Below are 144,179 nucleotides of genomic sequence, written 5' to 3'. Positions count from 1 at the left end.
CATCATGCCTCTGCTTCACGAGACCTCCCGGTCTCTACAAGCCTTCTGCTCACGGGCTTTAGAGAGGAGAGATAATGATGTGTGCCACAGTCATCCTTAATTTAGTCAAAGTCGATGCTCAAAAATCACAAATGATCTCACTGATTCACTTCTTCCCTCAGCTTTGTATTCTTGGATCCAGACAATCAGGACACAGACATGCTGAGAACAGATCACGTTTTCAACTTCACAACGTGTTTTGTGACACTGTATTGATTCGCTATTGATTTTTAATGAATAGTTTGCACGCAGCAGGTCGTGTGTCTCACGGGTCTCTGACGGAACAAACGCTTCACACTCGTAAACACCACCACTCTTTTGAGCCTTCCCTTTCCTCCATGTTGCATACATCTATATCTATAGGGGTTGTGTTGCTGCTCACGCTACACCTCCTGTGTAGAAACGGTGTTAGAGAAAGGTGAAGCCATTTCCCCCCCTCCATTGTTACACCGTGTTGCACCATCGTGATTGAATATTGCTGCAAGGTCAATTATTCATTAAGGGCTCTTGTTATATTTCCTTTGTGCTGCACTTCAATTTCACAAGGTAATCTCAAATGTATCAGCAGCAAAGATTACTGAAGGTAAAAGAGCTGCAGAGGACAGGATTCACCTCTGGAGCACAGGAGCACACGGTATGTGGGTGAAACAACACAATCCTCCTCTCTGTGCATGTTAACGTTAACTTTCACAGAACGCTGCCGTCTGCACTAAGAGATACAAACACTTCACATCCGTACAAGCGAACTTACACTGGCTGACAGGATGTTCCGTATTGATTTAAGTATTTCAAAGCATTACACGGCCTTACTCCAAATATATCAGGTGCCTGGACATTGTTGTTATAGATCTCAGCTTGTGACCAAAGGTGACTCTGGAAAACTACCTGCTGAAATCAGACGTGCATCATTAACGCTTTTAAATCCCTTTTTTAAACTTTCTTTAAGAAAGTGTTTATGAATACTTAATATGTTGCTGGGTTTTATCTTCCCTCCCTGGCCATTTCATATATTTTAACTTTATTTGATCCTCCTTTGTGTTTTTATGAGCCCTCTGTTTGTATTTTATTCTACTCTTTGTTGTATTATTGCTTCTGGTTTTTATCTGCAATTCTAGAAAACACCTTGTTAATTAAAGTACTATATAAATTATTATTAGGCTATATGTTGCAACTTATGCAGATACTAACTTCAGTACACAATGTTATTCTGTGTAACAGCATGTTAGTTTCTCACTCTCACTTTTAAAACTTTTAATCATCGTGTGTGTGTGTGTGTGATAAAAGGAGTTTAATCTCAACTGTATCAGCAGTGTAGCTCATCAAAAGGGAGGAAACAGCTGAATTATCAACACTGGGCTTTGAAGCAGTAGCGTGGTGTAACCTGAGGTACCCGCTGGACCGAACATTAAAAAAAACCGCATGTTGCTGACGTCTCCACTTCAATCCATAGATCACCATGTCAGGAGAAATTACAGCCTTGTAGGAGGAATTATTTCGATTTCAACAATTTCGTTATTTTCTAGGTCACTTAAGGCTGTGATATGTTAAGCTTTTCTGAATCAGTGAAGCCTGGAGCCTGAGCTGGAGGCTCCTGTAGTTCTGTTTACCTCCTGTAGTTCTGTTTACCTGAGCAGGGATGACTCCCCCTGGGTGATCAGGCCTGCAGGCCTCCCCCACCTGAGGTTCATGAGGGAAAGGGGAGGGGAGGAGAGGAGAGGAGAGGAGAGGAGAGCAGAGGAGGAGAGGAGAGGAGGAGAGGAGAGGAGGGGAGGGGAGGAGAGAAGAGGAGCGGAGGAGAGAGGAGATGAGAGGAGGGGGAGGGGAGGAGACTTGGTAAATAGGGGAGCTGTAAAAAACAGCATTTATTTCTGCCATTTTAAATATGTTTGTCACAGCTTGATTGGTTTCTCTCCAGCTCCCCCTCGTCTCATTGTCTTCACCTTTACTCTTCCTTGAAAAGCATCCTTCTCAAACACCTCGTGTCTTTGTACAGGCTTTCTAAGCCGCATCACTTTTGTATCTCTCTCTCTCCCTAACCCTAACCCTCAGGTGCAGATGTAGCTTGTTTAGTTAATTACTGTCATTTCCACTTGGTTAGTGCTCACAGAGCTCATGCAAACATGCCATAAAACACACACACACACACACACACACACACACACACACACACACACACACACACACACACACACACACACACACACACACACACACACACACACACACACACACGCTACACTTCAATCAAGACAAACACACAGCTAGTACAAATAGTAGATAGTACATAGGTTTAGATTGTGTTGAGATGAAATCTTATTTTATATTTCATCTTGGAGAAGGAGGGAGCAGTGACGGTAGAATAATAACACAATAATGCTTGAAGGAGTGAGAAAAACAAATATCAGCAGGAGAGGCTGAGGTTGATTTGGATGATGGATATTAAAATGTTATTATTATTATTATTTCATATCATCCCAGTTTCTGTCCTACTCTTATTTAAAGGGCACATTTCTATCTCACATTCACAGCTTTCTCAAATGGAAATAGTCAAATTAAAATCATTAATCACATATTTCTACATCGTGTATGTACATTGATGTGTAAATAATGTAAGTAATTGCATTTGAGAGAGAAAATAACATCCAAACTAGTACAAATAATATAAGACATTCTCCTTGTTAACTTAAGATTTGAGCATAAAACGCATAAAGACGTGCATGTCCACGCTGTCTTCCATGCAGTGTGTGCAGTCCTCACAGGGCATCCGCAATTTCACTTGCAAATAGAGTGCGTGGGAGGGTCAGCTTTGTCGAGGGAGGAAAATGGGGAGAAGAGGTGACGCTGCAGCAAACTTGAGAGCAGAAAATGAGACCTAAGAGGCAGGTGAGGAGCAGGGACGAGGGAGGGCACTGCTGGATAATGGAGGGCATGTTGTTTATACACAGATTCAGGGGTCCAACTCTGGACTAACTTTAGCTCCAATATACAAATAAAATGTCAACGAAACAGAAAGTCTGAGAGAGCAGGGTTACACACCCACACACTGTGCATCCTCTCTGGCTATGGTGCAATCCTCTGAGGTGACACATGGTCTCTCTCTCTCACACTCACACACACACACACACACACACACACACACACACACACACACACACACACACACACACACACACACACACACACACACACACACACACACCTTCCTGCTCATCTTCCTGCCCCCTCTCTTGTTATCCATCTCCTCGTCTCTCTGCTCTTTCCATTCCAAGCTCTGCTGCTCCAGCAGGTGTTACTCCACAAACACATTGAGATGTTTTAGTGACCGTCCTACTGCAAAGAACACGTGTCCGTTGTGTATAAGGTGTGTGTTCAATGATTCAAAAGGGATGCTCCATTGTCACTTACCAAATATTGAGCAAGGAGAGATGACAAATGGAGACACTTCACATTAAGCAACAAAGCAATATCTGTTTCCAAGAATACCTTTGTTACTTTCCCCCATGCCAGGATCAATATGAGAGTCTTATGCAATGGAGAGGTTCTCCAAAATCCCAGAAAAACAACAAAACAGATTTGCTGTTGCATGAACCTAAAATGCATTTATGTCAATTTCAGATGGAGAAACAATCCATGTGAATATGCATCAGAACAGCATCTGATTTGGCCACAGCGATGCATTTGCACACATATTGCAACAGCATAATGGAAATGCATCTTTGACAGCTGTCCATTGCTCTGCCCCCAAAACACTGTCAATACTAGTTTCTCCCGACGTCTGCTCGGCGTAGCTGAGAATGATGCAATTGTGTTGAGCGGGGAAGACAGAATGTATAATCTTTCATCTGCTCTGCGAAGTACCTTCATTTGAAATATACAGTCGTTGGACTCCAGGGATGCATTGATGCCGTGTTTGTCCTGCTTTTTCTCTGAGGATCAAGCAGACAAAGATTGATATTCATCTCCTGTTACAGAGGAATGATAAACCTTCCAAAAACATCAGAGGTTTGAATCCGACTGGATCAAATACTCTCCCAGGCTATGACCTAAAGTTTGTTATCTCTCATTACCTGCAGCCACCTGAATATAGAATCAATTAACAGAGCAGGCAAAGCTGTTGGACTGTAACTGCAGCTGGAAACAATTTAGATTGTACAATTAAAGCTTCTTTAATGTGTAAAAGATAGTTAATGATGTGTCTTTACTGTTTGACACTTTGAAGTCATCATGTTGAGCTGTGGAAACATGTGACAGTGAGTAGTTTGTGATATTGTTTCTCCAATTTTACAAGCAATCTTGTTGTTGTTTACTTTGGTTGCTCACCATCTTGGTTTTAATAAGATTTGACAGCTGCATAAGTAATCCAGGGAACAAACCTAATGTTTTTCAATCAAATCTGGATCTTGTAAGATTAGGAAAATGAAAATTCACAGCACTGGAGCTCTAAAAAGCATCCTGATTACTTGTCACTGATTCATTTTAAGCTGCATTCTTTCCTGGTGAAATGCCAGCGAGCATCCAGCAGCTACACACTTCTGATAGATCACCATACAAGAAACAGGGACGGAGTAATGAAGATGTGGCGTCTTCTCTTTAATTACATTCATAACTGAATTTAAAGATCATCCTCGCTTTGTGCCATGTTGCTTTTTAAAAGAATAAACTAAATAATATGGTGCTTCTGTCGCTCGGTCAGGCACCGTGCATCCGTTTCTCCTTGAATAATCTCTCCTGTTTGCTATGCATGAACACGGATGCCCTCAGTGTGAATTACAAAGTGTCAAAGCCATCACACAAACATCAGCAAACTGCAGAAAGAGCGAAACGTGGTAATTACAAAAGACTGGAAGCATAAACGCCGCTCCAAAGCCCCAACAATGATTAGTTGTTTATTGACTTCCTGTCAATTCTTCATTTACTCAGATACCACAAGGGTCCACGAACAGCATCATCTCTTTACAACATGCTGCACTTTCTAAGGATCCATATTCAGTCTGAGGAACAGCATAATAGATCCTGTTCAATTTACAGCAGGCATTACAGCTTCCTCTAACTGGGAGCCCCGCAGGTCCCCCAGGAGGAGCTGAGCAGCACTGCCGGGGTAGAGCCTGGTGCTTGTGTAACCAAAGAGCTAATAAAAAGGACAGAGTGGTGTGGAGTCAGTGTTAACTCCTATATTTAATTAAATCCTATACCGTTGTAATAAAATAACACGTTTAATATTTGTCTATTTACATTTAGAGTTAAAGGTTTGACCTGGATGACTAATACAGGTTTAAAATATTCACTTCTGGATGACTTTATCTTCATACTGCATGTATGTTTGATGCCTCTTGAATCCTCATGTGGTCTTCCCCTCCGCTGACACCCTCGGGTGACGTAACCCCTGCTGGTCCATTATACCAGCAGGAAAGCTGCTGAACTCTGACAGCTGACTCACAACAACACTTATGCTAAATGACATTTTTCACACTTCTCCTTTAGTCCCTTCAAGGTGTCAACCTTCAGCACGGAGGGTAACCCTAACCCTAACCCAGAAACTCGGTGGAAGGGTGAAGCATGAACAGAAGAAGAATTACATTTTTGGAGCAGATCCGAGTCACGGGGCGGATACACACATTACTTTTCACTTATGGAAACAGCTTTGGCGGAGGTCTGTTCCCTCCGACTGCCCCTGGAGTTTGCATACATGTATGAAATATGGTAGAAGTGTTCTGTGCTAGAATCACTGTGAGGTAACTGGTGCGTGCATCCATCCATCCATCCATCCATCCATCCATCTATCGTCTACCACTTATCCGGGGTCGGCTCGCGGGGGCAGCAGCTCCAGTAAGGAACCCCAAACTTCCCTTCTCCGGGCCACATCCTCCAGCTCCGACTGGGGGCACCCGAGGCGTTCCCAGGCCAATGAGGAGATATATCTCTCCGCAGAGTCCTGGGTCTTCCCCGGGGTCTTCTCCCAGCTGGACGTGCCTGGAACACCTCCCTAGGGAGGCGCCCAGGTGGCATTCTTTACTAGATGCCTGAACCACCTCAACGTAAAGGAGCAGCGGCTCTACTCCGAGTCTCTCACGGATGGCTGAGCTTCTCACCCTATCTCTAAGGGAGACGCCACCCGTCTGAGAAAACCCATTTTGGCTGCTTGTACCCGTGATCTCGTTCTTAACTGATGCACAGAAAGTGCAATAGATTAGATCCTGACACGACATTAGATGGCTGCAAACCTCCGATGTTGCTTAAAGAAATGTGACCTTTAATGCAAAGCAACAGGAAAGCATGTCAACGCGAGCATTGGGATTTCATGACATCCAAAACAGTTCAATACCAAAGTAAAAAACAAACCAATAAATCCCAAGAACTTCCATGTGCACTCTCCGTTTGCATTCTGGTTTTTTGTTAGGAAGTAAAATAAGTCATAATTCCCTCGAATACCAAGTGTGTGTTGCTGTGAAAACATCTCCTTCAAACTGTTTTTATTCAAGTTTATCGCCAAAACTATTTTGCAAAGAAGCAGAAGCCAAGGTCACCTTCAACATTTAGTTTTTTCTCAATCCCCTTTAGCCCTTTTTCTGAACTGTACCCAATCAGGTTGTCTTTATATTGATTTTCCACAGCATGCCATGGCAGCACCTTGGCATCACATGTCCCCCGTTAGAGAACGCGTACAGTATTGAAGGCAAACTCTGGCTCTATCCTTGAGAAAATTAAAGATCTGTTTGAAAGATGGAAAGAGCTCAACGTATTCCTCCAGGGGAAAACAGCTTCTATAAAGATGATGGGCACCACAGAACTGTTTTATGTGCTTAGTATTGCCAGCCTGGAGATTTCTATAAGAAAGTGAATGAGGCCATACACAATTGGATATTTAACAGCGCAGCAAACATTGCAAAGAACAAGGAGTGTTTAATCTGCCCAAAATCCCATTAGGCATTCATTCGGAATAAAATCAATACTTTGCTGCACCTCGTCCCGTCTTAAAGATGCTTTATTTGTCAAACGGCGAGGAGTTTTCTATATCTGTAGACGTTTGGATGGAAGCTTTTCAAACTGACTGACCTGAAAAAGAAACATCAGAAGTATGAAGTAAAGAGGCAGCTTTTACAAGTAACATGTAAAAGGTTCAAAAATGTATCTATATAACTACATAAATGTACGTTATATGTGCCGGGCCGCCTTAAAATAAGCTCAGTGAGTGGCAGGTCACGGCCTTTGCAGCTGCTGAAATATTGAAACACTGTAGAATGGACAAGCAGTACCACTCAACCTACGACGGTCAAATGCACTCTTGAAGGATGAATTAAACAAGATAGGCCGTCTCTTCTCAAGCAGCCACGTCTTCGGTGCTGAGACACTTTGACTTGTCTAAAGGAAACAGAACTTTATGTTTACAGACCGTCTCCAGTTATCTGCCTGTTCACGGCTCATCCATTCATCTGCACATTATTTTATATATTAATGTCTTGTAAATCCAAAACCCAAAAGATATTCAGTTTCTGTCATTACTATATTTGCACAGAACGTAAATGTTATGCGGCGAAAAAGGTCAACCAACCACGTGGTGCGGAACGGACATATTCACAAGGGAATAAGGATTATAAAACAACAACTTTGTTTCTCCTTTTGATCGACGAATCAATTCGTCGACTACTCGTTGCTGCTCGGCTGGTATGTTTCCTGCAGCGTGTGCTCGCTCTGCCCGGGTGTTGCAGTGACCTCTACGGCCTCGTTACCTTTCATGCAAAGGCAGAAAGGTGTAGCGGGCACGAGGAAAGAGCCCTTGTTTAACTGAGCCAGTTGTCTTTACTCTGAACTCAACACTCCCTGCGAGAATACAGCGAGCACATCACAGCAAAGACTGGAGACTGCCGATAATCCCCTCTCCCCTCAGGGAACTAATACTACATCCTGCAGGCAGATGCTCAGAGTACAGGTGTGTGGTGGAGTTGATGAAATGCCCTGCAAAGATCTGCAGGTGAGCAGTGCAGCAGCAGGCATGATAGAAGAAGTGAGAGTGAGAAGAGCACGGAGGACTGAAATATATACCCTCGACTACAGGGTGTACGTTATTACAGTACATTATAAATGCATGTAGCAGTGCGCACATGTTGACGGCCTGAACCAGGTCAAAGTATGTCATGCAGAAAATGTATAACTAATTTAGCCACTCATGCACACTCCAGACTCATCACTCCTCTCAAGGATACACCAAGGTTACACAGCACAGCTTGAGGAGTGGCAATCATAGTGCTGCAGGAATGAGTCCGAAAACACAGAAGTGAGTCAGCGTTTCTGCACTTCCAGTTCCTTCTTCTGAAGTCCATGTTTTGTTTTTGGTTAGATCCCTGAAATTAGGTTGGCGGTTAACACAAGCTTCACAGATTCTCATTTTACTCTACAACATTAAATACGTCAGTAAATTCCCCACTCATGAATTTCTAAGCTTGTGTGAGTCTTTAAAAACACAGTTGCTAACAAGCAGCTCAATGAGACGAGAAATTGACGGGGACGTTAAACGTCATCACACTGAACCCTCATGTACCCGAGGTGTCGCGGGTTTATAGCCCAACATTAACTTTTCCTTTTGCCGATTGCATTTATGCTTCAAAAATGGAAAAAAAGTTCTAAATGGAAAAATCTCGTTGGCTTTTTGTCGAGGGAACCAGGGCGATGCTTATTTCGGGGTTGGCCGAAAACATGACATCATCCCTGCAGCTCTGCAGCCACTTGATCTATTTAGCAACAGGAAAAGACACTTTTCTTTGCAACAGATAAATAAATACTCAAAGTGATTGCAGCAGAAAACAGACAACATCAATATATGGATATGATCTTAACAATAAGTGGAACAGCATAAAGAACACGAGCAGAGTTTCAAACTGAGATATTGTGTAACTTTGAGCCGAACACGAGGCTCAGTGGAGAAAAGGAGAATGTTTGCACTGTATGCGACGCTGATTCTTGATTGCTAACATGCATCGATCAATACTGAAGTCACATCGTCAAAACTCTTCACACAGACGTGAAGCAAGCTGTGAGTCATTGTTCACTGCTTTCACACCAAAAGTATTCAATGACCACATTTTCCAAAAATCCATGAACTGTTTTCTCATTCATACTCCATCACATGCAAAACACCAGCCTTTATATTTACAGATATAAATATGTGTTCAGAACTCATTCAAAACAGAATGATGGCAAATTGTGTGCATTTCTGCAGTAATCATATTGAAATATATAGAAAATCTTAACAGAATATTTACAATAAAATCAAATAATATTAATTCCAAACAGAGCTGATTGTATTTCCAGCTGAAAGTTTACCCAGATGGCCAAACAGAGGGCCGAACCCTCCCAGTACTGTACAGTGTGATCAGGGGATGTGACATGTCGTCATCCCTAATGAGTGAAGCCAATATTCTGCTACAATATTAATCCTAGACAAACAAGAGAGCAGAATACTGTATGACACAACATTATAACATCAACACTGCTTTAATCACCAGCATGGAAAGCATTCAGAAACAGCCCCCAAACAGAAACAAAGCTCAGCCAACTCACAGAAAACACAAAGAAAACTAGGGACGTATTTGCAAGACAGCAATACAACAGCCTGCAGCCTCCAAACACAGCCAACATATCCACAGATGATATACAAGTTAGCAGTTCTTACCTTGCTGAAGAGAATCAATGTTTCCCAGCGGAGGAGAAAGTCGCCTCTGGGACTTGATATACAGCAAAACTCCAAAAGTGAAGCACAAACAGAGTCAGACGACAACATTATGTGTTACACAAAGCTAAAGTCGTCTTGAAGTGACATTTGATTAAAAAAAACTTTCCAAAACGAGCTGGGTTACATGTTACATGCAGAGCAGCAGAGGGGGCTGCGCAGTGATTACCGTGCGCACGCTGCACCTGGCACGAGCGGACACATGAGTGGTGCAGGTCAGGTGTGTGGTCTGTGGTCAGGTGTGTGGTCTGTGGTCAGATGCATTTTCTACTTTAGTCTCAAAATACTATATCAACCCTTGTGCCTCACTTTTAAAAAGTTACTGTCCGCGTAAAAAAAACGCTATAAAATGATAAATTAATCATATTTTCCACTTTAAATCTTTTAACTCAGTCCTGATAATAACTTCCAAATATGTAATTATTATCCAAATGTTTACATGTGCCGCTGTTGTATTTATGGGGTGAAAAAAACACAAAAAATGATTTATTTTCTGTATACCAAATGCTCGGAGGGGTTTTTATTTTATTCTGCACAGTCTGGGATCACTCAATGATTAGCAACAACATTGACTTTGATGCATTGTGTGTGTGTGTGTGCAAGAAACCAGGATAATAGCAGGTATTTGTCCCTTAGGGCAAAAAAGAATGGCTCAATCTGGTAGAAAATAGTAAAAAGTACACTTTTGAAGCCAGGGCTGTAGATAGAAAGCCTGATATAAAAGAATGCATGATTTTAGGATGTAATGGCCGTAGATTTAATGGAGACATTTATGTCCTTAAGGGACTGAGTGTCAAACCTTATTTTAGACGTATTATAAGAGCTGAGGTTGAACTTACAAAGTTCAGGGGAAAAAACTCACAACCTTGTCAAAATGTATGTTATATGCAACAGCCAAAATATAGAAAAATAAAAAACCAATTCATCATTGTGGATAATATAATACATCCTGAGCGAAAGTGTTTTTTTATGGACTTTTATTATTATTAATGCGTATAGTAGATTCCTCTATGGCAGAGTAGGAATGCTGATTCTCAACCTACCTGACAAACTAAATTGAGATTAAATGTTTTGAATTGAGGTCATCTCAATTGTGCTTATCCATAATCATCATAAATTGTAAGACAGGGTCGTATTTTGGGGTTAATTAAAGATTAATTTGTCTGTCAACCAATTTCAACAGCCATTTAGTTTTATTTTGCATATTTGGCAACTCCTAGTTTTACTCATTTCAAAGTTTGTTTTCAGCACAATGTCGTTCATTTGAATAGATGGTCTGCTATTTGGTGTTTGACCTGCATCTGCAAAATGTCAGGAGGTGATGAAATGTTCTCACAAATATCTTCTCACATTAAAAAGAAAGCCTTTTGTAATTGGGAATGATCTCATTGTTCACTGATGAGTGTCAGGCCGAGCCTCATGTTCTCACAAACAAGTGAAAAGAGTGTTACTAAATAAATCTTGAGGATGTGAGATTGTCTCTCAGGCTTCAGCTCTCTGTTGTGCTTTATTTCGGGGCTCCAGTCTGTCATGTTTGTCACAGCACGTCTGTGTCTGGGAGCCCATCTGCATGCCTGTCTAATTGTGTGAAAAGGAAGACATCCAGCCTCTGTTCCTGCGCTCTGGGTCTGCTCCTCTTTCATATTCTATTCTGCAGTAATGAGGTTCACTCGGTAACACTGAGAATTTAACCAGAAAATGTCTTTGCTTTCATCTGTATGTGTGTGCATGCGTGTAAAGGAGGCAGTGGAGCTTTTGGAGGAGCCGATTACAGGTGCTCTGGCCTTTGGTTTAATACTCAGTCATACCGACTTGTGTGCATCTACGAAGAGTTCGTTTGCAAAAACAGATAAAGGCCATTCTTAAAATGAATAATGACTGTTGTCATTATTGTCATCTGTGTGTGTGTGTGTGTGTGTGTGTGTGTGTGTGTCTCTCTCAGTATTTAGTGGCGCAATAACATTAACATTCTGGAAACACAAAACCAGACACACACACTTCCAAAGACAGAATGCACACATCAGCAGATACATGCATGGACACAAATACAGCATATGCAGAAATATAATGAGACAGACTTTAGGGTTTAGAGAGAGAGAGAGAGAGAGAGAGAGAGAGAGAGAGAGAGAGAGAGCGAGAGCGAGAGAGAGAGAGAGAGAGAGAGAAAAGGCAGCAGACAGTCAGCATAGTACAAACTCCTGCAGAAAACTACAAAAGAAGGGGGGGGGGGAGATGCACACGGAGGGGAGGTGTGTGGACAACAGAGAGAGAAAGAGAGAGAGGGATGGAGGTTCGGTGTGGAGTTAGGGACGGCTAAAAGAGCCAGCCTACGCAAGCAGGAGATAAAGAATCAGGAGGAAAGAGAGTAAAAGACGGCCAAGAGTGGGAGGGGTGAAGAAGAAGACATATGTTTACACCACGTCCATGTTACATATGGAAATGAGAGGAGGAGGAGGATCGAGGAAATGAAGGGGTAAGATAACACTTATAGAAAGACAACGGAAGGAAAAATGTGAGAAAGGGAAGTGGGAGATGCAGGGGAGGCAAGAAAGACATCATATCAGCTGCAGGAGTGTTAAGGGGGGGAGAGAGAGGGAGGAGGGAGTGCAGAGCTGCTGCGAGCGAGACAGACCGCATACTCATTACACATTATGGCTATTATTAGACAGAGAGGGGAGGTAGACCAGGGGGCCTGCGGGAGAAACAGAGGGAGGGGGAGAGGAGTGAGGGGGGGGGGGGGGTAGTACCACAAACTTAAGGATGAATAAATGCATGAAGACTTTTATTTGATGGAGTGATACATTAAAGAGAAGAATACATTTTTATGATAAGAAAAGGAAGGGGGGGGAGCCTTTTAGGGGAAGACAGGGAAGGCTGTGGGGGGGGGGGGGGGGGGGGGGTACCCTTGTAAGCAAACCAGAGGAGCAAAAGACAGTGACAGATGGGATAAACAGGAGGGAGAGATCAGCGTGTTTTTTTTGGAGCGACCCAAAGCACGTGCAGTTATGCCACTTCAGATTTGTTATGTAGTCCTCACTTCTTCACTCCCTCTCTCCTCAGTTCCTCCCTTCCTTCCACCTCATCCTCCGCTCCACTGACTTCAGCCCCACTCAGCAAGAGACTCCACAGCAGGCTGCTGCCGCCCGTCTGTGTGTGTGGAGCTAAAAGTACGATAACCCCCCCCCCCCCCCCCCCTCACTTCACTCCTCTTTCCAGATTCGACTGCTGCTCTGTGACTCCTGACTAATTCTCCTGCTACCTAACGCTTTGAATAAAAGTTCAAAGTAGAGAAAGCAGGAGAAATGTGTCCCTACAACGGAGCTGAATGTGCCTGAAAATCAGTTTTGACTGTATTTTCAACATTGCATTAAATTCAGGACACATTTGTGTAAATTACTTTTTTTTTCACCAAAGTTGAAATCCCCTCCCATCTGGAAATTGAAGAGAATTCCCAAAACTCTAAATGCATTTAATGCAATTACTTCCTATTTTCAATAGAAGCGCTCTCAGGCTCTGTGCTACACATTCCAGACACATATTGTGATCCCCTCAAATTCTATAAATGAATAATTCCCAAAGGATACTGTGGGGGGAGATTTTCACACACATACCTGTTCACTTACACGTTTCCCCCACTGTTTACTGTACTGTTATGGATACAGGCCTGTAAAACGGGATTTAATTTTTACCAATTATAAGTGAGCTTTATTCAAATATACTTTTACAAAATTCTACTAATCCATTTTGTCTTTTGGGTATTTCTGAGAAATCAAGAGCTGTAGAGCCTTGATGTGGAGCTCGGGTGCTTTTCTTGTTTTTGTCTAAGGTTTGATTTAAACTGAGTAAAAGAGCTTCTGCTTGAAGCTGTGGAACTACTGCACCACCAAGTGGTCAAAGGAGTCCAAACAAATCAAATGATCATTATGCAAAGTTTATTCTGTAAGGAAAGTCTTGCTCAGTCACGTACGAGTACTACAAAGTTATCACTATTTAAATGCCATTTACTCCATTTACTTCCAACAGAGGAGACATGATCCTGCAGAATATTACAATAATTCAGTAGAATTGTGTCTGAAAATCTGCCTTTCTTCTATGTTTCCACATCCAATCCCCTCCACAATGCTTTACCTCCACCTGTCTCCAACAGTAAACATGTTTCTCTGCGTCTCCCCTACTCTTCCTCTCACTCCACAAGAAGCTGGGCAAACAGCCACAGGTGCAGACAGGAGCACAGCGAGACAGAGACAACAAAGTCAGATCTGAGGATGAACATTAAGCATCAGGAAGACTGTCGGCAGTGGTAGCTGATAGCGATGAAAGGAGGGGAAAGAGACGTCTGCAAACAGACACTGATATCAGGGCCAACACAGACACACACGTGTGGAGGCTGCTGAAGCTGCTGCCAGGTTGGATGGCAGGAAGAAGGATCTGCCACTGTAGTAACCAATCATGCAGGGAGACCACCGCGCCAATATGAAGATCCAATTAATCACGTCATATTTTAGCAGTTGCTATCAATTACTTTTTGGGTCATAACATCACTGCTGGACAGGTAGCTTGCTACACATACTGCATCATGTGTTTCCAATTAGTGTCGCAGTTCATACTTGTATCTATTTGCACAATTTGAATGTTATTATTAATGCTGCATAATGAATGCATCTTATATAATGATAATAATATTCTGCAGATAAATCACACACATTATTCCAATTAGGATCTTTCTGTTTTATTACTGAACATAATCAAGGGCTTTATATTTATATAATCTACTCCTGCAGACCAGTGTTAAGACTTATAAGGTCTCTGCTTTGAATCCTAATGCATCTGAATGCAGCTGTATTTGATATTTGACACAAAATTCAATAAATGACTTACAAATTCTTAAAAGCACATCCCTCTTTGAAAACTCCAGGATCTTAAAATGTTCAAATATGTTTCATAGCAAACATTTTAAATACTAAGAACCTTTCAACTCCAGTGAAAATAACCTTAGTGTTTCAAAGTTGCATATTAAACCACGATTGGCTTCCGAACTAGTCGTGATGTCACAAAATCACGCTCGTATGACACGCTTTGATCTTAATGTGACTTCTGATGTCTGCACGCACATTATGACGGTGAAGTAACAAGAAGCAAAACATACTTTTGAACAAAAGTGACTTTAAATCCACCTCATATAGAAAGCAACCATCATACAGTCAAGGCTCTGCTGTCCTCTAGTGTCTAACCTCGAGACTGCACTGGCCAACCGTCCTGTCATGGATGGATAACTGAACGGGTATACAAGGCACAGAGGGGCCCAAAGTCTCAGGGGGCCCCTGGCCTTCACCTGTAAAAGACTCAAAACGACCCCGAAGCATCTGCAAAGAGACACAAAACAAGCACAGGAACAACCATGAGGTCTGTGTCTGGCTCCTGCGTAGGAGAGATGGGGGGGGCCCGTTGTCTCACACTCCACCGATGCGTCCTGTATAGCGGCAGAACATTTGATGTGAAATGTGAAATTTCGGCTCCAAAGTCTGAAACAATTCATGTCGGATGTGTATTGATCCAGTGCTCAACTTGTGACTTCAATAAACATGGCATCAGGTTTATTGTTTGATTCTTTCTATGACAAAGCAGATGAAGTGCAGCCTGTAGGAGGTCCCATGGGGCCGGTGAAATCCAGTGGAACTTCCTACTCCCGACATAAATTAGTTGCCATACGCGTTTGCTGGAAGTACTTTGTTGTCATTACCTATAGAATATAAATCAGATGATGAATGCATTACACAAAGAGCCAGGAAGTACAGTGCTCGGAGTAAACAGATACTTTAAATGCAGCCAAATGGTGCTTTGAACTCCTCCCTCCCCCCCTGAGTTACTGTTCTCAGTAGTAGGAGACATTCTGTGAAGATGACAGACGGGAAGAAGACACAATCCACCTCAAACATGATGAAAGTGCTCCCTAAACAACCATATACAGGACAAAGAGAGGAACTGCAGACATGCCGTTACAACATCATGAACAATATATGTTAAATATTGCAGCCTGTCATGCTCAGCCTGTGAATGGCACAGACATTGTAATAACCTTTATTAATATTCAATGTGCAGTAGACCAACTTCAGATTGATGCTTGGCAATATGTGAGACACCAAAAACTACCAACACAAGGACAAGCTGATGGATCACTAACGGCACAAATATACCGTAACAACCTTGCAGATGATCTATTATGCAGCGGATGAACCGACTGAGCAAGGTTTGCAAGAAATAGAAACAAGCTGCACTACTAGAGTTTCACATATCCTGACTATTAAATCAAAAAATCTTGGATCCTACAATTCCTATGATGCAACGTGTGTCCTTGTTGTTGCTATATATGACAAAGTAAAACCAAGATGTTAAACGCACAATATGTAATTTTCTGCCACCAGAGTTTTCTTAATCAAAACAAGAAAAGACAAAGTTTGGTGTGGTGGTGCAGCAGCAGTGCATCATGGGAGTTCTTCGCCCTCCTCTCCTCTGCTTCAAAGGTTAAACATCAGAGTTTCTCCTGCACGCTGTTCGGCTGCCGTTAATGTTTGCTCAGCTCGTTTCTCTGAGAACTTAAGATCCAGACGTCCAAGGACTAAAATCCTTCATCCTTCAAATATAGAGTTAAAAAGCACCAAGATGTAAAAGTGTCTTAAAACTGGATGAAAAGTCAGTTTATGAAGCTTCTGGCTACAAACACAACGCTGACGCTGCTCAAAGGGGAGACGACGCCATGACAGGTGAGAGAGGAAACGTTATCTTCAGGGACATTACACATTTCTCTGTCTCACTACATATACAACACAGGACTGATGACACCATGACAGGAGAGAGAGGAAACATTACCTTCAGGAACATTACACATTTCTCTGTCTCACTACATATACAACACAAGACTGATGACACCATGACAGGAGAGAGAGGAAACATTACCTTCAGGAACATTACACATGTCTCTGTCTCACTACATATACAACACAGGACTGATGACACCATGACAGGAGAGAGAGGAAACGTTACCTTCAGGAACATTACACATTTCTCTGTCTCACTACATATACAACACAGGACTGATGACACCATGACAGGAGAGAGAGGAAACGTTACCTTCAGGAACATTACACATTTCTCTGTCTCACTACATATACAGCACAGGACTGATGACACCATGACAGGAGAGAGGAAACGTTACCTTCAGGAACATTACACATGTCTCTGTCTCACTACATATACAACACAGGACTGATGACACCATGACAGGAGAGAGAGGAAACGTTACCTTCAGGAACATTACACATTTCTCTGTCTCACTTCATATACAGCACAGGACTGATGACACCATGACAGGAGAGAGAGGAAACGTTACCTTCAGGAACATTACACATTTCTCTGTCTCACTACATATACAGCACAGGACTGATGACACCATGACAGGAGAGAGGAAACGTTACCTTCAGGAACATTACACATTTCTCTGTCTCACTACATATACAGCACAGGACTGATGACACCATGACAGGAGAGAGGAAACGTTACCTTCAGGGACATTACACATTTCTCTGTCTCACTACATATACAACACAGGACTGATGACACCATGACAGGAGAGAGAGGAAACGTTACCTTCAGGAACATTACACATTTCTCTGTCTCACTACATATACAGCACAGGACTGATGACACCATGACAGGAGAGAGAGGAAACGTTACCTTCAGGAACATTACACATGTCTCTGTCTCACTACATATACAACACAGGACTGATGACACCATGACAGGAGAGAGGAAACGTTACCTTCAGGGACATTACACATTTCTCTGTCTCACTACATATACAACACAGGACTGATGACACCATGACAGGAGAGAGGAAACGTTACCTTCAGGGACATTACACATTTCTCTGTCTCACTACATATACAACACAGGACTGATGACACCATGACAGGAGAGAGAGGAAACGTTACCTTCAGGAACATTACACATTTCTCTGTCTCACTACATATACAGCACAGGACTGATGACACCATGACAGGTGAGAGAGGAAACGTTACCTTCAGGAACATTACACATGTCTCTGTCTCACTACATATACAACACAGGACTGATGACACCATGACAGGAGAGAGAGGAAACGTTAACTTCAGGAACATTACACATGTCTCTGTCTCACTACATATACAGCACAGGACTGATGACACCATGACACCAGAATGCACCTTTATGCTGGAATTAACAGAAATATATTTACTAATCTTTACCTTTGCATTGTTTCTAACAGTAAACTTGCACTATTTTAATCTAGAGACGCTCCAGCTGTCATAATGAACCCATCCAACAGAACAGATGATCAGTTCTGTAATTAAACTTTAACGCGTCCTGTTTTCTAAAAATATTAGCATAAAATAACATAAAATGCTTCAGGAAGCAACACATTTGTTGCAAATCAAATAGTTAACCACATTTTGAGAAGAGCTGGAGACACAAAACAAGAATTTATTCATAACCCAATACAATCTTTAAAACTGTGACGACATCATAGAGTTAAAAGAATCCCACAAGACCAAATGCTGGTATACCAAGCAGATTGACTTTATTTGTATCTTCCATGATAATTAATTGTCATCAACATTTCAGGAGCGCATCAGTTAACAGTGTTATTGCCACCAGCTCCATTACCCTCACTGTCATCATCCACTCAAATGAAATAATTACATTATCTTAAACAGGCCAGTGACAACTATACTCTGGTGTGATATCGACAATCTCATTATCAGTTACATATTAATTAGCTTAAATACTGAGGACATTTTGCTCGACGGTGCTTGAACAGAAAGCCCATCCCTGGCTTTACACATCGCTGTGTCAGACAATAATGCATTGTATGTGACATTACTGTTGGAGCTCCAGAGAGGCTGCATGTACATAACGACTACATTGTGGTAACAGTTCATTTGTTTGACAGCTCACAGGTAATCCAGCAGCATAAATATTTAGCGGGAAAGTAAATGAGCATCGTGAAATGTCATGTGACATGATCATCTCTGGAGAGCTGCTGCATTTACAAGCTCAGTCACTCGACTCGAGGCTTTAACATGAATATAGTTGTTTTTGCTTTATTGTCCAATGGAGATACTCGACTATCAATCAGGCGACACATTTTTTTAAGCGAGGAGTTACTTGATTAGTCACTACGTCTCTAACTCGACTATAATCTGACCCTGATCATAAAATTAGCCTCGACCCAGACACTGAATATCAGTAAGCTAATTATACTGACACTAATGTATCACTCAGACTGAATGTTATCCGCCGATTAAAGAGGTTATCGCTCCTAATGTAAAGCATCAGACGAGCCAAACTGCAGGTGCCAGTCTACGCTGGAAAAGTGAAACTAAAAAACACGTAACAAACTTCTGAGACTCGTTAATGCACATAAATTCACATTAAAGTGTCTGAGGTCAGAGGTCAAAAGTATACCCTGAATTCTGTCTATTTTTTTGCTTCATACATATATTGCAATAACTGTGTGAAACGCGTGAATCACACGTTTCTATTCGTTACCCGATAGTTTGTAGTATCCACATTAGACTAACCCGTGCTTCTGAAAATCAAAACTGAAAAAGCAGCTGGAATACATGTGATCTCAAGACAAACCAATTCTAAACATGATTTTTGTACAGTGTTGGACAAACTCGGTATGACTACAGGACTCGTCCCATGACCACAAGAGAAACAGTAACAGTATTGACAACAATACATCGGTCATAATTGCTAGAGCATTGTATAAGATAGTCAAGTAATGATGTTGATAAAAAGGTGGAAAAGGAGAAAACAATGTGAATTTTAGAGCGGCCTTTTCAAAATAGAAAATGTTGATGACAAACCAAACTCCTGTCTGTCATTTTATTTGTACTTTGTGTCATTTAGGGCAACACAGCCAGAACATGAGCTATGCAGTTGAAATGAGGGCTCAGTCACAGAATGCAAATTGCCTTTATCTACCAGTGCTGTCATTTCAATGACTGAAGCTCCCATTGCTCGTGGTTATAAGTTCAGAAAGCTGCTTAGCAACATCGACGTCCAGCCACAAAGCAGGGATATGGGAAATATTGCTTTGCAACACATTCAGTCAGTTAAAGTAAAATAAATTCAGTGAATATAAATGCACAATCACATAGGACTGCACTGCTCTCTGCAGCTTTAAAGGGACAGTTCTGCCCAAAAGAAAGAAGATAGTTCCTGCTGACAGCATGGTCTGTGAATTATCTTGAGTAATTGGGTCATAATTTCAGGAAAGAGACAACGCCGTCAAGTTTTTAAATTGATATTCCATTATATTGGAGCGAAGGAAGACATTGACCCACTCACACCAAAACAATCTAGATTGATAAACAGCACTACAGGTAAAAAGATGTATTTTGGGGTGAACTGTCCCTTTAAACTGTCAGGTTGTACCTCTGCCCAGTGATGTCATAGCATCACTGCCGGTGTCGGTGCAGACCTCCGTGTTTAACCCACAGAGAGCAGGACAGCAGCTGTTCTCTACCCTGTTTGCTTACCCTCAGAGTACAGTACAGTACAGTACCACTTCTCTTTTCTGCCACCTAGTGGACAACAACGCAGCCTGCAGGTGTGGCCAAACACCATGTATGAGACACATTCTGGGTGGGTTTACCCACGAGCTGCACCTGTGCATTTTGCCTGATAAAGTTCACTTGATAGGCATCTCATAGTTTTGCTCCTGAGTAAAGCCACCCTTTTCTCACCTCGTGTAACTGTTTGGTGCAGCACAGATCATCAGCACCTGTACCAGCTGCTTGTCCATGTGCACGTGTGTAAACTCAGGCATTTTCTCTGTGATGCTTTTTTTTTTTTTGCTTTGGCATGATGGATGTTTATGTGTGAAAGACAGCTTGTGTTGACACAGGAATGCAGCATACACTGAAATCCTGAGCAAAAAAGTTGGCAACGTCGGACACAAAGGCAACATAGCAGGACAGTTCCATGCTTTCAGTGTGTGTGTGTGTGTGTGTGTGTTAAGACTCTGCATGTGCGGGGCTATTATGGGTTAATGTCACTCTAGTCTAAAATAAGCTGTTATAATGGCTGCTTTACTGCTGTGGCTAAACATGCAAGCGCGCATGAGTGTGTGTGTTTGTGTAAGACATCATGGGCACAAAGTTCTCTTGGCACACCTGAAGCGGCTGAGGACACACTTTTGACACACTGATAATAAAACAGTATACATATCCAGTCACAACACATATGAGTGAATACACTTGTCTGTTTAAAATAAATAAATAAACTAGACTCCATGCACCGTACGTATCCCAGAGGCTCGCTGATCAAAGCTCTTTAAGAAGAGCAGTCTGTTTTACAAAAATAAAAAAACAAAATAAAAAAAAACAGATAAGAAATTATACATTTCTGAAGCTTACAAAAGGCATTTGGATTTTAGACCTCACTTAAAAAAACTACTCAAGTATGCAGATGATATAAAAGTAGCAAATTACAGACAGACTTGTAGTTTATCGCTCACTACATGTGATCTCTAATTTAAGCGGCTGACTGGCTATATGACCAAGAAATACATCCAAATAAACGAAGTGATTGAACATTTGAGAAAGCAACTAAATCAAATTAACACAGAAGTGTGGTCAGTGCTTTTTAGTGCTTCTTTTTGTTAAGGGACATTAATGGAGACGATTTTATCCACAAGTCAAGAGACTGAGATGATAAATAGCTGTAAAAATATTTGTCTTTTGATCTCACATTGTCTTCTCTTCAGCGGCTGATGTTCAGTCACAGAGAAACTTCCTTCTTGCCGTTTATATTCTCTCACTTTTTCTTCCATTAATTATTCCGTCCGTTCGTCTCCTTGTGCCCACTTTAGCTCGATGTCCCCAAAAGCTACGGAAGATCCGTGAGCCAGAGTCGGTGTGTGTGAGTGTGTGTCAGAGTGTGTGTCCCGTACACCAAACCAGGTCAGCACTCGTGCTCTACTTTATCCTTCCAGAAGGTTTCATTGAAAGAACGTTCCCTGCCGTCTCTGCTGAACCCAGGTTGGATGTTAGCGGTGAAAGGATCCATATTTATGAAGTGTATCCAGCGTTGCTCTATTGTCAGGAAACTCCTCACGCAGATTTCTCTCCAGCTTCATTCTTTAAGTGTGCTTTTCAGTATCGTGTCCGAAGTAAGTCGATAAGAGAACGAGGGAGACCCTTCCAACATCACAAAGCGGCTGAAGTAACCTCAGGGCACTATGCAGGAAGGTTAAGATGTCCAGCTAACTACTCGAAATGCTTCTTGCTATAGTAGCAGGTTTAGTGTGCTTTGTAAAATATATGCACTGATGGTTGTGTTGTCTGTGCTAATCGTCTCCCTGGACTCACAACATTGAGTTCATCTCTGGATTCTTGTCCGTCTACATGTGTCTAAAATACTTTCATTTATGTTTATTGATCACTGCTTTTTGGCACTGCATTTTGCAATGGCAAAGATATTTGCTACATAGCTATTAGTAGCTCCTGCACACTAGCTGTTATTAAGTTACATGCATCTCTATGCCAGCGAACACATTTTACAGTGAGGCGATGTTCCAGAGAGCGCGGTTACTTATTTGCAGGTGATTCTTCAAGAGGAGGAGGAAGCAGCGTGGCAGTCTGGCCATACTGAAGGGCCGTTCACACCAACAATGATAAATATAAATATACGATACAAACACTGACAGCCAATCAAGATCCATTCGAGTACTAAAGGTGTATTTGTTCCACGCAGGAGGTGGTTAGTAGTAATGGTGTTTACTGTCTCTCTCCATGGGGCTCAAAGACCCACAGGGGAGGCTGCTTTTCTTATTATTTATATCCTTCATTTCTTTCTCTGTGCAACAATGTGCATGTTGGGACTTCAACACATCTGGAGCAGGTTCATCAGACGCTCACATGGTGATATTTAAAGTTATTGTTCTTGGTGTGGACGGCCCTTCAGTCTATCCCAGCTGAGAGTTATCGATCATTGTGATCATATTGTTGGTTTGATTTTAACATTCTAAATTCTTATCAGCTATTTGTCGTCTGCACAAAGCAATCAAAAGTCGGATTTCTTATTTTATATTAGGAGAACGCAGCTCATGTTTTACTTCCCATGCAGTCCAATATTTAGGACATAAATGAGATAAAGAGGTGATTTTCATGCCTAAACACATATAGTATTGTGATATATAGTATATTGTTATTGGAGGGTTATTGTCTTTTTTTTCTTTATATTGTGCAAGCCTATCTTTGTGTACAAATGTTTAAAACTAGAGCACAACTACACAGGCATAACTGGTGGAAAATAAATATTTTACTCTCACTTTGTGTGATTATCTCGTCAGTATCTTCAAAGGCCAATTTTGTCGACGTCTTTTGGGTAACATCACTGATCAAAGTAGCCACATTATTTTGTCATTCTGTGTCTTCGACAATATAAAAACATAAAAGTATATAAAGTGGGAAATATCTGGTTCATAAAGTCTGATCCTGGAGGAGAAACCTCCGCCCAGAGGAAACGTGATATGAGGAGCGAGCGGAGATGAAATGTGATCCGAGGAGCAGAGAGCTGCATCACATAAGCAGTACTTTGAAGAGAGGAAAGGGAGGCGCGGAAGATGGCAGAGGGAGAAGTCAATGATGGATGTAGGGAATCTATTTTGGTACAACAGCCTCTCACTTCACTTATGACACAATGTGCTAATTGCCAAAAAAAAAAAAAAAAAAGATGTTGTACCCAATGACAGGAGAAAAGAAGAGGTGATGAAATTGAGGGAGGAGAGCAGATGAGAAAAGAGGAGCTAAGACGAGGAGGAAGCGATCTCTCCTCTTCTTTTGTTTTGTACTGCACATCAGTAATGGACAGAGTGGTGCGGAAGTGAAGTGAGGAGCAAGAAAGGATAAAGAGGAGGAAATCAATGTTTCTCCAACGTTATTATACTGCTACGGTTGCGTGAAGTTTAGTAAATCTTTAAATCGTTATTTGTCATCGAGAGCTTTTTTGAAAAGGTTACTTGGGGAACTATTTGAATGTTATTTAATTTCCTGATTAGAGTCCAGGTCAGGATTGCTGCTCATGAGGTGTTTTGTCTCTGATAAATCCTGTGTTTTCTTTTTTCTCCTCCTCTTGAGTTGATCTTTTCAATGGAAACAAGATTTAGGGTAATCTGGTGTGTCATGGTCAGTTTCTACTTCTTCTCTGTCTGTAGTTTCTGTGCTGCGCTCCTCCCTTGCCATCGTTTCTCTTCCTCTTCTTCCTCATATTGCATTTTGTGAGCTCATCTGTTTCTTCCCTCATCTGAAATGTTTCTGCATTCTTCTTCTTAAAAAGCTATATTTTTAATTAAAAAAAACAAAAACAAAAAAAGCTTCAAGCCTTCGTAACACAATTTTGCAAACTCCTCCACTTCTGTTTCTTTTGAAAAAAATACCCACAACGACTAAGCTGGTTGGAGTTTCTCCACTGATCTCCAATCTGCAGTCTTTAGACGTGTTACTCCTCCAACTCCTGTTCTTGCATAGATAAATCTGGAAATATACATTCCCGTGTTTTCAGTCTTTCATCTCTCTCTCTCTCTCTCTCTCTCTCTCCCCCCCCCTCTCTCTCTCTCTCCCCCTCTCTCTCTCTCTCTCTCTCTCTCTCTCCCTCCCTCTCCCTCTCTCCCCCCTCTCCCTCACAATCTTGGTCTACAATTCCAAAGATTTCCAAAATGCTGCGTTCACACCAAACGCGTTACAAATATTCGGCTTGCGTTACTCAAGCGTGTTTTAGAGCGGGATCATCTGTGTTTATTCGAATGTGTGAATGAATCTGGTTTACTGCAGCGGTATGAACCCAAAATATACAGATTGTGCTGCGACATAATTAGAGAAAGGATAAAAAAAAGATGCCGAAACAACGACATCATGATGCCGATTTGTGGCTCAAGTTTTGTCCGCATGGCGACAAGCAAACTACTTTTAAAATACTGGTTTTCTGAATGGAGTTTGGATCGATCAGAGATATGTTAACATTGTTAACGCTGATAGACTTTGGTGCAAATTTCTCTTGTCGAGTTGAATAATTCCAACTTTGCATATTCACGACGAATGATAACTTCACTTCACGTTTGGTGTGAGCGTATCATCAGACTCCACATTATCTCACTGATGCACTCCCTATCAGATCTCCTCTCCTTCTGAACCGGTGTTTCCTCCCTTCTTACAGTACATTCTCAACCATATGTCTATCCATCACCACCTCTCTCCTCTCTCCTCTCTCCCCTCGGTAATTCGCTCGTACATCTGTTCTTATCTCTTAAATTCTTTGTTCTGACTGAATCCTTTCATCTTTCTGTGGTTGTTATGCCGTCAACCAACTCTTTCCATTCAACCTCATTCTGTTCTCATTTCATTCATTCTGTCATATCTAATTTCCCTCATTCTCTCAGATCCAGTCTTTTCTTTGTGTTCAGCGCGTTCTTTCATCTCACTCGGCCCCTGCACAGACTTTCTTGCTCTTAATGTGTCTGTTTTTTTGATCGTCACATGTCGTCTCCACCATGGCAGCTCTCCTCTCCGTGTATAATGAGGACGGGAAAGAAGAATGCGTCCTGATAGGATGGAGGACGCTCCCTCCCTCCCCCATCGCCCTCCCTCACCTCGCCTCCCCCTGCACTGTCTTGCTCTGCTTCATCATCCCTCTCTCTGCCTCCTCTTCCCTGTTCCCTTCTCATCACCACCGCCTCTTCCTCCTGCTGCTGCTGCTGCTGCTGCTCCTCCTCCTCTTCCTCCTCCTCGTCGTCATCCCCTTCTCCTTCGAGCACTCCTCTGGTCTCCTCGTTGTCCTGTCTTGAACCTAAACCAAGGAATCCTCCACCTCCACCTCCTCCTCCCCCACCTCCATCTTCCCTACTCCCTCCTAGTCCTCCGCCCATGCTTCTTGAATGAAACAGGCTGTTCTGGCGGCCTCCTGCAAGTCTCCCTAGAGAGAATCCGCTCCGACTGAGCACCAACCTTCCTCCGATACCTCCGCCTCCCTGCCCCGCTGCCCTGATACCCGCCACGGTAGCGTTCAGGAGGGCTGTGGTTCCCATGGGGGCCCTCAGCCTAGAGGGAAGACTGGAACTGGAAGTGGTTCTGCGACAGCGGGGGCAGCTCTGCAGGAGGTAAGCCGAGTTGAACACGACAGGCAGAGCTAGAGGAGGCGGGGTGGAACTTGTAGGCCCGGAGATGGGCGTAGAGGCGGTTGGGTTTGTCCCCCCGCTCATGTCCATGTCCATAAGGAGGGCTTCAGAGTAGCTCGGGACCATCTGTTGGTTACAGCGGATGTGCCACTCCAATTCTGTCATGTCCACCGTGTTGACCCGAGAGATGGCTCTGTAACTCGTCCCATTGACTCCGGGGTGGATTCCATTCTCAGTCCCTCCTTCAACCCCATCCCCTCTTCCTCCTCCGCCTGGCCCTCCTCCTCCACCACCTCCTCCTCCGCCACCATCCTCGTCCTCCCCGAACAGCTTCTCCACATGGTAATGGACATACGCTGTGCGATATTCCGACACAACGCGCAGCGGCCACGACACGAGGAAAGCAGAAGCCAGCCAGAACACCCGGTGCCGAGAGAACCAGGGCTGGTGAGTAGGATCTGGGAACGCCAGGATGTGTTCACGGAAATCCACGTTCTTCAGGTGCATTCCTTCCCTGGCCTCCATGTAGTCGTCCAGACCCTCGTTCTCCCCGAAGAAGCGTGCTCGCTTGGAATAGCAAAAAGATAATATGTAAGAATTAGAATCAAAACAAAACCCTCGACAGAGAATTTCTTCTAAAGTCCAGGAGCTGATCTTTACTGAACTACTGCACATTACTTTGTGGGGTCACTCACAACTAGCACATCGGTTTAGGAAGATAATACAAGTCTTCACTAATCTTACCTGGGTGAGGTAGGCAGCTTCAGCACGTGCACTGGAGAAGCTAAAGAACACAAAGGTTAGTTAATAACTTACCCCATAAAAATAATAATATGTTAACACTTTATTGATGTGTACAATACAAAGAGGGGACAACAATCAATAGTGGACAGGTACCCAACACAAAAAGGGATTTTAACAAGGACAAATCTAAATTAAATAATAATAAAAACATACAGTAAACCCCCCCCACCCCGTGTTTTGACCAGCTGTGGTTGGTGGTGGGTGTCTAACCTGAAACACTTGGTGAAGCGGAGGCGAACAGCAGGGTGCAGCTGCAGGTCCAGCAGCTCCTTTGATACGTCTTTGACACCGTAGCGGCCGTAGTCAAACTCTGAACTGGAGGCGTGAGTGTTCACCCGCTCATGGTACACCTGAGGGAGGGAGGAGCAGGGCCCGGATGGAGGGAGAGAGGAAATGGGAGAGGAGGAAGGAGAACAGATCGGATGTTTGAGGAAGGTAGTCTAAAAAAAGAATTTGACAATTCATATACGTTTCATCAACAATAAAGCATGGTTACTAAACACTATATTTCTCTTACTGCACGCAGCCCAGCAATATTGCACAAAGAGAAATTAGGATTTGCACAGCAGTTATTTTGAAAGTTAGAACTTAAGATTTAAAGTGTAGCTCGGAACAATGTAAACAGAAACGAGTGGACGTGAGAGAAAGTGTTAGCGTGCACATTAAGAAGATTTCCTCTCACCTGTGTGGTCGTATATGCGTCTCCGTTGCGGTACCTCGTCACCTGTCTGGTCCTCCTCACGTAGTGATAGCTGATGGCCTTCCACCAGATGCAGGGCGTGGCCTGCTGCAGTCTCTGCACACGCTCGTACACTTCCTGCGTCAAAGGATGAAGGAATAATGAAATTATGTCATTAATGTCACATTTCGATGTACGCGTCTACACCTGAATGTTTTTTTTGTTAAATCTGACAATTCACAAAGATACATTACAACAACATATAAAACAGTTACACTGATGTTAAACGTTGTCCCCCTCCCGAAGCACATTAAGAATACAAAGTTTAGGCCAATCAGAAATACATTTTATAAGTTCAATATCAGAACTTTTGTATGTCTACACCTGACTTAGAGAGTTTGTAAAACAAGTATTCTGTTGACATCTTCCTTCTAAACAAATTGAGCAGTTCTTGCAATGGTGGTAAAAGCAGCCCAATTAAAGTTCCTATTATTTGCATAACGTTTGGTTAAGTCTGTGCAATCTGGTGCAAGTCCGGCCCTGCCAAGTTGTGTTTATGTTGTAAGAGCTCTTAATGATAGGACGTGTGCCCCTGACAGTCTGGACTAACACAACAGAGATTTAGTTTTTGGCAACACATATCTAAGTTGAGCAGTAACCACTGTGCTCCTGCAGCTCCTGATAACAGACAGAAAAGACCAGAATAGACAAAAGAAAGATTATTTTAGGAAAGTAGGAAATTGAGAGTAAAACAAGTTGTTCTCTTCCCGCTTCTCCTGAACAGCTACTGTCTGTGCAGACATTTAATACAACATCATTTGATTTATTTAACTTCTTTATTTAAAAGCATTTTGCTGACACTATCGTACTGAACAAGCTTCAATGAGTAAACAGATTCTGCTGTTTAGCTCAAGGTCACAGATCTATTCCTAGATTGCAGCAGGAGACTCCAGTCTGTTGGGTTAAGTGCTGAACGATTAATTTAAATTGTATCTAAATCACAATATGGCCCTCCTGCTTTTTTTAAGGCGCAATATTTGTTAAAGGCAAAGTATGTGTCAAAATATAATTCTTAATAACTATTGTCGAGCTGCAGAGATGTCCTGGACTATAAAATGGTATCATAGAGAAAGATAAAAATTCCAATACGAGTAAAAGTAATTGCAATTAGATAAGTTTTAAATCCTTCAGCCCTCGTTGGGTTAGAGACCCCCGAGCTCAATGCTTAATTCAAGGCTAAAACTGGTTTTCACACTGACCTGGAATTCAGCATGAGCCAACATGGCCGTCTTGGAGAAGCAGTGCCAACACTCCACCAAGTAAACCACATACAGCATCGCCAGGAAGGCCAGGGGGATGTAGACGTAGCCGCTGGAGCACGGACTCTCCAGGTGCAGGATGTCATTATAGTAGGCGGCCGAGGTGGCATCGTCGTCAGCACCGAGAGATATGGAGGAGGAGCCGAGAACGGGAACGCGACAGAGGGCGCACCAGGCGAGCGTGGCAAAGCAGCCGTACATGAGGAGGGTCAGGAGGAGGCACTTCCAATGGGACTCCCGACACAGGGAGGAGGCCAGAGACTGCTGGACTGGCCGCTGCTGTGGAGACAAAGAGAGAGGAGATGTTAAGATGCCACCCGCACAATAAATATGCAACCAATGAGACATTTAAAAAGGAACTCTGCACTGCTATATATAATCAGCACCTGTTGGACAGCACTGACATTCATGGTCCTAATGACCTTTGGTGATCTCTTGACTTTTGGATCGAATGCCTTGAAATTTGGTACAGACAATCACATGCCTCACATGATAAATCCAAATGACTTTGGTGATCCATCTGATCTTCCCCCCCCCCCCCCCCCCCCCCCGAGTGCCATCACTGGGTCAAAACATCAATTTGTTCAGTACTTTGGTTTATGACCAAATTCCTGCAAAACTAATGACATTCCCACCATCTTACTTAAAACTACGAGGCTAAGAACTTTTTATTTTGCGCCTGCATTAGCAAAGATCAGCATGCTAACCCGCTAAACTAAGATGGCAAACATAGTAAACATCACACCTGCTTAATATCACCATGTCAGACACTCCGAAAGATGCTGAAATACTCACTCAGTCTTTTATTACAAGCCGTTTACACAATTGTAATTCCGTTTTCACTGGATTAACTAAAGGTCCATCAGAAAACTCCAGCTAGTTCAGAATCTTGTGCAGAGTCTTAACTAAAACAAAGAAAACGGATAACATGGCCATCTTTTAGAATAGATTTTAAAGTTATTTTAATTTTAAATGACCTTGCTCCTCTTTACATCAGATTAGCCTCTGGATAAAGTATGGCAAGCAAAAAAACATATTTTATTATTTATTGTTGTTTATTTATTTTCTTTTGTTCTACTTGTGACAGACTTTGGGCTGCATGCTTGTATGAAACATGAAGCTCACAGCATCAGTACGGCCTCACAGAGACTCTGTGTCCAATATGTCCAGTGTTTAGTCTGTCCCCAACATTATGCGAGGGCAACACTCACTTACCAGAGCACTCTTTAAGTACATTGCCTCAGTTTCAATGATACTTGTTGGATTACTTGGGTACAGATTATTTGTATTACTTAAACATGTACTTTCAATCAGAGTTTGGCTTTAAGCTCTTAATGCCAAGATGAAATATATTTGTCCGTCTTTACTTCTGAGCTTATTAAATTCTAAGGCTGTGTTTTAACACTGAACCCAGTCTGAGCTGTGCCACTACGTTTGACTCATTTCTGCATTCTCATGTTGACAGTCACGATTATAATAAATAATACAGTGTGCTCCACAAGGTTAATATTTAAGGTATGAGAGGTGGAAATTATTGCAGCTATGGTGATAATAAAAACTGTCAAGGAAGCGACACAGATTGTGTTTATCTGGAGACCCCCCCCAGTGAGTTTTTAATAATCATAATGTTCCTGTTTGGTAAACCGTGTTGTATTTCAGAGTGGGTAAGCTGAGGTCCTGAACAAAGGAGTGCCTTAAACCACCACCCCTTACCCATCCTAGGATAAGTGCTGCATATTAGACTAATACACACACACACTTCCTCTGAATACATCATATTACAGTGCACTCAAACATACACATACGCATTAGATACATAGACTAATGTGCCCCTCTTCTCTCTCTGTCCACGCACACACCAGCCACCATGCACGTTATCAGCATTGTAATGCAGCCAGTGGAGAGTATGTGAATAATTTAGATCAGAACAATACTTCTAGACTCTTCTAATCTGACTCCACTCCAACACCAGCAGCGTAACACGGCCACTTCAATGCGTGTGTGTGAATGAGTGAGGAGACAGAGCAGCGTTGTGTATTATGCATGTTGTATAACACAGAAACATGAAGAGAGGGGAACACAGCTGACACACCTGTACTGTGTTTATTTGTGTCTCTTGCATGTGTCCTCGCCACGCTGTTATATTCTGCCTCGCACTGAATGCGACAAGGCAAAAGAGCAACAAAGCAGATGACAAAAAAGAAAAGATTGGATGACACCAGTGTCCTCTCCTCCTTTCCGCCGAGTCCACCTGTCCTGTCAGCACATCGCTCCCCCTCCCCTCCCCATCTTTATCCCTCACTCCTTCAATGCAGCCACATTTGACTGGCTGCGACACACACACTTTCTGTTTTACTACTGTACGTCAAGGGCAAGTACTGAAAGGCAGAGTGAAGGGCACCTACACCCCATCATCTCTCTGCAACTCCACCCACAATATCAGTCTGCACACATCCAAAAATCTTTGTGTTTGCCTTTTCTCTCCACATCCTCTCCTTACGTAATCTTCTTCCTCCTTCCCCGAATCTTCCCTCCCACCAAAGCATTTACTCTCCGATTCCCAACCTCAGTCTCTCCTCCACTCCGTCCTCCTCACCCCCACGTCTCCTCTGTTACATCCTCTCTGAAAGTCTGTCTCTAAGTGGATTGATTGGGCTAAAAGTGGAAGGGGGGGGGGGGGGGGAGAGAGAGAGAGAGAGAGAGAGAGCGAGAGAGAGAGAGAGAGGATTTGAAGAGCGTGAGGCAGACTGAGAAACGGTCATGAACTTTTCATGAATGAGAGTTTGAAAGGAAGCAGACAGAAAAGAGAGGGGGGGGGGGGGGACTAAAGAGACGGCATCAGTAACAGCATCTTTCTCCAGAATTCATCCTTGTCGTTACTCTTCTGCCCTTCTCCCTTTCCGTCTGTCTTATTTTGTCTCTCTGGCTGTAATTCTCTCCTGTCCTTTTCCTCTTACCTTGTGCAAATAAATGTTGCCAAAAATAAAAAGGTTCAGCTGACATTTTCATCAAGTCTCTGCAGGTGTTGTGTGCCCAGTGAGAGAAAAATCAGCCCCAAGACGGGAGTCAAATTATTCCTGTATGCACTTATGCCAATCACTATTTGTCAATACGAGCAGTTCTCTCTCCCACCGGAACAGACCAGACCGGCTAAAATGAGCCTGGAGATGCTCATAAACTCGTGGGCCTACAGAGACAAACCACACAAAGTGAAGTCCAGAGTAAACTGTTTTTCTCAAGTGTACAAGGAAATATCAGCTCTCCATCTATTGTCAACTCTAAACGATGCTGGCAGTTTACAGTAAAAGGACTTTGCTGGATAAGAGAAACTGAGGGGCCATTTTGATTAATGCATAGTAGCTCATAGATGTTCCACATCCAATAATAATGCACACATTCAGCATAACCAAATGTTATAAACAGCAGACTGAGTTGTTTTGTTTGTTAGCAGACGCTCTTATACAGAGCGACTTACATTGAACTAAATACAGGGACAGTCTCCCTGGAGCAACTCAGAGTTAAGTACCTTGCTCAGGGGTACAATGGTGACAGCCTGGTATTGAACTCCCGACCTTCTAGTGTTTTGTTTGGAAGGCGTACAAAATAGCGGTCGTTATCGACAGTAACTCTGCTACTTAAAAAGGGCGAGTTGTGCAGGCCTTCCCGTCAGTGTTGCTTGGAACATCCACTTGAGGTGGCAGGTACTATCCACAAATGTTTCCAATTAAACACCGGAAAAAAAACGAGTCAAGTTGAGGAGAGCCGTGCCGTCCCATGCAGTGGGAATTAACTGTGGATTGGTCATGTCATGGCCAATACAGTTCCGCTTAGTGAGATCAGTATTCTGAACTAGCAGGACACTCGCAGAGCGCAGACCTCCTCCCATGTTGTTTCCATAAGGGAAAAACAATGTTTGTATCCGCCCTGTGATTCGGAGGAGCTCCAAAATTTAGATTGGTTCTACCAACGCCCATGGCGCCCATGGTAGACCCGTCCATGGTAGACCCGTCCATGGTAGACCCGTCCATGGTAGACCCGTCCATGGTAGACACTTCCATGGTAGACACTTCCACCAAGTCTCATGAAAATCGGGAAAATAGTTTTTCCGTTATCCTGCTCACAAACAGACAAATTAACAAAACTGAACCAAAAAACAACCTTTTTGGTGAGAAAGTAAACAATGTGTTGACACATTTTAATACGCATCAAAAGGCTGATCTTTGTAGTTTATCATAAGTAACAGTCTTGTGTTCAGGTCACCCCACTGGTTCCTGGCTCTGGACTCCCTCACGTCGACCTCGAGCATCTGGACGAGTTTGTACCAGTCGAGCTTTGATCTGATCACAATGTAAAACAGGTTAACAGAGCTGCTGATCTTGAGACCTACTGGGATGCACTTTAGGCAAATAAGTAGTTTATAGTGAACACTACACCTTCTGGTGCAAAACGCTTGCATTTTTTGGTTGTGTCATGATCCTCTTTCAGTTTCAGCCGCCTCTGTTGAGCCTTGGCTCTAGTGTCAGGCTGTAACAGATCAAAGGCAAAGCTTACTCTGCCTGAAATCATTATGAAAAGAAATCTATATAGCCGAGTCTGGAGGGTGTCGGCTTTCATTTTTGTCATATTTGGGCCGCCCTTCTTGCAAGCTCTTTTGAAAAGGGTTGATACAGGGTGGTACTTACATGACAAAGTCTTCATTAATAACTTAATTTCAGAGCCTGTATTTGCATAGAACACAACATTATCAGACAAGATTTTGCTGGGCTGAAATACTGACAGTCAGGGCAAATATATATATATATATATATATATATATATATATATATATATATATATATATATATATATATATATATATATATATATATATATATATATATATATATATATATATATATATATATATATATATATATATATAAAAAAAAAAGCTGCAACTGACAGAGCATTTGCATTAATTGTATTTGCTTTGGCCAGTAAATGTCTCTGAATTTAATCAGTGCTCTATAATCCGGTCTTCTAGCATTTGCTGTAATATGGTGCTGCAACTGCAATTCTGCCACAGACTTCGTAACTGGCTCTTTGGATATACGTGTGCTCAGGTCAAACTTGAGTTTCTTGTTATTTTACTTGGCTTCGGGTCAACATTTTGCTTCAATAGTAGAACTAGCAGGGCCTATCTTTTGTCTACAGTACCACCTCCCATCGTACTTACACACAAACACTTTATAATCAACACAAACAATAGAAAATGTGTATTCCTCCATCTGTCTCTGCTCGTACTGAATCAGCTGCTTAGGTGTGACTGGAGCAGCTATAATTAGCAACCCTAGCATGTGGGTGGCAAATGAAGTGAGGAAGTGAGGACAGGAAAATGTGCTGTTGATGCCTGCAGTACACTGTTAAAAAGGATGTGTCATTTTTAACACGTTGGAGGGAGTCTTTTAGGAAGTCCGGTTTCTACATTGGGTGTCATTATCATTATACGCTCACTATGCTAAACATATTATTCCTCAATTACAAATTCAAATAAAATCAAGAGCATATTAGGGGCTATGCATAATTAAAACACATTTAAATAGAAAGAATAGTGCGATCTTCTACCTTATGTGGCAGGTGATAAGTGGGTTTAAATTGTATTTAATTCAGAGCACCTGTAAATCGCAGCGACATATTTATTACAACATCTAATTGTTGTTATACTGAAGATCTCGTGAAATATCTGCTGCCCAACTGAACTCAGGTATTTACTTGGAGTGATTTATTTAAAGAGACATTATTTTGCTTTGTGCATACAACTGAGTGTTAATTTTAGATCAAGTGTTTTAGTTTTGAATATCATTTGAACATATTCTCCTTGTGTTTTACCTAACGCGTCTGTAATGTTTGGTGTCTCGTATCACCTTCGCCCGTTTAGAAACTGAATTCTTATTCATCTCATGGACGACAAATTCCCTATTATTAATCCCAATCTACACATTGTTTCCTGCTTCTTGTTGGCAGCCAGACTGCTTTTATGTACCGTTATCATGTGTTATTGCAGCCTGCCTCCCTGCTGTATTTGATGGGCATTCCCCATTAACGGTCAATGTGTTCACTGTGTATATGCATACGTTCTTATCTTTCCAATATTCTTTGGGAAACCATTTTGTGTCCATCGTGTTGAGGGACTGTATGAGACTCCTAGTGGCGGGGGATATTCTGGTCGTTTGTAGCTAGAACACGTCATACTGCATTGTGTTGTATACAGTAGATAGTTGCAAATAGGGCTTCAACTAACGATTGTTTGTATTATCTATTAACCTGCTGATTATTTTCTGGATGAATCAATCAATCATTTGGTCTTTCTCCGAGGTGATGTCTTTAATGTCCAAAATAGTCATCGTTGCAGCTGTAGTTGCAAACGGGATCAGTAAAATCCTATCGTTTCTGCCAGAATGAGTGTTAAATACATTTATTTCCATTTATCACCAGAAGTTTTATATTGATGCTGTTATTGTTTTAAAACTTTCATTAAGTCTCTCTTACACGCACATTAGGAACAGGACAGACCTCTCTGCTAATGGAAATATGTGCACGAAGGTTGGTATGAATCAAACATTATATTTTAATATTAATCAGGTGGCTCTACTTCATTTGTGATAATGCTTGTGCGAGTGTGCATGCATACTCATGTGGGCCAGAGAGTAAATACAGTTAAGTGAGACATGAGTGTGCAAATGTACGAGAAAGGAGAGTCAAAGAGGGAGAGTGAGGGAAGGATGGAGCTGTACACACGACAGGCAAATCTAAAACAGGAAGGAGAGCAAGAGGGCAGGATGAGAGAGAGTAATGGAGGCAGGGAACAGATGACTGAATTGTCTGCACTGCAAGCATGGATAAAAGACAGACGAGAGCAAAAGGCATCATTTAAAATGCCTACGTCTTTAAATTAAAATCGCCAAATGCTTAATTCTGCCAGTTTTATTCTGGTTAGGCCTAAATAAAGTTTCATGCCTTAAGGCCACATCAGCAAGATATTTAAAGCTCATTAGAGCAAAAACTATTAGTTCATTAATCGACTTTTCAATAGACAAGAGTATTAATGGCTGCCAGAGTTAAATGGCTGTGATTTGCTGGTTCCACCTTTTCAGATGTGAGGATGTGCTGCTTTTACAGCTCAGGGAAATTGTGACGGGCAATTCTCACTTTTTTTTTATATTTCATAGACTGAAGATGGATTAAGAGATGAAGAGATTCATCAAATAAATTATATATTTTTTTAATAACTACAGGGGCACTCGAAAAGTGCAGACCTCTGCCTGGTCCAAACGCCCTTTCTCCCAACGTGAAGTGAAAATTAATTTCTGTATCTGCCCGGTGATTTAATGAGTTCTTCTTGGTCCGTGCTCCACCAAGTAGCCTTCAGGTCAGGGTTTTGTTCTGTAATCCTGCTGTTGGACAAACTGAAGTGAAAACATAACCTGCTTTGCGGAGGTCATAAATAGTCTGATTAAAGAACGATGGAAATAATAGTTAGTTGCAGCCCTAAAGCTCACATTTTACAGGTTACGGTGTGACTAAGTTCCTAGCCGACAGAACAGGTCCCTAGGTGTGACAATTTTGCGGGTCGCAATAAAAAGCGCTCATGATAAGTCGATGGTGATGAATTACCTTATTGGGATAATCATGAATATCCTCACATGAGACTTGAAAGGTTGTATAGCTTGCCGTCATGGAGGAGAAGTGAAAAATAGAGCTGGATATAAAAATACAGGAATCATCATGTAAAAAAAGACTCACACAATGTTTATTTTCATGTTATTATTTAACCTTTATCTATGTAAGGGGGCCTTTGATTTATGATTACCTTATTTGAGATGTTGATTGATTTTCACAAAAAAATTGCGATGCAATAAATAAAGTTGTTTCTTAACTGAACGTAAGATGAAGTGATTCCAGGACGATTTAGTGCCATTTTAAGAGTTTTAAGCATTTTTTTGATTATCGGGATAATAATAATAATAATAATAATAATAATAATAATAATAATAATAATAATAAATATATATATATATATATATATATATATATATATTGTCCCATGCCTTACACCAACCCATCGTCATGTGTACTTACATTGCCTTTCAGATCAAACTACCTGTAAACTCCACTAGTATAGATATTTATATTGGTAACTTACTCATATGCTCTGCACTTCCTGTACAGACCGTCATCATGTTGAGTAGCTTAACTGGGAATGGTGGTGAGAACAGATTAATATATATTTTCCTGGCAACTGACTTACGTAATGTTTTATCAAACATAACTAATCTATTTCTCTCGGTTTTTCATTATAAAGATCACATGTTCGAATAAATAATGCTGATTCACAAGTATTGGATTAATAGAAGAGGGAATTGTTTAGGAAGGTTACATGCTAAAGACGTGTGTGTGTGTGTGTGTGTGTGTGTGTGTGTGTGTGTGTGTGTGTGTGTGTGTGTGTGTGTGTGTGTGTGTGTGTGTGTAAATATGAATCTTTGCACAAGATGCCACTTCCCTGTGTAAGGACTTTCACTATATTGGTTCAGGATAGAGTTGCAAAGAATAATCAATTAGTTTTCAACTTTTAAATTAGTCGCCAAATATTCGATTAATTGGTTTGAGTCATTTCTGAAGATAATAAAAGTAAAAATTCTATGATTCCAGTTTCTTAAATGTTATTATTTCTGGTTTCTTTACTCCTCTAAGACAGTGAACTGAATATATTTGAGTGGTGATCAAAAACAAGATATTTGAGGACGTCTTCTTGGGCTTTGGGAGACAATGTTTCGAGGTATAGTAGATGTACTGTGAGATAATGATATCTGCTGAGGAGGTTGGTATCAAGAAGTTTGCCTAACATAAAGAAACACACGGCTTAGTGGGTTTATCCAACTATTATACATAGTAAAATCTAGTAAATCCCTGTAAAACAAATACATAAACTTAGTGTTTGGAGGTGTTATTCTGTGTTCTCACCATTCACATTGTGTCAGTGTAATTTTGTCTGAAAAGGTGGGTGTTTGGGTGATGTCACCCTCTAGTGTATTTCAGTGGTGTCAGCTGGTAAATGAACACTCTACTATACTGAAAAAAGACTAATGCATCTCTCCCAGGAGTAACGCATCACATCACATCAATGCTGTGGCTTTATTTCCAGACAGGGACTAAGAGTTCCCTCCCCTCTCTGTTTACCTAAACCACAGCCTCATCTCAATTCATATTAAAGCCAAGGTCCTGTCCCGTGTCCTTGCTCTAGTAAAGCATGAAGGACTTCTGAGAAAAACGTGACTTGTCAATGAAAGAGTCGTATTAGTCTACAGTATGTCATACATGATACATGACCAACAATAACATACAAATATAAGCAGGTTCTTTAAGGGGTCAAATATGCGCAACTTTACGCTAACTGGACTCTTTCTATCCACGCATAAAAAAACCCGTCGTAAACAGGACAGGAAAAAACATATAAGATGTCCTTACCTGCTCTCGTCCTGACCCGTCCTCCAAAATGGGCTCTTCAGCGGTGGCCGTCTCCTCCTCCGTCTGCATTTTCCCTCTTACCACTCCTTCCTTCCTTAGAACCGGGCACAGGCAGCTCCCACCCCGGTAACGTCCGAAGGCAGGGACCTCCCCGGCGGAGCAGCAAGCTCGGTCACCCCATCCGCCGCAAGTCGGTATCCAATTTCACGATGGCGGGGCCTGCGGCAAATAAGCATCATCTACTCCGGATTTAACGGTACCCCCCTGCTCTCTTCCCGTATCTTCTCCCGCTGGCCCGCTCAATGATGCTCTTTTGCCCGCTGCATCCTTCCTCTAGTCAAATTGTGACAAAGCGTCAAAGCTCGTGCGTCGTTTTCCGTTTTCGCTGCAGCCGCTTGCTTCTGCTTATCGTGATGCTCAGCTACGAGTGTGCGTATATGTGCACGTGTGCGCGCGTGACCGACAGCGCAGGAGAGCCAACCGGGGCCAAGGATTTCACCACCAGCTGCAGCTGCTCTAATGAAGGAAGACGCTCGTGAGCACAAAGCTAATAAGCGTGGTATGAAGGTTTGTGCGAGGGTAAATGCAAGACATCGAAATACAACAGCGACAGGAGGAGGAGGAATTATTCAACTTTGTTTGGCCGTGGTTGCACATTGCATTGGGTCTCCGTTGACGTCATATACCAACATCCCCACCCCCATCTACACCTGAGCACACGCACGAGTCTCCCCTGTGGATATAAACACGCGCATTTACACTCAGCACTATTTTATTTTACGTATTTTACTCCTGCCAAATTAGCCGAATTAAAATGGGCACAACTGTTTTTATAAAGATGTGGTTTGATATCTTTAGCCCATTTCCAACAATGTGATCCTGTAAGTCATTATAATGAGAAACGTTCTCAAAATAAGTTTCTCATTATGTTGCAATACTAAATAATTATTTTAGGATACCAAGTCATTATTTTTCACAAAATGTATCATTATAATAACTAACAGGAGCTTCTTTTTTTCATCAAAAAAAATCAAAAGTTTTTATTTTTATTTTTTATTTTACTGGGAGAAAGGGGCTTCCATGCACATGCAAATATACTCACAAAAGCCTACAATTATTTGAGTAATGTTTTTATTTGGAACAGAGGAAAATATAAACATCCATTCCGATATTTCCTTTTGTAGCATAAATGAGTGTTGTATGATGTATGTGATGGCATGGTGATGTGTGTTCCTCACAGAGGAGTGGTGCGATTAAGATGTTCTGAAACGTACAAACAAAAACTGGTTCAGATATTGTGACAGCTTTCTATCCTCATCAGACACTTCTGTTTATTTTATTAGATACTGACCTGTGTTTGCTGAAGGACTGGTGAGGAGGGTGTCGGGTCGTCTGTAGGGCTGTGCGGCCCGTCGTCCAACAGGTAGGCTGGAAGACAGTTGACGCACCCTGGAGCTTTTCTTGTTGTGTGTACTGCTGTGGTCCTTGACCCAGATGTCATATAACCTCTCAGGAAGGATGGGTGGAAATATGTAAGGACCAACCTCACTCTAATACAGACCACTCAGACTTGATGAATCTCATAACAACTGTCCTTTGTCTTTATTTAACACACACATTAATTCATAATTTCCTTCCTCTAAGGAAGTTTCATTATGTCACCATTTGGTAACTTGTCTGAATCTTTACCCACATGTCAGTGTTAAAACTAAATCTGAAAACAATGCTGGAAAATGAGCCAGACTACCTGCTATAAAATAAAAACTAAGACTATAAATCAAAACGTTTCTTCAAAAGTGAAACACTTCTTGAGAGGATATTAGCAGTGACAGGCAGGTAGAGGATGTCTGTCTCAGTGTGGATGATGATATCCTCGGAGATTAACTTCTTTGGTTCGACATCTTTGACAGCACACATGGCAAACAGCTGGACCTGCAGCTCCACATGCAAACCTGCAGCCACCTAGACAGAAACACAGCACACTGCAATGTAGTTTATCTGCAACTAAAGGGGAGAGGGAAACTTTCCCTAACAGAGGTAAATGATGTATCTTTATAATAGAAATATCAATAATGCTAAACAATCCAAAATGCACTGTAGGTTAAATCAAATATTAAGGCGAGACACACAAAGGTTCAATGTTTAAGATATGCCAGAATTTAAACTTAAAACATTAAAACCCTAACCCTAACCCAACATTATCGACCTCTCTCCTCTCCAGCGGGCAGCTCTCCTGGCCGAGACGCCATCAGGAAGAAGAGACAAATATTCAGGTCGTTTTCTGGTTTCTGCCACTTTGGATTCAGTCCAATAAACAAACTAACATAACGTTACACGGACTACAGCTCCGGTTAACATTAGTGCCCAGTAAACACAGATGGATAAGCCCCTCGTGAAGATTATAAGACAGCTGTGTTTTTTGACTCTCAGAGTTTCAGCCGTTTGGTCGAATTTTAAAAGAAAGTACACAGTAAATATATCAACACTAGAAGAGAGAGAGCTGTAGAATGCAATACACAATATAAATAATGAATTAGAAAACAATGAATATGCCAAACTACTACAAATCAAATATAAACATTAGAGATTCTATGGACCCAGTTTAGAGGTGAAATACTGCCCCCTATTTCTTTGGAGCAGGTGGATCAGAATTACACGTTGAACCTTTAAGGCAAAAACATTGTTTTTTTCATGCAGTGGTACAATTTAGTTTTGGCTATTTCACTTCCATAACATGTTTTCTTTTAGACTAGTGTAAATAAAACATCCAACACACACATTTAGGTGTTTATTTGACTAACTTTCTCTATTTGCATCTGTAGATTTCTCCTAAATTTACCAAAAGTTAGTATTAAATATTGCCTCATTTGAATATTTAAACAAACCTTTTCAGAAAAATTGTAAAATAAAAAAATATTGTCTTAAGTTAAGTAATCAACTGGGGAATGTTCAAGGTGATATCTATTAGTTAAAAATGTCACCACATTTAGAATATTTACATTTAAAACTGTGAAATGGTTTATTTATAGTATAGTTGTGACATCACCACAGCATTTCTCCTTGGATTGAGCGTTTAAATACTTTCACAGTATTTATATAGCACTTAGCCTGCTTTATGAAAATCTCACTTTTTGCAATCTGGGACCTTTAACACAAACGTTTAATCAGCGGGGAACTTACAGGCCCAGGATTGTAGACGACACGGAGGCCTGTAGCAGGAGGAGGCTGCTTCACATGGAACCTTGCAGAGAGAGAGAAACAAACAACAGTAGTTACAGGTCAAAGTTTTCCCTTTGGATTTGAAGGTAGCCCACAAATGGTCTGCAGCATCCACAGCACTCTTTTCTCTCCGACATTAAAGGACATTTAAAACCAGTTGTAATGCTGCAACTAAACTAATACTTCTCATCATTATTTCCTAGTTTTGAAGCCTACATCTGCCTGTGCATCGACCCATCATCTGGTGTCTTACCTGCAGGTGTCAACACCCACATTCTTCATCACCACAGTAATGGCCGAGGAGGTGCCGTCCTGCAGTGTGCCAAAGTCAACGGTGCACGGGAGCAGCTGGAATCCCCTCGCTATGACACTTGGGTCAGTGAGAGAAACAGTCCGACACTTCCTCCTCACGGGCTCTTCCACTGACAGGAACTGGAATAGAGTGACGTGTGAACGGTATGTGTGTGGCAGAGCGAGAGAGAGAAGCATGTGTACAGGTGGGTGTCCGTGTATGGAAAAGAAAACCATACTTATTCAGAGTGGGTCAAATCACTGATAGAGTGGCCACCTCTAGATGTCACTATACTTTTTAATATTCATAGATAGCATGTTAAACCTAGGAACATTTCAACGGTATACAGCACAAGATTCGTCCATCAGTGGTGGAAGAAATACTCAGATCTTTTAAGTAAAAGTAGTTATACAACCGTGTAGAAGAACTGTGACGCCGGGTTCAGACTACACCATATTATTCTCTGTCACTGTGACAGATTAGACGATTATATAGTCAAAAAATCTTGCCGTGATTTGGTCGAGAGACATGACAGATTACGCGACACGTGATCTATAATATATATATATCTATATATATTATATTATTGGATTATAATTATTGATTCATTCATGTATTCATCACTTTACTGTTGCAGCAGGTAAAAGGTGGAGCTCATTTTAATTTACACTTTTAATACATATAGTAAAAACACAGGTTTGTTGACATAAATAACATTTTCATAAGCAATCTTTTTTTTGTGAGGGAAGTTTTTACATGCAATGATATATTGCAGAATAATTATTTTCATGTGAATGTTTGGGTACCTTTTGATTTGGTACGCTGCGAGGTTTAGAAGTGAGGATAGAGGTTGGTAGTCTCACTTTAGTCCTCCTGAGCTTTCCAGTCACATCCACCTGGACTGACTTGCATTGTCCAGGTGAACCCCTCAGACTACTTTCACCTGACACACACACACACACACACACACACACACACACACACACACACAATTAAATTAAAGTGCCCCCCACATAACCCTATTTATAAGTCCTATATAGAACATGGGGGGTAGAGCTGCACATACACACAGGAGGGAAAACTGTTTAGATTAAACTTGGATCACCAGATTTGTTTTTCTCACTTGCCTCTCAGGGTTTATGCATCGCATCATAAACAGTCTTGGGGGACATGACCAACACCCTCTAATGGACTTTGCACCAATGCCACCAAGAGATGAACAGGTTTATGTACTTTCTTGCCTGATGACGCTTTAAATATAATTCAGACTATGCCCTCAAAATGTCCACGCAATATTCATTATTGGTAAGGACGCTGATTAGCGAATTAATTTGAAATAAACCAGGAAAGCAGGAAGGAAGAACAAACCTGCACTCTGAGGCGTGGGGTTGCTGGGTCTTTTCTCAAGCATCCTGTCACTTCCTGCTGCATGACTAAGAAGAAATGTAAACATCATTTAGACAAGCAATTTATCAAAGAAAATCAACTGATGTTTTGTGATTTACAACAACTGAGTTGAGAGCAAAATGAAACACAAGAAAAACAAGTTCATAACATCGTCTTCATTACCTTGCAGATTGAGAGGGTGTTGGGTTTAAGGGTCGTGGGGCTGCAGTCAAACACAAATATGATAGATTATACAGTAAGCATGTTACTGAATCTCCAGATAATGTTTTTTATGTACATCTACAGTTGCTTTACAATAGATTTTTCTTTTCAGTTTCATTTTCCCTGCAGACATTTTGACTTGTCATAGTAGCAAAACACAAGTGAAACTAATTCCGTTAACGAGGACTCAGTTCCATAAATCCTGCATTCATGTGGTGGCAATAATCATTTTGTCATATTACGCAGAAACCTTGTGGACGAAATAAATGTTGGGTTGATGGTAAGAAACCTTTTATTAATTCACATATTGCATATCATGGTATTGGGTTTTACCTGTTAGTTGACGTCTACATAGAGTGAGAAAAGTTATTTATTAACATTAAACCTGAAGTCAGGCACATTAATATTTGAGTGGTTTTAGGGAATGTACTGGTGCAGCAACAAGTCTGGCACAAGATCACTAATATAAAGCTTCAAACTTCAACTGCAAAACAATACAACACATCTTCTTCTTTGCGTCCATGTTGTTTCCACATTCAGCTTTAAAGCTCATGAACACATCAGTACGACTTTCCAACTTGGGAAATGGGACCATCCAAGGAGCTTGTGAATGCAGCATTAGTGTCCCAGTAAGCCATCTCACAATACCAGCTCCCTGGAACTAGCTCACCGGATTGGAACGCAGTCGTTTTAATGTCATCGTTACATCTGGGCTTTTCCAACTATGACAAGCCAAAATGTCTACTGTGAAAAAGATCTATTAAGCCTCAGTTCTCTCTGCACAGACTCCCAACGGGACACCTTTTAAAATGAGTTTCATCTTAGTAGCTGCTAGTGAACACTGACAGTATAATAACTTACTGTTCTCTTGTGGGGCATCTTTCAGGAAGGCCTGAGCTCCGTCTGACGTGGGGATCGGAGGGAGATCCAAGGACAAACTCCTCATGTCTGGTGTTTGGGGCTGCAGCAGATCCTGGAAAACAAGCAGCAGTGCTGTGACTCTTGCTGTGCGTTGTGTCTTATATAAAGGTCCATGTAAAGTCAGAAATGGTGAATCAATATGTGTTTAGATTTAAGAAAATATATAAAAACATATGTATTGAAGTCACACATACAGTACCTGGGATAATGGGATATTTTCTGGGTGGAAAAAAGGGACAGCGCTCTTCTTCCTCAGAGCCGCTCTGTAAGCCTGCTCCTCACACTTCTCCTGTCTGATGCACACAGAGGAAGTTACTGATGAGTTGATGGCTACTAGTGCAAATACAATTTACTTGCAGCCATGGTGGTACCATCATTTCCCACATGTTGCACTTTAACTATCCTCCACCCTTCTTTTAGTTGTACTGCTGTAGATGCTTGTAGTTTTGTTACAAATAATTGCCTTCAAAGGAGAATCACTGCTCCTGGCTTAAAGCCATTTCCACAATTTGTTCCAATGTGACTGACAAATGAGTAGTGTGACTATTAGTGTGTATAAGTGATACGTCTTAGTGCTATAAAGAGTATCTGTAGAACCTTGAACTTGATGAAGCTACTTAATGTCAAGGTAGTCGTAAATTCTTCACATAGAATCATAAAATAGAGCGAGAAAGAAGCCTTTATTAACCTGTGCTGTGCAAGTCTTTCAGTCCATTTTGACTCCTTTCCATTAGTAAAACTAGATAGAAGGGGTTAAGAAGATTTTAATACATACAGAGTTAAATACCTGGAACAGTCACTTTAGAAAGCATCACATCATCTATCCATGCATGTCAGTTTAATGTCTCCTACCTGTCACTAGCTACTGTGACTGTGTCTTCTGAAACATCCAACTGCTCGACTGGGGCTCCGACTCCTTGGCTGTACAGATTGGCCATGTCCGCTGTGGATACACACGCAACATATTAGTGTGTGTACATTTGCTCTGAGCCCTTAACAACAAAAACAAACAACAAAATGACATGTACTACCGGTACTGTGTTTAACTCAAACTCCATCAATAATCATCTTGTGAACATCAACTGTCATCTTCACTTCAATTAAACAGTTAGTTGAGTATCTGATGTGCAGTTTTTATTTCTTGGTTTGCTCGGTTTCTCATTATTAGAGACAATTTTATTCATTCAAAAATTGACTTTAAACATTCCCACAAAACCGATACCGTTTCTTTTTTAAAGGTTTCTTCTTTTGCTTTTTACAGATTCAAATTGAATTTGCTGTGAAGCACTTTGGGTTGAAATTCTTGTATGAAAGGTGCTATGCAAATAAAGCTTATTATTATTAATTAAGATGAATACAATCAAATAGGTATGCTTAATTAGCGAACACTTAAATGCAAATGTAAAATGCAAAAAGCCCCCACCTGACGTCCTCTTGTCAAAGATCTGACCCGCATCCTCTTCTTCTGCAAAAGACTTTAAAATACATTATTTATAATCAGTACAATTTTGACATATTTGAGTATTTCCATATTATGCTATTTTATACTAATTATATATTGTACATTTATTTGACACATAAATATTTCCTACATAAAAACATACCTATATGATGCAGTGCAATATTACTTATCTAACCTGTAGAATACAAAGCATTTCAAACAGGCTCCACACGACAACATCAAAACGCTCTTGCATGAATTAGTAATGAAAACAGAATAATATAATATTCTCTGGCATTTAGCATGATGAGTACTTTGAGCACATTTTGCTTCCCTACTGTTACTTAAGTTAAGGAGTAATTCTTCCATTGTAATTGTGTGTGTGTGTGTGTGTGTGTGTGTGTGTGTGTGTGTGTGTGTGTGTGTGTGTGTGTGTGTGTGTGTGTGTGTGTGTGTGTGTGTGTGTGTACAGACCAGGACCAGATTGAGCAGGTCGCTGGCATGAACACTCTCCTCGTCAGTGCGAGGGTCTTGGACTTTCAGCTCCTCTGATCGCTGCTCCCTCTCCATCAAACTCTCCATGTATTCCTGCAGTCAGAGACACATTTCAACTTCCGTCAGGATCATTCAAAGTGTGACTACTCCGACACAGTATCATATAACTAAATATTGTGAATTTAAATGGAGGACGTCACGTTCAACCCCATGAAGAGCGTTTGGCTGGAAGAGTCTAAGTAGATATTTTATCACAACTGCTCAGGCCCAGTAGGCCAATCACTACCACTTGTTCTGCACCTGTCCAAAAGTAAATACTTTTTGCTGCAAGATTTAGACAAAATTAGGGACTATATTTGGGAGAAAACTACTTTTTGGGCTTTTACATATTACATCCACAAAAAAATAAAAATAAAACAAACTCACTATGGACAGTATAAGAGACAATGGAGTCACTGTATCATTGTACTTATTATATCAAAACTTTGACTGTTGGACACAGTAAGAGATGAGACCACAGACATACTGTAGGTTGGTTTTACCTTCAGTCGTGAGTCCACAGTATTTTTGAGTGGAGTGGTGAATGGTCGGTGCTGGTACAGCTCCCTCATCTCCAGGACTTTAGGGCAGCTCCTGACGGGTTGACGCTGTGCCGCAGAACCACCAGACTTCTCTCTCAGAACCAAACCTTGTCCTATGTCAGAACCAACCGGGGGAGCAGGGCTCTTCGTCTGAAACAGAGTGTGTTGAGCGAGTTGTTTGCCTGTGTCTACATGTACAATATACACTATATGTTCACACCTTTACCTCTGTCAAAGGGAAGTCATACCAGCTGCGCTTTCTGAGGTTGGGAGGGGTGATGTCAGGCTTCTGTTTCCCCAGCAACCACTGGGACCACACACTCTGGTGGCTGGGCTTCAGGATGGTGACGGCAAACTCATCTGAAACACAAACAAACTTCAGATTACTTTCTGGAGATTCAGATGGCTTTCCCAACCTTTATTCCTCTTTTGATAGATGATAGAATGAGAACAATGCGCTCAACTCACAAGGCAGTTAATTAACTACATAATGGAAAATCTTTTGCTTTTAAAAACGCACAGTATGTGATACTGATGCTAGGGATCTCGCAATCAAAAAAATAAGAAAGGACAGAGTTTGGTGGCATCGTGAAGTAGCGCGGGATCATGGGAGTTTGTCAGCTTCTCCCCGTTAGGATTAGGAACAGACCGTTACTTTTGTTGGAAACATTTGGGATAAAGTAAGAACACAAAAACATATATAACATAGGTTTAGTTGTTTATATACATTTAAATGCAGAAATGTTGCACAGTAAACCTTTAACTAAAATATGAATCAATCAAATAATGAAACTGTTGAAAGCCCGTCTTAAATTCTATTTTATGAGCATTATGTTTCTTGATATTGATAATCAACAGGGCACCTTGTGTGTCCGGCAGCGGTTCCTTCAGCAGTGCTATGGTGGGGTCAGCGTATGCCTGGTAGAGCAGTTCCTCTACAGTTTGAGAGCTCAGTAGTTCAGTACCTGAGCCATCCTCATGCACCAGAAACAGCCTGGAACACAGGATGATGTTTACATGTTTCTGTGACGTTTACAGGACAGCAGGACAACGTTAATGTTTAAATATCATATGGCAGAACAAATATTATTTTGTATATACAGCAACATTAAGAGAGATGAAAAACAATTGTCAGTTTCCTGTGTTAAACAATAACAAATAAATAGTGCAGTACATATGGAAATAGGCCCACCTGGGACAATGTTCTCTGGGTTTTACATTCATCCTGGACATTTCTCTCTCCTCCTCCTCTTCCTCCTCATCCTGTTCCAGTGTGCTTGGAGCAGGGCTACAGTTCAACACTGATGACTGTCCATCTTCCATCACCTGCAACACACACACACACACACACACACACACACACACACACACACACACACACACACACACACACAAAGTACAGAGAATATATAATGAGTAATTTGATCTACTTATCACCAGATAATCTCACACTGATGGCTTTTTTACATAACAGGCTGTCTCCACATCTCCCTCCTTCGAGAAGGACGGATATTCTCACTACGACAAACACTTGCATGGTAACATCATCACATCTTTTTATAACCCTGACCTGGAAGTGGTTCCCATCGGGGTCTGTAACATCACAAGCCACTTTGTCTGTATGACTCATGACGTAGCTTCCTGGCTGGTTTGTGGGCGTGCCACCCTTTGGACTGGGGGTTACAAGTGGGTCGGACGAGTACACACATTTCCCGTCACTTTGGATCTGTAGGAGCCCCACGCTGGATGGAAACACCTTGGATGCACAAGCACACACAAAAAAACAAACTAAAGCTAAAAAACAAAACTTGTGAATACACCAGCAAAATAATTTGAAAGATGCTATAATCACATAACAACCCTAGACATAATAACGCAACACACAGATGTGATATCTGCTGTTAACAGCCCACCTCATAGGCTCCTTGGTTGTTCCCAGTGATAACAGTTCCATCTGCTAAGAAGACGTGAGCCGTGTGTCGCTCTGGGTACATCACCACTGTGGAGCAGCCCTCCTTCTCCACCAACACCACCCTCTCCTTGGCAGACGCACTCCCCTTATCGCTGTCACATGCACTCCTCTTACCAGCCACAGTATCCTCTGCAAACACACTTTCCTCACCATTCTTATACACACTCTTTTCATCGCACACATGCTCACACTCACTCACTCCCTCCTTGTCACATGCTGTCCCTGCACTGTCGCTGCTAATCTCGTCTCCATTGTCACAAGCATCCTGGATGTTTTCATTAATGCTGTCTGCACAGCGTGTGACACACACACACTCAGTGCAGCCGCACGCACATTCAGAAGTTGATTTAAGGCTCACACTCTCAGGCTGCTCCCCTAGAAAGTTAACAGACACAGGGACTCAGGTCAGATAAAAAAAATCACCTTCATTTATAGATTATATTATATTATAGTGCATGTGTGTGAGTGTGTATATGCTTGTGTCTGTGGCTACATCAGTACAGATCTGACTGGTTGCTGTGTGTGCACATGAGCCAAGTATTCACCACAATGTGAATGCTGGTCACCTGTGTGCAGCAGTGCGTGCTGCGGTGTGCTTGAGGGTCTGTCTTGGTAGAGGCTGGTGATCCTGGTTCCGTCTGCATGTTCAACACTGAGAGATCCGTCTGGGTTCTGGACAGAAACCACCAGATCCTCCCGACTCACCATCACCTGACACAGCACAGAGGTTAATCCCAGCAATAACAAGCATTTTCAGAATGGGAACAATTCCTCCATTTTTGAACATAATAAATACATAAAATATCATTGTCAAATTAATTGTGAAACCTTAAAAAAACAACTTGAATAACTCCATAGTGGAGAGTAACCTGTGTTACTCCTGACACGGGAGTAATGCTGCAATCTCACCTCATGGGTGACGGGGTCTGTAGCCTTGAAGGCGAGGAGAGGCGTGGCGAGTTTGTGTGTGTGTGTGGTGCCCACAGTGGAGATGCGAGCTCCAGATGGAGTCGTAGTTAACCAACAACCTCTCTGAGCACCAGCCTCCTTCTCTGAGCGTCGCTCTGCACAGACACACACAGAACATACAGACAGTTGGGGCCCATCATGTTCACGAGAACAGTGATTCTCATTATGTGTTCTATTCAGTGGTGCTGCACGCTTACCTTTTTTGTTCTCCTCAGTTTCTTGAAAAGTGTTTTCCTCCTCAACCTCCGAGTCAGGAACCCACACCGGACCAGAATCCTGGCTGAAACTGACTGAGCCATCTGCAAACACAACCTGCAGTGCACATGTGATTTGTGTGCTTGTTTGTCATAAGAGAAGTTCAGGTCACACATGTTTGAGTAAGAAATCATACATGTATGGGTGCCTCTGTATATGAACATGTATGTACATAATGTGTACCTGTGTGGACCCGTCTCTCATGTATCGTATCACAGATCCCTGGTTGGTGACGATGCGGGACAGTTCTTTGGAGAGGGAAGCGTCCTGAAGCTGCGTTACAACTCCTCTACTATGGAGAGGAAAGCTCTGTTTCACCAACAAACCCTGCTCCTCTGACGACACTCCTGGACACACAAACACAAATAGTGTTAAATATTTGAAAATGAGTCATGGGAATATAGCAGTTATGGAATATAATGCTCAAATGTCATAGAAGGCACAAATCACTTAACACAAATTTCTTCTTGGGAGATGTTAAGATGATAATAATGAAAATAATAAACTTCATTTATATAGCATCTTGAAAACAAGAAATGCAGCACAAAGTGCTTAACAAAAAGGGAATACAGACTTAGAATGAACATAAAAACAGGGATAGAATTCCATAATTAATGTAAACACACTTAGTAATAATAGTAAAAATAAGATAAAAATAAAATAAATTAAAATGTAATAGAATGCATAACAAAATATGAAAAAATAAAACCCACTCAATAATAATAATAAAAATAGTTTAAATAATTTAAATCAGTATCAATATTTGCAGAATGCACTCATACATCATTAAAAACTGCAGCAACATCAAATGCATTCTTTTCTGGAGATTTGAATTTTGACAAACTTATTCTCACTTCATAGTAACACATGCAGTTGTATAAAACTACACTTGTGAGGACACACACACACACACACACACACACACACACACACACACACACACACACACACACACACACACACACACACACACACACACACACACACACACACACACACACACACACACCTTGTGTCTCCTCTCGCAGGAATTGCAGCAGCAGGCCATTAGGAACAGACAGGTTGAGACTGTTGAATGGACTTGATGGAAATACCGTCTGGCCTTCACACACCTTAGACTTCACACAATCAATCATACACAGAGATGAACACATGGTATGTTTTATTTCATATTGAGGTTTGAGAGCAATTTAAAAATATGTGTTATAGTTCAAATGTTGTGTATGTAAACATGTACAGTGGGGAAATAAGTATTAACCACATCAACATTTTTTTCATTAAAACATATTTCCAATGCAGCTATTCACTGGAAATGTAGACCAGATGGTAATAACTGAATAAAACTACACAGATAAAGACATTGTAACATTCCAATCCATTAAAAAGGTTAAGACTAAAATGTATTGTTGTTTAAAAACGTACTTCCCACACGGTCTTCTTGTTTGCCTCCATGTGCGTATGTGGAACCTGGGACTCTGGAGGTCTGGTATGGCTGCCTGGGCTCTGTGCCTTGGAGGGATTTGAATCCAGATCTGTTCCCTTAGAGCGGTAGGTGGAGGAGGACATAGGGACAACGGTGGAGGTGTCTGTGGACTCTTCGTCTGTGGACTTCTGAGGACTCACTAGAACATCACCAAACAGAAACACAGTTAACACTGCCTGCACTGTGAAGAAAATGTAACACTGTGTTTAATCAAGACATTGAGATGGACCGTATTCAACCTGTTTTCAATTTATGGTAATGTTGAAATATTTAAGTACAAATAAAAGCTTCACAAAGGATATGAATCGTATATGTGTTCAGTGAAACACCTCTGTATTCTCCTGTTGGACCATAGAAACTGTATGAGAGATGGATTCCATTGTCTAAAGCTGCTGAGAAGGAGCCCTGTTTCACTCTTCTCATCTCCACAGGCTCTGACACTGAAAACACACACACACACACACACACACACACACACACACACACACACACACACACACACACACACACACACACACACACACACACACACACACACACGTTTGTTTAGTTAATTAATTAAAAAGTCACGCATTCAAAACCTTACTTCAGATAAAGTATGTAAGTATTATCAGCAAAATGTACTTCAGTAAAAGTATTGATTGTGCAGTAAAATGTTCCCTGTCAGTGTTTTACTAGTATAAAAGATATGTTTGGATTATTATTACTGGTGTGTTAATGTTACATTTTACTGCTGTAGATGTTTGAGGTTGAACTCATTTGTCCTCCTTTACATCCTGTTGGTAGTTTAATCTACACAACACATCAGATTCTATCAGATCATCACATGTTTGTATCTTTGTCCTGTTAGAACCACGTGTCTCTAAAAAGCCAACTTGTCATGAGTTTCTCAGAAGAACAGTTTTCACCGTTGTGACGATGCATCATCCAGCTGATCCAAGAGGCTTTTTAAACACTTTATTCAGCTGAAGGAAGGAGGAGAATCTTCTCAACACATACAAGAACACTTCGTCCTCCAAATGAACACATCTGGAGACGCATGGTTTTCATTGATAGGAAGGGGATGAACAATTGTAATCTGAAAAGTAACTGAAGCTGTCAAGACGAGTATAGAGGAGTATTAATTACTATATTTGCCTCTGAGATGTAGTGAAGTACAAGTAGAGATTTATGAATGTACTCTGTTACATTCCACCACTGGATAAAAATAATCCTACAATTACAAAACAGGCCCTCTGGACACAGGGCGCTGCTTACTGTCTGTAGTATGATCAGCATCTTTACCTTTTAAACTTTCTTTTCTGCCATTGTCTTGGGGCTGAGGGAGATGTTTTGCTGGATCAACAACAACTTGGTTGATGTGAGAGCAGAAATGATGCCCATCCTTCTTCAAAGCCAGTGTCATTAGGCTGGAACCTGGAGTGAAAACAGTATATGATGCATGAGTGCATGTGGAAAATCGCCGCTGGGCATCAGTGAGCAATAGCTGAGTCGCACTTTGCTTTTCATGAACAAGCTCACTTACAATGACTGACTTTTCCCAAACACCATGAACAGCAAAGAAATGTTGTTGGAGCATTTTCTAAACCTCAACTTTGTGTCAATACCTTCAAGATAGCTGACATTCTCCACAGTGATGTGTCCTCCATCTGAAGGGAAAAGGTATTGGCGACGACCTGAGACATGGATCAACTTTCCGTCCATGCTGTAGCCTGTGAAACCCTACACATCACATGAACACACACACACATACACAAAGTGTTACTGTGATTATTTTTCAGCATCCCTCTTTATAGGTCGTGCACAGCACACTGGTTAAGTGGTGGTATCCAAAACATGGCAGAATACTGTCAGATCAAACTGATGATCTACTTTGTATGTTCTTCCTAATGGTTTGTGTGCATGTCCTCACATTGACGGGCTCCTCTGAGGGATGCAGTTCTTGGTTTCCCCCCACAGGGGGCGCAGTGGTAGTAATGGACTCTGTGTGAGTCCTGGCTGAGCTGCCTGCTGTATCTGCTCTGCTCTTCTTGCCAGTAGGCAAAGTTTTACTTTTCTTATTGACTGTCGACATAGCCTCCTCCTTCTGCTGCTGCTTGCCTTTCGGTGTACTCTCCTTCTTTGATTTCTTGGCCATCTCCTCCACCTTTAGCTGATCCTGCTCCAACTTCCAGGCCTGTAACATCATGCACATATTAATACACAGTGACGCTCTAAGGATAAGCAGTTAGAGATGATGGAGGGATGTATGTATGTATTTAGTGCTTTGCTCTAAAAATGCTTCTTTTACTTGTTTCATGTTCACTGCACTTCATGGTCTAGCACCGGCGTGCACGTCTCACATGCTTACAGTGTATGAACTGGCACGGGCCTTCAGGTCCTCAAGCATGTGTTTGAAAGTGGAGGACTAAAGTTAGTTCAAAGCTCTTATTCTCCGAGCCGCTGGAACAGTCTGCCTGAGGACCGGAGAGCGGCTGGAAGTGTTGAAATCTTTAAACGTAAACTTAAACCTTCATATTCAGCCAGACTTTTGATTAAGAATAGTTTATAATAATAATATAATAACCTTTATGTGTATAGCACTTTTCATACAAGAATTGCAGCCCAAAGTGCTTCACAGCAAAAAACATAACAATTAGTACAAGGACAGAGTAAGAGCATTTACAGTACAATAATCACAGTGTAGATGTAAATGAGTTTGAAGTACCATTATAGAAATAGCCAAATTAAAATAGTATAAAATAGCAGAATTAAAATAATATAGCAGAATTAAAATTGTATAAAAATAGCAGATAAAACAGCAGCCTTTACACATTCTTTGACATTTTCATCATCCCTTTGTCTGTACTTTTCATCTATATTTGTCTTTGCAAATAATCCACATACGGTCTTCCTATCCCTGTTCTCTGCTTCCTTCTCCCATAACATAAACTGTCTCTTATGTTCTTCCATTGTTTTCAACGCTTCAGATTTAATCTTTCTCTTTGACATTACTTTTTCCTCTTGCTCTCTCAACCTTACTTTTAACTTTCTTACTTCCTCAACACTAAATGATCCTCCTTCAGGAAAACCATGCTTAAAAATGTATGAAATCATTTAAATTAGTTTAAAATGGCTAAGATAAAAATATATAAAATATCACCATTAAAAGGCTAAAGTAAAGAGATATAAAATATCACTATTAAAAGGCTAAAGTAAAGAGATATAAAATATCACCATTAAAAGGCTAAAGTAAAGAGATATAAAATATCACCATTAAAAGGCTAAAGTAAAAAGATATAAAATATCACCATTAAAAGGCTAAAGTAAAGAGATATAAAATATCACCATTAAAAGGCTAAAGTAAAGAGATATAAAATATCACCATTAAAAGGCTAAAGTAAAGAGATATAAAATATCACCATTAAAAGGCTAAAGTAAAGAGATATAAAATATCACCATTAAAAGGCTAAAGTAAAGAGATATAAAATATCACCATTAAAGGCTAAAGTAAAGAGATATAAAATATCACCATTAAAGGCTAAAGTAAAGAGATATAAAATATCACTATTAAAAGGCTAAAGTAAAGAGATATAAAATATCACTATTAAAAGGCTAAAGTAAAGAGATATAAAATATCACTATTAAAAGGCTAAAGTAAAGAGATATGAAATATCACTATTAAAAGGCTAAAGTAAAGAGATATGTCTTCAGTTTACTTTTGAAGATACTGAGAGAGCTTGCCTCCCTAATGTCTGCAGGGAAAGTGTTCCATAGCTTTGGTGCATAATTGCTAAAGGCTGCATCCCCAATTTTCTTTTGGGTGTTTCTGGGAACATTTAATAAACCAGTAGTGGATGATCGTAATGTTCTTGGGGGCACATAGTTTATTAGAGAGTTGGCAGTGTAACTTGGTGCGGTTCAGTTTAGGGCTTTGTATACAAGAAGGAGGACCTTAAAGTCAATTCTAAAAGTTACTGGAAGCCAGTGTAGAGTGGCTAACACTGGACTGATGTGGTCTCTCCTCTTGGTTCTAGTCAGCAGCCTCGCTGCAGCGTTCTGGATGAGCTGAAGTCTCTCCGTTGTTTTGTTTGGGAGGCCGGTAAAGAGTGCATTACAGTAATCGAGTCTGCTTGAGATAAAAGCATGGATTAGTTTTTCAGCATCCTTTTGATTTATAAATTGTCTGATTTTAGCTATATTTCTAAGGTGGAAGAATGATGTTTTTGTCACCTTGTTTATGTGGGATTTAAAGCTTAGATCTGAGTCTATGATAACACCAAGACTTGTAACTTCAGCTTTAATCAAAGGAGTAAGTTTCCCCATGTTATTCAGCATCATCTCTCTTTTTGTTACAGGACCTACTAGTAGGATTTCAGTTTTGTTCTCATTTAATTTTAAGAAATTATTGCTCATCCATTTATTTATTGCTGACAGACAGGTGGTGGTGATGGAGTTAATAGCTGTAGTATCATTTGGTTCAGCAGAGATGTACAATTGTGTGTCATCCGCGTAGCTATGGAAGCACACATTGTGTTCTCTAATCATGTCCTCCAGTGGTAGCATGTATAGGGAGAACAGTAATGGACCGAGGCAGCTACCTTGTGGAACTCCAAAGTGGGCATCATGCTTCTCTGACACATGATCTCCAAGCCTTACAAAATACTTTCTCCCTTTGATATATGTTCTGAACCAGTTTAATACACAGTCAGAAAGACCAACCAGTTTTTCCAGACGATTAATTAGGATGTCATGGTCGATCGATCGTGTCAAATGCTGCACTCAGGTCTAGCAGGATAAGAATTGAGACCTTGTTTGTGTCAGAGTTTAGTCTGAGGTCACTAATTATTTTAGTCAGAGCAGTTTCGGTACTGTGGCATGCTCTGAAGCCTGATTGAAATTCCTCCAGAATGTTGTTTTCTTTAAGAAAGGAGTTTATTTATAGACATGTTACATTTTTTGTTTTTATTGTTGTTGCTAAGTTCTTATTTCACAATGTTATACTATTAATGTTAATAGATTTTATATCAATTGTATTACTTCTGCATCATTTCTTGCATGCATTGATATCAAATGGTCAAATTGTTTTAGTCTTTTCTGTTTTTTTCTTCAGTTTCTGCTCGTCATTCATATGTGAAGCACTTTGAACTGCACTAACCTGTAGGGAAGGTGCTATACTCATTACGTTTCATTAATTGATTGATTGTAAAAGAAGATATCAAGTTGAATTTCAGTCCAGCCAGATTGACGGCAGCATTGCTGAAAGGACCGAACAGTGCCGACTGTGAAGGTGAATGTTCACGTTAGCTGGTACTGACTTTAAGGGAGCCTTTTCTGATGACTGGCTCCAAAGTGACCTCCTCCTCTGCAGAATCTGTAGCCTTTTCATCTAGTCCAGGAACAAACAAACATTGTATTTGTATGGTGGGAACATATAGTCCCATTGCCAGAGCTTTATGTTGACAAGCTACAGTACCATTTGGAGCCTCAGCAGGGCCTACACTTCTGAGTTGCATTGCCTCTCTCTTTAATTCTTCCTCTTTTGTCCAATCCGAAATGCGATCTGCCACATGGTCCAGGTACTTCCTATCATGACCAAAAAGCAGAACTAAAGTTTAGCCAGGATCATTTTCATTTATTTTTCATGTGTGAAAAAAAAAGGTTTTGTTGTTAGGTGGTATTTTGTGTAATACAAGTGTTTGTTGTTGTAATACACATTGTTACCATAACAGGCTGGAGTGCATCACTACCCCATGTAATAAAAAGGACTAAAAGTATCCTGGCAACAACAACAAAAAGTCAACAATTATAACTTCTTTTCACCTGTTTTCTCAGATAAATATATCAGGAGCAACGAGCGAAACTAGTTTTCTGAGAAGATTCATATTGTATAACATAGTGTATCATAATGAGGCCGTTTATGGGAAGCTTATTCTTTTGCATTCTCACATAAGAAAAAGCTTATTATTATTATTTATGTCATGTGAGAAGAAAACAAAAAATGTGAACTTGCATTCTGACCTGAACTTGACATCAGTATGAAGAGCTACATCCCAGAACTCCTTGCACTGACGATAAGGGCTCATAGGATTGTGACAAAAAATGTACAGGATGTTGTTATGACTTCCTCTGAAGGTATCCAAGCAGCGGTATTCCTCTGAGGCTAACTGCAGTACCTACACATTTAGAAAGACAATTGAAAGAACCTGAAATATATGAAGGGTTTCAATCCAACAGTTTGTGTTTTTAGCTGTAATAACATTGTCCTGGTGTTTTAACCTTGAAAGATAAGATCAGAGAGGTCACCTGTGGGAAGATGGAGGCACTGTGGTGTTCAGCATAGTGCCAGTCAAACAGAGATCTCAGCCTACAACTCTGAATGTCAGATAAATCCAGCTGGCAACACACTCTCCCACTGATCTGGGGAGGGATCTGGGAGGAAAATAAACAAATGGTCATCATTCTTTTATTATAACATACATAAATGTGAGTAGTTTATCACAACATATTATGGTCATTGTTTGTTTTTTTAAAAAAAGCCATGGGAGGGGGTTAATAATCAAAGAACAATTCAGAATTTCCAAAAATAAAGTGGTACATTTACAATAAAGAAACAGTAACTAGGCAAAAGTGTTTCATTGTTTGTTTGTTTTTAAATGTAAAAGGGCCTTTATATGATAAAATAGCAGCTACATTATTATGAACATATAAATAATACCTCTGTGTTACCAGGATCTTCAGTGAGAATCGTTGGACCTACAGTTGGAATAAATCATCAGGTTTTGCACAGTACAGTGTTTTACATACAGTACAGTTTAGAGGCAGTTGTACTGTGTAATAAACTATATGTGAGCTAAAGTCACAACATCACAGTAATTGAATTACCTTTAGTCTGTAGGTTATTAAGCTGTTGTTTAGCGTACAATAGTGGGTTGTCCCAGGGGATTACTGTGAGCTTCTGTTGCTGTGCTGGTTCCAGTGTTCCCCTTTGGTCCAGCCTGGTCAGTGGCATACTCTCAAACACACTCTGATGAATCAAACTCTCCACCTCCAGCCACGACAGAACATCTGTGGGAAGTCATAACATCATAATATCTTTTTAAATCTGAAAAGGCAAAACCTTTCACATAGACTGACCACTGATTAAAAGTGACCCTTTGTTTCTGACCATCTGTGCAGTAGTGTTGTAGCTGCTGTTTGATTGCCATCCAGCAGGAGTTGCTGTTTCTCTGCTGAGCTACAGAGTTGATCAGCTCCCACACTGGAAACCGCCTCATCATGGACAACTCCACCTCTGCTGGATCAAAACCCTGCACCGCCTAGGAGGGACACACACAAATACTAAGTATACAAACACATTACTAATATAATTTATCTCAGACTAGGGCCAAGATTACATAAACTACAAAGTAGGTTTTCAACCAAAATGGAATATTGCACATGGACATTAATCAAATATACACATTGCAGACAAAAACATAATGTACTTGCATTGACCTCCCTCAAGCGCAGTGCCCTCTCATTATGGTGTCTGATAACCTGAGGGTGCTCACACTTCTTCTGCGTCTCCTCTGCTCCAAACTTCTGCACTAGCCTCTGACACAAAAGAGAATACAGCAGAGACGAATGAGGGAATCATTTCATGCTGTAAAGAGTGTGTCCTCTGGAGTCATAGTGTGCAAAACACATTCACACCATCATCCCAAAATATACCACACAGAGTAACTTGCCCCTGTGTACCCAGAGGGTTTCAGTACAGTAAAGGTTACATTTTGTTTGGTGAATAGTCATTTATTTTTAAGAATCTTTAGTATGTTAGCTAAACTGTGATTATAGCGCCATCTGCTGGACTTATATTGTATTTGTGGCCCAGATATGCTCCCAACACAATGAAGCAGAACATTTTCTCAAAAACAATACCACAGACTCAGACATGAAGGGAATGAAAAACACTGCCCGTTTCATGGCTCTAGTATTGAAGTGTTTCACTGACAAGAACTTCCATGGTGCCCGTTACGGCCACGGCCTTATTTATCTGCGGGGGATTACCTTGTGGATGCATGCACCTTGTGTCCCTATTTAGGTATGCAGATTTGGATGTGTGACCGCCGCCCGCTTGATTGGCTGCGGCGACACCTCTTCCGCCAATCCGAGGCGCACTGGAGCGACCGGTGGATACAAATGCCAGGCCAGCTCGACAGTCGGGGCTGCTTTTTAGTGATGGGAAGTTCGGCTCTTTTCTGAGAGCCGGCTCTTTTGACTCGGCTCCCAAAGAAGAGCCGGCTCTTTCGACTCCCGAACGGCTCTTTATTTAGGATCTTTTGTAGCCTATATTTTACCTTAACTTTGAAAAAAAATCATGGTTTATGTGTTGAAAACCCTTTTGCTTTCAGTGTTTTTATGAGAGACCTTATAATTGCCTAATTCTGTGCATTTATTCTGTGACAAAACCACTGTGCTTTTGTGGAAAAACTCCACAACAGCCTTCACCTTATCCACGGTTGTTTTGATCACCTTCAGAGCATCTCTAACCACCAGGTTTAGTGTATGCGCCAGACATGGGTGATGGGTCCACTTCAAAATTTTATGGCTTTGGTGATGATTGCAGCATTATCACTCACACAGCACACCACTTTGTCCTCTACTTGCCACTCTTTTGCCACTCTTAGTAGCTCCTCTGCCAAGTTTTCTGCAGTGTGTCTGTCGGTGAACTCGAAGCAGTCCAGAAGGCGAGATGTCATCTTGTAATCTTCAATAAAGTGGCAAGTGACAGACAAGAAAGAGCAGGTTGTTCTGGAGGTCCAGCAGTCAGTTGTCAGGCAAACTGATGGAGCTTTTTTCACCCTTTCTTGCCATAATGCACGTTCTGTGTCATATAGTTTGGGATCATTGTTTGGGAAAGTGTTTTTCTACTGGGTAGAGTGTATGTGGGATTTAGGGCTTTGACAAAGTTTTTAATTCCTTTGTCCTCCACAATGGAAAAGGGTTGAAAATCAGAAGCTACCATTTTAGCCAACTCATCATCAATACTGTGCTGTTTGGCTGGGGTCATCAGTTTAGGTAAAAACTGACTTATTTTGCTTTGAGTTGCAGTAGGAGAGGTTATACTTGCACGCATGGGGATGGCAGTAGACGTTACAGCAGCTGTTGTTCTGGTATGAGACACACCAGGATCAGTAGATGGTGAGCTGGCTTGCCCTCTCTCCTCTAACTGCACTGTAGGATGGACAGTTCTGATATGTCTATGCAGGTTTGTGGTGGAACTTGCTCTTATAGTGACCTTCGTTTTGCAGTGAAGGCACTCTGCTTTGTTGTTCCCAATATCTTTAAACTGCAGCCAGATGCTGCTTCGCTTTCTAGTGTCACTCATAGTTAAACTACACGACAGACAGACAGTTTGATCGTCAGCCTGTAGAACAAGCTGTTTAGGGTTATTTGTTAAGCACGCTAGGTGCTCCGGTGCTGTTATGCCTTTTTGTTTGTATTTTGTGTTAATCCAGTTTTCACCCCGAGCTTGTTTTAGAATTGTTTAGGTTGGGGTTTATTTTTGTTAGTTGGCTTTGATGCCTTATGCTCTTATGTTAAGAGCCCTCCTTTTGTTCTTTGTGGTGTCGGTAAAAGCAATTGGTTGTCAAATTGTCCACCATATTTAATAAATATATCTTATTTTGCCATCAACATCTTGTGTATGTTACTCCCTTTTCCCTGGCCGAGCCGGGGTCGTAACAGTTCCTAAAAACATGAAAACAAACGCCACATCTTGACTCTTCCCGACTATTACAAACCTTTTACATTTTACAGTATTGGTTTTCTACTGTGAGCTGTACAGACTGGCCTTTTACTGAACGCTGAAGTAAATCAACCCGACCACCAAACATTTGTTTTCTAAGTATAATTCTGGTTTTAAACTAAGTGATGCCTTTTTGGCACTTTACACTAGAGACGTTTCACTCGCTGTGTACCTTACTCACTGCAGTGGTAAAACCTTCCACTTGATTCTATCACACGCAGGTTTCTGGATTGTCTCTCCGGTCACATCCCTGGTGTCAGTTCACTTTGTAATTCAATTCAAAGCGACACTAGTCTGTCCTTGTAATGTTGGTGCTGATGTATTCATCACTCGATATTCATACAAATTATACCCATTCCTACTTTTCCAAACTTCCAAACTTCACCTTCTTCCTAAACATTTAGGCCAGCAATGCTGCGTCAGCTTTTCAGCGTCCATTTCATAGAAATGGCCTTCTCTAGTTTGCATTGCATCTCTCTAACCGTCTGTTTGTTTCTGTCTCACAAGCATTTTAGCCTCCAAGCTGTGTGCTTAGCTCTCTTATTCGCTCCCTATTTTCCCCTCGTTCATTCATGAAAGCAAGCACTCCCCCAGCCACGTAACATTTTAAGCCCACCCTACTCTCTGTGTGTTCCAGTGACAGAACTCTCAACGTGACAGTGGAGTTGGCACTGATTGGCTAAGCCCGGCCCATTGAAACACAAACCAGCCATTTCACTCCATCCTTCGTAAAAGGTTATGATGCATTGGCCGGGAATCGAACCCGGGCCTCCCGCGTGGCAGGCGAGAATTCTACCACTGAACCACCAATGCTACATATACAGAGATTTATGTCATGTAAATTTTTCAAAGGAAATAGTGAAAGTATATGACTAAATAGTACATTTCTTGAAGGGATGCCCTTTTTGGAGTATGTCCACTATACCTTCTGGTCTTCTTCATTTTGTGCAGTAGTCAGCAAGCTTTTTAACATGTGGCTTCTCTCCTCTTCGGTGTGGACCAGAGGCAGGAAGCTTTGGAGCATGAAGCTGACCAGCTCGAAGTCTAACCCGGGACCATTGTGAAGTTTGGGCTCCTCAGTCGCACGTGACAAATACTGCTCTGTTGAAATCTCCACCTAAACACACAAGAAATGGGGAAAAAGCATTAAACCAGCCAAACAAGACCAATAAGTAAAAATGTAACATCATCTCAGCCTAAATCAAAAGGGGCAGAAACACTGAACAATATTCATATTACACGACATCTGGATATGTCATTTCAGGGTACAAAAAGTGCACATTTCTAGTGTGTGCCTTGAGCCAACGTTTTAAGTTAGACATTATGTCAATCTTATGACAGCTTATTAGGGCCATTATAGGAAGAAACAAAAACACCAGGGGAGGGGGCAATATCCAGAGAAATGATGAAGGTCAATTTCAAACCTTCTAAATCTCAGTCTCACCACACACACACACACACACACACACACACACACACACACACACACACACACACACACACACACACACACACACACACACCTGCTGCAGCATACAGTGCATGATTAGAGGCACAGAGCAGGCTTCAGGGGGAACCAGGTCGAGTAGGCTGCCATAGTAACGCATGTCCACATCTGTAGAGGGAGGAGGCTGCTTGGTCTCTGTCCACAAAGTAGAGAGGACACAAAGGAAAGAAGATTGGTTTGTCATCTTAGTCTTGAGTAATTCAAACACTTACACATGTGCCGAAAAAGCCTGATGAAAGAGACAGGTTCTACCGTGGTCTGGTGGGCGTTCCTCAAGCACAGATTTCTTCTTGGAGCGTGGAGTCATGGGGGTCGGCACAACCTGACACAAGAAACACGCACACAAAGGAATACTTTTTAAGAGATTTAAAACTATACACCCAATATCCAGCAGCTTAATTACTGTTCACTGTGGAGGTAACACTTCAATGCTACGTTCTGCTGGCTGATAGGGCTGCACAATATATCGTTTGTATCGCTATCCACATGGAGGATAAACACATCGGGAAAGACTTCCATATTGCACTGACAATATTTGAGTTAGCTGAAAGAGCAGCAGTAGAAAACTTAATTGTTGGCCCACACCACTCCTGGCGGTGCCGCTGTGTCAGAGTGAAGTGACAGGCACTCTGGATGTGACACTTCTGTTTTGGTCCACTAGGAGTCCCTGCTTGGCTTTCCAACACCGGGTAACTTCTAACTATTCTTTGGTGTTAGCAATGAATACACTTGGCAGCCATTTCATAGCCCAATCACGATTATGAAATTCACTGACTGGCTTCCCAAATATGAATATTTGACGTTTCTCTTAGTCGTCTGTGATAATGAACTGAATAGCTTTGGGTTTTGGACTGTTGGTCGAACAAAACGGGACATTTGAAGATGTCGCTTATGAAGGTTAACAAAGCTGTAGGAATACATTTAGGACGTGTATTTATTGTTGTCCTGTTAAATATAAGTTTCAGCATTTATTTAGGATTTATTCATTTATATCCATATGTATTATTTTTATTTATTTATGTATACCTTTTTCTACGCATCTATTAATTCTTGTATATATATATATATATTTCTAAATGTATTTATTGATACTGTGTAATTTTCTGTCCTACATACTTGCGATCATTGACCACACAAAGTGAAATTAACATGGCTACATGTAAACCTCTATGATGTCGTCATTTTGACAGGAAACTGAATATGATTAGCAGTAGATTAATCAAGAATGAAAATAAACATTAGTTGCAGCCCTAGTGTGTAGTTATACTGACTGACATGCATGTATGTGTGTATATGTGTACCTCTGTAGGCTGTGGATCCAACAGAACAGTGGGTACAATGAAGAGTTGGATGTTGTCCAGGTAGTGCTGATATTGCCTGCGCCAGTCCAAACAGTCATAGATGAGATTGGCCACACCCTCAAAGATTCGGCTTCCCATCTCCAGCTGGACACACAGTGCACCCACAGACACACAGATTAGGATTCAAATTCAAAAGCTGAATGATAAGCAAATATAACAAGGCTGAGACGGTGAGAAAGACAGATAGAGAAGGACCTTAAGAATGATCAAAAAATGTAATATCAAAAGGTTTATTATAATCTTTAATATTCTATACAACTAACTCAACAATAAGATAAAGAGGGCAGAATTTCAAACCTTCTAAATCTTGGTCTGACCAAACATTAAACTCCCAAACCCACAATATGCACACAGACCTGTTCCAACATACAGTGCAAGATCAGAGGTACAGAGCAGCTTCAATGAGAACACATGTATGAAACTAATATCTGTCGGCACAACTCACCTGAGCCTCAGGGTCCTGTGTTTGGAAGGCAGGCCAGAGACCTGGGACAGTGTAGCTGAGCTGAACCACATCATGGAGCTTGGACTCATGTGGCCTGCTGTCCAACACCGGTCTCAGACCGGACCAGAATACATCCAACTTCCTGGCCTGCAGAGCCAACTCTACATGACCATGAACCTCTGCTTCTGGCACACACAAAGGAAGGGGTGATGTAATGTTAATAACAACATACACTAAATATAAAAAATAAGGTTATCGAGTGCTGCAGGGATGACATATTTATGTAGACCAACCCTGTCCCACTGTCCCTGAAGACTCATTCATCCACTTGTTAGCGACTGCCTTTTTTAAGACATGTAAATATATTATGACATATTTTATGATGTAGAACAAAACGTGAACATCTCTTTAACTTGCCACCTTATTTGAGACATCTAACCAAAAACCCATTGACTTTAAGAAAAGGGAACCAGAAGTGCAAACATGCTAACTCACTCTGCAGCACTCTACACTTTACCTGCATCCAAAATCGGAGGTGCGCTCAGACTCTGCTCATGGCCCCCACAGGGGGGGTTTTCCTGCTGGCCCTCCGAACACAATTTAATGACATTGTCTACATGTACACCTATGGCATCAAGCGCTCCGATCAGGTGGGGCTGGAAGAATCCCAGTATCAGCACGTAGTGTTGAGGACCATCCTGTGGTTCGTCATCTAAGCCCAGACACACAGAGAATTCATCCAATACATACACAGACACAATCCATTCTATACATATACTGTAGAAGTAGGTGGGAGCCAAAGTAGTTTTGTTCATTAACAGTATTTCTCACTATTTTAGTTTTTATGAAGCCTCCACAAACACACACAGTTGGTTTTAATTTGAGTTTTTACCTATGAACTTTGGAGGCTCAACATCATCCCTGCGTTTTAACTTGGTCTTCTTCTCCTTGGAAGGTCCCACAGGTGAGGACGGACACTTTCCCTTTTTGTCAGAGACTTTGGCCCCTCCTTTGTCCTTGCTGGCAGAAGGAGGACCGGCCTTTTCCTTCTCCTCCTCGGCCTTAAACAGCTGTGGACAAAATCCCATTAACTCTTCCTCTATAGCCTGTATTACATTGATTCAAAAGTTCACTTCAATGCAAAACAATTCATGGTATTAACAATACTGCAGTGACGGGAAATCCACTTCAGTTCATGACTGTTACTAAATTAAAATAATAAACACAAAGACTCGCATATATGAAAATACCCTCACCTGCTCGGTTTCCCTCCTCTGCTGATCATGGGCTTTGATCTGTAGCAGCTGGAACTTCAGTATATTTGCCATCAGGTCACAAGGAATCTCCTCTCCTGCATCCAGCAGCACCTTAGCAGGCTCTGTAACCTACTCCAGACACAAAGTCAGCACAGAAACACACATGAGCATGAAGAATAAAGCACACAAACACCCAGGGTTTCTTTTAGACAATCAGAAGACACCGATAGACTGACGCACAGCATATTAAAATCTCCTATTCCCAATGCCCACCTCATAGAACATGGGGACGTCATCATGCCGTTTTGCTTTGAGATTCCCCAGTTCATGGATCTGTAATAAGGTCGGACAGGAAAACATTTTCATTTGACAAAATACAAGGTATTAGAGTTGCACGCACACCATTTTGTGGTATCTCATTCAGTAGATGACAAAGAATACTCATGAATTATTTAATAAAATATGAGATCTGAGAGAAAACAGATAATTGTGAAATACTCAATACATGAAGATATTTAGATTTTAAAGATGTGAAAGCTACATGGACACTCAAGAGGTTAGTCAGAGTGCAGTGTATTTCATATGAATTAGTAAACTACATTAGTTTGTATAGTAACATTTTAAGTACTGTAGTGACAGCGATAATAGCTCTACAAATATACAGGAGACACTATTAATAGAACTTGAATCAAACTAAGACTACCTTGGTAAGGGTGCTATCCCAGGTCAACAAGTTGAAAAGTTTGCGTTGTGGTTTCTTTATGGCCAAAGACAAAGCCTGGGTCAGCTCATCCTCCTCCTCGGGACTATTCCCGACCACCAAAGACACACAGGCTTGCCATGACTCCTGAGAAGGGCATTGGAGAACACCAGGATAATATAATAATACATCAACAACCAACTGATTTCACATCACTGCTTCTCCTTGTTTCCATTACAGATAATTGACAGGTGGATTTAAAATGTAGCTAGTCCATCCATCCATCCATCGTCTACAGCTTATCCGGGGTCGGCCTCGCGGGGGCAGCAGCTCCAGTAAGGAACCCCAAACTTCCCTTCTCCGGGCCACATCCGCCAGCTCCGACTGGGGGAACCCGAGGCGTTCCCAGGCCAATGAGGAGATATATCTCTCCGCAGAGTCCTGGGTCTTCCCCAGGGGTCTAGCTAGTATTTGCGGTTTTACTGGAGATATATTTGTTCACTCCCAACTTTATTGAGAAAATGTATAACGTTACATCTTCCAATTGTTCTTATAAAAGTTGCAGTAAATATATTTCATAGTATAAAAAAGATCAATTAAATTGTAAAACAAATAACAAATGTACGGAAAGTGTCCGTGTACTGAAGAGTAATCTGTTTTCCTGTCAAAAGCCTTTATGGTCATCTAAACATTTTGAGTAATTAGGAATGTATAAATAATCTAATAGTTTTTTCCAATATTACATTTTTTAACTTGAGAGAAGATAACCTCAATAACAAACGAGACTTCCGGTTAGGACGTCTTACCTTCAAAGTAAAAGCTCCAACGTTTACTGCGTTTTATGCAATTTATACGTCTAATTATGGTGACAAATGCCACAGAAAGTATGTTTGGCAACACGTTTCACCAAATAACCTAGTGACGGTGTTAACGTTACTGAAAGTGTCTCTCAAGAAGCAAATTGAAGGATAACACCCCCATTTTAAATCCCTTCTTGTACCTGAAATAAAGAGCTATTGACATTAAACATTGTAACGTAAACGTTAGCTAGCTAGCTACTGCCAACCGGTAAAAGTGAGCTAACTACCGCGTGTAGCCAAGTAATACGACCTCTGTAAGTTTCACTTTGTGTAAGGAAAGAGAAATAAGTTCACATATAAGTTAAAGTGAAGAAAGAAGTGAGTGAAGTGAACAAACCTCTTCAAACGGTGCTCTGGTGAGTCCAGCCTCCCAGTTCTTACTGACAACTGCGGCTCCAGAAGCGTTGGGCTTTTTGTCTGAGACCCTTTTAGCTGCTTTTGGTGGCATTTGCACTCAGTGACACTGATCTACATTAAAAAGAACACAGACAATTGAAAATAGTCTTTAAAATATCAGGGCACTACTTTAACTAAGCTCGGTAAAAACTGCCAGTTAGTTAACCGTCGGCCAGCGTCGCCTGGTGCTTGTGTTGCCCCTGGCAACAGCAAGGACACGAGAGTAAAGCTTCCCAAAGGGATAAATGACTTTCTGGAAACTTTCAAAACAAAAGCATTTTGCGTTACAAATGAGCAACACACATTACAAAGATTTACATTTAAAATTTAAACTCATTGAATTAATTTCGAACACTTAAAAAAAAAGGTAAAAGAAACAAAACATGAACAGTTAAAGTATATCAAACTCTCAATGTACATATTCTCATATAACCTACAACTTAAACAAACTACATAAATAAATAGTATATGTCCGAAAAAGGAGATGGAAGTATACATTTATATGTAGGCCTATATATTATGTACAACCCATATATCCACACAGTGTCAATCAGAAATACTTATTTATCTCACCTTCATCCAACCACATCCACAAGTCAAAAAAGTAAAACACATAATTATCTGTAGAGACTATCCCTTATCAACAATGAAATCATTTAATTTAAATGGAAAGCATTTTTTGTGGGTAACATGTCAAGCATTCCTTTCTTCCACTAGATGGCAGTGGGATCTCTGGGCTGCAAAACATTGATCCCCAAATAATGGTAAGAGTTTACACAATATGTCACTATTTCACATCAATTGAACTTATTATTATTGTAAGAGAGTAATTCATAAATTGCAACCATTTGGCAACCAAAACGTAATCAATTCTTAACTAAAACCAAAACTTCAGCCACAACATAGTGATTGACATTATGAAAGACAGCTGGTTTGATATTAGTGCCAGAATCAGTGAAGAAATGAAGCAGAGCATCCTGAGAATGGCAATATGGAAAACATACAATTCAGTGTCCTTTTATATGTACATGGATGATAAAAGTGTTGTTGGCAACACTGTATAAACACTGTAGTGACACCTAAATAACGCTCCGTCCACACGGCTGCGAATAGCATAGCAACATCTCAAAATATCCTTATTTGTTTAGAAATACACTGCTGTTCATCATGTGTCCTGTCGTGTTCAAATTTGGAGTCGGAGTTCGAACGTTGAATTGATCTAATAAACTTCTTGTTTAACAAAGCATTTATTAATATGATAAGACAAGCATGGAAAATACTCAGCTGAGGGCTATTCTGTTTCACTGTTCGACAGAACTTTCAAGCTGTTGCTCTGAATCACTAAATCAAATACATATAAATCAATAAACGGCTTCAACCTGTTATGATCTTGGTTTCTGTTTCCTGTTTTATTTTGAAATGTTCCCTTCCCCTTGTGTCATGTCTGGTATTACTTCCTGCCCCTGTGTTTTCTGCCTTTCTCCCCAGGTGTGTCTCGTTCCCTTCATTAGTTTCCTCTTGTGTATTTGCCTTTCTCTCCCAGCTGTGTCTCGTTCCCTCGTTTAGTGTCTGTGTGTATATATCCCTGTCTGTCCCAGTGTTCCTGGTGAGTTCGTCATCTAAGTGTCACCCCTGTTGTTGGTGTCTCCTCGTGCGCTGCTCCTTGTGTCTTCCTGGTTTGTGTTTTCAGTTTTATTTGTTACTTTGTATTATTTGGGTCCTCACCTTTTCCTCACCTTGACAGTACGAACTCACCAAGAATGGACCCAGCAGTGCTTGATGATGAGGATTATTTTTGTCTGTATGTCGCATTAATATGTCTTTTGCGTCAATGGAAGGAAGCCGCCTGTAGAAAGGACCAACAGGTCCTTCATCGACAGGCCCGTGGGGAGGTGGCTGAAAGGCCTTGGTGGAGGAGTCTTCTGCCTGAGGAGATGAGGGATTTCCTCAACCTCGCAGATCGGTTTGCCTTCCACCGTTCCTCCTATTCCAGCACCAGACCCATTTCTGGGTACCTGCCTAGCCCGGGAAGGACCTCTGTGTGCGCAAAAGGCTTCTAGGTCCCTGAGGAGGAGATTTGGCCGTGCTAGCCACCGTCATTCCAACTCCCAGTTCACCATTCCTGCAGCTGGGGCGCCGCAGCCCCCTGTTTCTGCTGCCGGGCCGCGACAGCCTCAAGTTCCCGCTGCGGGGCCGCCGCAGCCCCCTGTTTCCGCTGCTGGGCCGCGACAGCCTCAAGTTCCCGCTGCCGGGCCGGGACAGTTCCCTGTTTCTGCTGCCGGACCTCCACAGATCACCATTCCAGCTGCCGGACCTCCACAGACCTCCGTTCCCGCTGCCGGACCTCCGCAGACCCCAGTCCCTGCGTTCTCCTGGCCCCTCGAGACCCCAGTCCCTGCGTTCTCCTGGTTCCTCGAGACTCCAGCCCCTGTGCTCCCTCTGTCCCTTGAGACCCCAGCCCCTGTGCTCCCTCTGTCCCTCGAGACCCCAGTCCCTGCGTTCTCCTGGTTCCTCGAGACCCCAGTCCCTGCGTTCTCCTGGTTCCTCGAGACCCCAGTCCCTGCGTTCTCCTGGTTCCTTGAGACCCCAGCCCCTGTGCTCCCTCCGTTCCTCGAAACCCCAACCCGTGTTCCCTCCGTTCCTCGAGACTCCAGCCCCTGTGCTCCCTCCGTTCCTCGAGACCCCAGCCCCTGTGCTCCCTCCGTCCCTCGAGACCCCAGCCCCTGTGCTCCCTCAGTCCCTCGAGACCCCAGCCCCTGTGCTCCCTCAGTCCCTCGAGACCCCAGCCCCTGTGCTCCCTCAGTCCCTCGAGACCCCAGCCCCTGTGCTCCCTCAGTCCCTCGAGACCCCAGCCCCTGTGCTCTCTCAGTGCCTCGAGACCCCAGCCCCTGTGCTCCCTCAGTGCCTCGAGACTCAGCCCCTGTGCTCCCTCAGTGCCTCGAGACCCCAGCCCCTGTGCTCCCTCTGTCCCTCGAGACCCCAGCCCCTGTGCTCCCTCTGTCCCTCGAGACCCCAGCCCCTGTGCTCCCTGCAATCCCTTTGCCTCCCCAGACCCCAGAGGTCCCTTTGCTCCCCTCTCCTATCGATGTCCCTTCGCTCCCCTCTCCTCGGGAGAGTGCGGGTCTCTGCTCTGACTGCAGCTGCTAGGAGACTGACCGCCTGTGAGAGCTTTGGGACGACGGAGGGTTCAACACAGCTAAATACAAAGAAAATTACGAAGCATTGCAGCAACTCTCACGTGAAGAGCCGCCGTCTTGGTTGTGTATACCAACATGGTTGACTTCCGGGTTGGGAAATAAGTGTGACGTCACATGCACACGATCTATAGTGTGTGGCTCCTCCCACCATAGTATATTCCCCTCCGATAAAAGAAATTAGTGGAGCTTGGGTTAGGGCTGGATTTTGGTATTAATCAGGGCCACAGGCGAAACAAATATGCAAAACGTAGCTTTGCATATTTACACTATTCCACTTTTTACTGCCATACTTGGAAAGTGCGTATAATTGTTTCACAGTTGCGTATGTAATGTTCGAGAAAAAACGGTATTTCCGGATATTTGGCAGCTGCATGTCGCCTCCAATCGCCTGAGCAAGCAGCAGTTTGACGACATGATCACAATGCAAAACAACCGGGAGACGTCTGAGAGGAATACGAATATTGAGCAGCAAATTGAAGACCAGATGGAGGTGAAGCAGATGAAAGAGCAGATCCAGCAGAAATCTTTGATACGAAAAAGCCTCTCTCTCATATGCTCAAAGAGAGACTTCACGCATGCTGTTGAGAGAAAAAAAGAAACTCCAAGAGAGTGAGAAAGCTGGCAGGTAAAATACAACTAAATGGAGAAGTTTACAAAGGACCTGGCAGAGAGAACTTGAGCTGGGAGATGAAGCAGACTGAAGATGTTGAACAACAAGTTTTCATTTGATTTGATTTAGAGAACATAAAAAAAAATGTATGAGCAGGACAAGAAAAAGAAGCCGGAGAGGGGTTATTTGAGCTGGCTTGAAAGGAGAATTAACTGTCCCTGGACAGCAGGGGAAGCAGCCGCACAGCCCGCTCCTCCTTCGGCCAGCCATACGCAGCTGCCGTACCCTCGACGATGTCGAGGAAGGCCTCTGGGTCGTCTTCGACATCTTTTTTTGAAGACCGATCGGCAGCGGACGGGCCGGAGGGCTTCCTGGATTGCCCGCCTGGGTGGACGAGCACTGCAGCAGCTCCTGCAGGAGCCCCAGCGGGCTCTGCGACGTTCCCTCCTCTGTCATGTCCCTGTTCAGGCGCCAGTTGTGGACTACTCCTGTCCAGTCAGGTAATCCGTGATTTGAAAACGGAGAATCTCTCCATCACATGGTCACAGAAGCCTCAGTCGTGCTGTTGACCAAAACAGCTGGAATCCAAGAGATTGAGAAAACCTGGCAGAGCAAATACAATGCTTTGGAGGAGTCTGCACAGAACCTGAAAGAGGAAAACTCTGAAGGGAGGATGAAGCACACTGAAAACTGCACGTTGTTGAGGAGCAAGCTCTCAATGTACTCAAACATGATGACGAACGGAGATTTAGAAATCCAACACATTGAGGAAGCCTGGCAGCTCAAACACAACGCAATGGAGCAGTCTGCAAAGGACCTGGCAGAGAAAAACAACTTGAGCTGGGAAATTAAGCAGACTGAACACCAGAAGTTGCTCAACCAATTGGAGGAACAGGTCCAACAGAGGGACGCTGAAATCCAACATCTAAAAATGGATAAAGAAGCTCTCGCTCAGACGCTCACAGAGAACTCTAACATGTTGGTGAGCAACAACACTGAACTCCAAGAGAGTGTTAAAGCCTGGCAGTTGAAATACAATGCAATGGAGAAGTACTTCAGAAATGACGTGGCAGAGAGAAAACAGAGCTGGGAGCGTACTGTCAATCGACTGGAGTTTCAAGCAAGAGATTTGGAGCTGAGTGTAGCCACTAAAGAAGAGAGCTGGCATTTACAAGAAAGGCAAGTCCAGGCAGAAGAGACAGAACTGGAGGATCTCTGTCTCAACATGAAGAAGAAGAGCAGAGGTTTCTTTTCCCGCAAAAAGATGGAGGCAAGAGATGTAGAGTTGGAGAACATGAAACACAAAATGCATGAACAGGACAGGAGAAAGAAAGGAAATTAAGAAATGTCCACCCTTCCTCCCTCCCCCTGTCCATCCTTCCTCCCTCCCCCTCTACCTCCACCCTCTTAATCAGTTTTCCAAAAAGGTTTGCCCACAGGAGCCATATGTATCTGTTATGGACAATATAGGAAGAAACGTCATTTTAAAATGACTTAGTATATTGGAAAGCTAAATCAATTAAATACTTGGGTATAAACATAACCAAACATTTAACAGAACTGTACCACAGCAACTATGAATGTATTGATAAAGAAATAAGGAAAGATTTTGAAAAATGTTTTACTGATAGGATAAGTACAGTGAAAATGAACATTCTCCCACGCTTGTTATATTTATTTCAATCCTTCCCGTGAATATACCACAGGTCCAGTTCCATAGTTGGGATAAACTAATATCAAGATTTATATGGGGGGGGGGGAGGGGGGTAAAAGACCTAAGATAAGATATACCACACTCCAATTGCCTAAAGAAAAAGGGGGACTGGCTCTCCCGAACCTAAAGGAATACTTTCATGCAGCACAACTACGTCCTCTCATTTACTGGTGCAGCTCTGATTATATAGCTCTCTGGAAAGACATTGAAGTGTTTGCATCTGGGTCCCCAATTCAACCACTCATAGGGCAAAGAAAAATACCTCCCCATATTAAAGAAAAGAGAGACTTAGACCCAATCACAACATTTATATTAGATATATGGTATTCCATTATTAAACAATTGAAAGTGGGAAGGGAACTTGGACTATTACACTGGATAGCTTATGACAAAGGATTCAAAGCAGGTAGCTCCGACTGTAGATTCAAACAATGGACAGAAAAAGGTTTAACAGCCGTACGCAGTTATCCATAAGGGAGAACTGAGAAGCTTTCAAGACATGAAAAACTGTTTTGATCTAGAAAAACAAGACTTATTCAGATATATGCAAATGAGGGATTACTATACAAAAAGGGTTAGAAAAAAAGAAGAAGTACATCCTGTTGTACGAGCTTATCATGATACTATTTCCAAAGTTGTGTCAACCCTGTACTATTGTTTGATGGAAGCTAAAAAGGATTCAACTACTTCCAACAAATCCAGGAGATTGAGGAAGACACGAATGAGCTAGAGGAGAAGTTCACAAAGGACCTGGCTGAGAAACAACAGAGCTGGGAGCATACAGTCAAACTGTTGGAGACGCAAGCAAAAAAGATGGAGGTGAACCTATTAAAAAAAGAAGAGAGCTGGCGTACACAAGAAAGGAAAGTGCAGGAGGAGAAGACAGAACTGGAGGATATCTGTCTGATCAGGAAGAGGAAGAGCAGAGGTTTCTTTTCCCGTAAGAAGATCGAGACAAGAAATACAGAGTTAGAGAACATAAAACGCAAAATCTCTGAGCAGGACAAGAAAATGAAAGAGAAGCTTGATAGGGAAAGGAAAGCAAATGTGGAGAAGCCGGAGAAGATGGAGAAGGGTTATTTGAGCTGGCATCAAAGGAACTTGATCTACGGACAGGATGAGGCTGATAGATGGTCATCTGCTAGTTCCCTCTAACTAAACCCCTCCTCTATCTACGTCCTCCATCTACCTCACCCCCTCCCTCTATCCACCCTTCCTTCCTCACCCTGTCCATGCTTCCTCCCTCACCCTCCACCTCCACCCTCTTAATCATTTTTCCGAAAGGGTTTTCCCCTGGTGCTCAGGTTCGCCCACATACACAACCACAACCAAAACCAATCATTTGTTATGCACACTATAACAAAAAACAAACTGTAAAACTTTGAATTCATATTTCTGTACGGGTCTTTTTCTTTTCTTCAGGTACTTAGTTTCGACCGCATTATCTATATATTGGCATTTCTTATGCACAATTTAAAAAACAACTTAATTTCAAACAAAAATTGAAGTTTAATCATATTTCTCTCCAGGTTTTTCTATTTTCTTCTCATATTTTCAGCTATTGATTGGACGCTGCAGCTGATCGGACTGATCGACACATCACTGGAGTTTCATACCTGAGTGAAGACAGATAACAGAAACCCCAAACTGGTGTAGCGTACGTGCGACAGGTGGGGGGGGTGCGTGGCGCAAATGTCTTTTAGTTCACCCCTCTCCTTTCCTCCACTCTGTCTCTGACTGTAGGTGTGTCGTCGCCCTTCGCGAAGTACAGCGGAGCAAGGAATGTGAATGCGCAAAGAAAAAACAAAAATGTTTTAATTGCTTCATCTACAATTTTGTGACCCCCCCCCCCCCCTGCAGTACCGCGGACTGTGTCGCAGACTGTGTAATAAACTATATGTGAGCTAAAGTCACAACATCACAGTAATTGAATTACCTTTAGTCTGTAGGTTATTAAGCTGTTGTTTAGCGTACAATAGTGGGTTGTCCCAGGGGATTACTGTGGGCTTCTGTTGCTGTGCTGGTTCCAGTGTTCCCCTTTGGTCCAGCCTGATAAAAGTGACCCTTTGTTTCTGACCATCTGTGCAGTAGTGTTGTAGCTGCTGTTTGATTGCCATCCAGCAGGAGTTGCTGTTTCTCTGCTGAGCTACAGAGTTGATCAGCTCCCACACTGGAAACCGCCTCATCATGGACAACTCCACCTCTGCTGGATCAAAACCCTGCACCGCCTAGGAGGGACACACACAAATACTAAGTATACAAACACATTACTAATATAATTTATCTCAGACTAGGGCCAAGATTACATAAACTACAAAGTAGGTTTTCAACCAAAATGGAATATTGCACATGAACATTAATCAAATATACACATTGCAGACAAAAACATAATGTACTTGCATTGACCTCCCTCAAGCGCAGTGCCCTCTCATTATGGTGTCTGATAACCTGAGGGTGCTCACACTTCTTCTGCGTCTCCTCTGCTCCAAACTTCTGCACTAGCCTCTGACACAAAAGAGAATACAGCAGAGACGAATGAGGGAATCATTTCATGCTGTAAAGAGTGTGTCCTCTGGAGTCATAGTGTGCAAAACACATTCACACCATCATCCCAAAATATACCACACAGAGTAACTTGTCCCTGTGTACCCAGAGGGTTTCAGTACAGTAAAGGTTACATTTTGTTTGGTGAATAGTCATTTATTTTTAAGAATCTTTAGTATGTTAGCTAAACTGTGATTATAGCGCCATCTGCTGGACTTATATTGTATTTGTGGCCCAGATATGCTCCCACACAATGAACAGAACATTTTCTCAAAAACAATACCACAGACTCAGACATGAAGGGAATGAAAAACACTGCCCGTTTCATGGCTCTAGTATTGAAGTGTTTCACTGACAAGAACTTCCATGGTGCCTAAAAACATGAAAACAAACGCCACATCTTGATTCTTCCCGACTATTACAAACCTTTTACATTTTACAGTATTGGTTTTCTACTGTGAGCTGTACAGACTGGCCTTTTACTGAACGCTGAAGTAAATCAACCCGACCACCAAACATTTGTTTTATAAGTATAATTCTGGTTTTAAACTAAGTGATGCCTTTTTGGCACTTTACACTAGAGACGTTTCACTCGCTGTGTACCTACTCACTGCAGTGGTAAAACCTTCCACTTGATTCTATCACACGCAGGTTTCTGGATTGTCTCTCGTGTCACATCCCTGGTGTCAGTTCACTTTGTAATTCAATTCAAAGCGACACTAGTCTGTCCTTGTAATGTTGGTGCTGATGTATTCATCACTCGATATTCATACAAATTATACCCATTCCTACTTTTCCAAACTTCCAAACTTCCCCTTCTTCCTAAACATTTAGGCCAGCAATGCTGCGTCAGCTTTTCAGCGTCCATTTCATAGAAATGGCCTTCTCTAGTTTGCATTGCATCTCTCTAACCGTCTGTTTGTTTCTGTCTCACAAGCATTTTAGCCTCCAAGCTGTGTGCTTAGCTCTCTTACTCTCTCCCTATTTTCCCCTCGTCCATTCCTACACTCATGAAAGCAAGCACTCCCCTAGCCACGTAACATTTTAAGCCCACCCTACTCTCTGTGTGTTGCAGTGACAGAACTCTCAACGTGACAGTGGAGTTGGCACTGATTGGCTTTTGTGCTGCAAGTGATTGGCTAAGCCCGGCCCATTGAAACACAAACCTGTCATTTCACTCCATCCTTCGTAAAAGGTTATGATGCATTGGCCGGGAATCGAACCCGGGCCTCCCGCGTGGCAGGCGAGAATTCTACCACTGAACCACCAATGCTACATATATAGAGATTTATGTCATGTAAATTTTTCAAAGGAAATAGTGAAAGTATATGACTAAATAGTACATTTCTTGAAGGGATGCCCTTTTTGGAGTATGTCCACTATACCTTCTGGTCTTCTTCATTTTGTGCAGTAGTCAGCAAGCTTTTTAACATGTGGCTTCTCTCCTCTTCGGTGTGGACACATTTCTAGTGTGTGCCTTGATCCAACGTTTTAAGTTAGACATTATGTCAATCTTATGACAGCTTATTAGGGCCATTATAGGAAGAAACAAAAACACCAGGGGAGGGGGCAATATCCAGAGAAATGATGAGGGTCAGTGAATATCTTTGGGTTTTGGACTGTTGGTCGAACAAAACGGGACATTTGAAGATGTCGCTTATGAAGGTTAACAAAGCTGTAGGAATACATTTAGGACGTGTATTTATTGTTGTCCTGTTAAATATAAGTTTCAGCATTTATTTAGGATTTATTCATTTATATCCATATGTATTCTTTTTATTTATTTATGTATACCTTTTTCTACGCATCTATTAATTCTTGTATATATATTTCTAAATGTATTTATTGATACTGTGTCATTTTCTGTCCTACATACTTGCGATCATTGACCACACAAAGTGAAATTAACATGGCTACATGTAAACCTCTGCGATGTCGTCATTTTGACAGGAAACTGAATATGATTAGCAGTAGATTAATCAAGAATGAAAATAAACATTAGTTGCAGCCCTAGTGTGTAGTTATACTGACTGACATGCATGTATGTGTGTATATGTGTACCTCTGTAGGCTGTGGATCCAACAGAACAGTGGGTACAATGAAGAGTTGGATGTTGTCCAGGTAGCGCTGATATTGCCTGCGCCAGTCCAAACAGTCATAGATGAGATTGGCCACACCCTCAAAGATTCGGCTTCCCATCTCCAGCTGGACACACAGTGCACCCACAGACACACAGATTAGGATTCAAATTCAAAAGCTGAATGATAAGCAAATATAACAAGGCTGAGACGGTGAGAAAGACAGATAGAGAAGGACCTTAAGAATGATCAAAAAATGTAATATCAAAAGGTTTATTATAATCTTTAATATTCTATACAACTAACTCAACAATAAGATAAAGAGGGCAGAATTTCAAACCTTCTAAATCTTGGTCTGACCAAACATTAAACTCCCAAACCCACAATATGCACACAGACCTGTTCCAACATACAGTGCAAGATCAGAGGTACAGAGCAGCTTCAATGAGAACACATGTATGTGCTTAGCTCTCTTACTCTCTCCCTATTTTCCCCTCGTCCATTCCTACACTCATGAAAGCAAGCACTCCCCCAGCCACGTAACATTTTAAGCCCAACCTACTCTCTGTGTGTTGCAGTGACAGAACTCTCAACGTGACAGTGGAGTTGGCACTGATTGGCTCTTGTGCTGCAAGTGATTGGCTAAGCCCGGCCCATTGAAACACAAACCAGTCATTTCACCCCATCCTTCGTAAAAGGTTATGATGCATTGGCCGGGAATCGAACCCGGGCCTCCCGCGTGGCAGGCGAGAATTCTACCACTGAACCACCAATGCTACATATACAGAGCTTTATGTCATGTAAATTTTTCAAAGGAAATAGTGAAAGTATATGATTAAATAGTACATTTCTTGAAGGGATGAACTTTTGGAGTATGTCCACTATACCTTCTGGTCTTCTTCATTTTGTGCAGTAGTCGGCAAGCTTTTGAACATGTGGCTTCTCTCCTCTTCGGTCAATGGCCCAGGCCAATGAGGAGATATATCTCTCCGCATTTTGAAACATAAACATTTTGAGTAAATTAGGAATCTATAAATAATCTAATAGTTGTTTTCAATATTAATTTTTTTTAACTTTAACTTGAACTTTTAACAAATAAGACTTCCGGTTAGGACGTCTTACCTTCAAAGTAAAAGCTCCAACGTTTACTGCGTTTTATGCAATTTATACGTCTAATTATGGTAATTATGCTAATTATGGTGACAAATGCCACAAATGGCAACACGTTTTACAAAATAACCTAGTGACGTTGTTAACGTTACTGAAAGTGTCTCTCAAGAAGCAAATTGAAGGATAAAACCCCCATTTTAAATCCCTTCTTGTACCTGAAATAAAGAGCTATTGACATTAAACATTGTAACGTAAACGTTAGCTAGCTAGCTACTGCCAACGTGCGAAAGTGAGCTAACTATCGCGTGTAGCCAAGTAATACGAGCTCTGTAAGTTTCACTTTGTGTAAGGAAAGAGAAATAAGTTCACATATAAGTTAAAGTGAAGAAAGAAGTGAGTGAAGTGAACAAACCTCTTCAAACGGTGCTCTGGTGAGTCCAGCCTCCCAGTTCTTACTGACAACTGCGGCTCCAGAAGCGTTGAGCTTTTTGTCTGAGACCCCTTTAGCTGCTTTTGGTGGCATTTGCACTCAGTGACACTTATTTACATTAAAAAAGGACACAGACAATTTAAAATAGTCTTTAAAATATCAGGGGCACTACTTTAACTAAGCTAGGTAAAAACTGCCAGTTAGTTAACCGTCGGCCAGCGTCGCCTGGTGCTTGTGTTGCCCCTGGCAACAGTAAGGACACGAGAGTAAAGCTTCCCAAAGGGATAAATGACTTTCTGTAAACTTTCAAAACAAAAGCATTTTGCGTTACAAATGAGCAACACACATTACAAAGATTTAGATTTAAAATTTAAACTCATTGAATTCATTTCGAACACTTAAAAAAATCAGTCTTTCAAAAACTCGTGAAAGATGATCAAGTACTCAAGTTGTGTGCAGACACATTCACTTCGAGAGGCGTGAGCCTCGCTGAAATAGAGAACCTCGGCAGCCAAGCGATGACCGTTATATTTGGTGGGGAGAGCACATGTTCTCTGGCAGCATATTCAACAAAAAGGTCTCTGCTGCTAAATATTTCGTTACACCTTAACGTCTTCCCCCAACGGAATCTGCCACCAAGTTTCATTGTCTCCGAGTTTACTACCAGGTCATGGTTTGGATGGGGATGGAGAGTAACCTTGATCCTCTGGACTGGGGCTGGGGACTTGAAGACGATCGATACGTACCCATTATGACTACCATGAATGCTGCACCAGACAATCTTCTGAAAATTATACACTGCAACTGCACCACAGCTTGTGGTATGCCCCGTTGCAGCTGCCGAAAGAATGGGCTTCCATGTAAGTCTGCATGTGGATCGTGCCAAGTGACGTGTTGTGACAATACGTTAAATCAAGTCTCTGAGGAACTAGAGGACAGTGATGAGGACTGAACTGAGGCAGTGTAACGGACATAACATTACAGATGAAGTTTCAAATTCAAAGATCATTGCCTTTGAGATAGGGGATATATTATATATGGGCAATTTATTGATTTTATGTCCCAAATATAATGACACTCTAGTGGTGTCGTATTTTCTAGTGTTTTTGTACATTACAGTTTGAGTTCAACTATTAGTAGCCAGTCGGTTCAGTTTGGAACTTGGGTGTAAAGTTAAAATGCATAAATGAGCCTGACAGTCTGCTTTGACTTCAGTGTTTCAAAAAGCATTCTTTTATTATCAAAATTGTTTAGTTTTTTCTTCTAATCCGAGCTTTTGTTGCTAAACCACAATTTTAAATTGTAAATTTTGCAGATGAATGTAAAACAATGTTCACATCAACATGTTTGAGAGGGACATACTGTGGGTACACTTTAGTTAAAGACACCAGCCACTTTGCTGATGCTTCTGTGTTTCCAGATGCATTGAATGTGTTGAGCTGCCCTAAACTCGGCTGAGCTTGATGAATGGGAGACTGAAAGTTAGGTCTTTGGGGGCCATACTGTAGCTTGTTGTGTAAGGCTGTGTTTAGGGCTGCGGATGTTTTAAGACTGAATGTCTTGTGAAAATGCTGCTGTCATGGTGTGGGATTCTAACATTAAGGGAATGTGAATGCCTTAAATGTTATAGAAATGTAAATGTGTTTCACTTGGAGCTATGGATTTGTGTGTTTAGTGTAAATGTGTTTTATTTTTATACCCCCTCCCCCAGACACACCCTTTCAATGCCGAGCCTTTATAGATTATTAAAAGGATGGTTCACCCAAATGTAAAAGCTTCTTTGATTTTTATCTACTTTGTTAACTTGTGCAAAGAAGTTACTGGAGGTCCAGCTAGTAATTTCATGGTGAATTCCATACAGTGCTTTTTTTAATGCCATTTGAACTTCCTGTTGAAGGAAACTAGGTTTGCAAAACTAACTTTGTGGCTGGTAGCTGAAATCATTTATTGGCCAGACAGGTTTCTTACCAGCCAAGAATAATACATTTGCTTTTTACTCCTGTAATTATCTATTATTACTATTTAGCATGTCATCTTGGTCTCAATCAACATTATAGTGAGTGCAGTAATAATAGTAACTAACTATGTAGACATATTATTTCAACAGTTTCAACACTAAAGTGTAACACATTTGAATTGACAGATTCAATGCCTTAAATGCAAGAACATTTTTTTATTGAGATGTTCAAGAATACAAGAAACAATACAATATAATACAATACAATACAATACTATAGAGGGCAGAGCACCTCACACAGTGACATAGTGAACTTCTAGTGATGTTGTGGCAGTTGGGTGTAGTAACGGAGCTGTGCTCCGGAGAGTCGGGATTAACTGGGCTGGATATCAGACTGAGTGCAGTAGTCAGTGTAATGGTCTCCTGGTCGGGACCTCTTGGTTGGTCCGGGTGACAAGGAGGACACTGTGCTAATCCAATGCGGAGTTGAGTGAAGAGGGAAAAGGCAATAAACTGTGGCTTGAGAATTCTCTGGTCTGTCGGTCCTTGTTCAGGCGCCGATTATGGAAGTCCCCTGTCCACAGTTGGCTGGCTGTGGACAGGAGAGTGGCTCCTGAACACGGGACTGACGGAAGAGAGAATCCCTCGGCGTCTTCAGGCAAACTGAAACAATTCACTTGCTGCACTTCACCTGTCGCTCCGTCACTCGACTCTGCTCTGGATCAGCCCAACGTTGCTCCTCGTAACCAGACCGAGCCTCTACTAAAGATCAAATCAATCAAATCAAATCAAATTTATTTGTATAGCCCAATATCACAAATTCTACATTTGTCTCAGTGAGCTTTACAGACTGTACAGGTTACGACACACTCTGTCCTTAGACCCTCGCATCGCACAAGGAAAAACTTCCTAAAAGAAACCCCAAAATTAAAGGGGGAAAAATGGAAGAAACCTTGGGGAGAGCAACTGAGGAGGGATCCCTCTCCCAGGACGGACAGACGTGCAATAGATGTCGTGTGTACAGAATAAACAACATAGTACCAATACAACATTTGACAGAAATTATGTTGTGTTGAAAAAGACAAAGACAAAACAAGGTTCCCAGCATGCATTGTGGCACTGACTACTTGATTCTGTCCAGGGGTCTTAACCCCAGCTAAACCGCTCTCCAGCAGACGCCGTTGTGACCACAGACATCATATTTGTTCTTTACGTCAAGTGAGGTGAGGGTCTACACACTCTACGCACTAGTCTACACAGCCGCAGCCGCAGCTGCAGAATGTTCTTTTGGCCCATGAGAGGAAGCGCTTGAAGAAGTTTTTCTTTTTGTTGCTCTTCTCCCGCTCTTGCTTCGTGTCGTCTGAAAATCAAAAGGACATTTTAATGCTTCTGCTGTCCATGTTAGAATCAACAACAATGTGAGAGACCTTAACAATTCAGACAGTGGGGGTGAGCATTCTTTTACCATCTGTGGAGGCAGTGACTGCAGGGTGCTCCTCTTCCACGCTACATTCCTCAGGTGAGCTTTCAGGTGGAGTGGCTACTCTCTCTACCTCCATGGGGGGATCCACTGGACTGTCGTTGGAAAGGACAGCCAATGGGCTGGAAACATGCATACAGTTATTATACGGTTCCCTTATCTGCTCTAATGATGGCCCCTCTTCTCTATTCTCTCCTCTATCTGACATTGTTAAAGGTAATCATCTCACCTAGCTTCACGTGGCTGCACGTTCTCCTCAGTCCACGGCGTGCAGCATTCAGGTGGTGCTGGCTGCACCATGATGACACCAGGAGGGAGAGTTGGTGATGTTGGTTCCCAAGTTGTGCTTGTGTTATCCATGCTGTGGAATTAAGATACATGCAGTTAATCAAAGGTTGTTTCATCCCAGCTGAGGAGGAACTCATCCATCTGTTACTTTTCTTTGAAAAGAGATAAATGTAGCCAACTAAATGAAATAACATGCTAATGATGATTAGGGTTAGGGTCGAAACTCTGCTGCAAGTCGGAACCAAATCCAAAATTTGAGGTGGAGGGGGCTCACTTTAAGTTCCCTGGGGGGATCCACTGGACTATTTTTTTAGAAAGGACAGCCAATGGGCTGAAAACATACAAACAGTTATTATACGGTTCCCTTATCTGCTCTAATGATGGCCCCTCTTCTCTATTCTCTCCTCTATCTGACATTGTTAAAGGAAATCATCTCACCAAGCTTCACGTGGCTGCACGGTCTCCTCATCCCAGCAGCTAACGAGTCTCCATGGTGCTGGCTGCACCTTCATGACACCAGGAGGGAGAGTTGATGAAGTTGGTTCATCAAGTGGCTGCATGGTCTCCTCATCCCACCAGCTAACGAGTCTACATGGTGCTGGCTGCACCTTCATGACACCAGGAGGGAGAGTTGGTGAAGTTGGTGAAGTTGGTTCATCATGTGGCTGCACGGTCTCCTCATCCCAGCAGCTAACGAGTCTACATGGTGCTGGCTGCACCTTCATGACACCAGGAGGGAGAGTTGGTGAAGTTCGTGCAGCACGTGGCTGCACCTTCTCCTCATCCCACCACCTAATGGTTTTAGGTTTTGCTCTCTTCACCAACATGACACCATGAGGGAGAGTTGGTGAGGTTGGTGCAGCACGCGGCTGCTCTTTCTCCTCATCCCACCAGCTAACGGTTTTTGGTGTTGCTCTCTTCACCAACATGATACCATGAGGGAGAGTTGGTGAGGTTCGTGCAGCACGTGGCTGCTCCTTCTCCTCATCCCACCAGCTAACGGTTTTTGGTGTTGCTCTCTTCACCAACATGATACCATGAGGGAGAGTTGGTGAAGTTGGTTCATCACGTGGCTGCATGGTCTCCTCATCCCACCAGCTAACGGTTTTTGGTGTTGCTCTCTTCACCAACATGATACCATGAGGGAGAGTTGGTGAGGTTGGTGTAGCACGTGGCTGCACGTTCTCCTCATCCCACCACCTAACAGTTTTTGGTGTCGCTCTCTTCACCAACATGATACCATGAGGGAGAGCTGGTGAAGTTGGTTCATCACGTGGCTGCATGGTCTCCTCATCCCACCAGCTAACGAGTCTACATGGTGCTGGCTGCACCTTCATGACACCAGGAGGGAGAGTTGGTGAAGTTGGTTCACAAGTTGAGCTTGTGTCTCTCATGCTGTGGAATTAAGATACATGCAGTTAATCAAAGGTTGTTTCATCCCAGCTGAGAAGGAACTCATCCATCTGTTACTTTTCTTTGAAAAGAGATAAATGTAGCCAACTAAATGAAATAACATGCTAATGATCATTAGGGTTAGGGTCGAAACTCGGCTCCAAGTATGAGATGGTATACACTTCCAGTCTCCTGAGTGATTAGATACTTACACAGCTAACAGACATATTTAGCATTATGAAAATAAGTTATCTAGGGTGTTCACAAACATTAGTTGATGTTAGCTGTTCATGTAAACACATCTGCATATTGTACATTGTAAATTTGACACATCAAGTTCTCACACACTTTCTACATGAGGGAGAAATAAACAGGGACTTACCTGAATCACAGGAGATTTGTTCAATCAGTTGAAGTGATCAGTTGAGTTTGTTAAGAAGTTTGTGGAGTTGAGAAGTAATGATGTTCTCTGTCCGATCGTCCAAGTTAAAGTGACAAATGGGCACAAGCAGCCTGAACTTGTGATAGGAGTTCTAGAATTGTATGTCATAGCTCATTCTAATGTCCTGTTCTAAAGTTCCGATGCCTTTGTAGTAATACACATAGTTCCAAATTATGCTAATGAGGTATTCATTCAAATTTAAAAAATATGAATTCCAGTTACTTAAGTTACTTTTCTCAACCTTCAGAACAGCTGTCCAACTCATTTGAGTTCAGGGGCCACATGCAGTAAAATCACAGCACAATAACCTGTAAATAATGAAAATAAATGTCCCTTTGCTTTAGTGCATACGAGTACATTCTGAAAATGTTCACATTTAATGAACTATCTTTTTACAAAACGTTATGAACAACCTGACATTTCTTAAGAAAAATAAGTTCAATGTCAACAATATTATGCCTCAGTTTATCATTTACACATTACAACTTTCAGATCACAGTGTAGCTACTAAACATTTAGTCACAGCTGTCTGGAACTGAACAATATAATATTTTACTTTATGATCAAAACAACTTGTCAAGATCTAGAAATTATTTTAAGTTTACATTCATTGCCACATCTGTGTAGTAATCCTGCCAGCTGAACTGACAGCACACATACAAACTAAAGTGGGAACTATTAAGGAGGAAGGTTCATTTATCCCCCGGCCTTGTAAATGTATAAATAAATAAATACATAAAAGTTGTTGCTCTTTTGTACTGAAGCTTCTGACTGACATTATTGCACAATGTTCAATGTCTTTAAATATCCATCCATCCATCGTTTACCGCTTGTCCGGGGTCGGGTCGCGGGGGCAGCAGCTCCAGTAAGGAACTACTCCGAGTCTCTCCCGGATGGCTGAGCTTCTCACCCTATCTCTAAGGGAGACGCCACCCGTCTGAGAAAACCCATTTCGGCCGCTTGTACCCGCGATCTCGTTCTTTAAATATTTCCTCTGTAAATATTAATTTTCTCAGAACTATATTCTTTAGGGTGCAAAAGTGTCTGAAGCAGCATTTTACATTAAGTAGGCTTACTCACTGTTTAATTTGCTCTTGAAACTTGGCATCTTTTAGCCGTCACAAGTGCATCACTATCAGGCGTCAAATCCTGAGTAGCAGCCAGGATGTCATTTAAGTCGTCCCAAACATGCACAAAACTTTTGCAGCAAGTCCTGTCAATTTGGGGTGCCCTGGCAAGAGATACTGATAAAAGGTGTCCAAGCCCGCCGAGGCAAATTTCTGGTTCAAATCTGAATGGCACTGCAAGTTGATTACTTCAAGTTGAAGGATGTTGAGGGGCAGATCAGAAGCCTTGACTGTGAATGGCGAGCGAAAAACTGCAAATTCTGTCAAGTTCACCAAAGACCTGAAACCGTTGCTCCAACTACCGCAGCTATACCATAATCTTGTCTTTGTACCGATTCATGTACATCATGTATATGTATTAACTCCAGTCGCACGCACATCTTTTAGACGAGGAGAATGAGCAGAGTCACCACTTGACATTTGCTTCTCCCACAAAGTCATCTTCAACTTGAACGTGCGTATGCTGTCATAATACTGTGTGACAACTTTTTTGTGACACTTTGTAAAGTCATCCCGCGGGCCGGATTAGACCCTCTGGCGGGCTGGTTTTGGCCCGCGGGTTATATGTTTGACACCCCTGAACTATAGAGTCTTGAATAACTCGATGCTTTTGGCACTATTTAATTTTGTCAGTCCTTATCAATATTAATATTTTATTGATCCCATCTGCTCCTGCAGGGCTGTTGGGAAACAGTCGGGTATAAGCCGTCGTTTGTGCTCAGGCACTGTAGCTCTTTATATAAGCACATCAGCTGCTCGTGGTGCGAACCTGCAGAGTTTGTGTGACATTTCTCTCACTCTTTAAAAGAGGGGTCTCCATAGTGATTTCCCGGGACTCGAGATAAACGAGATTGAGGTGAACTGAAGATTGTGGCACTTGTGTGGGACATCTAGGCTTGTGACCTTTTTCAGCCTCTCATCTTTGTAAACTCATTGTTTGAGGCTAAAGTAAGTAGGCTATTTATATAATGGTGTACTACATGTTGATTTGTTTTACCAGGAACAGTACACTCACATCATTCATGCACAAACAATTGAACAGGGTCACATGGTTACTGTAGTTCAGGGGTCTCCGAGTACTAAAAGTGCTATCAGTGTTTCCCCTACCATTGTCTGTGCCCCCCCAACAGAACCCTGCGCCCCCCTCTGATTTTTTAAATGTATTATTCACAACTCACTTTTCACATTGAACAGGTGCTCTTTTATTAAATAAACTAAACGTTTATGTTATTTATCTAATGTATGTGCACATTTCTGTGTCTACTGCAGGGGTGTCAAACTCAAGGCCACCATTATATCCGGCCCGTGAGAAAATATCATATTTCTATCATAACTGTCCCACCGGTTTTGGTAATTAAATCAATGCATGGTACAACCACGGGAAAATACATATTTAAGGAAGTATCTAAATGTGTGAATGAAATGAAACTGCCCCGGGACAAACCATACCTGTCAACCCTCCCGTTTTCCCCGGGATTATCCCGTATTTTTCCTTCTATCCCGCTGTCCTCACGTTTAAATATTTTCCCGTAATTATCCTGTATTTTAACCTTTCAAAAATAAAAATAGGCCTAATTTAAAAAAGGGTAAAGTGGCTTCCGGCAGAGCAGGTGGCAGTATTATGTTTATGTTTAGCTGAAAAACGTTATCCGCCAGTAAACACACAGAAGAAGAAAACGGGAACAATAACACAGAAGAAGACGACAACATATGATGAGAGTCACAGTGAACGGGAGATAGATGGAGACGCAGCTGTACCTGCCAAACAAGTTCAAACTTTATGCAAGTAACTAAACAAATGAGAGGAGACCTTCTCTTATTTATTAAAAGCAGAGTCGGACAAACTCGTGCTTTTTGTAAAGTGTGTCATTCAGATTTAGTTTTGCACACGGCGGAATAAGCGATGTTCGCCTGCACGAAAAATCGTCCGAGCACAAGCACGAGGCACAAAAACATCCACTGTCAATGACTTCATGTGTGACAAGAACTGTGTCGGAGGAAGACCAAGTGACCAAAGCTGAGGGAAAGATGTCGCTGCTTTGCGCTAAAAATAATGTAGTTGTTTTTTTTCATTGTGCGATGCGAGGGTCTAAGGACAGAGGGTGTCGTATCCTGTAGTCTGTAAAGTACACTGAGACAAATGTATAATTTGTGATATTGGGCTATATAAATACATTTGATTTGATTCAGCTAGCCTTGAGGCAGGCAAAGTCTGCAACCTATGTTTACAACAAGTCCCTTGCAGATGCTAGGGACTCCCACACTGAATAAAATGTATATGCAATTAAAATACATACCGGTACATCTTATAAACATGTCTGTACAAGTAATACATACAGCCCTATCAGCCAGCAGAACGTAGCATTGAAGTGTTACCTCCACAGTGAACAGTAATTAAGCTGCTGGATATTGGGTGTATAGTTTTAAATCTCTTAAAAAGTATTCCTTTGTGTGCGTGTTTCTTGTGTCAGGTTGTGCCGACCCCCATGACTCCACGCTCCAAGAAGAAATCTGTGCTTGAGGAACGCCCACCAGACCACGGTAGAACCTGTCTCTTTCATCAGGCTTTTTCGGCACATGTGTAAGTGTTTGAATTACTCAAGACTAAGATAACAAACCAACCTTCTTTCCTTTGTGTCCTCTCTACTTTGTGGACAGAGACCAAGCAGCCTCCTCCCTCTACAGATGTGGACCTGCGTTACTATGGCAGCCTACTCGACCTGGTTCCCCCTGAAGCCTGCTCTGTGCCTCTAATCATGCACTGTATGCTGCAGCAGGTGTGTGTGTGTGTGTGTGTGTGTGTGTGTGTGTGTGTGTGTGTGTGTGTGTGTGTGTGTGTGCGTGCGTGTGTGTGCGTGAGACCGAGATTTAGAAGGTTTGAAATTGACCTTCATCATTTCTCTGGATATTGCCCCCTCCTCTGGTGTTTTTGTTTCTTCCTATAATGGCCCTAATAAGCTGTCATAAGATTGACATAATGTCTAACTTAAAACGTTGGATCAAGGCACACACTAGAAATGTGCACTTTTTGTACCCTGAAATGACATATCCAGATGTCGTGTAATATGAATATTGTTCAGTGTTTCTGCCCCTTTTGATTTAGGCTGAGATGATGTTACATTTTTACTTATTGGTCTTGTTTGTCTGGTTTAATGCTTTTTCCCCATTTCTTGTGTGTTTAGGTGGAGATTTCAACAGAGCAGTATTTGTCATGTGCGACTGAGGAGCCCAAACTTCACGATGGTCCCGGGTTAGACTTTGAGCTGGTCAGCTTCACGCTCCAAAAGCTTCCTGCCTCTGGTCCACACCGAAGAGGAGAGAAGCCACATGTTAAAAAGCTTGCTGACTACTGCACAAAATGAAGAAGACCAGAAGGTATAGTGGACATACTCCAAAAAGGGCATCCCTTCAAGAAATGTGCTACTTAGTCATATACTTTCACTATTTCCTTTCAAAAATTTACATGACATAAAGCTCTGTATATGTAGCATTGGTGGTTCAGTGGTAGAATTCTCGCCTGCCACGCGGGAGGCCCGGGTTCGATTCCCGGCCAATGCATCATAACCTTTTACGAAGGATGGAGTGAAATGACAGGTTTGTGTTTCAATGGGCCGGGCTTAGCCAATCACTTGCAGCACAAGAGCCAATCAGTGCCAACTCCACTGTCACGTTGAGAGTTCTGTCACTGCAACACACAGAGAGTAGGTTGGGCTTAAAATGTTACGTGGCTGGGGGATTGCTTGCTTTCATGAGTTTAGGAATGGACGAGGGGAAAATAGGGAGAGAGTAAGAGAGCTAAGCACACAGCTTGGAGGCTAAAATGCTTGTGAGACAGAAACAAACAGACGGTTAGAGAGATGCAATGCAAACTAGAGAAGGCCATTTCTATGAAATGGACGCTGAAAGTTTGGAAAAGTAGGAATGGGTATAATTTGTATGAATATCGAGTGATGAATACATCAGCACCAACATTACAAGGACAGACTAGTGTCGCTTTGAATTGAATTACAAAGTGAACTGACACCAGGGATGTGACACGAGAGACAATCCAGAAACCTGCGTGCGATAGAATCAAGTGGAAGGTTTTACCACTGCAGTGAGTAGGTACACAACGAGTGAAACGTCTCTAGTGTAAAGTGCCAAAAAGGCATCACTTAGTTTAAAACCAGAATTATACTTATAAAACAAATGTTTGGTGGTCGGGTTGATTTACTTCAGCGTTCAGTAAAAGGCCAGTCTGTACAGCTCACAGTAGAAAACCAATACTGTAAAATGTAAAAGGTTTGTAATAGTCGGGAAGAGTCAAGATGTGGCGTTTGTTTATGTTTTTAGGCACCATGGAAGTTCTTGTCAGTGAAACACTTCAATACTAGAGCCATGAAACGGGCAGTGTTTTTCATTCCCTTCATGTCTGAGTCTGTGGTATTGTTTTTGAGAAAATGTTCTGTTCATTGTGTGGGAGCATATCTGGGCCACAAATACAATATAAGTCCAGCAGATGGCGCTACAATCACAGTTTAGCTAACATACTAAAGATTCTTAAAAATAAATGACTATTCACCAAACAAAATGTAACCTTTACTGTACTGAAACCCTCTGGGTACACAGGGACAAGTTACTCTGTGTGGTATATTTTGGGATGATGGTGTGAATGTGTTTTGCACACTATGACTCCAGAGGACACACTCTTTACAGCATGAAATGATTCCCTCATTCGTCTCTGCTGTATTCTCTTTTGTGTCAGAGGCTAGTGCAGAAGTTTGGAGCAGAGGAGACGCAGAAGAAGTGTGAGCACCCTCAGGTTATCATCCCACTATTGTACGCTAAACAACAGCTTAATAACCTACAGACTAAAGGTAATTCAATTACTGTGATGTTGTGACTTTAGCTCACATATAGTTTATTACATAGTACAACTGCCTCTAAACTGTACTGTATGTAAATGTACCACTTTATTTTTGGAAATTCTGAATTGTTCTTTGATTATTACCCCCCTCCCACGGCTTTTTTTTAAACAAACAATGGCCATAATATGTCATAACAACATCCTGTACATTTTTTGTCACAATCCCATGAGCCCTTATCGTCAGTGCAAGGAGTTCTGGGATGTAGCTCTTCACACTGATGTCAAGTTCAGGTCAGAATGCAAGTTCACATTTTTTGTTTTCTTCTCACATGACATAAATAATAATAATAAACGGCCTCATTATGATACACTATGTTATACAATATGAATCTTCTCAGAAAACTAGTTTCGCTCGTTGCTCCTGATATATTTATCTGAGAAAACAGGTGAAAAGAAGTTATAATTGTTGACTTTTGTTGTTGTTGCCAGGATACCTTTAGTCCTTTTTATTACATGGGGTAGTGATGCACTCCAGCCTGTTATGGCAACAATGTGTATTACAACAACAAACACTTGTATTACACAAAATACCACCTAACAACAAAACCTTTTTTTTCACACATGAAAAATAAATGAAAATGATCCTGGCTAAACTTTAGTTCTGCTTTTTGGTCATGATAGGAAGTACCTGGACCATGTGGCAGATCGCATTTCGGATTGGTCAAAAGAGGAAGAATTAAAGAGAGAGGCAATGCAACTCAGAAGTGTAGGCCCTGCTGAGGCTCCAAATGGTACTGTAGCTTGTCAACATAAAGCTCTGGCAATGGGACTATATGTTCCCACCATACAAATACAATGTTTGTTTGTTCCTGGACTAGATGAAAAGGCTACAGATTCTGCAGAGGAGGAGGTCACTTTGGAGCCAGTCATCAGAAAAGGCTCCCTTAAAGTCAGTACCAGCTAACGTGAACATTCACCTTCACAGTCGGCACTGTTCGGTCCTTTCAGCAATGCTGCCGTCAATCCGGCTGGACTGAAATTCAACTTGATATCTTCTTTTACAATCAATCAATTAATGAAACGTAATGAGTATAGCACCTTCCCTACAGGTTAGTGCAGTTCAAAGTGCTTCACATATGAATGACGAGCAGAAACTGAAGAAAAAAACAGAAAAGACTAAAACAATTTGACCATTTGATATCAATGCATGCAAGAAATGATGCAGAAGTAATACAATTGATATAAAATCTATTAACATTAATAGTATAACATTGTGAAATAAGAACTTAGATTAATATAACAACAATAAAAACGAAAAGTGTAACATGTCTATAAACTATTCTTAATCAAAAGTCTGGCTGAATATGAAGGTTTAAGTTTACGTTTAAAGATTTCAACACTTCCAGCCGCTCTCCGGTCCTCAGGCAGACTGTTCCAGCGGCTCGGAGCATAAGAGCTTTGAACTAACTTTAGTCCTCCACTTTCAAACTGGTGCCAGTTCATACACTGTAAGCATGTGAGACGTGCACGCCGGTGCTAGACCATGAAGTGCAGTGAACATGAAACAAGTAAAAGAAGCATTTTTAGAGCAAAGCACTAAATACATACATCCCTCCATCCATCATCTCTAACTGCTTATCCTTAGAGCGTCACTGTGTATTAATATGTGCATGATGTTACAGGCCTGGAAGTTGGAGCAGGATCAGCTAAAGGTGGAGGAGATGGCCAAGAAATCAAAGAAGGAGAGTACACCGAAAGGCAAGCAGCAGCAGAAGGAGGAGGCTATGTCGACAGTCAATAAGAAAAGTAAAACTTTGCCTACTGGCAAGAAGAGCAGAGCAGATACAGCAGGCAGCTCAGCCAGGACTCACACAGAGTCCATTACTACCACTGCGCCCCCTGTGGGGGGAAACCAAGAACTGCATCCATCAGAGGAGCCCGTCAATGTGAGGACATGCACACAAACCATTAGGAAGAACATACAAAGTAGATCATAGAATTAGGAGGAGGTGGACGGGATGTGTGTATTCAGCAACATTTTCTACTCAGGCTAGGGGTGTTATGAGTTAATTCACAAATCGGTACCATTTCACAAGGCTGGTAGATACTTAATTGTACAGGGTACTCTACTAACAGAAACCCTGAATCTAGTTAACATATATGCTCCCAATAATGATGATCCAAAGTTTTTCAGGGACCTGTTTTATACGCTTTCAACATTTACTGGTAATTACATCATAGCAGGGGATTTTAACTGTATTGGATCCAACAAAGGATCGGTCAGAAGGCATAGATAAATCACACACCAAAAGCAGGGAAGTATTACTTAATATTATGAAAGATTTCAATTTGAAGGGCATCTGGAGAGAATTAAAGCCTGATGCTATAGAGTATTCTTGCTATTCTGCTTCTTACCAATCTTATTCCCGTATTGATTACTTTTTGATATCAGCAAATTTGGCTTCTAAAATTAAAGACGGCACTTATGATGGAATCCTTATTTCGGACCATGCACCAAACTCACCGCTTTATGTCGACTCACAGCTGACGAGAGATCCTCCTAAATGGCGACTCCAACAAAAATGGTTGCAAGACTCAGATTTTGTCACGTATCTTGGCAAACAAATTGATTTACATTTTGAGACAAATACATCGGAAACATCAGCATCTATAAGATGGGAAGCTTTTAAAGCATTTATTAGAGGCCAAATTATGAACTACACAAGCTCCAAATCCAAAAAAGATCGTCAGAAAATGACAATGTTGGAATCGAAAATAAAAACCCTGGAGAGTGAGGCCTTTCAGAAACCCTTCACCAAAGTACAAGAACTGCTCGTACTGAGGTCACAGTATAATGAACTATCAGCAGTGGCAAGTCTACTAAGACTCAAACAAACAATTTACCACCAAGGAGAGAAGCCTGGGAAGATATTAGCGTGGCGCATTAAACAATTACAAACTGAAAGCTCCATTATGTTAATGCAGAATAATAACGGAGATGATATAGAAATAAATGAGGCTTTTAAAAATGTCTGAAAATTTATACGACTCTGACATACAGATTTGACACGTCAAAATAACTTCTTAGACACTTTCAATATACCTAGTATCCCAACAGAACTCAGACCTAGTCTGGAAGCTGGATTATCATTACAAGAGATCTCTGATATTGCATATACCGTAATTTTCGGACTATAAACCGCAGAAGCTAAATTGACTGATGTGTACATATATAAACCGCACTGGACTATAAGCCGCAGGTTTTTTTTATATTTAATTACCATATGTAAGGGTTCGTGCACAGAGGGGATTCATTAATCCTCATCTTCGTCTTCTTCCTGCGTACTAAAACCACCAAAGTCCTCATCTTCGGTGTCGGAAACGAACAGGCTCAGGGTGGCTTCGTCAGCCACTTTCCTCTCTCTTTCGATGTCGCTCTCAACCAACGAACTCCTCTTCGTCACTGTCGGAATCGAACAGCCTCTGAAATACCTCGGCTGTGGCGGCGTCCTCCTCTTCATCACGCAGCATTCCAGCCTTTCGGAACCCGTTGGTGATCGTGGATGTTTTAACACTCCTCCACGCTGTCAGGATCCACTCGCAAACTTGAGCGAAAGTTGCTTTTCGCATGCGACCAGTTTTGGTGAATGATTTATCGCCACTAGTCATCCACGCCTCCCACTGAGTGCGTAGTTCCACTTTGAACGCACGACTGACACTGATGTCGAGTGGCTGCAGATGCTTCGTTGTGCCCCCAGGAATCACAACTGGAATGGAGTTTGTGCTCTTGATGGCTGCTAATGGGTAGGAAAAAGCTGAAGAACTCGGAGCTTAAAGGTCGAATCAAAACAGCAATCTCCTGATGTAATCTATATATTTATTTAACGCAATAAGTCAAACAAAGAAAATATTCTCAGCTGAGGACACATTTCGCGTCGCCGTTTCCATAGACCGCATGGCTCCAAAAGCCCCATCGTTGCGGTCTCACGGCTCCGCTCCAGGTGTGCCCAAACATTTGAAAATTCGCATCTAATACATGGAGTAGGCGTTGACCTTCTCCTCATTGGTCCCAGTTTGGCGCCTACACGCTCCTCCGTCAGCAGTCCGGAAGTGATGGTTTGTTGACCTGTTACTCTTAAAGGGGAAGTGCCCCTATTATGTTTGTAATACATAGTTGTGCAGAAAATACATAATAGTGCAGAAACATCTTCGTAGTGTCGTAATACATATTGATTGAGGTAGGACAAATACATGTGATAGTCTTTCCAGTGTGGATTAATGAAGATCAGGATTAATTTACCTGACACTGCTTTAACTGAATCCGTTATATGGGCCCTCATGCTGTCCAAAACGAGCAAAGCTTTTTCTTGGCGAAAGTATCCTCCAGGGCGCTTGACGTAGCACTCATTCAGCCACTCCTTCATTACGCTTTCCATCATCCACCCTTTCTTGTTAACTTTAAAGGATATGCCGTTTGGGATCTTTTCTTTTGGCATTGTAATCCGCTTAAAAATCACCATTGGCGGAAGCTTTAATCCAGATGCTGTGCAGCCAAGAACACAAGTGAAATTCGTTCTCTCGTGGCCAGTGGTTCTCAACGTGATGGACGACTCACCTTTCTTGTTAACAGTCCTAGTGAGAGGCAGGTCAAACGTCAAAGGCACTTCATCCATATTTATGATCTGGTCCGGTCCGATGGAATATTCCTTTATCTTTCTTTGTGTGAATTCGCCGAAGTTTGTTATTTTTTCCTGGTAGTCAATAAACATTTTTTTATTGAGATGTACAAGAATACAAGAAACGTGTACAATACTATAGAGGGCAGAGCACCTCACACAGTGACATAGTGAACTTCTAGTGATGTTGTGGCAGTTGGGTGTAGTAACGGAGCTGTGCTTCGGAGAGTCGGGATTAACTGGGCTGGATATCAGACTGAGTGCAGTAGTCAGTGTAATGGTCTCCTGGTCGGGACCTCTTGGTTGGTCCGGGGTGACAAGGAGGACACTGTGCTAATCCAATGCGGAGTTGAGTGAAGAGGGAAAAGGCAATAAACTGTGGCTTGAGAATTCTCTGGTCTGTCGGTCCTTGTTCAGGCGCCGATTATGGAAGTCCCCTGTCCACAGTTGGCTGGCTGTGGACAGGAGAGTGGCTCCTGAACAGGGACTGACGGAAGAGAGAATCACTCGGCGTCTTCAGGCAAACTGAAACAATTCACTTGCTGCACTTCACCTGTCGCTCCGTCACTCGACTCTGCTCTGGATCAGCCCAACGTTGCTCCTCGTAAACCCAGACCGAGCCTTCTACTAAAGATCCAAAATCAAATCAAATCAAATTTATTTGTATAGCCCCACATCACAAATTCTACATTTGTCTCAGTGTGCTTTACAGACTGTACAGGTTACGACACACTCTGTCCTTAGACCCTCGCATCGCACAAGGAAAAACTTCCTAAAAGAAACCCCAAAATTAAAGGGGAAAAAATGGAAGAAACCTTGGGGAGAGCAACTGAGGAGGGATCCCTCTCCCAGGACGGACAGACGTGCAATAGATGTCGTGTGTACAGGATAAACAACATAGTACAAATACAACATTTGACAGAAATTATGTTGTGTTGGAAAAGACAAAGACAAAACAAGGTTCCCAGCATGCATTGTGGCACTGACTACTTGATTCTGTCCAGGGGTCTTAACCCCAGCTAAACCGCTCTCCAGCAGACGCCGTTGTGACCACAGACATCATATTTGTTCTTTACGTCAAGTGAGGTGAGGGTCTACACACTCTACGCACTAGTCTACACAGCCGCAGCCGCAGCTGCAGAATGTTCTTTTGGCCCATGAGAGGAAGCGCTTGAAGAGGTTTTTCTTTTTGTTGCTCTTCTCCCGCTCTTGCTTTGTGTCGTCTGAAAATCAAAAGTACATTTTAATGCTTCTGCTGTCCATGTTAGAATCAACAACAATGTGAGAGACCTTAACAATTGAGACAGTGGGGGTGAGCATTCTTTTACCATCTGTGGAGGCAGTGACTGCAGGATGCTCCTCTTCCACGCTACATTCCTCAGGTGAGCTTTCAGGTGGAGTGGCTACTCTCTCTACCTCCATGGGGGGATCCACTGGACTGTCGTTGGAAAGGACAGCCAATGGGCTGGAAACATGCATACAGTTATTATACGGTTCCCTTATCTGCTCTAATGATGGCCCCTCTTCTCTATTCTCTCCTCTATCTGACATTGTTAAAGGAAATCATCTCACCTAGCTTCACGTGGCTGCACGTTCTCCTCAGTCCACGGCGTGCAGCATTCAGGTGGTGCTGGCTGCACCATGATGACACCAGGAGGGAGAGTTGGTGATGTTGGTTCCCAAGTTGTGCTTGTGTCATCCATGCTGTGGAATTAAGATACATGCAGTTAATCAAAGGTTGTTTCATCCCAGCTGAGGAGGAACTCATCCATCTGTTACTTTTCTTTGAAAAGAGATAAATGTAGCCAACTAAATGAAATAACATGCTAATGATCATTAGGGTTAGGGTCGAAACTCTGCTGCAAGTCAGAACCAAATCCAAAATTTGAGGTGGAGGGGGCTCACTTTAACCTCCCTGGGGGGATCCACTGGACTATTTTTTAGAAAGGACAGCCAATGGGCTGAAAACATACAAACAGTTATTATACGGTTCCCTTATCTGCTCTAATGATGGCCCCTCTTCTCTATTCTCTCCTCTATCTGACATTGTTAAATGAAATCATCTCACCTAGCTTCACGTGGCTGCACGTTCTCCTCATCCCACCAGCTAACAAGTCTACATGGTGCTGGCTGCACCTTCATGACACCAGGAGAGAGAGTTGGTGAAGTTGGTTCAGCACGTGGCTGCACGGTCTCCTCATCCCACCACTAACAGTTTTGGGTGTTGCTCTCTTCACCAACATGATACCATGAGGGAGAGTTGGTGAGGTTTGTGCAGCATGTGGCTGCTCCTTCTCAGTCCACGGCGTGCAGCATTCAGGTGGTGCTGGCTGCACCATGATGACACCAGGAGGGAGAGTTGGTGATGTTGGTTCCCAAGTTGTGCTTGTGTTATCCATGCTGTGGAATTAAGATACATGCAGTTAATCAAAGGTTGTTTCATCCCAGCTGAGAAGGAACTCATCCATCTGTTACTTTTCTTTGAAAAGAGATAAATGTAGCCAACTAAATGAAATAACATGCTAATGGTGATTAGGGTTAGGGTCGAAACTCTGCTGCAAGTCGGAACCAAATCCAAAATTCTCTAGCTGGCTCTAGTATTGAAGTATTTCATTGAGAAGAACTTCCATGGTGCCTGGGTGGTGATGGCCGAGTGGTCTAGTGGTACGTCTTCCAAAACAAAACACTCGAACAGGGGTCGGGAACCTATGGCTCTTTCGATGACGCGATATGGCTCGCAGACAATTTTGAGCTGACATTTTTTCACATGATTAACAAGTAATAAATAATTATACTGTGCCATTTTAAAGTAAAACATTTAGCAGCGAATTTGTTTTTAAGTTCTCCCCTCTCCTTTCCTCTGCTCTGTCTCTGACTGCATAGCGCACACACTTACACGTGTGTGTGTGTGTGTGTGTGTGTGTGTGTGTGTGTGTGTGTGTGTGTGTGTGTGTGTGTGTGTGTGTGTGTGTGTCTCTGTGTCCATCCCACCTCCAAAGCCCCAAACAGCTCGGCAAATGCGCTCAATACATCAGCAGAATGCAGTCGGGAACACAGCGGTGGAGATGTTTGTCAGTGTTTGGAAACACGTAGTGACCAAAGTTTCCTTCTGCATCAGTCTCCCACAGGCAGCTTGGCATCACACATGTCCGTGATCACACGGCCCGGAAGCTGCAGGTTTAACAGTGAGATGCTTCGTTATGTCGCACAAACAGGCCAGCTCACATCGTCCCAGAGATCTGTGGTGTGTTTCCCTTTGCTTTCCAAAAACTTTAATTAAATTCACACATTTTGTAACATCCCGTCATTTGTGTTAATGTATTTATGTTTCATGTTTAGTTTAGAGTCTGTTTATTTGTGTCTCATTGTTCACTTGTTAAGTTACAGTCACTCATGTCTCGTCTCGTCATGCACTGTCTGTCATTGCACTTCCTGTTTTATTTCGTAATTACCTTTCCCTCTCGTTTCAGAGCACTTCCTATCTGTAAGGTTTCCCGTCTGTTTGATTGTTAACACCTGTTTTGTGTGTGTGTGTGTGTGTGTGTGTGTGGTCCTTGTCTCCCTTTGTGCCAGTTCGTCTTGTGTCTTACCACTAAGAGAGCCAGTGTTTTTGAATCCGTAAACTATTGTAGAATATTGCCTAAATCAAGTTTAGTTTTGTCCATGCGAGTGATTTTTTGTTATTTATAACGATCTTGAATAAAGACCTTTTTACTTTTGAAACCTCGTCTTGAGTTGCTTTTGAGTCCCACCTATTGTGTCACGTTCATAACACATTTAGATACTTCCGCAAATGTATTTTCCCGTGGTTGTGCCATGCATTGATTTAATTACCAAAACCGACGGGCCAGTTATGATAGACATGATATTTTCTTGCGGACCGGATATAATAATAATAATTATAATAATAATAATAATAATAATAATTATAATAATAATGAATTGTATTTGTAAAGCGCCTTTAAAAGCTAAAAGCAATCTCAAGGCGCTAAAATGCAGGACAACAACAAAAACACCAACATACATAAGAGGTTAAATAGGTCATAATTGCCTTGAGTTTGACACCTGTGCAGTAAACACTGAAACGTGCACATAAATGAGATAAATAACGTAAGCGTTTAGTTTATTTAATAAAAGAGCACCTGTTCAATGCAACACTGACACCGCTATTAGTACTCGGAGACGTGTTATTCTTTTAAAAAATGCACGCATAAAGTTGCGTTCAAATTTATTAAATATATGGCTCAAGGAAATGCATAAAAAAATATTTGGCTTTTATGGCTCTCCCAGCCAAAAAGGTTCCCGACCCCTGCACTAGAAGGTCGGGAGTTCAATACAAGGCTGCCACCATTGTACCCCTGAGCAAGGTACTTAACCCTGAGTTGCTCCAGGGAGACTGTCCCTGTACTAAGTTCAATGTAAGTCGCTCTGGATAAGAGCGTCTGCTAAATGACCTGTAATGTAATGAACCTAAAAACATGAAAACAAACGCCACATCTTGACTCTTCCCGACTATTACAAACCTTTTACATTTTACAGTATTGGTTTTCTACTGTGAGCTGTACAGACTGGCCTTTTACTGAACGCTGAAGTAAATCAACCCGACCACCAAACATTTGTTTTATAAGTATAATTCTGGTTTTAAACTAAGTGATGCCTTTTTGGCACTTTACACTAGAGACGTTTCACTCGCTGTGTACCTACTCACTGCAGTGGTAAAACCTTCCACTTGATTCTATCACACGCAGGTTTCTGGATTGTCTCTCCGGTCACATCCCTGGTGTCAGTTCACTTTGTAATTCAATTCAAAGCGACACTAGTCTGTCCTTGTAATGTTGGTGCTGATGTATTCATCACTCGATATTCATACAAATTATACCCATTCCTACTTTTCCAAACTTTCAGCGTCCATTTCATAGAAATGGCCTTCTCTAGTTTGCATTGCATCTCTCTAACCGTCTGTTTGTTTCTGTCTCACAAGCCTTTTAGCCTCCAAGCTGTGTGCTTAGCTCTCTTACTCTCTCCCTATTTTCTCCTCGTCCATTCCTACACTCATGAAAGCAAGCATTCCCCCAGCCACGTAACATTTTAAGCCCACCATACTGTCTGTGTGACAGAACTCTCAACGTGACAGTGGAGTTGGCACTGATTGGCTAAGCCCGGCCCATTGAAACACAAACCTGTCATTTCATCCTTCATAAAAGGTTATGATGCATTGGCCGGGAATCGAACCCGGGCCTCCCGCGTGGCAGGCGAGAATTCTACCACTGAACCACCAATGCTACATATACAGAGCTTTATGTCATGTAAATTTTTCAAAGGAAATAGTGAAAGTATATGACTAAATAACATTTCTTGAAGGGATGCCCTTTTTGGAGTATGTCCACTATACCTTCTGGTCTTCTTCATTTTGTGCAGTAGTCAGCAAGCTTTTTAACATGTGGCTTCTCTCCTCTTCGGTGTGGACCAGAGGCAGGAAGCTTTTGGAGCGTGAAGCTGACCAGCTCAAAGTCTAACCCGGGACCATCGTGAAGTTTGGGCTCCTCAGTCGCACGTGACAAATACTGCTCTGTTGAAATCTCCACCTAAACACACAAGAAATGGGGAAAAAGCATTAAACCAGCCAAACAAGACCAATAAGTAAAAATGGAACATCATCTCAGCCTAAATCAAAAGGGGCAGAAACACTGAACAAAAGTAGAGAGGACACAAAGGAAAGAAGGTTCGTTTGTCATCTTAGTCTTGAGTAATTCAAACACTTACACATGTGCCGAAAAAGCCTGATGAAAGAGACAGGTTCTACCGTGGTCTGGTGGGCGTTCCTCAAGCACAGATTTCTTCTTGGAGCGTGGAGTCATGGGGGTCGGCACAACCTGACACAAGAAACACGCACACAAAGGAATACTTTTTAAGAGATTTAAAACTATAAACCCAATATCCAGCAGCTTAATTACTGTTCACTGTGGAGGTAACACTTCAATGCTACGTTCTGCTGGCTGATAGGGCTGTATGTATTACTTGTACAGACATGTTTATAAGATGTACCGGTATGTATTTTAATTGCATATACATTGTATTCAGTGTGGGAGTCCCTAGCATCTGCAAGGGACTTGTTGTAAACATAGGTTGCAGACTTTGCCTGCCTCAAGGCTAGCTGACAGAACTCCCAACGTGACAGTGGAGTTGGCACTGATTGGCTAAGCCCGGCCCATTGAAACACAAACCTGTCATTTCACTCCATCCTTCATAAAAGGTTATGATGCATTGGCCGGGAATCGAACCCGGGCCTCCCGCGTGGCAGGCGAGAATTCTACCACTGAACCACCAATGCTACATATACAAAGGTTTATGTCATGTAAATTTTTCTAAGGAAATAGTGAAAGTATATGACTAAGTAGCACATTTCTTGAAGGGATGCCCTTTTTGGAGTATGTCCACTATACCTTCTGGTCTTCTTCATTTGTGCAGCAAGCTTTTTAACATGTGGCTTCTCTCCTCTTCGGTGTGGACCAGAGGCAGGAAGCTTTGGAGCATGAAGCTGACCAGCTCCTCTGAATCTTGCCTTTGCAGAGGACTCCAGAGAGTCACAATACTTTGAAGAAGTAGGAGTTGTATTGCTGTTCGCTTTAGACGCCATTGTTGATGTGTATACCATTCAACATGGCGTTGCACGCATACCTCACACAGTTTTGTCACATGTTTGCACACTATCTATACATGAAGATATTTAGATTTTAAAGATGTGAAAGCTACATGGACACACAAGAGGTTAGTCAGAGTGCAGTGTATTTCATATGAATTAGTAAACTACATTAGTTTGTATAGTAACATTTTAAGTACTGTAGTGACAGCGATAATAGCTCTACAAATATACAGGAGACACTATTAATAGAACTTGAATCAAACTAAGACTACCTTGGTAAGGGTGCTATCCCAGGTCAACAAGTTGAAAAGTTTGCGTTGTGGTTTCTTTATGGCCAAAGACAAAGCCTGGGTCAGCTCCTCCTCGGGACTACTCCCGACCACCAAAGACACACAGCCTTGCCATGACTCCTGAGAAGGGCATTGGAGAACACCAGGATAATATAATAATACATCAACAACCAACTGATTTCACATCATGCTTCTCCTTGTTTCCATTACAGATAATTGACAGGTGGATTTAAAATCTAGCTAGTCCATCCATCCATCGTCTACCGCTTATCCGGGGTCGGCTCGCGGGGGCAGCAGTTCCAGTAAGGAACCCCAAACTTCCCGTCTCCGGGCCACATCCGCCAGCTCCGACTGGGGGAACCCGAGGCGTTCCCAGGCCAATGAGGAGATATATCTCTCCGCAGAGTCCTGGGTCTTCCCCAGGGTCTAGCTAGTATTTGCGGTTTTACTGGAGATATATTTGTTCACTCCCAACTTTATTGAGAAAATGTATAACGTTACATCTTCCAATTGTTCTTATAAAAGTTGCAGTAAATATATTTCATAGTATAAAAAAGATCAATTAAATTGTAAAACAAATAACAAATGTACGGAAAGTGTCCGTGTACTGAAGAGTAATCCGTTTTCTTGTCAAAAGCCTTTGTGGTCAACTAAACATTTTGAGTAAATTAGGAATGTATAAATAATCTAATAGTTTTTTCCAATATTAAAAAATTTTTAATTTGAGAAGATAACCTCAATAACAAACAAGACTTCCGGTTAGGACGTCTTACCTTCAAAGTAAAAGCTCCAACGTTTACTGCGTTTTATGCAATTTATACGTCTAATTATGGTGACAAATGCCACAGAAAGTATGTTTGGCAACACGTTTCACCAAATAACCTAGTGACGTTGTTAACGTTACTGAAAGTGTCTCTCAAGAAGCAAATTGAAGGATAACACCCTCATTTTAAATCCCTTCTTGTACCTGAAATAAAGAGCTATTGACATTAAACATTGTAACGTAAACGTTAGCTAGCTAGCTACTGCCAACGTGCGAAAGTGAGCTAACTATCGCGTGTAGCCAAGTAATACGACCTCTGTAAGTTTCACTTTGTGTAAGGAAAGAGAAATAAGTTCACATATAAGTTAAAGTGAAGAAAGAAGTGAGTGAAGTGAACAAACCTCTTCAAACGGTGCTCTGGTGAGTCCAGCCTCCCAGTTCTTACTGACAACTGCGGCTCCAGAAGCGTTGGGCTTTTTGTCTGAGACCCTTTTAGCTGCTTTTGGTGGCATTTGCACTCAGTGACACTTATTTACATTAAAAAGAACACAGACAATTGAAAATAGTCTTTAAAATATCAGGGCACTACTTTAACTAAGCTAGGTAAAAACTGCCAGTTAGTTAACCGTCGGCCAGCGTCGCCTGGTGCTTGTGTTGCCCCTGGCAACAGTAAGGACACGAGAGTAAAGCTTCCCAAAGGGATAAATGACTTTCTTTAAACTTGCAAAACAAAAGCATTTTGCGTTAAAAATGAGCAACACACATTACAAAGATTTAGACTAATTGAATTCATTTCGAACACTTAAAAACATGAACAGTAGAAATATACCAAACTCTCAATGTACATATTCTCATTTAACCTACAACTTAAACAAACTACATAAATAAATAGTTTATGTCCGAAAAAGGAGATGGAAGTATACATTTATATGTAGGCCTATATATTATGTACAACCCATATATCCACACAGTGTCAATCAGAAATACTTATTTATCTCACCTTCATCCAACCACATCCACAAGTCAAAAAAGTAAAACACATATAATTATCTGTAGAGACTATCCCTTATCAACAATGAAATCATTTAATTTAAATGGAAAGCATTTTTTTGTGGGTAACATGTCAAGCATTCCTTTCTTCCACTAGATGGCAGTGGGATCTCTGGGCTGCAAAACATTGATCCCCAAATAATGGTAAGAGTTTACACAATATGTCACTATTTCACATCAATTGAACTTATTATTATTGTAAGAGAGTAATTCATAAATTGCAACCATCTGGCAACCAAAACGTAATCAATTCTTAACTAAAACCAAAACTTCAGCCACAACATAGTGATTGACATTATGAAAGACAGCTGGTTTGATATCAGTGCCAGAATCAGTGAAGAAATGAACCAGAGCATCCTGAGAATGGCAATATGGAAAACATACAATTCAGTGTCATTTTATATGTACATGGATGATAAAAGTGTTGTTCCAGCAGAAGATCCAAGCAACAAGAGAGAAGTTCAATTACAGCAACACCAATAGGAAGAGTCTCTAATTCTACTTTGATATACTGTATGAATCTTGACTTGAATATAAATCTATCAAGAACCATAATGATGCACACAATATGGCAGAGGTAATTTAACCATGGCAAAGAGGTCGTGGCCCCTTCACCCTTCCTACACACTCTCAGGCAACAATGAATTGAGCTACGACATATCTTAATAATCATAATCTGTATTTTGTATTAGGTCTGCAATTCTAATTCCATTATTGAAACGGAAAATAGATGTTGTTGTTTCAAGACAAATGGTGGACTAAGCCTTGCCAGTTGTTAATCTTATTAAACACAAAAACATTCTTCCTGCTCTATTTGTGCCGTTTCTATTCATTTCTTTGTGTTATTTCATATCTCCAAAAACATACAGCTGTTCCTCTTGTGCCATGTTTTCTTATTTGAGCCAGAAAAAATGCTCCATTTGAAAATGAATGACTCAATACAGTACAAACACTGGACCTCTGTTACAAATGACTCAATGGCATTATTCTATTCTATTCATCAGAACTTATTATAAATAATTTCATGCACCACATCTCTGCACCAAAGTCCTGATTTGGCAGATTTCCAATCTATCCCATTGGAGCAGTTTTATTAATGCAAGGGCCATTGTCATGATGGTGATTTCACCCAGGCAACAACCTACTTCCAGCAGCTCCCCATAAAAGGTAAAAAGTGAGACAACGCCCACTTGTCAGATGCCAGTGAAATCCATGTTTGAAGCCAGCAGAGCATTAGTTTTGTCAGCTCCAAACCAGCGTCCTACGAAGGTCACACAGCAGCCAGATAAACACTGTAGTGACACCTAAATAACGCTCCGTCCACACGGCTGCGAATAGCATAGCAACATCTCAAAATATCCTTATTTGTTTAGAAATACACTGCGGTTCATCATGTGTCCTGTCGTGTTCAAATTTGGAGTCGGAGTTCGAACGTTGAATTGATCTAATAAACTTCTTGTTTAACAAAGCATTTATTAATATGATAAGACAAGCATGGAAAATACTCAGCTGAGGGCTATTCTGTTTCACTGTTCGACAGAACTTTCAAGCTGTTGCTCTGAATCACTAAATCAAATACATATAAATCAATAAATGGCTTCAACCTGTTATGATCTTGGTTTCTGTTTCCTGTTTTATTTTGAAATGTTCCCTTCCCCTTGTGTCATGTCTGGTATTACTTCCTGCCCCTGTGTTTTCTGCCTTTCTCCCCAGGTGTGTCTCGTTCCCTTCATTAGTTTCCTCCTGTGTATTTGCCTTTCTCTCCCAGCTGTGTCTCGTTCCCTCGTTTAGTGTCTGTGTGTATATATCCCTGTCTGTCCCAGTGTTCCTGGTGAGTTCGTCATCTAAGTGTCACCCCTGTTGTTGGTGTCTCCTCGTGCGCTGCTCCTTGTGCTCCTCGTGTCTTCCTGGTTTGTGTTTTCAGTTTTATTTGTTACTTTGTATTTTTACTAGCTTTTTATAAAATAAAGCTCTCTTTTTGTTAGAACCTTATCCAGTGTACTGCATTTGGGTCTTCACCTTTTCCTCACCGTGACAGTACGAACTCACCAAGAATGGACTCAGCGGTGCTTGATGATGAGGATTATTTTTGTCTGTATGTCGCATTAATATGTCTTTTGCGTCAATGGAAGGAAGCCGCCTGTAGAAAGGACCAACAGGTCCTTCATCGACAGGCCCGTGGGGTCTTCTGCCTGAGGAGATGAGGGATTTCCTCAACCTCGCAGATTGGTTTGCCTTCCACCGTTCCTCCTATTCCAGCACCAGACCCATTTCTGGGTACCTGCCTAGCCCAGGAAGGACCTGTGTGCGCAAAAGACTTCCAGCCCCTGTGCTCCCTCTGTCCCTTGAGACCCCAGCCCCTGTGCCCTCTCCGTTGCTCGAGACCCCAGCCCCTGTGATCCCTCCGTTCCTCGAGACCCCAGCCCCTGTGATCCCTCAGTCCCTCGAGACCCCAGCCCCTGTGCTCCCTCAGTCCCTCGAGACCCCAGCCTCAGTGCTCCCTCGAGACCCCAGCCCCTGTTCTCCCTCAGTCCCTCAAGACCCCAGCCCCTGTTCTCCCTCGAGACTCTAGCCCCTGTGCTCCCGTTGTCCCCCGAGGTCCCTGTGCTGCTTTTGCCCACCAAGACTCCAGCCCCTGTGCTCCCTCTGTCCCTCGAGACCCCAGCCCCAGTGCTCCCTTAAATCCCTTTGCCTCCCCTCTCCTCTCGATGTCCCTTCGCTCCCCTCTCCTCTCGATGTCCCTTCGCTCCCCTCTCCTCTCGATGTCCCTTCGCTCCCCTCTCCTCTCGAGGTCCCTTCGCTCCCCTCTCCTCTCGAGGTCCCTTCGCTCCCCTCGCTCCCCTCTCCTCTCGAGGTCCCTTCCCAAGCCCGGCCTCGCCGCCGGCCTCCAGCCTGGCCTCCAGCCTGGCCTCTGGAGCGGCTCCGCCCACTTTCAGCCCAGCCTCTCTGCCGGCCTCCTGAACGGCTCCAGCCGCATCCAGCCCAGGCTCTCCGCCGGCCTCCAGCCTGACACCCAGAGCGGCTCCGACCGCCTCCAGAGCAGCTCCGCCCGCCTCCAGCCCAGCCTCTGGATTCCAGCCCAGCCTCTTTGCCGGCCTCCTGAACGGCTCCAGCCGCATTCAGCCCAGGCTCTCCGCCCGCCTCCAGCACGGCCTCCAGAGTGGCCTCCAGAGCGGCCTCCAGAGCGGTCTCCAGGCCCGCCTCCTCATGTCTTCCTGGTTTGTGTTTTCAGTTTTATTTGTTACTTTGTATTTTTACTAGCTTTTTATAAAATAAAGCTCTCTTTTTGTTAGAACCTTGTCCAGTGTACTGCATTTGGGTCCTCACCTTTTCCTCACCTTGACACAACCAGCCTTTGAATTGAGGGTTTAATTCCCACTCCTTTCTGTATTTTTGAGTACAGTTTAGACATGGTGAGCTAGATGGATGTCACAGAGATGCACACACAGTGGATGAGGTGAGTGAGGCTGTGTGAGTCAAATGCAGTGATTTATTTTAGTGTGACAGTTACAGAGTTTACATCCCGCTCTGTAAGGGCGGGATCTGTGGTGGCTTTGCGCATGCGCGATTCATTTGCAGTCTGGATGCGGGAGAGTGCGGGTCTCCTCTCTGCTCTGACTGCAGCTGCTGCAAGACTGACCGCCTGTGAGAGCTTTGGGACGGCGGAGGGTTCAAGGCAGCACCCGCTGCTTGTTGAGGACAGTAACTGCAGAACGATACGTGCTTTCACGTCAGTCTTCAGAAAAGTCTGTCTCCAATAACACTAGAAAAAGTTGCTAGTTTTGTCGCTAGTAGCTCCTGAAAAAAGTCAGCAAAAGGATTTGGAAAGTCTAGATTTCGCAAGAACGGCTGCTCCCTTTTTGTTCAAACACGTGACAAAACTGTGTGACATACGCGTGCTACGCCATGTTGGTTGGTATACAAATCAACAATGGCGTCTAAAGCGAACAACAACAATATAACTTCTTCAAAGTATTGTGACTCTCTGGAGTCCTCTGCAAAGGCAAGATTCAGAGAAAAAGTCCAAATTTGAGGCCTTGACCCGTACACACTAAAGCCGTCGGATTATATTGAGGATTTAGGAGTCATTACCACCGATTGAATATCCGGATATTGTGAACTACTTTGTGCTACAAACGTCGTGGGCAACCAACGCACAAATGAAGGCATACAAGAGCTTAGATGCTTATAATTTCTTTGTTTCTGGATGGGTTGGTAGTCTTCTTACCAAACCACTGAAAGATGACAGGGTGCTCGTCAATGCCCGTGTAAATCACTCTCAAAGAGCTTGAGATACAGTGTTCGGTTATATCATAAGCACAAATGTTTAACGTAAACATTGAAAACATAGCTTTAGCATGAGCTCTTACCAGATATAAAGTGGACGCCACACACGGGTGCATTGTGCTTTTTCTTCTGTTAAATCCTCACGAGTTATGTTGCTAAACCACAGCTTATGTCGTTCGGTAGACCCTAATTCATCCCTCTTGTGGATCGTTGTTTTTGATGATTTTAGGAAATCTAAAGAACTGTTTCTCTGGGTCACGAGTAGCGTTATGACCACAATTATACACTGCGCACAAGGTTGGCATTTTCTTTCAATCTTAGACGTTTAAATACAAAGAGAATTACGAAGCATTGCAGCAACTCTCACGTGAAGAGTCTTGGTTGTGTATACCAACCAACATGGTTGACTTCCGGGTTGGGAAATAAGCGTGAAGTCACATGCACACAATCTATAGTGTGTGGCTCCTCCCACCATAGTATATTCCCCTCCGATAAAAGAAATTAGTGCAGCACGGGTTAGGGCTGGATTTTGGTATTAATCAGGGCCACAGGCGAAACAAATATGCAAAACGTAGCTTTGCATATTTACACTATTCCACTTTTTACTGCCATACTTGGAAAGTGCGTATAATTGTTTCACAGTTGCGTATGTAATGTTTGAGAAAAAACGGTATTTCCGGATATTTGGCAGCTGCATGTCGCCTCCAATCGCCTGAGCAAGCAGCAGTTTGACGACATGATCACAATGCAAAACAACCGGGAGACATCTGAGAGGAATAAGAATATTGAGCAGCAAATTGAAGACCAGATGGAGGTGAAGCAGATGAAAGAGCAGATCCAGCAGAAATCTTTGATACGAAAAAGGATAAAGCCTCTCTCTCATACGATCAAAGAGAGACTTCACACATGCTGTTGAGAGAAAAAAAGAAACTCCAAGAGAGCGAGAAAGCTGGCAGGTAAAATACAACTCAATGGAGAGGTTTGCAAAGGACCTGGCAGAGAAAAGCTTGAGCTGGGAGATGAAGCAGACTGAACACCAGAATATGTTGAACTAGTTGGAGGAACAGATCCACCAGAGGGATGTACAAAAGGAAGAGGAAGCTCTCTCTTAGACGCTCAGAGGCCTCAAACATGCTGTTGAGCAGAGAAACTGAACTCCAAGAGAGTGAGAAAGCTGGCAGGTAAAATACAACTCAATGGAGAGGTTTGCAAAGGACCTGGCAGAGAAAAGCTTGAGCTGGGAGATGAAGCAGACTGAAGATGTTGAACAACAAGTTTTCAAAGAACCAGTCCCCGAAACACCAGAGCTTGGTGATGGAAATAAAACGGATGGAAACACAGATAAAAAAAGATTGAGGAAGACAAGAATGAGCTAAAGGAGAAGTTCACAAAGATAAAAGCAAGACGAGAAGACAGAACTGGAGGAGCTCTGTCTGAGGAAGAGCAGAGGTTTCTTGCCGCAAGAAGATTGAGACAAGACATACAGAGTTTGAGAACATGAAAACCAAAATGTATGAGCAGGACAAGAAAAAGAAGCCGGAGAGGGGTTATTTGAGCTGGCTTGAAAGGAGAATTAACTGTCCCTGGACAGCAGGGGAAGCAGCCGCACCGCCCGCTCCTCCTTCGGCCAGCCATACGCCGCTGCCATACCCTCAAAGATGTCGAGGAAGGCCTCTGGGTCGTCTTCGACATCTTTTTTTGAAGACCGATCGGCAGCGGACGGGCTGGAGGGCTTCCTGGATTGCCCGCCTGGGTGGACGAGCACTGCAGCAGCTCCTGCAGGAGCCCCAGCGGGCTGTGCGACGTTCCCTCCTCTGTCATGTCCCTGTTCAGGCGCCAGTTGTGGACTACTCCTGTCCAGTCAGGTAATCCGTGATTTGAAAACAGAGAATCTCTCCATCACATGGTCACAGAAGCCTCAGTCGTGCTGTTGACCAAAACGGCTGGAATCCAAGAGATTGAGAAAACCTGGCAGAGCAAATACAATGCTTTGGAGGAGTCTGCACAGAACCTGAAAGAGGAAAACTCTGAAGGGAGGATGAAGCACACTGAAAACTGCACGTTGTTGAGGAGCAAGCTCTCAATGTACTCAAACATGATGACGAACGGAGATTTAGAAATCCAACACATTGAGGAAGCCTGGCAGCTCAAACACAACGCAATGGAGCAGTCTGCAAAGGACCTGGCAGAGAAAAACAACTTGAGCTGGGAAATTAAGCAGACTGAACACCAGAAGTTGCTCAACCAATTGGAGGAACAGGTCCAACAGAGGGACGCTGAAATCCAACATCTAAAAATGGATAAAGAAGCTCTCGCTCAGACGCTCACAGAGAACTCTAACATGTTGGTGAGCAACAACACTGAACTCCAAGAGAGCGTCAAAGCCTGGCAGTTGAAATACAATGCAATGGAGAAGTACTTCCGAAATGACGTGGCAGAGAGAAAACAGAGCTGGGAGCGTACTGTCAATCGACTGGAGTTTCAAGCAAGAGATTTGGAGCTGAGTGTAGCCACTAAAGAAGAGAGCTGGCATTTACAAGAAAGTCCAGGCAGAAGAGACAGAACTGGAGGATCTCTGTCTCAACATGAAGAAGAAGAGCAGAGGTTTCTTTTCCCGCAAAAAGATGGAGGCAAGAGATGTAGAGTTGGAGAACATGAAACACAAAATGCATGAACAGGACAGGAGAAAGAAAGGAAATTAAGAAATGTCCACCCTTCCTCCCTCCCCCTGTCCATCCTTCCTCCCTCCCCCTCTACCTCCACCCTCTTAATCAGTTTTCCAAAAAGGTTTGCCCACAGGAGCCATATGTATCTGTTATGGACAATATAGAAGAAACGTCATTTTAAAATGACTTAGTATATTGGAAAGCTAAATCAATTAAATACTTGGGTATAAACATAACCAAACATTTAACAGAACTGTACCACAGCAACTATGAATGTATTGATAAAGAAATAAGGAAAGATTTTGAAAAATGTTTTACTGATAGGATAAGTACAGTGAAAATTCTCCCACGCTTGTTATATTTATTTCAATCCTTCCCGTGAATATACCACAGGTCCAGTTCCATAGTTGGGATAAACTAATATCAAGATTTATATGGGGGGGGGGGGGTAAAAGACCTAAGATAAGATATACCACACTCCAATTGCCTAAAGAAAAAGGGGGACTGGCTCTCCCGAACCTAAAGGAATACTTTCATGCAGCACAACTACGTCCTCTCATTTACTGGTGCAGCTCTGATTATATAGCTCTCTGGAAAGACATTGAAGTGTTTGCATCTGGGTCCCCAATTCAACCACTCATAGGGCAAAGAAAAATACCTCCCCATATTAAAGAAAAGAGAGACTTAGACCCAATCACAACATTTATATTAGATATATGGTATTCCATTATTAAACAATTGAAAGTGGGAAGGGAACTTGGACTATTAGACTGGATAGCTTATGACAAAGGATTCAAAGCAGGTAGCTCCGACTGTAGATTCAAACAATGGACAGAAAAAGGTTTAACAGCCGTACGCAGTTATCCATAAGGGAGAACTGAGAAGCTTTCAAGACATGAAAAACTGTTTTGATCTAGAAAAACAAGACTTATTCAGATATATGCAAATGAGGGATTACTATACAAAAAGGGTTAGAAAAAAAGAAGAAGTACATCCTGTTGTACGAGCTTATCATGATACTATTTCCAAAGTTGTGTCAACCCTGTACTATTGTTTGATGGAAGCTAAAAAGGATTCAACACTTCCAACAAATCCAGGAGATTGAGGAAGACACGAATGAGCTAGAGGAGAAGTTCACAAAGGACCTGGCTGAGAAACAACAGAGCTGGGAGCATACAGTCAAACTGTTGGAGACGCAAGCAAAAAAGATGGAGGTGAACCTATTAAAAAAAGAAGAGAGCTGGCGTACACAAGAAAGGAAAGTGCAGGAGGAGAAGACAGAACTGGAGGATATCTGTCTGATCAGGAAGAGGAAGAGCAGAGGTTTCTTTTCCCGTAAGAAGATCGAGACAAGAAATACAGAGTTAGAGAACATAAAACGCAAAATCTCTGAGCAGGACAAGAAAATGAAAGAGAAGCTTGATAGAGAAAGGAAAGCAAATGTGGAGAAGCCGGAGAAGGGTTATTTGAGCTGGCATCAAAGGAACTTGATCTACGGACAGGATGAGGCTGATAGATGGTCATCTGCTAGTTCCCTCTAACTAAACCCCTCCTCTATCTACCTCCTCCATCTACCTCACCCCCTCCCTCTATCCACCCTTCCTTCCTCACCCTGTCCATGCTTCCTCCCTCACCCTCTACCTCCACCCTCTTAATCATTTTTCCGAAAGGGTTTTCCCCTGGTGCTCAGGTTCGCCCACATACACAACCACAACCAAAACCAATCATTTGTTATGCACACTATAACAAAAAACAAACTGTAAAACTTTGAATTCATATTTCTGTACGGGTCTTTTTCTTTTCTTCAGGTACTTAGTTTCGACCGCATTATCCATATATTGGCATTTCTTATGCACAATTTAAAAAACAACTTAATTTCAAACAAAAATTGAAGTTTAATCATATTTCTCTCCAGGTTTTTCTATTTTCTTCTCATATTTTCAGCTATTGATTGGACGCTGCAGCTGATCGGACTGATCGACACATCACTGGAGTTTCATACCTGAGTGAAGACAGATAACAGAAACCCCAAACTGGTGTAGCGTACGTGCGACAGGTGGGGGGGGGTGCGTGGCGCAAATGTCTTTTAGTTCACCCCTCTCCTTTCCTCCACTCTGTCTCTGACTGTAGGTGTGTCGTCGCCCTTCGCGAAGTACAGCGGAGCAAGGAATGTGAATGCGCAAAGCAAAAACAAAAATGTTTTAATTCCTTCATCTACAATTTTGCGACAAAAACAATACCACAGACTCAGACATGAAGGGAATGAAAAACACTGCCAGTTTCATGGCTCTAGTATTGAAGTGTTTCACTGACAAGAACTTCCATGGTGCCTAAAAACATGAAAACAAACGCCACATCTTGACTCTTCCCGACTATTACAAACCTTTTACATTTTACAGTATTGGTTTTCTACTGTGAGCTGTACAGACTGGCCTTTTACTGAACGCTGAAGTAAATCAACCCGACCACCAAACATTTGTTTTCTAAGTATAATTCTGGTTTTAAACTAAGTGATGCCTTTTTGGCACTTTACACTAGAGACGTTTCACTCGTTGTGTACCTACTCACTGCAGTGGTAAAACCTTCCACTTGATTCTATCACACGCAGGTTTCTGGATTGTCTCTCCGGTCACATCCCTGGTGTCAGTTCACTTTGTAATTCAATTCAAAGCGACACTAGTCTGTCCTTGTAATGTTGGTGCTGATGTATTCATCACTCGATATTCATACAAATTATACCCATTCCTACTTTTCCAAACTTCCAAACTTCCCCTTCTTCCTAAACATTTAGGCCAGCAATGCTGCGTCAGCTTTTCAGCGTCCATTTCATAGAAATGGCCTTCTCTAGTTTGCATTGCATCTCTCTAACCGTCTGTTTGTTTCTGTCTCACAAGCATTTTAGCCTCCAAGCTGTGTGCCTAGCTCTCTTACTCGCTCCCTATTTTGCCCTCGTCCATTCCTACACTCATGAAAGCAAGCACTCACCCAGCCACGTAACATTTTAAGCCCACCCTACTCTCTGTGTGTTGCAGTGACAGAACTCTCAACGTGACAGTGGAGTTGGCACTGATTGGCTAAGCCCGACCCATTGAAACACAAACCAGTCATTTCACTCCATCCTTCGTAAAAGGTTATGATGCATTGGCCGGGAATCGAACCCGGGCCTCCCGCGTGGCAGGCGAGAATTCTACCACTGAACCACCAATGCTACATATACAGAGCTTTATGTCATGTAAATTTTTCAAAGGAAATAGTGAAAGTATATGACTAAATAACATTTCTTGAAGGGATGCCCTTTTTGGAGTATGTCCACTATACCTTCTGGTCTTCTTCATTTTGTGCAGTAGTCAGCAAGCTTTTTAACATGTGGCTTCTCTCCTCTTCGGTGTGGACCAGAGGCAGGAAGCTTTGGAGCATGAAGCTGACCAGCTCAAAGTCTAACCCGGGACCATCGTGAAGTTTGGGCTCCTCAGTCGCACGTGACAAATACTGCTCTGTTGAAATCTCCACCTAAACACACAAGAAATGGGGAAAAAGCATTAAACCAGCCAAACAAGACCAATAAGTAAAAATGTAACATCATCTCAGCCTAAATCAAAAGGGGCAGAAACACTGAACAATATTCATATTACACGACATCTGGATATGTCATTTCAGGGTACAAAAAGTGCACATTTCTAGTGTGTGCCTTGAGCCAACGTTTTAAGTTAGACATTATGTCAATCTTATGACAGCTTATTAGGGCCATTATAGGAAGAAACAAAAACACCAGGGGAGGGGGCAATATCCAGAGAAATGATGAAGGTCAATTTCAAACCTTCTAAATCTCGGTTTCACCACACACACACACACACACACACACACACACACACACACACACACACACACACACACACACACGCTGCAGCATACAGTGCATGATTAGAGGCACAGAGCAGGCTTCAGGGGGAACCAGGTCGAGTAGGCTGCCATAGTAACGCAGGTCCACATCTGTAGAGGGAGGAGGCTGCTTGGTCGTGAATAGGTGGGAGCCAAAGTAGTTTTGTGCATTAACAATCACTATTTTAGTTTTTATGAAGCCTCCACAAACTTGAACTTTGGAGGCTCAACATCATCCCTGCGTTTTAACTTGGTCTTCTTCTCCTTGGAAGGTCCCACAGGTGAGGGCGGACACTTTCCCTTTTTGTCAGAGGCCTTGGCCCCTCCTTTGTCCTTACTGGCAGAAGCTGATCATGGGCTTTGATCTGTAGTAGCTGGAACTTCAGTATATTTGCCATCAGGTCACAAGGAATCTCCTCTCCTGCATCCAGCAGCACCTTAGCAGGCTCTGTAACCTACTCCAGACACAAAGTCAGCACAGAAACACACATGAGCATGAAGAATAAAGCACACAAACACCCAGGGTTTCTTTTAGACAATCAGAAGACACCGATAGACTGACGCACAGCATATTAAAATCTCCTATTCCCAAGCCCACCTCATAGAACATGGGGACGTCATCATGCCGTTTTGCTTTGAGATTCCCCAGTTCATGGATCTGTAATAAGGTCGGACAGGAAAACATTTTCATTTGACAAAATACAAGGTATTAAAGTTGCACGCACACCATTTTGTGGTATCTCATTCAGTAGATCAGTTGTTGATGACAAAGAATACTAATTAATTATTTAATAAAATATGAGATCTGAGAGAAAACAGATAATTGTGAAATACTCAATACATGAAGATATTTAGATTTTAAAGATGTGAAAGCTACATGGACACACAAGAGGTTAGTCAGAGTGCAGTGTATTTCATATGAATTAGTAAACTACATTAGTTTGTATAGTAACATTTTAAGTACTGTAGTGACAGCGATAATAGCTCTACAAATATACAGGAGACACTATTAATAGAACTTGAATCAAACTAAGACTACCTTGGTAAGGGTGCTATCCCAGGTCAACAAGTTGAAAAGTTTGCGTTGTGGTTTCTTTATGGCCAAAGACAAAGCCTGGGTCAGCTCCTCCTCCTCCTCGGGACTACTCCCGACCACCAAAGACACACAGCCTTGCCATGACTCCTGAGAAGGGCATTGGAGAACACCAGGATAATATAATAATACATCAACAACCAACTGATTTCACATCATGCTTCTCCTTGTTTCCATTACAGATAATTGACAGGTGGATTTAAAATCTAGCTAGTCTCCATCGTCTACCGCTTATCCGGGGTCGCCTCGCGGGGGCAGCAGCTCCAGTAAGGAACCTCAAACTTCCCTTCTCCGGGCCACATCCGCCAGCTCCGACTGGGGGAACCCGAGGCGTTCCCAGGCCAATGAGGAGATATATCTCTCCGCAGAGTCCTGGGTCTTCCCCGGGGTCTAGCTAGTATTTGCGGTTTTACTGGAGATATATTTGTTCACTCCCAACTTTCAATTGTTCTAATAAAAGTTGCAGTAAATATATTTCATATAGTATAAAAAAGATCAATTAAATTGTACAACAAATAACAAATGTAAGGAAAGTGTCCGTGTACTGAAGAGTAATCCGTTTTCCTGTCAAAAGCCTCTATGGTCAGCTAAACATTTTGAGTAAATTAGGAATGTATAAATAAACTAATAGTTTTTTTTCGATATTAAATTTTTTTAACTTGAGAGAAGATAACCTCAATAACAAATAAGACTTCCGGTTAGGACGTCTTACTTTCAAAGTAAAAGCTCCAACGTTTACTGCGTTTTATGCAATTTATACGTCTAATTATGGTAATTATGCTAATTATGGTGACAAATGCCACAAATGGCAACACGTTTCACCAAATAACCTAGTGACGTTGTTCACGTTACTGAAAGTGTCTCTCAAGAAGCAAATTGAAGGATAACACCCCCATTTTAAATCCCTTCTTGTACCTGAAATAAAGAGCTATTGACATTTAACATTGTAACGTAAACGTTAGCTAGCTAGCTACTGCCAACGTGCGAAAGTGAGCTAACTACCGCGTGTAGCCAAGTAATACGACCTCTGTAAGTTTCACTTTGTGTAAGGAAAGAGAAATAAGTTCACATATAAGTTAAAGTGAAGAAAGAAGTGAGTGAAGTGAACAAACCTCTTCAAACGGTGCTCTGGTGAGTCCAGCCTCCCAGTTCTTACTGACAACTGCGGCTCCAGAAGCGTTGGGCTTTTTGTCTGAGACCCTTTTAGCTGCTTTTGGTGGCATTTGCACTCAGTGACACTTATTTACATTAAAAAAGGACACAGACAATTTAAAATAGTCTTTAAAATATCGGGGCACTACTTTAACTAAGCTAGGTAAAAACTGCCAGTTAGTTAACCGTCGGCCAGCGTCGCCTGGTGCTTGTGTTGCCCCTGGCAACAGTAAGGATACGAGAGTAAAGCTTCCCAAAGGGATAAATGACTTTCTGTAAACTTTCAAAACAAAAGCATTTTGCGTTACAAATGAGCAACACACATTACAAAGATTTAGATTTAAAATTTAAACTCATTGAATTCATTTCGAACACTTAAAAAAATCAGTCTTTCAAAAACTCGTGAAAGATGATCAAGTACTCAAGTTGTGTGCAGACACATTCACTTCGAGAGGCGTGAGCCTCGCTGAAATAGAGAACCTCGGCAGCCAAGCGATGACCGTTATATTTGGTGGGGAGAGCACATGTTCTCTGGCAGCATATTCAACAAAAAGGTCTCTGCTGCTAAATCTTTCGTTACACCTTAACGTCTTCCCCCAACGGAATCTGCCACCAAGTTTCATTGTCTCCGAGTTTACTACCAGGTCATGGTTTGGATGGGGATGGAGCGTAACCTTGATCCTCTGGACTGGGGCTGGGGACTTGAAGACGATCGATACGTACCCATCATGACTACCATGAATGCTGCACCAGACAATCTTCTGAAAAGTATACACTGCAACTGCACCACAGCTTGTGGTATGCCCCGTTGCAGCTGCCGAAAGAATGGGCTTCCATGTAAGTCTGCATGTGGATCGTGCCAAGTGTTCTGTGTTTCCAGATGCATTGAATGTGTTGAGCTGCCCTAAACTCGGCTGAGCTTGATGAATGGGAGACTGAAAGTTAGTCTTTGGGGGCCATACTGTAGCTTGTTGTGTAAGGCTGTGTTTAGGGCTGTGGATGTTTTAAGACTGAATGTCTTGTGAAAATGCTGCTGTCATGGTGTGAGATTCTAACATTAAGGGAATGTGAATGCCTTAAATGTTATAGAAATGTAAATGTGTTTCACTTGGAGCTATGGATTTGTGTGTTTAGTGTAAATGTGTTTTATTTTTATACCCCCTCCCCCAGACACACCCTTTCAATGCCGAGCCTTTATAGATTATTAAAAGGATGGTTCACCCAAATGTAAAAGCTTCTTTGATTTTTATCTACTTTGTTAACTTGTGCAAAGAAGTTACTGGAGGTCCAGCTAGTAATTTGATGGTGAATTCCATACAGTGTTTTTTTTTTTGTGTGTTTAATGCCATTCCTGTTCCTGTTGAAGGAAACTAGGTCTTGTCTATTAGACAATAAAACTATTTAAACCTTATTTTACATTTGTAGACTTGATTCATTGCAATTATTTCAAAGTCGGAATTATGTAGTTTGTTCAGTCACGAACATTACTGTGTATTCTGGAGCATGACCGAGCCTGGAGAGCGCAGGCAACAGTGGTACAAAGCAAGCTTACTCAACGGAGACAACATTGTCCTGGATAGTAGGACTAAATCCATTTCAGCTCGACAGGGAAGCCACCAGCAGCCACTGTAGAACATGTTTGTTATTTGACATGCCTCATTCAGAGAAACCAACTTTAAAGGGTAAAGTATTCAGATCCTTTACTTGCATAAAAGTATGTCTGTATTCAAAACTTAGTGTGTACTTAAGTGTGTAAGTATAAAGTGTGTTCAGCTAAATTTACTTAAAAGTATTGATTTGTAAAATGTTCCGTCAGTGTTTTTACTATTTAATGTTTTTGGATCAATGTTAATACTGCATTAATGTGTATGTTGCAACAAGTAAAATATTTACATATTATGAACCAACATTAAACAGAAATACTTAAATTAAGTGAAAGTACCTTGAATATGTAAAGTTCATACTTTACTAAATAAACTCAAATTTGCAACATTTACAACTAGTCTCCAATCAAAACTAACTTTGTGGCTGGTAGCTGAAATCATTTATTGGCCAGACAGGTTTCTTACCAGCCATGAATAATACATTTGCTTTTTACTCCTGTAATTATCTATTATTACTATTTAGCATGTCATCTTGGTCTCAATCAACATTATAGTGAGTGCAGTAATAATAGTAACTAACTATGTAGACATATTATTTCAACAGTTTCAACACTAAAGTGTAACACATTTGAATTGACAGATTCAATGCCTTAAATGCAAGAACATTTTTTTATTGCGATGTACAAGAATACACAATACAATACAATATAATATAATACAATACAATACAATACAATACTATAGAGTTCAGAGCACCTCACACAGTGACATAGTGAACTTCTAGTGATGTTGTGGTAGTTGGGTGTAGTAACGGAGCTGTGCTCCGGAGAGTCGGGATTAACTGGGCTGGATATCAGACTGAGTGCAGTAGTCAGTGTAATGGTCTCCTGGTCGGGACCTCTTGGTTGGTCCGGGTGACAAGGAGGACACTGTGCTAATCCAATGCGGAGTTGAGTGAAGAGGGAAAAGGCAATAAACTGTGGCTTGAGAATTCTCTGGTCTGTCGGTCCTTGTTCAGGCGCCGATTATGGAAGTCCCCTGTCCACAGTTGGCTGGCTGTGGACAGGAGAGTGGCTCCTGAACAGGGACTGACGGAAGAGAGAATCACTCGGCGTCTTCAGGCAAACTGAAACAATTCACTTGCTGCACTTCACCTGTCGCTCCGTCACTCGACTCTGCTCTGGATCAGCCCAACGTTGCTCCTCGTAAACCCCAAAATCAAATCAAATCAAATTTATTTGTATAGCCCAATATCACAAATTCTACATTTGTCTCAGTGTGCTTTACAGACTGTACAGGTTACGACACACTCTGTCCTTAGACCCTCGCATCGCACAAGGAAAAACTTCCTAAAAGAAACCCCAAAATTAAAGGGGAAAAAATGGAAGAAACCTTGGGGAGAGCAACTGAGGAGGGATCCCTCTCCCAGGACGGACAGACGTGCAATAGATGTCGTGTGTACAGGATAAACAACATAGTACAAATACAACATTTGACAGAAATTATGTTGTGTTGGAAAAGACAAAGACAAAACAAGGTTCCCAGCATGCATTGTGGCACTGACTACTTGATTCTGTCCAGGGGTCTTAACCCCAGCTAAACCGCTCTCCAGCAGACGCCGTTGTGACCACAGACATCATATTTGTTCTTTACGTCAAGTGAGGTGAGGGTCTACACACTCTACGCACTAGTCTACACAGCCGCAGCCGCAGCTGCAGAATGTTCTTTTGGCCCATGAGAGGAAGCGCTTGAAGAGGTTTTTCTTTTTGTTGCTCTTCTCCCGCTCTTGCTCCGTGTCGTCTGAAAATCAAAAGGACATTTTAATGCTTCTGCTGTCCATGTTAGAATCAACAACAATGTGAGAGACCTTAACAATTGAGACAGTGGGGGTGAGCATTCTTTTACCATCTGTGGAGGCAGTGACTGCAGGGTGCTCCTCTTCCACGCTACATTCCTCAGGTGAGCTTTCAGGTGGAGTGGCTACTCTCTCTACCTCCATGGGGGGATCCACGGGACTGTCGTTGGAAAGGACAGCCAATGGGCTGGAAACATGCATACAGTTATTATATGGTTCCCTTATCTGCTCTAATGATGGCCCCTCTTCTCTATTCTCTCCTCTATCTGACATTGTTAAAGGTAATCATCTCACCTAGCTTCACGTGGCTGCATGTTCTCCTCAGTCCACGGCGTGCAGCATTCAGGTGGTGCTGGCTGCACCATGATGACACCAGGAGGGAGAGTTGGTGATGTTGGTTCCCAAGTTGAGCTTGTGTCATCCATGCTGTGGAATTAAGATACATGCAGTTAATCAATGGTTGTTTCATCCCAGCTGAGGAGGAACTCATCCATCTGTTACTTTTCTTTGAAAAGAGATAAATGTAGCCAACTAAATGAAATAACATGCTAATGATGATTAGGGTTAGGGTCGAAACTCTGCTGCAAGTCGGAACCAAATCCAAAATTTGAGGTGGAGGGGGCTCACTTTAACCTCCCTGGGGGGATCCACTGGACTATTTTTTAGAAAGGACAGCCAATGGGCTGAAAACATACAAACAGTTATTATATGGTTCCCTTATCTGCTCTAATGATGGCCCCTTTTCTCTATTCTCTCCTCTATCTGACATTGTTAAAGGAAATCATCTCACCTAGCTTCACGCGGCTGCACGTTCTCCTCATCCCACCAGCTAACAAGTCTACATGGTGCTGGCTGCACCTTCATGACACCAGGAGGGAGAGTTGGTGAAGTTGGTTCATCACGTGGCTGCACGGTCTCCTCATCCCAGCAGCTAACGAGTCTCCATGGTGCTGCCTGCACCTTCATGACACCAGGAGGGAGAGTTGGTGAAGTTGGTTCATCACGTGGCTGCTCCTTCTCCTCAGTCCACGGCGTGCAGCATTCAGGTGTTGCTGGCTGCAGCATGATCACACTGGGAGGGAGAGTTGGTGAGGTTGGTGCAGCACGTGGCTGCTCCTTCTCCTCATCCCACCACCTAATGGTTTTAGGTTTTGCTCTCTTCACCAACATGACACCATGAGGGAGAGTTCGTGAGGTTGGTGCAGCACGTGGCTGCACCTTCTCCTCATCCCACCACCTAACAGTTTTGGGTGTTGCTCTCTTCACCAACATGATACCATGAGGGAGAGTTGGTGAGGTTGGTTCATCACGTGGCTGCACCTTCTCCTCATCCCACCAGCTAACGGTTTTGGGTGTTGCTCTCTTCACCAACATGATACCATGAGGGAGAGTTGGTGAGGTTGGTTCATCACGTGGCTGCACCTTCTCCTCATCCCACCAGCTAACGGTTTTGGGTGTTGCTCTCTTCACCAACATGATACCATGAGGGAGAGTTGGTGAGGTTGGTGCAGCACGTGGCTGCTCCTTCTCCTCATCCCACCAGCTAACGGTTTTTGGTGTTGCTCTCTTCACCAACATGATACCATGAGGGAGAGTTGGTGAGGTTGGTGCAGCACGTGACTGCACGTTCTCCTCATCCCACCAGCTAACGGTTTTTGGTGTCGCTCTCTTCACCAACATGATACCATGAGGGAGAGCTGGTGAAGTTGGTTCATCACGTGGCTGCATGGTCTCCTCATCCCACCAGCTAACGAGTCTACATGGTGCTGGCTGCACCTTCATGACACCAGGAGGGAGAGTTGGTGAAGTTGGTTCACAAGTTGAGCTTGTGTCTCTCATGCTGTGGAATTAAGATACATGCAGTTAATCAAAGGTTGTTTCATCCCAGCTGAGAAGGAACTCATCCATCTGTTACTTTTCTTTGAAAAGAGATAAATGTAGCCAACTAAATGAAATAACATGCTAATGATCATTAGGGTTAGGGTCGAAACTCGGCTCCAAGTATGAGATGGTATACACTTCCAGTCTCCTGAGTGATTAGATATTTACACAGCTAACAGACATATTTAGCATTATGAAAATAAGTTATCTAGGGCGTTCACAAACGTTAGTTGATGTTAGCTGTTCATGTAAACACATCTGCATATTGCACATCGTAAATTTGACAAATCAAGTTCTCACACACTTTCTACATGAGGGAGAAATAAACAGGGACTTACCTGAATCACAGGAGATTTGTTCAATCAGTTGAAGTGATCAGTTGAGTTTGTTAAGAAGTTTGTGGAGTTGAGAAGTAATGATGTTCTCTGTCCGATCGTCCAAGTTAAAGTGACAAATGGGCACAAGCAGCCTGAACTTGTGATATGAGTTCTAGAATTGTATGTCATAGCTCATTCTAATGTCCTGTTCTAAAGTTCCGATGCCTTTGAAGAATACACATAGTTCCAAATTATGCTAATGAGGTATTCATTCAAATTTAAAAAATATGAATTCCAGTTACTTAAGTTACTTTTCTCAACCTTCAGAACAGCTGTCCAACTCATTTGAGTTCAGGGGCCACATGCAGTAAAATCACAGCACAATAACCTGTAAATAATGAAAATAAATGTCCCTTTGCTTTAGTGCATACGAGTACATTCTGAAAATGTTCACATTTAATGAACTATCTTTTTACAAAACATTATGAACAACCTGACATTTCTTAAGAAAAATAAGTTCAATGTCAACAATGTTATGCCTCAGTTTATCATTTACACATTACAACTTTCAGATCACAGTGTAGCTACTAAACATTTAGTCACAGCTGTCCGGAACTGAACAATATAATATTTTACTTTATGATCAAAACAACTTGTCAAGATCTAGAAATTATTTTAAGTTTACATTCATTGCCACATCTGTGTAGTAATCCTGCCAGCTGAACTGACAGCACACATACAAACTTAAGTGGGAACTATTAAGGAGGAAGGTTCATTTATCCCCCGGCCTTGTAAATGTATAAAAAGTATAAATAAATACATAAAAGTTGTTGCTCTTTTGTACTGAAGCTGGTGACTGACATTATATTGCACAATGTTCAATGTCTTTAAATATCCATCCATCCATCGTCTACCGCTTGTCCGGGGTCGGGTCGCGGGGGCAGCAGCTCCAGTAACGAACTACTCCGAGTCTCTCCCGGATGGCTGAGCTTCTCACCCTATCTCTAAGGGAGACGCCACCCGTCTGAGAAAACCCATTTCGGCCGCTTGTACCCACGATCTCGTTCTTTAAATATTTCCTCTGTAAATATTAATTTTCTCAGAACTATATTCTTCAGGGTGCAAAAGTGTCTGAAGCAGCATTTTACATTAAGTAGGCTTACTCACTGTTTAATTTGCTCTTGAAACTTGGCATCTTTTAGCCGTCACAAGTGTATCACTATCAGGCGTCAAATCCTGAGTAGCAGCCAGGATGTCATTTAAGTCGTCTCAAACATGCACAAAACTTTTGCAGCAAGTCCTGTCAATTTGGGGTGCCCTGGCAAGAGATACTGATAAAAGGTGTCCAAGCCCGCCGAGGCAAATTTGTGGTTCAAATCTGAATGGCACTGCAAGTTGATTACTTCAAGTTGAAGGATGTTGAGGGGCAGATCAGAAGCCTTGACTGTGAATGGCGAGCGAAAAACTGCAAATTCTGTCAAGTTCACCAAAGACCTGAAACCGTTGCTCCAACTACCGCAGCTATACCATAATCTTGTCTTTGTACCGATTCATGTACATCATGTATATGTATTAACTCCAGTCACACGCACATCTTTTAGACGAGGAGAATGAGCAGAGTCACCACTTGACATTTGCTTCTCCCACAAAGTCATCTTCAACTTGAACGTGCGTATGCTGTCATAATACTGTGTGACAACTTTTTTGTGACACTTTGTAAAGTCATCCCGCGGGCCGGATTAGACCCTCTGGCGGGCTGGTTTTGGCCCGCGGGTCATATGTTTGACACCCCTGAACTATAGAGTCTTGAATAACTCGATGCTTTTGGCACTATTTAATTTTGTCAGTCCTTATCAATATTAATATTTGATTGATCCCATCTGCTCCTGCAGGGCTGTTGGGAAACAGTCGGGTATAAGCCGTCGTTTGTGCTCAGGCACTGTAGCTCTTTATATAAGCACATCAGCTGCTCGTGGTGCGAACCTGCAGAGTTTGTGTGACATTTCTCTCACTCTTTAATAGAGGGGTCTCCATAGTGATTTCCCGGGACTCGAGATAAACGAGATTGAGGTGAACTGAAGATTGTGGCACTTGTGTGGGACATCTAGGCTTGTGACCTTTTTCAGCCTCTCATCTTTGTAAACTCATTGTTTGAGGCTAAAGTAAGTAGGCTATTTATATAATGGTGTACTACATGTTGATTTGTTTTACCAGGAACAGTACACTCACATCATTCATGCACAAACAATTGAACAGGGTCACATGGTTACTGTAGTTCAGGGGTCGGGAACCTTTTTGGCTGGGAGAGACATAAAAGCCAAATATTTTTAAATGTATTTCCTTGAGAGCCATATATTTAATAAAATTGAGTTTTAAGTATATCACGTCTCCGAGTACTAAAAGTGCTATCAGTGTTTCCCCTACCATTGTCTGTGCCCCCCCAACAGAACCCTGCGCCCCCCTCTGATTTTTTAAATGTATTATTCACAACTCACTTTTCACATTGAACAGGTGCTCTTTTATTAAATAAACTAAACGTTTATGTTATTTATCTAATGTATGTGCACGTTTCTGTGTCTACTGCAGGGGTGTCAAACTCAAGGCCACCATTATATCCGGCCCGTGAGAAAATATCATATTTCTATCATAACTGTCCCGCCGGTTTTGGTAATTAAATCAATGCATGGTACAACCACGGGAAAATACATATTTAAGGAAGTATCTAAATGTGTGAATGAAATGAAACTGCCCCGGGACAAACCATACCTGTCAACCCTCCCGTTTTCCCCGGGATTATCCCGTATTTTTCCTTCTATCCCGCTGTCCTCACGTTTAAATATTTTCCCGTAATTATCCTGTATTTTAACCTTTCAAAAATAAAAATAGGCCTAATTTAAAAAAGGGTAAAGTGGCTTCCGGCAGAGCAGGTGGCAGTATTATGTTTAACTTTAGCTGAAAAACGTTATCCGCCAGTAAACACACAGAAGAAGAAAACGGGAACAATAACACAGAAGAAGACGACAACATATGATGAGAGTCACAGTGGACGGGAGATAGATGGAGACGCAGCTGTACCTGCCAAACAAGTTCAAACTTTATGCAAGTAACTAAACAAATGAGAGGAGACCTTCTCTTATTTATTAAAAGCAGAGTCGGACAAACTCGTGCTTTTTGTAAAGTGTGTCATTCAGATTTAGCTTTGCACACGGCGGAATAAGCGATGTTCGCCTGCACGAAAAATCGTCCGAGCACAAGCACGAGGCACAAAAACATCCACTGTCAATGACTTCATGTGTGACAAGAACTGTGTCGGAGGAAGACCAAGTGACCAAAGCTGAGGGAAAGATGTCGCTGCTTTGCGCTAAAAATAATGTAGTTGTTTTTTTTCATTGTGCGATGCGAGGGTCTAAGGACAGAGGGTGTCGTATCCTGTAGTCTGTAAAGTACACTGAGACAAATGTATAATTTGTGATATTGGGCTATATAAATACATTTGATTTGATTCAGCTAGCCTTGAGGCAGGCAAAGTCTGCAACCTATGTTTACAACAAGTCCCTTGCAGATGCTAGGGACTCCCACACTGAATAAAATGTATATGCAATTAAAATACATACCGGTACATCTTATAAACATGTCTGTACAAGTAATACATACTTTAAATAAACATGTATTTCCTGAACCCGTCCCTTATGTGATTACATTTACATTATAAGGGTAGGTGCTGGCTGGCTGAGAGCTGTTAAGGTATGGGCGGAGTCCACCAGAAAATGTCCCTTATTTTGAAATTCCAATGTTGACAGGTATGGGACAAAGTGACGGGACTGAAGACAGACGAGACTGAGATGTGATGAAAAGAGCGGATTAGTGCAGGATGCGGGAGAAGATGCCTTAAGTTTGGCCCTCTCTGTGATTGAGTTTGACACCCCTGGTCTACTGCGCAGTTTCTCCTCAGCTGTTTCGCATTTCGCAAGTTAGCATTTAGCTAAAAGCACTGTTGTTTCCAAGAAAGGTCGTGTCCATGTATCATAAGATCTGCATACCAACTATCCTAACCATAACCATCCGAGGACGATGCTTAACCTTAACTATCTCGTTACCATCTAGACACGACCCCCAAGAAGTGGTCCCTATGTTCCCAGGGCCCTGTGTTCTTAATATTAACATTAATAGCTAGGTAAGGGTTATCATCTTACGTTTCAAATGCAGTTTGAATGGTATAAAAATCCATTCTGTCAATGTGGAAATGAAAAATGTTACATTGCTGAGAACATAAACCCTTTGAAAGGTCTTGTTAATGTCTCATATGAAGGCAACTAGCATGATTACCTAGCGTGATAAAATCACACGAGCCTTTGTGCCACATGACAATGTCTGACATGAAATGTTCATACTCAAGCACACAAGCACAATACCATGAATAACCAGGAAAGTAAAAGGACCTGTGTGATGTAATGCAACACAAAGAAATACCCTTGCAATAGAACACTAACAGGTTTACAATTGTTGTTGAGATGGATACAGTTTGTGTTTACTCGGTTGCATGAAATGTTCAGGCTGCACTTTGTAGCCGTTCAGTTGTAATTATTAAGTTAGTAGATGACTGATTTGATGGATTGCATTCAAATTCACACACTGGTCATTCAGTGTGTCTGTCTCTTTCCCTTAACATGTATTGCAGCACTTGAAATGATGCTTTATGAGCTGTTGACAGAAGTCTGACGGCATTAAAATGTTTGTGAGCACATGATTTTAAATTGATTGCTACATTCGGTCATTAATACTTCGAGATCCTGCTGAGAGCAACACAGTGTGAAGTATAGGCAGTACCTTCCCGAGAACTTAGTGTCTCATTGTATTTTAAATTTCAGTGGCTCAAGTATAGTTTGCTTTTACACAAGGGTGTTAAGCACCTCTTTGGTTGATCATATAACAATAACTTAAGTAAAAAGCATTGAGTAACTAAGGAGAAAGTGGAGGAAGTTCTTAAATAAACCTTTACGAAATGAAACAAAATAGCCCTAATGGACACATGATGAACAGCAGTGTATTTCTAAAAAGATAAGGATATTTTGAGATGTTGCTATGCTATTCGCAACCGTGTGGACGGAGCGTTATTTAAGTGTCACTACAGTGTTTATCTGGCTGCTGTGTCCTTCGTAGGACGCTGGTTTGGAGCTGACAACTCCTCCAAAGCTAATGCTCTGCTGGCTTCAAACATGGATTTCTCTGGCATCTGACAAGTGGGCGTTGTCTCACTTTTGACCTTTTATGGGGAGCTGCTGGAAGTAGGTTGTTGCCTGGGTGAAATCACCATCATGACAATGGCCCTTGCATTAATAAAACTGCTCCAATGGGATAGATTGGAAATCTGCCAAATCAGGACTTTGGTGCAGAGATGTGGTGCATGAAATTATTTATAATAAGTTCTGATGAATAGAATAGAATAATGCCATTGAGTCATTTGTAACAGAGGTCCAGTGTTTGTACTGTATTGAGTCATTAATTTTCAAATGGAGCATTTTTTCTGGCTCAAATAAGAAAATATGGCACAACAGGAACAGCTGTATGTTTTTGGAGATATGAAATAACACAAAGAAATGAATAGAAACGGCACAAATAGAGCAGGAAGAATGTTTTTGTGTTTAATAAGATTAACAACTTGCAATGCTTAGTCCACCATTTGTCTTGAAACAGCAACTGTGACATTTCTTTTCCATTTCAATAATGGAATTAGAATTGCAGACCTAATACAAAATACAGATTATGATTATTAAGATATGTCGTAGCTCAATTCATTGTTGCCTGAGAGTGTAGGAAGGGTGAAGGGGCCACGACCTCTTTGCCATGGTTAAATTACCTGTGCCATATTGTGTGCATCATTATGGTTCTTGATAGATTTATATTCAAGTCAAGATTCATACAGTATATCAAAGTAGAATTAGAGACTCTTCCTATTGGTGTTGCTGTAATTGAACTTCTCTCTTGTTGCTTGGATCTTCTGCTGGAACAACACTTTTATCATCCATGTACATATAAAATGACACTGAATTGTATGTTTTCCATATTGCCATTCTCAGGATGCTCTGGTTCATTTCTTCACTGATTCTGGCACTGATATCAAACCAGCTGTCTTTCATAATGTCAATCACTATGTTGTGGCTGAAGTTTTGGTTTTAGTTAAGAATTGATTACGTTTTGGTTGCCAGATGGTTGCAATTTATGAATTACTCTCTTACAATAATAATAAGTTCAATTGATGTGAAATAGTGACATATTGTGTAAACTCTTACCATTATTTGGGGATCATTGTTTTGCGTCTAACAGCCCAGAGATCCCACTGCCATCTAGTGGAAGAAAGGAATGCTTGACATGTTACCCACAAAAAATGCTTTCCATTTAAATTAAATGATTTCATTGTTGATAAGGGATAGTCTCTACAGATAATTATATGTGTTTTACTTTTTTGACTTGTGGATGTGGTTGGATGAAGGTGAGATAAATAAGTATTTCTGATTGACACTGTGTGGATATATGGGTTGTACATAATATATAGGCCTACATATAAATGTATACTTCCATCTCCTTTTTCGGACATAAACTATTTATTTATGTAGTTTGTTTAAGTTGTAGGTTAAATGAGAATATGTACATTGAGAGTTTGATATATTTATAGTGTTCATGTTTTTAAGTGTTCGAAATTAATTCAATTAGTCTAAATCTTTGTAATGTGTGTTCCTCTTTTGTAACGCAAAATGCTTTTGTTTTGAAAGTTTCCAGAAAGTCATTTATCCCTTTGGGAAGCTTTACTCTCGTGTCCTTACTGTTGCCAGGGGCAACACAAGCCCCAGGCGACGCTGGCCGACGGTTAACTAACTGGCAGTTTTTACCTAGCTTAGTTAAAGTAGTGCCCTGATATTTTAAAGACTATTTTCAATTGTCTGTGTTCTTTTTTAATGTAAATAAGTGTCACTGAGTGCAAATGCCACCAAAAGCAGCTAAAAGGGTCTCAGACAAAAAGCCCAACGCTTCTGGAGCCGCAGTTGTCAGTAAGAACTGGGAGGCTGGACTCACCAGAGCACCGTTTGAAGAGGTTTGTTCACTTCACTCACTTCTTTCTTCACTTTAACTTATATGTGAACTTATTTCTCTTTCCTTACACAAAGTGAAACTTACAGAGGTCGTATTACTTGGCTACATGCGGTAGTTAGCTCACTTTTACCGGTTGGCAGTAGCTAGCTAGCTAACGTTTACGTTACAATGTTTAATGTCAATAGCTCTTTATTTCAGGTACAAGAAGGGATTTAAAATGGGGGTGTTATCCTTCAATTTGCTTCTTGAGAGACACTTTCAGTAACGTTAACACCGTCACTAGGTTATTTGGTGAAACGTGTTGCCAAACATACTTTCTGTGGCATTTGTCACCATAATTAGACGTATAAATTGCATAAAACGCAGTAAACGTTGGAGCTTTTACTTTGGAGGTAAGACGTCCTAACCGGAAGTCTTGTTTATTATTGAGTTTATCTTCTCTCAAGTTAAAAAATGTAATATTGGAAAAAACTATTAGATTATTTATACATTCCTAATTTACTCAAAATGTTTAGTTGACCACAAAGGTTTTTGTCGGGAAAACAGATTACTCTTCAGTACACGGACACTTTCCGTACATTTGTTTTTGTTGTACAATTTAATTGATCTTTTTTATACTATGAAATATATTTACTGCAACTTTTATAAGAACAATTAGAAGATGTAACGTTATACATTTTCTCAATAAAGCTGGGAGTGAACAAATATATCTCCAGTAAAACCGCAAATACTAGCTAGACCCTGGGGAAGACCCAGGACTCTGCGGAGAGATATATCTCCTCATTGGCCTGGGAACGCCTCGGGTTCCCCCAGTCGGAGCTGGCGGATGTGGCCCGGAGAAGGGAAGTTTGGGGTTCCTTACTGGAGCTGCTGCCCCCGCGAGGCGACCCCGGATAAGCGGTAGACGATGGATGGATGGACTAGCTAGATTTTAAATCCACCTGTCAATTATCTGTAATGGAAACAAGGAGAAGCGTGATGTGAAATCAGTTGGTTGTTGATGTATTATTATATTATTATATTAACCTGGTATTCTCAGGAGTCATGGCAAGCCTGTGTGTCCCTCACCTGTGGGACCTTCCAAGGAGAAGAAGACCAAGTTAAAACGCAGGGATGATGTTGAGCCTCCAAAGTTCATAGGTAAAAACTCAAATTAAAACCAACTACCACCTACTTCTACAGTATATGTATAGAATGGATTGTGTCTGTGTATGTATTGGATGAATTCTCTGTGTGTCTGGGCTTAGATGACGAACCACAGGATGGTCCTCAACACTACGTGCTGATACTGGGATTCTTCCAGCCCCACCTGATCGGAGCGCTTGATGCCATAGGTGTACATGTAGACAATGTCATTAAATTGTGTTCGGAGGGACAGCAGGAAAACCCCCCCTGTGGGGGCCATGAGCAGAGTCTGAGCGCACCTCCGATTTTGGATGCAGGTAAAGTGTAGAGTGCTGCAGAGTGAGTTAGCATGTTTGCACTTCTGGTTCCCTTTTCTTAAAGTCAATGGGTTTTTGGTTAGATGTCTCAAATAAGGTGGCAAGTTAAAGAAATGTTCACGTTTTGTTCTACATCATAAAATATGTCATAATATATTTACATGTCTTATTTTTTATATTTAGTGTATGTTGTTATTAACATTACATCACCCCTTCCTTTGTGTGTGCCAGAAGCAGAGGTTCATGGTCATGTAGAGTTGGCTCTGCAGGCCAGGAAGTTGGATGTATTCTGGTCCGGTCTGAGACCGGTGTTGGACAGCAGGCCACATGAGTCCAAGCTCCATGATGTGGTTCAGCTCAGCTACACTGTCCCAGGTCTCTGGCCTGCCTTCCAAACACAGGACCCTGAGGCTCAGGTGAGTTGTGCCGACAGATATTAGTTTCATACATGTGTTCTCATTGAAGCTGCTCTGTACCTCTGATCTTGCACTGTATGTTGGAACAGGTCTGTGTGCATATTGTGGGTTTGGGAGTTTAATGTTTGGTCAGACCAAGATTTAGAAGGTTTGAAATTCTGCCCTCTTTATCTTATTGTTGAGTTAGTTGTATAGAATATTAAAGATTATAATAAACCTTTTGATATTACATTTTTTGATCATTCTTAAGGTCTTTCTCTATCTGTCTTTCTCACCGTCTCAGCCTTGTTATATTTGCTTATCATTCAGCTTCACATCTTCTGTGACTTTGACTGTGATTTTGAATTTGAATCCTAATCTGTGTGTCTGTGGGTGCACTGTGTGTCCAGCTGGAGATGGGAAGCCGAATCTTTGAGGGTGTGGCCAATCTCATCTATGACTGTTTGGACTGGCGCAGGCAATATCAGCGCTACCTGGACAACATCCAACTCTTCATTGTACCCACTGTTCTGTTGGATCCACAGCCTACAGAGGTACACATATACACACATACATGCATGTCAGTCAGTATAACTACACACTAGGGCTGCAACTAATGTTTATTTTCATTCTTGATTAATCTACTGCTAATCATATTCAGTTTCCTGTCAAAATGACGACATCGCAGAGGTTTACATGTAGCCATGTTAATTTCACTTTTTGTGGTCAATGATCGCAAGTATGTAGGACAGAAAATGACACAGTATCAATAAATACATTTAGAAATATATATATATATATATATATACAAGAATTAATAGATGCGTAGAAAAAGGTATACATAAATAAATAAAAAGAATACATATGGATATAAATGAATAAATCCTAAATAAATGCTGAAACTTATATTTAACAGGACAACAATAAATACACGTCCTAAATGTATTCCTACAGCTTTGTTAACCTTCATAAGCGACATCTTCAAATGTCCCGTTTTGTTCGACCAACAGTTCAAAACCCAAAGATATTCACTGACCCTCATCATTTCTCTGGATATTGCCCCCTCCCCTGGTGTTTTTGTTTCTTCCTATAATGGCCCTAATAAGCTGTCATAAGATTGACATAATGTCTAACTTAAAACGTTGGATCAAGGCACACACTAGAAATGTGTCCACACCGAAGAGGAGAGAAGCCACATGTTAAAAAGCTTGCTGACTACTGCACAAAATGAAGAAGACCAGAAGGTATAGTGGACATACTGCAAAAACGCATCCCTTCAAGAAATGTACTACTTAGTCATATACTTTCACTATTTCCTTTGAAAAATTTACATGACATAAATCTCTGTATATGTAGCATTGGTGGTTCAGTGGTAGAATTCTCGCCTGCCACGCGGGAGGCCCGGGTTCGATTCCCGGCCAATGCATCATAACCTTTTACGAAGGATGGAGTGAAATGACTGGTTTGTGTTTCAATGGGTCGGGCTTAGCCAATCAGTGCCAACTCCACTGTCACGTTGAGAGTTCTGTCACACAGACAGTATGGTGGGCTTAAAATGTTACGTGGCTGGGGGAGTGCTTGCTTTCATGAGTGTAGGAATGGACGAGGGGAAAATAGGGAGAGAGTAAGAGAGCTAAGCACACAGCTTGGAGGCTGAAATGCTTGTGAGACAGAAACAAACAGACGGTTAGAGAGATGCAATGCAAACTAGAGAAGGCCATTTCTATGAAATGGACGCTGAAAAGCTGACGCAGCATTGCTGGCCTAAATGTTTAGGAAGAAGGGGAAGTTTGGAAGTTTGGAAAAGTAGGAATGGGTATAATTTGTATGAATATCGAGTGATGAATACATCAGCACCAACATTACAAGGACAGACTAGTGTCGCTTTGAATTGAATTACAAAGTGAACTGACACCAGGGATGTGACCGGAGAGACAATCCAGAAACCTGCGTGTGATAGAATCAAGTGGAAGGTTTTACCACTGCAGTGAGTAGGTACACAGCGAGTGAAACGTCTCTAGTGTAAAGTGCCAAAAAGGCATCACTTAGTTTAAAACCAGAATTATACTTAGAAAACAAATGTTTGGTGGTCGGGTTGATTTACTTCAGCGTTCAGTAAAAGGCCAGTCTGTACAGCTCACAGTAGAAAACCAATACTGTAAAATGTAAAAGGTTTGTAATAGTCGGGAAGAATCAAGATGTGGCGTTTGTTTTCATGTTTTTAGGTTCATTACATTACAGGTCATTTAGCAGACGCTCTTATCCAGAGCGACTTACATTGAACTTAGTACAGGGACAGTCTCCCTGGAGCAACTCAGGGTTAAGTACCTTGCTCAGGGGTACAATGGTGGCAGCCTTCTATTGAACTCCCGACCTTCTAGTGCAGGGGTCGGGAACCTTTTTGGCTGGGAGAGCCATAAAAGCCAAATATTTTTTTTATGCATTTCCTTGAGCCATATATTTAATAAATTTGAACGCAACTTTATGCGTGCATTTTTTTAAAAGAAGAACACGTCTCCGAGTACTAATAGCGGTGTCAGTGTTGCATTGAACAGGTGCTCTTTTATTAAATAAACTAAACGCTTACGTTATTTATCTCATTTATGTGCACGTTTCAGTGTTTACTGCACAGGTGTCAAACTCAAGGCAATTATGACCTATTTAACCTCTTATGTATGTTGGTGTTTTTGTTGTTGTCCTGCATTTTAGCGCCTTGAGATTGCTTTTAGCTTTTAAAGGCGCTTTACAAATACAATTCATTATTATTATAATTATTATTATTATTATTATTATTATATCCGGTCCGCAAGAAAATATCATGTCTATCATAACTGGCCCGCCGGTTTTGGTAATTAAATCAATGCATGGCACAACCACGGGAAAATACATTTGCGGAAGTATCTAAATGTGTTATGAACGTGACACAATAGGTGGGACTCAAAAGCAACTCAAGACGAGGTTTCAAAAGTAAAAAGGTCTTTATTCAAGATCGTTATAAATAACAAAAAATCACTCGCATGGACAAAACTAAACTTGATTTAGGCAATATTCTACAATAGTTTACGGATTCAAAAACACTGGCTCTCTTAGTGGTAAGACACAAGACGAACTGGCACAGGACAAAGGGAGACAAGGACCACACACACACACACAAAACAGGTGTTAACAATCAAACAGACGGGAAACCTTACAGATAGGAAGTGCTCTGAAACGAGAGGGAAAGGTAATTACGAAATAAAACAGGAAGTGCAATGACAGACAGTGCATGACGAGACGAGACATGAGTGACTGTAACTTAACAAGTGAACAATGAGACACAAATAAACAGACTCTAAACTAAACATGAAACATAAATACATTAACACAAATGACGGGATGTTACAAAATGTGTGAATTTAATTAAAGTTTTTGGAAAGCAAAGGGAAACACACCACAGATCTCTGGGACGATGTGAGCTGGCCTGTTTGTGCGACATAACGAAGCATCTCACTGTTAAACCTGCAGCTTCCGGGCCGTGTGATCACGGACATGTGTGATGCCAAGCTGCCTGTGGGAGACTGATGCAGAAGGAAACTTTGGTCACTACGTGTTTCCAAACACTGACAAACATCTCCACCGCTGTGTTCCCGACTGCATTCTGCTGATGTATTGAGCGCATTTGCCGAGCTGTTTGGGGCTTTGGAGGTGGGATGGACACAGAGACAGACAGACACACACACACGTGTAAGTGTGTGCGCTATGCAGTCAGAGACAGAGCAGAGGAAAGGAGAGGGGAGAACTTAAAAACAAATCCGCCATATCGCGTCATCGAAAGATGAGATATGGCGGATGTTGAGATATATATACACATAGGTTCCCAACCCCTGTTCGAGTGTTTTGTTTTGGAAGACGTACCACTAGACCACTAGGCCATCACCACCCAGGCACCATGGAAGTTCTTCTCAATAAAATACTTCAATACTAGAGCCAGCTAGAGAATTTTGGATTTGGTTCTGACTTGCAGCAGAGTTTCGACCCTAACCCTAATGATCATTAGCATGTTATTTCATTTAGTTGGCTACATTTATCTCTTTTCAAAGAAAAGTAACAGATGGATGAGTTCCTCCTCAGCTGGGATGAAACAACCTTTGATTAACTGCATGTATCTTAATTCCACAGCATGGATGACACAACTACAACTTGGGAACCAACATCACCATGTTGGTGAAGAGAGCAACACCCAAAACTGTTAGTGGTGGGATGAGGAGAAGGAGCAGCCACGTGCTGCACCAACCTCACCAACTCTCCCTCCCAGTGTGATCATGCTGCAGCCAGCACCACCTGAATGCTGCACGCCGTGGACTGAGGAGATGGAGCAGCCACGTGCTGAACCAACTTCACCAACTCTCCCTCCTGGTGTCATGTTGGTGAAGAGAGCAACACCCAAAACTGTTAGTGGTGGGATGAGGTGACCGTGCAGCCACGTGATGAACCAACTTCACCAACTCTCCCTCATGGTATCATGTTGGTGAAGAGAGCAACACCCAAAACTGTTAGTGGTGGGATGAGAAGGAGCAGCCATGTGCTGAACCAACTTCACCAACTCTCCCTCCTGGTGTCATGAAGGTGCAGCCAGCACCATGTAGACTTGTTAGCTGGTGGGATGAGGAGAACGTGCAGCCACGTGAAGCTTGGTGAGATGATTTCCTTTAACAATGTCAGATAGAGGAGAGAATAGAGAAGAGGGGCCATCATTAGAGCAGATAAGGGAACCGTATAATAACCGTTTGTATGTTTTCAGCCCATTGGCTGTCCTTTCTAAAAAATAGTCCAGTGGAACCCCCCAGGGAGGTTAAAGTGAGCACCCTCCACCTCAACTTTTGGTTCTGACTTGCAGCAGAGTTTCGACCCTAACCCTAATCATCATTAGCATGTTATTTCATTTAGTTGGCTACATTTATCTCTTTTCAAAGAAAAGTAACAGATGGATGAGTTCCTCCTCAGCTGGGATGAAACAACCTTTGATTAACTGCATGTATCTTAATTCCACAGCATGGATGACACAAGCACAACTTGGGAACCAACATCACCAACTCTCCCTCCTGGTGTCATCATGGTGCAGCCAGCACCACCTGAATGCTGCACGCCGTGGACTGAGGAGAACGTGCAGCCACGTGAAGCTAGGTGAGATGATTTCCTTTAACAATGTCAGATAGAGGAGAGAATAGAGAAGAGGGGCCATCATTAGAGCAGATAAGGGAACCGTATAATAACTGTATGCATGTTTCCAGCCCATTGGCTGTCCTTTCCAACGACAGTCCAGTGGATCCCCCCATGGAGGTAGAGAGAGTACCCACTCCACCTGAAAGCTCACCTGAGGAATGTAGCGTGGAAGAGGAGCACCCTGCAGTCACTGCCTCCACAGATGGTAAAAGAATGCTCACCCCCACTGTCTCAATTGTTAAGGTCTCTCACATTGTTGTTGATTCTAACATGGACAGCAGAAGCATTAAAATGTACTTTTGATTTTCAGACGACACGGAGCAAGAGCGGGAGAAGAGCAACAAAAGAAAAACTTCTTCAAGCGCTTCCTCTCATGGGCCAAAAGAACATTCTGCAGCTGCGGCTGCGGCTGTGTAGACTAGTGCGTAGAGTGTGTAGACCCTCACCTCACTTGACGTAAAGAACAAATATGATGTCTGTGGTCACAACGGCGTCTGCTGGAGAGCGGTTTAGCTGGGGTTAAGACCCCTGGACAGAATCAAGTAGTCAGTGCCACAATGCATGCTGGGAACCTTGTTTTGGATCTTTAGTAGAAGGCTCGGTCTGGGTTTACGAGGAGCAACGTTGGGCTGATCCAGAGCAGAGTCGAGTGACGGAGCGACAGGTGAAGTGCAGCAAGTGAACTGTTTCAGTTTGCCTGAAGACGCCGAGTGATTCTCTCTTCCGTCAGTCCCTGTTCAGGAGCCACTCTCCTGTCCACAGCCAGCCAACTGTGGACAGGGGACTTCCATAATCGGCGCCTGAACAAGGACCGACAGACCAGAGAATTCTCAAGCCACAGTTTATTGCCTTTTCCCTCTTCACTCAACTCCGCATTGGATTAGCACAGTGTCCTCCTTGTCACCCGGACCAACCAAGAGGTCCCGACCAGGAGACCATTACACTGACTACTGCACTTAGTCTGATATCCAGCCCAGTTAATCCCGACTCTCCGAAGCACAGCTCTGTTACTATACCCAACTGCCACAACATCACTAGAAGTTCACTATGTCACTGTGCTCTGCCCTCTATTATTTGTATTGTATTATATTGTATTGTTTCTTGTATTCTTGTACATCTCAATAAAAAAATGTTCTTGCATCTAAGGCAGTGGTCCCCAAACTAAGGCCCGCGGGCCGGATACGGCCCACCTCCACATTTGGCCCGGCCCCCTGAACAATACCAGAGACGCATTCTGATTTTTTTTTTCAGTCTGGCCTCGCGAATCCTAGACTAGCCCCTGTCAAATAGAACGGAATAATGGCGAAAAGGTTAGGTAAGAGAAAAATTGATTCAGAATGCAGGGTATTTAACCTGCAGTGGTCAAACGATTCTTTTTTTGTTCAATGCAAAGAAAAGGCTGTTTGTCTCATCTGTCAAGAGGCGGTGGCGGTATTCAAAGAATACAATCTGCGCCGACACTATGAATCCCGTCACAAAGACAAGTATGATAACTTGCAAGGCCAAATGCGAGCAGACAAACTCTCAAAGCTAAAAAGTGGACTGTTAGCTCAGCAGAATACATTTGTACGCCAAGCTCAGCTGAACCAGTCATCCGTTCGAGCCAGCTTTCGGGTTGCTCAACTGATAACAAGCAGCGGTAAACCTTTTACTGATGGAGTTTGTCAAGAAATGTTTGAATGCTGTCACGGAAGAGGTGTGTTCCGAGAAGAAAGATGTCTTTAATGCCGTGAGTCTGTCGGCGAGTACAATCACCAGACGCATTGAAGAAATCGGGGGTAATGTATATGCCCAGCTGCAGCAGAAGACGAAAGAATTTGACTTTTTTTCATTAGCACTGGATGAGAGCACGGACGTGCAAGACACAGCGCAGCTGCTCATTTTTATTCGTGGAGTTAGCGCAAACTTTGAGATGTGCGAGGAGCTGGCAGCCCTCCAAAGTCTCAAAGGGACTACAGCGGGGGAGGATATTTTCGGCAAAGTATGCCAAACCATGGAAGAGTTGGACCTAGACTGGTCAAAGCTTGCCAGCATCACGACTGACGGGGCTCCTAGTATGGTGGGCGCGTCTCGGGGTCTAATAGGACGCATGAACCGGGAGATGGAAGAACGGGGTCTCACCGCCCCGCTACAAGTCCACTGCCTAATTCACCAGCAAGCACTGTGCTGCAAAGTGTTGAAGTGGGATTCTGTCATGAAGGTTGTGGTGTCATGCATAAACTTCATCAGAGCAAAGGGACTTAAACAGGCAGTTCCAACAATTCCTGTCTGAACTGGAGCCTGCGCACGGTGATGTGCTGTACTACACAGAGGTCCTATGGTTCAGCCGGGGCAGTTTTGAGGCGTTTTTATGAGCTGCTACCCGAAATTAACGCATTTCTTCATTCAAAAGACAAAACGGTCCCAGAGCTGATCGACCCAGAATGGAAATGGCACCTCGCATTTTTAACAGACGTGACAGAAATGCTGAACAGCCTTAACTTGCAGCTACAAGGCCAGGGGGAACTCATTTGCGACATGTATTCTCACATAAAAGCATTTGAGATGAAACTTGCGCTGCTTTTGGAACAAGTGAAACTTAATTTTTTCTGTGAAGAACCCAGAGAGGGTGATTTGGTTATTAATTTCACAAATAGTATTATTTATTTCCTGACTTTCTTTTCTGTGAAGATCCCAGAAAGGGTTATTAATATTTGGTTATGTGTGGCTTTCTGGAAAACAATAAATGTTTACGTTTAGGCACCCCTGCGATCGTCACACTTTTTCTGTTACAAACTGACCCCGGCCCCCATCAGAGAAGGGAAAAGTTATGTGGCCCTCACAGGAAAAAGTTTGGGGACCCCTGATCTAAGGCATTGAATCTGTCAATTCAAATGTGTTACACTTTAGTGTTGAAACTGTTGACATAATATGTCTACATAGTTAGTTACTATTATTACTGCACTCACTATAATGTTGATTGAGACCAAGATGACATGCTAAATAGTAATAATAGATAATTACAGGAGTAAAAAGCAAATGTATTATTCTTGGCTGGTAAGAAACCTGTCTGGTCGGTAAATGATTTCAGCTACCAGCCACAAAGTTAGTTTTGATTGGAGACTAGTTGTAAATGTTGCAAATTTGAGTTTATTTAGTAAAGTATGAACTTTACATATTCAAGGTACTTTCACTTAATTTAAGTATTTCTGTTTAATGTTGGTTCATAATATGTAAATATTTTACTTTTTGCAACATACACATTAATGCAGTATTAACATTAATCCAAAAACATTAAATAGTAAAAACACTGACTGATTTTACAAATCACATATATATGCAATATCAGAGATCTCTTGTAATGATAATCCAGCTTCCAGACTAGGTCTGAGTTCTGTTGGGATACTAGGTATATTGAGAGTGTCTAAGAAGTTATTTTGACGTGTCAAATCTGTATTTATGTCAGTCGTATAAATTTTCAGACATTTTTAAAAGCCTCATTTATTTCTATATCATCTCCCTTATTATTCTGCATTAACATAATGGAGCTTTCAGTTTGTAATTGTTTAATGCGCCACGCTAATATCTTCCCAGGCTTCTCTCCTTGGTGGTAAATTGTTTGTTTGAGTCTTAGTAGACTTGCCACTGCTGATAGTTCATTACACTGTGACCTCAGTACGAGCAGTTCTTGTACTTTGGTGAAGGGTTTCTGAAAGGCCTCACTCTCCAGGGTTTTTATTTTCGATTCCAACATTGTCATTTCCTGACGAGCTTTTTTGGATTTGGAGCTTGTGTAGTTCATAATTTGGCCTCTAATAAATGCTTTAAAAGCTTCCCATCTTATAGATGCTGATGTTTCCGATGTATTTGTCTCAAAATGTAAATCAATTTGTTTGCCAAGATACGTGACAAAATCTGAGTCTTGCAACCATTTTTGTTGGAGTCGCCATTTAGGAGGATCTCTCGTCAGCCGTGAGTCGACATAAAGCGGTGAGTTTGGTGCATGGTCCGAAATAAGGATTCCATCATAAGTGCCGTCTTTAATTTTAGAAGCCAAATTTGCTGATATCAAAAAGTAATCAATACGGGAATAAGATTGGTAAGAAGCAGAATAGCAAGAATACTCTATAGCATCAGGCTTTAATTCTCTCCAGATGCCCTTCAAATTGAAATCTTTCATAATATTAAGTAATACTTCCCTGCTTTTGGTGTGTGATTTATCTATGCCTTCTGACCGATCCTTTGTTGGATCCAATACAGTTAAAATCCCCTGCTATGATGTAATTACCGTAATTTCCGGACTATAAGCCGCGACTTTTTCCCCATTTTGCGACCCTGCGGCTTATATAACAGTGCGGCTTATCTATGGATTTTTACAGCTAACGGCCACTAGGGGAATTCCTAAATCTATGGATTTTACAGGTTACAGTCCACCGGATGCAGGGAAAGAGCGCGCAAAAGTAGCGAGTGGTACAAGAGACAGACGGACATTACGAGAGCGAGGCAGTGTGTGAAACACCCTCATTATGGAAATATATATATTTATTTCGAGGAGTCTTATTTTGTTAAATATGCTTTTATGTTGATACTCCTGAAACCGGCACTTTCTGGGGGTTCGCGCCACTTTTTCGGGAGACGGAAAGAAGGATACGCTGAAGAGAGGGGTGCATGTCCAAAAACCCCGACTGTGGAGTTACCGTATGATGATGACTTCCATGTGTTTCTTCTGTTTCAACGGTAATTTATGGACAAATTAAGGAAAACACCAACGGTCAGAGACAATAAATGCTGATTGAACAGGCAGAAGTTCTCCATCGTTATTTCCTGGTTCTACACAACACAACGCAGAGTCGATCGTGGTGTCAGCTACAGACCGGCTACATACACATCAGTCAATTTAGCGTCTGCGGCTTATAGCCCAGTGCGGCTTATATATGTACAAATTAGTCAATTTAGCGTCTGCGGCTTATAGTCAGGTGCGGCTTATAGTCCGAAAATTACGGTACCAGTAAATGTTGAAAGCGTATAAAACAGGTCCCTGAAAAACTTTGGATCATCATTATTGGGAGCATATATGTTAACTAGATTCAGGGTTTCTGTTAGTAGAGTACCCTGTACAATTAAGTATCTACCAGCCTTGTGAAATGTTACCGATTTGTGAATTAACTCATAACACCCCTAGCCTGAGTAGAAATGTTGCTGAATACACACATCCCGTCCACCTCCTCCTAATTCTAATATCATCCTTTGGCAGAAAATGTGTCTCTTGCAAAAAAACTATTTTAGATTGCAGACTTTTAACTCTATTCATAACCGGTTTGATTTTTTAAAGTTTTTGCAGGCCTCGGCAATTCCAGGAAGTAAATGTAACCTCCACACCCTGCGACATGACCTTTGACACAGATTAGGTTACCCACATGTACATAAAAATAAAAAATACATTTAAAAAAACATTAAGAAACATAACATGGATGTTCCAAACCACATCAAACCCTGTGAACCTTTAACCCCTTTCCCGAATGCCTCCACCCTAATGGGCAGCCCCCCCCACCTCATGTTGATACTCCTCTTATAGCTGACAGTCACTGTACTCATACAAACACGTGCTTCAGCTCGACTATACTTCTATTCCTAACCTTTGTTTTGCATTACTAACCACCATGTAATCATAAGAAGTCCCACCAAAAGTAGTTCCACCATACTTAACTAATGGGCAGTGATCTCAGGAGGAGCCAACATGTTATGCTGTAACATTCCAGATTATAAAAGTACCAAATAAAATAAATATGCGTTCATGCTTCAATTTCTAAACTGAAGGCTCCACATACCCTTGTCATAAAACGGCACTTACCCGTTTTGTTAAACAACCATTGCAAGAGCTGATCTCAGTAGTACTTATTAACTCAACCTCATTTAAAGCTGTTGCTTTCAAGCTTGTAACTTAAATACGCCATGCAACATTGGTGAGATACTGAGAAGTATGGTGTAAACATAAAAAATAAAATAAAAACAGAAGTAAGTGCTAGGTCAGGGCTAACGTAATCAGCGTCCCATGTGTGGTATCAGACCCCAATGTTATATAAACACTCGTGACCACCAGAACATATAACAGAACATTTGGTCAGTGTCAGTCATTCAGTTCAAGTAGTCCGATATGTCCAGACATATCCAAGATGCCCGACCGCAAATACTTAAAGAAAATAATACATGATACCTGCACACAGTTAGCCCATATTAGCCCTTTAGCCGGTCGCAGCCACAGGTTACGTCCCTCCTCTCTTGCAATCCGCTCGATGAAGTTCTCCACAGCAGACGGGTTCTCAAAAGTGTGCGACTTGTCCTTGTAGGTCACCAGGAGCCTAGCCGGCAATAGCATGCCATACCGGATCCCCAGGATCTTTAGTTTCTGACGGACATTATCGAACATCTTCTGCCGCTTGTGCACTCCTGCAGCCAAGTCTGGATAGAATCTCACCTGCTGGTCTTTAAATAGGATCTGTTGTTTTGCCCTGGCTGCCTTCGTTACAACCATCCTGTCCTTGTAGTTTAGGAATTGCATGATCAAAGTTCTTGGTGGGGCATTTGCATCCCTCCTCTGGCCGATTCTGTGAGCTCTCTCCAGTATACACTTTGAATTTAGCGGTGCCAAAACTAACACGTCTGGGATCCATTTGTCGAGGAAAGCACAAGCGTCCCCTCTTTCAGCATCTTCTGGCAAGTTCACCACTCTCAAATTAGATAACCTGGATCTTGCCTCCAAGTCTTCAACTTTATCCTCTAGCTTCGTGTTTTTAACTTCAAGCGTGTTCACTTTATCTTGCAGGGAGATCACGTCGTCCTCGGTAGATGAGATTCTTACTTCAGCCTCTGCCATTGGTTCTGA

The 144,179-nt window shown here is 42.0% G+C and overlaps 4 protein-coding genes, 1 long non-coding RNA gene and 8 other non-coding genes across 16 annotated transcripts; 4 read left to right on the top strand and 9 right to left on the bottom strand.

Annotated features, from left to right (window-relative positions):
* Window positions 1-24,495: 24,495 nt before the first annotated feature.
* On the bottom strand, window positions 24,496-38,405 carry LOC115023906 (transmembrane protein 151A). Its single transcript, XM_029455262.1, has 7 exons — window positions 38,289-38,405; window positions 28,725-29,063; window positions 27,469-27,603; window positions 26,997-27,136; window positions 26,727-26,766; window positions 26,291-26,549; window positions 24,496-26,248 (listed from the first exon to the last, which is right to left on the bottom strand). Exons 1-7 carry the CDS (start codon window positions 38,355-38,357, stop codon window positions 25,341-25,343), a joined length of 1,890 nt encoding a protein of 629 aa, XP_029311122.1. The 5' UTR covers window positions 38,358-38,405; the 3' UTR covers window positions 24,496-25,340.
* LOC115023907 (uncharacterized) lies at window positions 38,373-45,441 on the top strand. 2 transcript variants are annotated; one of them, XR_003834059.1, is made up of 4 exons: window positions 38,373-38,544; window positions 39,632-39,711; window positions 41,767-41,963; window positions 44,294-45,441. It is a non-coding gene; the product is annotated as an uncharacterized LOC115023907 (long non-coding RNA). The 2 variants fall into 2 exon arrangements; XR_003834060.1 differs by lacking the exon at window positions 38,373-38,544 and adding an exon at window positions 38,763-38,847.
* On the bottom strand, window positions 39,360-67,988 carry LOC115023905 (sperm-associated antigen 17-like). Of its 3 annotated transcripts, XM_029455259.1 has the most exons (49): window positions 67,760-67,988; window positions 66,566-66,709; window positions 66,136-66,195; window positions 65,863-65,991; window positions 65,499-65,676; window positions 65,124-65,318; window positions 64,607-64,791; window positions 64,102-64,245; window positions 63,053-63,122; window positions 62,817-62,935; window positions 62,219-62,410; window positions 58,995-59,099; window positions 58,672-58,822; window positions 58,389-58,571; window positions 58,222-58,259; window positions 57,810-57,935; window positions 57,525-57,679; window positions 56,980-57,089; window positions 56,822-56,892; window positions 53,437-53,700; window positions 53,132-53,246; window positions 52,809-52,940; window positions 51,854-51,964; window positions 51,464-51,663; window positions 51,051-51,159; window positions 50,225-50,388; window positions 49,984-50,098; window positions 49,727-49,881; window positions 49,384-49,528; window positions 48,759-49,192; window positions 48,416-48,601; window positions 48,038-48,171; window positions 47,709-47,839; window positions 47,072-47,205; window positions 46,807-46,995; window positions 46,244-46,357; window positions 45,752-45,803; window positions 45,181-45,271; window positions 45,017-45,067; window positions 44,528-44,621; window positions 44,269-44,380; window positions 43,369-43,408; window positions 43,168-43,232; window positions 42,606-42,742; window positions 41,761-41,939; window positions 41,469-41,529; window positions 40,109-40,250; window positions 39,640-39,810; window positions 39,360-39,551 (listed from the first exon to the last, which is right to left on the bottom strand). In XM_029455259.1, the coding sequence occupies exons 1-49, from the start codon at window positions 67,868-67,870 to the stop codon at window positions 39,523-39,525; spliced, it is 6,522 nt and encodes a 2,173-aa protein (XP_029311119.1). In that variant the 5' UTR covers window positions 67,871-67,988; the 3' UTR covers window positions 39,360-39,522. The 3 variants fall into 3 exon arrangements, with proteins under 3 accessions (XP_029311119.1, XP_029311120.1, XP_029311121.1); XM_029455260.1 differs by lacking the exon at window positions 45,017-45,067; XM_029455261.1 differs by lacking the exon at window positions 51,854-51,964.
* On the bottom strand, window positions 62,036-62,106 carry trnag-gcc (transfer RNA glycine (anticodon GCC)). Its single transcript has one exon. It is a non-coding gene; the product is annotated as a tRNA-Gly (tRNA).
* Window positions 67,989-77,085: 9,097 nt separating the features above from the next.
* trnag-gcc (transfer RNA glycine (anticodon GCC)) lies at window positions 77,086-77,156 on the bottom strand. Its single transcript has one exon. It is a non-coding gene; the product is annotated as a tRNA-Gly (tRNA).
* Window positions 77,157-78,666: 1,510 nt separating this feature from the next.
* Window positions 78,667-78,737, bottom strand: trnag-gcc (transfer RNA glycine (anticodon GCC)). Its single transcript has one exon. It is a non-coding gene; the product is annotated as a tRNA-Gly (tRNA).
* Window positions 78,738-89,674: 10,937 nt separating this feature from the next.
* On the top strand, window positions 89,675-89,745 carry trnag-gcc (transfer RNA glycine (anticodon GCC)). Its single transcript has one exon. It is a non-coding gene; the product is annotated as a tRNA-Gly (tRNA).
* Window positions 89,746-100,920: 11,175 nt separating this feature from the next.
* trnag-gcc (transfer RNA glycine (anticodon GCC)) lies at window positions 100,921-100,991 on the bottom strand. The gene has a single exon. It is a non-coding gene; the product is annotated as a tRNA-Gly (tRNA).
* Window positions 100,992-101,969: 978 nt separating this feature from the next.
* trnag-gcc (transfer RNA glycine (anticodon GCC)) lies at window positions 101,970-102,040 on the bottom strand. The gene has a single exon. It is a non-coding gene; the product is annotated as a tRNA-Gly (tRNA).
* Window positions 102,041-114,545: 12,505 nt separating this feature from the next.
* Window positions 114,546-114,616, bottom strand: trnag-gcc (transfer RNA glycine (anticodon GCC)). Its single transcript has one exon. It is a non-coding gene; the product is annotated as a tRNA-Gly (tRNA).
* A 104-nt stretch (window positions 114,617-114,720) lies between these two features.
* Window positions 114,721-117,603, bottom strand: LOC115023955 (sperm-associated antigen 17-like). The gene is made up of 5 exons (XM_029455325.1): window positions 117,493-117,603; window positions 116,327-116,470; window positions 115,886-115,945; window positions 115,626-115,742; window positions 114,721-114,918 (listed from the first exon to the last, which is right to left on the bottom strand). Exons 1-5 carry the CDS (start codon window positions 117,601-117,603, stop codon window positions 114,721-114,723), a joined length of 630 nt encoding a protein of 209 aa, XP_029311185.1.
* Window positions 117,604-122,575: 4,972 nt separating this feature from the next.
* LOC115023954 (sperm-associated antigen 17-like) lies at window positions 122,576-139,589 on the top strand. The gene is made up of 7 exons (XM_029455324.1): window positions 122,576-122,589; window positions 130,154-130,279; window positions 131,318-131,418; window positions 131,526-131,720; window positions 131,952-132,136; window positions 132,526-132,669; window positions 139,029-139,589. Exons 1-7 carry the CDS (start codon window positions 122,576-122,578, stop codon window positions 139,587-139,589), a joined length of 1,326 nt encoding a protein of 441 aa, XP_029311184.1.
* trnag-gcc (transfer RNA glycine (anticodon GCC)) lies at window positions 133,471-133,541 on the top strand. Its single transcript has one exon. It is a non-coding gene; the product is annotated as a tRNA-Gly (tRNA).
* Window positions 139,590-144,179: the final 4,590 nt, after the last annotated feature.

Source organism: Cottoperca gobio, chromosome 18 (assembly GCF_900634415.1).
Source record: "Cottoperca gobio chromosome 18, fCotGob3.1, whole genome shotgun sequence".
NCBI lineage: Eukaryota > Metazoa > Chordata > Actinopteri > Perciformes > Bovichtidae > Cottoperca > Cottoperca gobio.
The sequence above is the reverse complement of the archived record's forward strand: the minus strand, read 5'-3'. Positions and strand labels throughout refer to the sequence as shown.

Coding starts and splice junctions, on each gene's coding strand:
- LOC115023955 (XM_029455325.1), bottom strand. CDS start 117,603: ATGCCACCAAAAGCAGCTAAAAGGGTCTCAGACAAAAAGCCCAACGCT. Junction 116,471..117,492: donor CCAGAGCACCGTTTGAAGAG/GTTTGTTCACTT, acceptor TGCCCTTCTCAG/GAGTCATGGCAAGGCTGTGT. Junction 115,946..116,326: donor GGGATAGCACCCTTACCAAG/GTAGTCTTAGTT, acceptor ACCTTATTACAG/ATCCATGAACTGGGGAATCT.
- LOC115023954 (XM_029455324.1), top strand. Junction 131,419..131,525: donor TGAGCCTCCAAAGTTCATAG/GTAAAAACTCAA, acceptor GTCTGGGCTTAG/ATGACGAACCACAGGATGGT. Junction 132,670..139,028: donor TGGATCCACAGCCTACAGAG/GTACACATATAC, acceptor TGTTCCGAGAAG/AAAGATGTCTTTAATGCCGT.
- LOC115023906 (XM_029455262.1), bottom strand. CDS start 38,357: ATGCAGACGGAGGAGGAGACGGCCACCGCTGAAGAGCCCATTTTGGAG. Junction 27,604..28,724: donor TGGCTCATGCTGAATTCCAG/GTCAGTGTGAAA, acceptor CCTTTGACGCAG/GAAGTGTACGAGCGTGTGCA. Junction 26,249..26,290: donor GTTCGGGGAGGACGAGGATG/GTGGCGGAGGAG, acceptor GGCCAGGCGGAG/GAGGAAGAGGGGATGGGGTT.
- LOC115023905 (XM_029455259.1), bottom strand. CDS start 67,870: ATGCCACCAAAAGCAGCTAAAAGGGTCTCAGACAAAAAGCCCAACGCT. Junction 66,196..66,565: donor GGGATAGCACCCTTACCAAG/GTAGTCTTAGTT, acceptor ACCTTATTACAG/ATCCATGAACTGGGGAATCT. Junction 64,792..65,123: donor ACCTCCGATTTTGGATGCAG/GTAAAGTGTAGA, acceptor TGTGTGTGCCAG/AAGCAGAGGTTCATGGTCAT.